A 144179-nucleotide genomic window follows, 5' to 3' on the forward strand; every position below is an offset into this window, starting at 1 on the left:
CATAGAGAACATTATGACAGCATTAGAAAAATCAATGACAATTTGGAAACCCCTGACACTTTGGCATGCAGAGAATTGGGGGACCAGTTAAAACAATGAGGTGTACCCCAAATTCTAGCAGCTTAAATAATTTAACTTTAATAAGCCTTTCCTTCTGCAGGTAAACCACTGAAGCACATGGCCTTCTTTTCTGGCTTACCTCAATCTCACCCACCCCTTTTCCCTCCTCCTACTTAAGCTTTGTTCCTTGAAACTGTCTTTTTTGTTTGTTTGTTTTGCTTTTGAAAGGCATTGAAAAGGCCTGGAATTCATCACATCTTTGAGTTAACTCATGAGCACAAAAGGGTGCTTAGCAAATCTTTACTTTTTGTTTTTAATTTTGTTTTTGTTTTGGGTTTTGCTTTGTTTTTTACTTTTGTTTCTTTTGTTTCCTTTTTAAATCAATTTTGTAAACTAAGTGACTTTTCAAAAATATTTTAAGTATATGCTGCAGGCCATTGGGCCTCAGAAGCTATCACAATTTTTTTTTTAAGAGAACTATGAGTTTAATGAGTTTTGTTTATGGGATTCTGTTTAAAAAAAGATAAAAAGAAAAAGGGTTATTGAAACCTATTGCTTGATCTCTCAATGTAAATATTGAATATTGAATCTTGCTGATTGGAGTCTTATTTATTTTTGATAAATTGATTTGCTTTCCTTTTTTTAACTCAGTTTTTTAAACTAAGTGACTTTTCAAAGACATTTTAAGTGTATGCTGTAGGTGGTGCCCTTGGGCCTCAGAAGCTACCACAATTTTTTTTCATTCTTTTTGAGAGAACCATGAGTTTTAATGAGTTTTTTATGGGATTCTGTTTAAAAAAAAGAGAGGTTTATTGAACCCTATTGCTTGATCTGTCAATGAATATATTGAATATCGAATCTTGCTGATTGAAGCTTTATTTCTTTTTGATAAATTGATCACCACTTTAAGTATCTGTTACTGTTATACTAGATAGAGAATTCATGTATAAGATAATATGTTTACTTGCTCAAAGAAGATTATGTAATAATGTCTAATATTATCAGCTATTTATATTCATTTATCATTTATATGTCATTATACCCTGGGTATGGCTTGGAATTAGTGTATATATTACAAGTATATCCTCAGTTATGCAGCATAGCATGCATTTTTTCCATCATACTATCTTTGGTGAAATTAATATGAGATTTATGAATTATAGAAACTTATCATTTCAGAGACTAACAGCTCTTACTGTGAGTTTTAATGCAGGTCCTGAAGAGAATATATGTGCAACAAGAGGAGAGACGGGTACACGTAAGTCCATGGTTTGCTTATGATGGTGACTATGTAGACCATAATTGCTAGACACAGTCCAGTTTTGTCCTCTCTCCCTCTAAAATCACCTAATCTAACTTAACTTGTTTTCTTTTTCTCTCACTCAGTCTAATGGCATAGTCAGAATTCATCCACCTGTGGCCTAGCACAATTACTGGCTGTCTTGAAACCATGAGACGTAGTATGATAACCTTTCCATAACATTTTCAGGTGTCATGAACACATTACTAAATTTGGCTTTGATCCAGACACATGGTAGTAAGAAGTGTTATAGATTGTATAACTACCTCAACCCTGTAGTATATGAATGAGGGGAATGTAATGGAATGTATTAATTTGATCATTGATAATGCTATGCTAAGGATTAGTAAAAATGTAGCACTTCAGCAGCTAAAGAAGTGAATACAGCTTTCCAGACCAGAGTCCAACTTACCAGACCAGAATCCAGTTTGCTCCTGATGACCACTCCAAGAAGACAACAGCTCAGAGACTTTATATGAACAGTATTGTTTTGTTGTTGTTTTTTTCTCCTTCTGTTATAATATACACCATCTGTAACATGTATTCTCTGCAGGGGCCCTCCCTCTGTAAGACCAATGTCAAAGCGCTGCATTCATGAGGGACCGCCCCTCTGGACAAAACTTTCCTCTCTCTCTTTTCCATATTGTTATTAACATATTGTTTGTTAGCATCGGGTATTATATTCTGTTATTTTTGACTATTTCATCAAGGAAACAGCCCGTGTTTCTTGAAGAAACAAAGGGGGGGACTAATGATTGGAATGATGCCACCTGCTGGAGACTTACTATAGAAAAGCTCCGCTGTGAGGAGAAGGCTTCTGAGGGCAAGCCATGTGGTCAAAGTCCTTGGCGTCAGGAAGTGATGTTTGCTCGTGGGTACTGTCTATCAAGGCTACAAGCCAATCAACTTGAGGAGCCTCCCGTTTCTGAGAGGAGAACATGAAGAAGGAAGGGGAGGCTGGTGGGACTGTGCTTCCTCTTTGGCTACGAGACATTGGCATGGTTGCAGGGAACTTCAGAAGTGGGAGATTAGGAAGGTGAGGATTGCCAGGTTATAAGAAATCTCTTCTCAATCTTTCTCTTTCTTTTACTATCTTTCAATAAACCCTTAAATAAAATTCTAAACTTGTTTATCAGTGATTTTAGTCAGTTTCTACCCAAAACTGGGCGGGGGGGCAGATTAGAACCCACATTTAGAATTACACAGTATCCAGGATTAAGGATATGATAAGCCCATAATACCCAGCCTTAACCATGTTAAGACTGGAGTACCAAGTATATTTCCGGGTGCCATGTTTAGGAAGAGTTTTGAAAGGCTGGAGAATATAACAAGAAGACAAGATATTGAAGTGTCTACTAATCTCAGGAAATTGTGGAATTGGAGTGGCAAGTAATAATGGGATTGAGTGAACCTTACTAACTCCATCTTTTGACTTAATTCTGAAGTTAGTTTAATTCTCTTTCTATTCAGTTATGGGTCTAATACAAATTCTTATGAGAAAAAATATTCAAATGTGAGAATTGAGAAAAAAAATATTTTATTGTTTGAAGCTAGCTCAGTGTGGCTGAGCAACTGGTTCACTTCTACCTGTTATTTAGAGACCATTATCCATGGACCTAGTTTATATTGAGCAAAAACACAGTCAGATCTGAAGATTTCTGCATTGACTTTTCTCACAATCATACTTCCCAAACCACCCATATGTCTTATCAGAAAACTGTCCCCATATGGATGAATTATTTACTCTTGTCATATTTTGTTGACTGAATAAAGACGCTGGAGAAGTGGGACTCCTCTTTTTCTGATTTGAGGAAATGGAACCTACTTGCTCCCCTCTCTTAATTTAGAAAGTCCCTAATCTTTTTTTTTTCAATTAGAAATAAGATTATCTAATGCCATGTCCTTCTTAACTGTTTGTTTTTAATTAATTGGTTGTATTTGATTAATTATTTTTAATGTATACAAATCTGTCTCCCCCTATATTTGGGGTGCAGTGTCAAAACTAAGGAAGGTGATTGGTCCTAATTCGTTAAGCAATTGGCAGTTATTCCTTAATAAATTGATACACTCAGAAGGTTGAACCTTAGTTTCTTTGATCATTTCTCATTTTACCTGCCACAGATCATTTTATATGAGAATAAGTTTCTGGAAATAAGGTGCTAGTATGGAGCAGAGAAGACTCAGGGAAATATAATTAGTATTCTATAAAAAAAAATACTTGTCACATAAAAAGAGGATTTAGTCCCAAAAAACAGAGTTAGAAGCAACAAGTGGAAGTTGCCAGTACGTGCATTTAGTTTTGACATGAGGGAAAAAAAAAATATCATCATGAATAAATATAGAGCTATACAGGAGTAGAATCAGTGGCCTTGAAATATAGTCATACTCTCTTCCCTATTGATTTTCAAGTAAACTAGGTGACCTTTTTTGAATATATTTTTGAGTATGTTCATGCTCAGTTGCAGATTGGTCTAGTATATTACCAAGTTACCTTACAACTTAGAGATATTATGATTCTGTGAATAATGATATTACCTACTTACATCTACATTTTTAAAGTAATTTTACTACTACCATCATCATCAACATGGAAATTCTGCCAAGGATAAGACCAAAATGGTAAGGCATCTGAAATTCAATGCCATACTCAGTTCAGTATGGAAAATATCAAACAAATAAAAGGCTTTTATAAAAATTTATAATTCTTATATAATAAGCATTGTGGTAAAAATGAATATGTATATATATGTATATACATACACATATCTGAAGAAAGGCTATATATCATATATATTGTATTTTATATATGTGTATACATGTATATACGAGTGTGTGTGTGTGTGTGTGTGCGTGTGTGTGTGTGTAAGCAGTCCCTTTCTGCAATATAGTTGTATGTTAATGGGGTCATACAACTCATATTGGGTAGTGGGCAGAGAAAAATATTTTGGTCTGTGGAGTCACAGTAGGAATGATTGGACCTATATACTGTAGGTGGCAAGAGGTAGGGACCTAGTGGAGAGAGGAAAGGAATATATTGTATGTGATCATAATGAAGATGTCAAGGAGATGGTCAGGGTTGCCAGATAGGTGGGACATAAATCATGGTGTATTTTGGAGCTGATTAAATATATATAGGAGCTGTATGTGTTTTGCTTACTAACTCATAGATTCAAAAACATGTAATTATTTTCCCAAATCCAAAAAGAGAAAAGTAAAAAGTATGTACTAGACTGGCAGTAGGCTTAGAGAGACTCGCCTAAACTACTGATGATTCCACCATATGTTTTGGAACAGGGAGAAAGGGCATATAAAAAATTGCATTGAATTTAAATGAGTCAGCTCTCTAGATTAAGAAAGACATAAAATATAGCCATCTTTAGAATCGTGCATAATTGTTTAGAAGGCATTTAAGTGAAGGACTAAACTATATTCTAAGAGAGTTTGCTACTAGCCTCAAAGACATATCCAACGAGCAGTTCCTAATTAATTTCTCAGGAAGAGAAGGAATGTGATAGGATACATAGAAGTAGGAAAAGATGCCCCTGGAGTCAGACCAGTGGAGTGGGACACTTGATTGCTCCTTTTGTGAGGGCCCACAATGGAGCTTAAAGCACAGATTCCTCTATCTGATGTTGGCATGCAATGCAAAGCCCTATTGTCCCACTATAGATACAATTCCATTAATATTTATTATGCCACTTATGGGGTGGTTTGGCATTTAGAAAATGCACAAATTATCTCCTAAGTAGCATGATATCATAAGTGACTACTTGAGAGTCATACTGGAAGCAATGATACCAGAAGAATATTCTTGTCCTTAAAATTTCCAAGAATTATATAGTTGAGTTTGATTTTAGAACCAAACCAGATGATACAGTAGATTAATGAGGAAGGTTTTATTGACTCTTGGGCATGGTGTTAATAATTTTCTTGGTTTGCATTTGCTTTCTAGTCACATAAATTTATTGATTAATGTACATTTTATAGATTAAAACTATTACATGTTGAATTTATCATTATCCTAGGAATGTTTCCTAGTAACTTATTTTTTCAGTGACAAAAAAGGCTATTCTTTTATTTAAAGAACTGTTTGAAAACAATCTGTGGTCTAAATACTGAGAAAAGCTAGACCCAATTTTTCCATAAATTTTACAATAATAAAGTTCTACAGTTAATATCCAAATTCCATCTATTTAGTTTTGTTAACAATATCTAGAGGAACAAAGATACTATAAGATAAAGCTATAAGAACTCTAATAAATAATAAAGGTTTACTAAATAATAATCAACAATAAAGTTTTACTAAAACTTTATAGAATTCCTTATATAAAGGGACATTATTTTATAATTCCTGGTCACTTTAAATTATAGAATGAACAAAGTATTGGTTTTTTGATGTATGATTCATTGAATGTAAAGTTTGAAATATTGAGCTATCTTTCAGGCTTTAATCACTTTTATATTCAGTATGTGCAATTTTCAGAAACACCACAAGATGGAGATGTTGCCTATACAGGCAGCATTGGCAGGCATGAAAACCTATGGAGGTAAACTTTAGAGTTTACTTTAAATATGGAAATATTTAATCAAAATATGTGGCTATGAAAAGTTAAAATGTATGAAAAACAAATAAAGGCCTTTAAAAATGTAAAACAGTCTTTGACACACTTTGATGTTAATCAATTTCCTACAGGTACTAATTACATTTTTTTTTCCTTACTTGACTTCCAGAGTTCATCCAGCGTAAGATATAATACTAAAAACACAGGATGATGGTTTTAAAGCTATAAAATATCTTAAAGATCATTTAATGCAACCTCATTATTTGGAAGTTGAGGAAATTGAGAATTGGTATTAAATGACCTGGCTGAGATTGAAGAATCAGTAAGTAGCATAGGCAGGATTTCCATATAGGCACTCTGGCTAAAAAACTACTCCACTACAATGGAATATTTCATCTCACTCAGAGATCTCAAGAAATTCCCTTACTAAAGCCAGTTTCTGGTTAGATCACAGCTGTAAAACTATCTCAAATAAATGTAACCAATTTCTTTTAAAACAGTTTATATGGGTATAAAGAACTTGCTTCAAGGAACCAAAATGGTAGCGTACAGGCAGCAACCTAGTTGAATTCTCCCAGTATTGCCCTACAAAAAACTTTAAAATAACTCTTCAAATCAAATTTTGTAATGGCATAACTAACAAAAGGAAAGAGTGAAACATTTTTTTCCAGCCCAAGACAACTTGAGAGGTCAGCTGACAAGGTATGTCATAACTAATTGGGGCCCTGCTGGAGTGTGGCAGGAGCACATGTGGAAGTAGCAGTAGCACCAGAAGATTCTGGACTTCTCAGACCAGAGACAGAAAGAAGTAGGAGAACTCAAATGAGATTATCTGTGTTAAGTACTTAACACAGTTCATGATATTTTGAAAGCCACATAGTACATAATTGTTCCCTCCACTCCCCTTCCTTCCTTCCTTCTTTTCTTCCTTCCTCTCTCTCCCTCCCTCTCTTTGCTTCTTTCTTTCTCTCTCTCTCCTTCCTTCCTTCCTTCCTTCCTTCCTTCCTTCCTTCCTTCCTAATTGAATAGGAAACAGGAAAGGTTTTACATAGAGTTAAGTGATCCTTGAAGTAAATTAAATCTTCCAAAGATTGAGGTCAGGAAGAACATTCTAGGCATAGGAATAATCTCTAAAAATAAAAGCAGGAGGAAATGGAATGTTTAAACTAGTAGGTTGAAGTATTTCTGCTTTTCCCAGAGCAGTCATATCCTTCAGATGTTCCTAGGATCTTTCTGCAGTCTTACCAAATTGAAAATATTACTGGAATTATTTTTTTTTTAATTTACAAACATTTATGAAGTACCTAAGATTTGCCAGGCTGAACACTTTACAAAAATTATCCAATTTTTCCCTCACAACAACTTTGAGAGGTAGGTACTATTTTTATCCCAATTTGAAAAATGAGAAAAGTAAGGGAGACAGAGCTTAAATGGCTTGCTTAGGATCATGTAGCTAATAAATGTTTGGAAACAAATTTGAACTCAGGTGTTTCTGACTCCAAGCCCAGGGCTCAATCATTTCTCACACCTACCTGCCAGGATCTTCTTCCTGCTTTCTACCATATTCTGCTATTTAAAAAAAAAAATGATTCTTCAAATTGCTGTATTGGCATCTAGTTCTACAAGTTTGGTTACCAAAAGAAAAAGTGTTTTCCTTTTCAATTGTAATATGTTATTATTATGATCTTAATAAATACAAAAAAGAAAAGTTACACATGAAAAGAATAGAAAAATGGTTGTTTGTTAAACCATAAATCATTACTATGCCCAACTTCCTTCCTTTTATAAACTGTCTGCAATGAGGCTGTGCCCTATTAGTAGTATTGGGGGGGGCTTCTTTTATGGCTTGAAGAAATTCAGGGGAGACATTGCTATCCTCTTCTTTCCCCAAACCATCTTCAAGAGTTTAAACCCTGTCATGAGGGAAAGATTTAAGTGTCAACTTCTCCCTCCCAACTTTCCTTCCTGTTTGTACATATTTCTACTTTTATTCACTCATTATGTGAGAAGAAAAATTTCCCTAACCTTACAATCTCTTCCTCCCAAAAATGCATTTCTCTTCCCTTCTCTTTCAATTTTTCTCTTAAGAAAATCAAGACACATCAAAACCATGCTCAGGCCTTCTGTCTAATTAAACTCTATGAGACCCCAAATTATAATAGAAACAAATTTGCCTTATTTAACCCCTTACTATTGCTTGTTCATTTTTAATACTTTTATGCTTTTCCCCATAAGCAGCCCTATGTTTGAACTTTAGATTATCTTTGGAGCTTTGCTCTTTTTATCAGGAATGCTTGAAAGTGCTCTATTTTATTAAATATCCATTTTCCCTTGGAAGGATTATATTTACTTTTCTGGACAGGCTATTCTTGGATATAATCCTAATTCCTTTGCCTTCCATAATATCATATTTCATGCCCTCTGATCCTTTAATGTGGTAGCTGCTAAATCCTTTGGCTCCACAATATTTAAATGGTTTCTTTCTGGCTGCTTGAAGTATGTTCTTTTTGTCTTGGGAGCTCTTACATTTGAATATAGTATTCCTGTTTTCATTCTGAGATCTCCTTTAGCAAGTGATTGGTGGAATTTTTTAGTTTCTATTTATAGTCTGGGTTTAAAATATTGGGCCTGTATACTCGATAATTTATTGAAATATGATGTCTAGGCTTTTATTTTTTAATCATGGCTTTTAGGTAGTTCAATAGTACTTACATGATCTCTTTTCAATCTTTTTCCAGGTCAGTTGTTTTTCCAATGAAAATGTTTTCACATATTCTCCTTTTTATAATTCCCTTTTCATTATTTTTATTGTTTCTTGGATTCATTAGTTCCCCTTGTCCAATTCTAATTTTAAGGGAATTATTTTCTTCAGGAGGAATCTGTACCTCTTTTTCCATTTGGTCAATTCTAATTTTAAAGATATACATTGTTTTTAGTATTTATTGTCTTGTACCAAGACGATAATTGTCTTTTCATAATTTACTTCCATCTCTCTCATTCCTTTTGCCTATTTTCCTTCTACTAATTTTATTTTATTTTGAAATTCAATTTTTAGCTATTCCAGGAATTCTTGTTAGATCTGCAAGCAGTTCCCTCTCTTTCCTTTGAAGCTTTACTTGTAGCTGTTTTCACATCCTTATCTTCATTTGAGTTTGTGTCATAATCTTCTTTATGAAATAATAGATTATTATGATCAGGTTCTTTTGGTGTTATTTGCTCAATTTCCCAGACTATTTTTTGACTTTTATTTCTATGTTAAAGTTGAATTCTGTTCCTGGATTGGGGTTAGGGGGTACACTATCCCAAGTTTCAGGCTTTTTTTGCAATCTGTTTTTAGAGTTTGTTCCATGGATTTAAAGGTTTTCAATACTTGCATGATGGTATGATTTGTGGAAAAATGTTATAACTGCTCTTCTGTTCTTAGCTCTGATTTTTACCCAGGAAAGGCCCCTGATCCTTTGAAGTTTCAATCAGTACCTTGTCCCAGAGCCCAGGTTCATTGGGACAAGAAAAGATTGTTCTTCAGGATCTCTGCTCTCTTGAAACAGTAAGTACTTTTCTCTGTCCTGGAACTGTGGCACAGAGTTAAATATAGTCAATGAAGTTATCAAATTTTCCTAGCCTAGTGCTAGCACACAAGTCTCTGTCATCTCTTTCTGTCCAGTGACCTGAACTTTTTACTATCTCTGATTTGACAGTTCCCAAAGTGGCTGCTGCTTTTGGAACCACGACCAAGTAGCAACACTATTGTTGTATTCATGTGGGCTTGAAATCAATACTCACCCCAAGTTACAGACCTTTCCTTCAAACCTCCTTGGTTATCTTAGACTGAAAAGATTTCTCACCCTGATTTTTTGTTGACTCTATTACTCCAGAATTCTATTAGAGCTATTATTTTTAAATTGCTTGGGAGGGAACATTAGGAAAGCTCAACCATTGTACTATTTTAACCACTAAATCTTGGCTCATGCGAATTTTATTTTAAGATTATTTTTTAATATGTCTTGCCTTTTTTATTTTTGGTCATTATTTTCAGCTAGATCAGTGGTTCTCATTTTTTCCCCCATGAACTGTTTTCCATATTGGGAGTTTTTGCTATGAAAGACCTTACATGTCCTTTTATTTTTAGAGTATTTTAACTTTCTTTTAATATGTCTTGTTTCATTTAATCATTTCCTTTTATTTGGTGCATTCTAATTTTCAGGGATCTTATTGCATAGGCATTATTTTGTATATATTTGATTAATTGTTAATTCCTTTTCCACATTATCATCCTTCACTCCATTTTTCTCACTTCTTTTTTCCTCTCATGTTCTTGACTCACTTTTTAAAAACCTTTCAAACTCCTTTTAAACTTTTGTTTCTTATCATCTAGTAACTAGTTGAATTTGTGTCCAAGCTGTGTTTTCCATTGAGGTTTTGCTTATAGAAGATGTAGAGTCATTCTCTTCTCATTGATATATTCCTTGAGAGTCTCTATCATTTCAATTTTTTATGGTGGGATTGTTTTTCTACTTTATTTAGTCTGCTTTCTGACTTTGTACTTGACCTTAGGCCCAGGCTCTATATGCTGCCAGAAGAAACTTCTAGGCTAGACCTGCTCTTGCTTTCTTGGAGTATTGTTTATTGTGATATTTTAAGATCTCAGGGACTGCTTAAGCTGGAGACCTACACTTCTGAATTGTTCCCAAAGTGGTCTGATCCAGGCAAAAGTCTGTTTTCTGACCTTTGTGATTTGAACTCTTGAAGTTCATGACATTACTTTAGACTTTAGTAACAGTAAATTAATATAGGCCTCAACCACTTTGTGCAATTTGGGAAGCTCTGCTGGTTCAGAGTCACAGAACTGCAAACTTCACTTTGGTCTGAGATTCCTCAGAACATGGTTATTACTCTAGTCTCCAGACTGGGTTAGAATTTGGAACTAATAACCTACTCTGTTCCTACGGTCTTAGCCACACTACTCAGACACATTTACTCATCTCCTGATACAGTAATGAGTGCCTTTGAAAACTTTTTTTATACTATAAAGACACTCCTAGGCAAAAGTCTGCTGGATCTGTGACCTGGAACTGGGTGGTTAAAAAAACAACAACAATCTATCAGCTAGCATTTTTCCCCACCCTGGGTCTAGCACTATGAGAAAATAATTATTAATAATGAATTTCTGGAGGAGACCCAGGGACCCAGTTTTTTTAGTCTCTATGTCATATTGGGCTTTCTCCCCACCCCCACTCAAAAATGAAGTTCTTAAAAAATTTAGCTAATCCCTTTTGGGACCAACACAGGAGCCCAGGAGCAGATCCTTAGAAACATAGATTGACTTGATGGGATTAAGCCACACCTGGATTTACCTGCCTTGCCCTTCAGAGATGGTCTTTTTGCACACTTCCCCACTAGGTCATCACATTATTAGGTCAAAGGTAAAACTCATTTTAATATGGGCCACCCTCAAGTCACAACAACCAATGGAATTGAATGATGCAAGCCAATTAGCTTTGATCAGTATGTAGGGAGCCACCTCTTTCAAAAGGAGGAAAGGCACTGGACCACAGGGGACTTGCCTTTTTTCTTCCTGAGACTCTCTTGGACTCTCAATGTGCCCTCTCCTCTCCCTCTTGGCTCATTACACTAGGTATGTAATTATTTAGGCCTATAATACTGTGACTAGTGAGGAAGTTAGGGGGATACATGGTCAATACTTTATTAATATGTGATATTAATTAATAATAAATGCTTATTGTCTAAACTAGTGAAATCACCTATAATTTATAGAAACAATATTTTAGAAAAACCTAGTCAAGTTCCCCAATAATTTATATAACACAGGACCTTCTAGTTCTCTGAAGTAAAATGATTACCTGAGCTGAAATGATGTGTGTGAGCAAATTCTTGGATAGGCCTTCTCTCAGTATCTACACACCTTTCTTTCTGTCTCATTTTGCAGAACTGAGCTGGAAAGATGATTACTGTGATTTTTTTCTTGGATTTCTCAATCAGTACTTGATTTGGTGTGTTTTCTAGATTTCTATGGAGTTATTTTAGAAATGGGTACTTGGTGCACTTCCTCTTGCTACCCTACCATCTGGCCTTTGTTTCTATAGTGTCTATCTCTTTCTCAAGAATTGGAAAACAAGGGGAAGCTAGGTGGCACAGTGGATAAAGTGCCAGCCCTGGATTCAGGAGGACCTGAGTTCAAATCCAGTCTCAGACACTTGACATTGACTAGCTGTATGACCCTGGGCAAGTCACATAAGTGTCATTGTCCCACCCACCCCTCCCCCCCCAAAAAAATTGGAAAACATAGTACATCATCAGCTTTCTGAAGTAATTGTTAGTAAGTGCTCACAGGTCTTTCAGTCTTCACTCTACAATATTCTAGTAATTATATAAATTATTTTCCTGGTACTTACTTCACATTTTTTCTCAAATTTCTTTGAACACAGGTCTTTTAGAATGTCTTGTAGTAAAATAATATTCCACTAAATGATTACATTATATTTTTCACCCATTTTATCAATTGATAAGCACTGCCGCAGTTCTTTAATGTCTTCTTTTGGGTTTTTTGGTACAACAAAAAAGTGCTGCTCTGAATATTTTTATACAAATGGGTCCTTTACTCCTGTAGTTGATCACCTTGGGTTATACACCTAGTAGAGGTATTTCTGTTTCAAAGTTGTTTTTCTTTTTTTTTTTTTAATCACAATTACTGATGTTTTAACAATAATTCTGAATTACCCTTCATATAGGATGGGCCTATAAATTAGTGAACAGTACATTATTGCTACTATTCTCCCAAATTTCTTTATCATTTTTCTATACCTTTGTCAATCTAATTGGTGTAAGACAGAAACTCGAAGTTATTCTAAAGTGTATTTTTAAATTAGTAGTGATTTGGAACTTTTTTTCCATATAATTGCTCATAATTTCCTTTTCTTCAATTGACAGTTTTGTTTCTAGCCTTTGATTTTCTAATAAATATTGACTTTGTGTGTGTGTGTGTATGTGTAGAATATTTTTAATATATATTGAAGTCATTAACATACATTTTGAAAATCAGGATTTATCAGATAAGCATAATACAGATATTTTTCCCATACTTAAGTTTCCCTTTGAATTTTAACTTTGTTACTTTTGTGCATAAGCTTTTCAATTTCATGTAAACAAACTTGTATATTTATCTCCTATGATCCCTGCTATTGCTTGTTTGGTTAGAACTCTTCCACTTTCTATAGTTGTGAAACATATTTTCTTCCCTGCTCCTCAAATTTCTTTACAATGAGAAATATACATATATACATATAGATACACATATATATTTTTATATCTGTGTGTGAACATTTAATTTATCCATTTAAATCTTATTGTGGTATATGATGTGACATTTGATATTAGTTTAAATTTAATTACTTTGAGACTGCTTTAATGTTTTCTTAGCAGTTTTTCTTGAATGATGAGCCTTTATGCCAGTTGTATGGTTCTTTGGATTAATAGAACATTATGTTCCTATTCTATAGTTTTTGATTCTTCATCTTGTACACTTACTGTATCCCAGTGCTAAACTTGTTTTCATTTTTAAGTCAGAATGAAATTATTTTGGTGATTAGTGCTTTGTAGTATAGTTTGACAGATAATAACACTAGGTACTTGTTATTGTCATAATTGTTATTTAGATCAATTCTTTTATTTTCTTTGTAGCTGGCCCAAGTAGCAGTGCCAATAGTATCAGAGAGTTGAGAGGTTCCCAGAGTAGGAGGAGTCTAATACTAGAAAAATAAACACTGGAATAGGCACATGCAAAGGGTAGACCCATTGCAGTCTACTGTTTAATGTAATGTAGAACATTGATTGACCCCTCCATATTAGTAACAGTTTAACCCCCAGTGAACTTTGTGTAACTCCTCAACAAGGGGGCTAAGATGACTATGTGATGCTACTATTGCAAGGTGGTTTCTTACTAGTAACAACAGAAAAATAAAAGTTCCTACCTACCCCCATTAAAGGGAGACTTAAGAGACGTCTCACTGGGTAAAGATTTTGTATTATTCCCACAATAAAAAGGAATTCCCAGGGATGGGAATGTCCTAGATGGCTGGCCAGAGAAAAACAAATGCATGGTGGCTCAGGGCAACTCTTCCTGATCAAAGAAGAATTATCATCATCTTCGCCATTATTCTGGTGTTCCTAGACCTGCTCCTTCTTATGATTACCTCTTTATATTTAGAGAACTTCTTGAAACTGGAAAAATTTAGCATCTTCCAGCACATGGATCTGATATTTTGGATCTGTTCATCAATGCTTCCAAAGGTGGCAAGGAAATAAGGTTCAAGAGAATGGTAGAAGGATGAAGAACAGATCAGTGAGCAAATCCACTTATTTAAATTATGATATATCATCTCCCATATTCATTCACTGTTCTGTGGAGTTGTTAACATTTTTTGTTAATATCTACAAGAGTGCTTTAGTGGATGCTGCTTGGTGAGACTGGTAGTTCTAATAATTTTCCATGGGTTAGTGGTATTTGAGCTCAGCTAAACCCATGTTCTACAGAACAAGCAATAACCTTGGTCCATTATGAGCTATCTTCTGAGGAACATTCCAACCCCAGCTGCCAGGCAATTAACTACTCACACTCATTTAACTACTTAATTTTACTACAGAGGTGAACTGTTGCAAATATCTGTTCTGTGACTGCAATATTCCCCCTAAGAAGTAGAAGATAAAAAGTAAAGAGCAAAGTCAACAGTGTCATCCTTCCATCAAATCTGACTGATATAGCGAGAGAGAAACTTTGTAAGGGATGGGGGTAGGGTTAACAGCTATGTGTGTATTTTAGGTTGGCTGTAATGACATAGGCTTGTCTCTGAAAGTTTAGGTTTGATCTTAGAATAAATTAAAATATGCAGAGGTCATTCAAAAAGTAACAATATATTTAACTATCTGCAGAAGGAAAATAAACCAATTTTATTCATCGAAGTGAAAATTTCTTGAGTTGCCAATCATAATCTGGTCACCTGAGTAGAAAAAAGCTACAAGGAGTTTTGGGCTACAAGGGGTTTTGGACCACAAGGTGCAGAAGTAATTAGTTGCACAATCATGCACTTGGACTGCTCTTTCTTGGTTTGTCTGATAAGAAAAAAAATGTATAAATGAAGAGGCTTTGGAGATTCTCCCCTCTGAAGTAAACATATATATATGTGTGTGTGTCTGTGTGTGTGTGTATATGTGCGTGTGTATATATATATATGTATATGTATATGTATATATGTATATATATATATATATATATATATATGTGTGTATGTATGTATGTATACACACACATTTGAAAGGGGAACTTAAATAAGTTTTATTAAAATGTGGTAGCAGAGATAGTATTTTCATCTTGAATAATCACTGAAGACTTCATGGATGAAGTGGTACTTCAGTGGAATCTTAAAAGAAGGAAAATATTTTGAGGATTTAACTACAAGAATAGGAGAGGGAAATAGGACGGAGACTAAGAAAATATATAGCAAAGAGTAAATGCAAGGCAATGATGAGACATTATGAACAATCCAGTTTTGATTAAATAAGGAGGATTGTATGCTAAATAAGTTATAAATGATGATTAGAGCTAGATTGTGAAGGATTTTAAATGCTGAGCCAAGCAATTAGTTGTGTTTTAGGTAAGTGAAGGGGATGCCTATTTAAAATGTCTAAATAGAGAGGGGGAATGACTAGAAATGAAAGCACAGATCATTTGGCGGCCATGTTTGTGAAGGATAAACTGGAGAGGAAAGCTTCTGAACACCAAGAAAACAGATAAGATACTTTTATAAATTTCCCCTCAAAATTATTGGAATTAAAGCTGTTGTTTGTCCCTTATTCTCAAAGTGAACCATGACATTGGGGTGATGTCCTGAGTTACACTAAATTGGAGTTAAGTGAAGGAGAGCTGTGCAAGGTCACCAACATCACTCTCTCCTCCAGAGGCATCTGGAAACATTGGCAAAATATATATCAAGTTAACTGGAGATGGCCCTGGATGTTTAAGGCAATTGGGATTAAGTGACATGCCCAGAGTCACGAGTAAGTACCTGAAACAAGATTTGAACTCAGTTTCTCCCAACTTCAGGGATATTGCTCTATCCACTGTTCCACCTAGCTGCCCCTTGGAACTGGAGTAATTTAAGTGAGAATGAACAGAGAGCAAGTATGTGGTCTATTACAAAGGTACAATTGAAAGGACTTGCTAACTTATATTTGTTTTATTTTTTTAATATGGAGAGATAGAAAAATAAAATAGCTCTAGATGTGGTATTAAGAGATATAGATAAATTAGAGAGAGAGAAAGGTTTTAAAAGAAGGTTAATGAGTTTGTAGATTCTATAAGACATCAATGAAAGGGAAAGATGACATTTACTATAAAGTACCAGACTAAGAATAAAGAAGATTTGAGTAGAAATCTTGCCTTAGAAAGTGTAACCTTAGGAAAATAACTGTAATCTCTTTTAACCCCAATTTGTTTGTTAGAATAATTAAAGTACCTACCTTATTAATTTTTGTGAAAATCAAATAAAATAACATGTGAAATGAATTGGAAATGTTAAGGGACAATATTAGCTACTATCATCATCTTCTTTATCATCATGAAGGTATATCCAACAGACACTTATAGAGACTAGTAATGAACTTTTAGGTTTCTGAGATTGTGAATAGGTTACATAAAACAATATCTGCAGCCAAAGAAGAGGGTAAGATTGTAAATAAAAAAAATATATATATTAAAAAAGAAGACAACATGGCCAAGGATTGAGCTAATTCTTTAAAATTTGGGGATAGGGAAGGAGGGAGGAAGTGAAGAGTATAAGTAATAGAATGCTTCCTATATGCTAAGCAGTGTGCAAAGCACTTTAAAAATATCCCATTTGGGGGGGCAGCTAGGTGGCTCAGTGGATAGAGCACTGTCACTGGAGTCAGGAGGACCCGAGTTAAAATCCGGCCTCAGACATTTGACATTTAATAGCTGTGTGACCTTGGGCAAGTCACTTAACCCCAATTGCCTCACTATAAACAAAAACAAAAACAAACAAATAAAACAAATTTCCTATTTGCTCCTCACAACAATATTGTGAGATAGGTGCTATTGTTACTACCTTTTGTAGCTGAGGAAGCTAAGGAAAACAGAGGTTAAGTGACTTGCCATGGTTTATATATTCAATAGGTGTCTAATGTTGGATTTGAACTCAGATCTTAAGAGACAACAAAAGGGGTGGAGCTAAGAAGACAGAGGAGAGGCTGTGACTCCCATAAACTCCAGATAAACCCGTACATTCACGCCCAAATAATGCAGTAAAAAAACAAAATCCAGAACAGCCTAATGCACATAAGAACAGAGTGAGACTATTTCTCCACAAAAGAGGGCAATTCTGATCACCTACTGAGCAGGCTGAACAGCTCAGCATGCAGTCTGGACCCAGCCAGGGACACTGCTTTCAGTTCATGTCAGAGTCTTCAGCACCAGCAGTTTCTGAGACTCCAATCATGGACTGGTGAGGGGGTTCAGTGGTAGCCTGGGGTGAAGTGGAGGCATTATCTACTGGAGTTGGGGCAAAGCACCCTGGGTCTGAACCAGTGGGCTGAATCGAGTGGTGGTGGCCCAGTGGGGGAGGAGCAAAAGCATACCAAGCTTCTGACCATAGAGAATCAGAGTTCAATCAGACTTCTGTTTCCGGGTCAAAGAGAAAGTGGCTGTGATTACTCACAAGCCAGACAGGCTGAGAAGAAGCCCAATCACCCCCTGGGCCACATTGTAGCATGAACAGTATGTCCTGGAAGCAGCATTACACTTTAAGAAGGAGTAAAAAGCCAAGAAATAGTAAGCCAGGATGAGTAGGCAGAGAAAGCAGAAGACCATAGAAAACTTCTTTGGGAGAAAGGTAGACCACAATACATCCTCAGAAGAAGAAGATAATAACAGGGTCAAAGCTCCAACATCCAAAGCTTCCAAGAAAAATATGAACTGGTCTCAGTCCATGGAAGCTCTCAAAAGGGACTTTGAAGGGAAAGTAGGAGAGATAGAATGAAGATGTAGAGAAAGAGAGGAAGGAATGGGAAAAGAAATGAGAGCAATGCAGGAGAGTCATGAGAAAAAATTAATAGTTTGAAAAGCCAAATGGAAAAGGAGATTAAAAAACTGTCTGCTGAAAATAATTGCCTAAGAATTGGGATTGAACAAATGGAAGCTAGTGAGCTTATGAGAAACCAAGACACAGTAAAGCAAATCCAATTGAATGAAAAAATAGAGGGCAATGTGAAATATCTCCTTGGAAAAACAGCTGACCTGGAAAATAAATCTAAGAGAGATAATTTGAAAATCATTGGACTACCTGAAAACCATGACCAAAACAAGAGCTTAGACACCATCCTCCAAGAGATTGTGAGGGAAAAATTGCCCTGATATTCTAGAAGCAGAAGCTAAAATAGAAATTGAAAGAATCCACCAATCACCTCCCGAAAGAGATTCCAAAAGGAAAACCTCCAGGTTTATTATAGCCAAATTCCAGAACTCCCAGGTCAAGGAAAAAATATTGCAAGCAGCTAGAAAAAAGGAATTTAAATACTGTGGTGCTCCAATAAGGATAAAGCAAGATCTAGCAGCTTCTACATTAAAGGACTGGAGGGCATGGAATATGATATTCCAGAGGGCAAAGGAACTGGGACTACAGTCAAAAATCATATACCCAGCAAAACTAAGTATCATTTTTCAGGGGAAAACATGGAATTTCAATGAGAAAGAAGACTTTCAGGCATTTGTTATGAAAAGACCTGAACTGAATAGAAGATTTGACTTTCAAATACAAGTCCCTGGAGAAGCAAAAAAAGATAAACAGGAAAAAGACTTCATGAGGGATATTAAAAGAGCAAACTGTTTATATTCCTACATGGGAAGATAATACTTTGAAGTCATAAGAACTATCTCAGTAAGGAATTAACAGAGGACACAGGTCTAAACTGAATACGAAGTGATGATATCTGTTAAGCATTTATGTTTTGTTCTTTGTGGGGTGTCTTATGTCTGGGGCCGAATTTGGGCTTGGGACCTCCTGGGTCCAGGGCTGGTGCATTGTCCACTGTGCCACCTAACTAACCCATAATGACATCTTTAAAATAGGGTTGAGGTGTAGGAGAAATAAACTGGGGGAGGGGTAAGGGGAGAGGTGGTCTGGGGAGAGGTTGTTCACATGAAGAAAACAAGAAAAAAGCTTATGGAGTGTGGGGACCAATTTTTAATTGGGCAGTGCTAGCTAAGCGGCTCGCCACAATATTGGGGCAAGGAAGGAGACCAGCAGCCTCCCTCAAAACAGAACAAGATTTATTTTAACAAGAATGAACTAAAAAAAAAAATCCACACACACACACAAACAGGATCAGTAGGATAAAGGGAAAGGAAATAAAATGGGGAAAGGGAAATTATAATACCTGAAAAATACCACCGCCCAGGAATCAGATGAAAATATGCAGCAACATGCCTGTCACTTTCCAGCTTCCACCTAGAACGCCCAGTTCTCCTCTCCCAAACCTAGAAACACCCCACACAGCCCCAGCCAATGGGATGGATGCTCTGACAGTCACATGACTGCCCTTACTAGGCTTCCAATCATTATAATTTTGCCAGGCCATTGTAGGCATAGGAGAGTGAAGTGAGGTGCCAGAGCCCTGGCAATGGCTACAACCAGTGGGTGGAGCACCGTGCAGTTTGCGGAGCCCCAGGCCAGTGCATGGAGGCATAAAAACCTCAAATAACAATTAATTCTTTACAGGAGGGGAGGGGAAGAGGGAGAAGGAATTGGGGAGTGAGTGAACCTTAATATCATCAGAATTGACTCAAAGAAGGACTAACATACATACTCAAGTGGGTATAGTAATATATTTTTGCCCTGAGGGAGGGGAGGGAGATAAGTGGGGGGGGGGGCAGAGGGGAAGGAGGGAAGGGCAGATTGGGGGAGATAGCAGTAAAAAGCAAAACACTTTTGAGGAAGGTAAAAATGTTCTGCCTAACTGCACAAGTATGACATAGTGAATTGCTTGATTTCATAGGGAGGGTTGAGGAGAGAGGGAGGAAGAAAATTTGGAACACAGAATTAGCTCAAAGACCTTAAACTCATCAGAGTTGGCTCATGGAGGAAATAACATTCACACCCAGATGGGAGGAGTAATCTATTTAACCCTACAGGAAAGTATGAGGGGAAGAAGATAAGGAAGGAAGGGTGAAAAAAAAGGGAGTGCAGAGTAGGGGAGGGGACAGTCAGAAATAAAACACTTTTGAGGAGGAATAGTTTAAAAGAAGATAGAAAATTGAGTAAATAACATGGGAAGGGAAAAGGATGGAGAGAAATAGTTATGATGATTGAATATAATGGCAAAACGTATGGTACCTACTTTGCTGGGCTAATATGAAGAAAATTCTTTGTCAAGTTTAAGGTACTTTATTTAGGTTATGATGAACAGGATACTTTCAGAAAAACCTGGAATGGCCTACATGAACTGAAGCAGAGTAAAATGTACTGTATACAAAATAATAGCAATAGTGTAAGATGATCGGCTGGGAAGCATGTGGTTATTTTCAGCAAGGCAATGATCCAATATAACCCTGAAGGACTAATGAAAATGGCAACCCATCTACAGAGAAAGAAGTGATAGTATCTGAAAATAGATGGAAACACATTTTTTAATTTTCTTGCTGTTGTTGTTGAGGCAGTTGGGGTTGAGTGACCTGCCTGGGGTCACTCAGCTAGTGAGTGTTGAGTGTCTGAGGCCCGATTTGAGCTCGGGTGCTCCTGGTTCCAGGGTCGGTGCTCTGTCCACTGTGCCACCTAGCTGCTCCTGGAAACACATTTAAAATAATGTTTTTGTTTTTTCTCTTTGACAGTTCCTCAATATGAAGTTCTGGGTTTTTTTAACTGTTTTCTCTCACAACCTAGCTAATGTGGGAATGTTTTCTGTGACTACTCATGTATAACTTATTTTGAAATGCTTGAGTTCTAGTGGGTGGGGGGTGGGAATGGAGGAGGAAGAGAAGTTGGAACACAAATTTTTAAAAAATTTATGTTAAAATTTGTTTTAACATATTTTTTGGAAAATAAAATTCTATTTAATAAAAAAAGAAAAACAACAACAAAAATAAGATGCTAGCATTATTAATAAAATGAGTAATTACTCAGAAAAAACTGATGTCAAAATTTGTATTTACATGTAATTTGGAAAAAATAAAATTCTAAATTAAAAACAAAACAATTAAAATCTCACCATGGCCTTTCAAAAAAAAAAATCAGAATTTTCAGAATGAATAGTCGTAGGTAAACATAAAAAAATAAATGTTTATTTCTTTTAAAAATAAAAAAGACAACAAAAGAGCAAGTTATTAATTAATCTATTAATCTATATTAATTAATCTATCTATAATTCCTACATGTGTATTAAGAAGCTGTTATGTAGGGGGCAGCTAGGTGGTGCAGTGGATAAAGCACTGGCCCTGGATTCAGGAGTACCTGAGTTCAAATTGGGCCTCAGACACTTGATACTAGCTATGTGACCCTGGGCAAGTCACTTAACCCTCATTGCCCTGCAAAAAAAAAAAAAAAAAAGAAGAAGTTATTATGTTGCAAATATCCCAAAGACAAAAGGTCCTTTCTTCATGGTAAATGCATTCTACCAAGATAGACAGGATATACATATACATGTCTAACCAGTAGCTCAAAGGCCATTTCCGTAAGATTTTTCATTGGTGAAAACTGGTTACTCAATACACTGAGTCTGCCTATATGAAAGGTGGACTTGGTGAGAACTAGAAAGAAAGGAGATCTTGATCTTCTGGCTTCCAGCTTTAAGAGAGAATAACCATGGTTCCTAATTTTCTTTATGTTCATGAAGGGATAGAGAGATTACAGAAGGAAGCCAACATGTAGGGGAGTTGGAACTTTGATCATGTCTCTGTTCCCAGCCAACTATACTACATCCTTCAAGGAATTTTCCCTTAGGTAAGATCTGCAACACTTGTGTTAGAGTCAAGTTGAAAACCTCATTGACTCTCCTAGTTATACTTCCTATGATTTTTCTTTTTTATCTGTTTGGATAAATTGGTATATTTGTTATTTACTGTTTATACTCATTGTGGAACTGGCTTCTAAAGGGAAAGAAGTCAATCCTTGAACATGTAACCTCTGGCACTTTTTCCCATTAAAGAATAGCAAATGAGAACAGTTTGAATTTAAAAATTATTTCCCCTAGAGTAACAAAATTTAAAGGACCAGATAGATATATAGTTCTAGCCTAGTCCCCTCTTGCCCCTGAGGAGAGCACAATGACCAATTTCTGGTCCTAAACTCCTACTTTCCTTTGTGGAAGCAATATGGTACTTTTGGAGAAGAACGGAGTAAGGAGACTCAAGAGATATCTTTTCTTTCCTCCCTGAAAATCACATCTGGACAGATCCATGTAGGCATATGTAACCTACATGGACAAAACAGCACATACCTACACCCCTTACTTAAACACATAGAAAATAAATCAATAAATGAAACTATTCAAGGCAATTTGGAGCAATTGTCACTTACAGTTAGGAAAGATCTCATACAGGAGGTTGTGTTTGAGCTGAAGAAGTTTGAAGTAAATTGGGGATTTCAAGAAGCAGATGCAAGGAAGGAGTAAATCAAGAGCAATGGAAAGGCATGGGTTTAGGAGAAAAGTACGGCATCATATATAAGTATAAGTATGTGTTGTATGTATTCTGTGGAAAAGTAAACTTATCTGTGATTTCAGCAATGTCAATCTACCCTTTAACTAGTCCAGACTATAACCCCTACCACCCTAATAAACTTAGGAGAAAGTCTTCATGAGTTGCTATGAAAAATAAAATATTACTGCTGCAGCTGTTGCTAATAACCTGGTCAAAATCTGGTGATAAGTTATAAATATAGATAAGCATAAATATGATGATGTAAAAACATATAGGGGGTGTAATGATTGGAATGACGCCACCTGCTGGAGACTTACTGTAGAAAAGTTCTGCCATGAAAGGAAGGTCTTTGAGGGCAAGAACATGCGTCTTTTCTTTGGCATCAGGAAGTGACGTTTGCTAGTGGGAGGAAGAAAGAAGAGCCGGGCGCTCTGACTCTCTCTCTTTTTTTTGGACCCTGGTGGAGAGCAGAGCTAGAAATGTGCTCTCCCTTTAATAGATAGATGAATGTAGGCCTTTTTCTTCTCTCTTTACCAAATTCTTATTCTCCTTAATAAATGCTTAAAAGTCTAACTCTTACTAAAGCTTATAATTTATTGGTGACCACTCATTAGATATTTTAGACAGTTTAGCTTAACAGGGGCACCTAGGTGGTGCAGTGGATAAAGCATGGGCCCTAGATTCAGGAGTACCTGAGTTCAAATCCAGCCTCAACCAACTGACACTTGCTAAATGTGTGACCCTGGGGAAGTCACTTCACCCTCATTGCCCCACCAATGAATAAATAAATAAATAAATAAAAAGATAACAGTTCTTTTTGTCAGTTTAATTTGACATTGTACTTTCTATTCAATTAGAATTATAATTTGATGAAAGTATTTATAATTTAATGAAGAATTTGTTATTTCTAAGTTATTATAGTAAATTACCCATGGAGCAATTCCATAGCTGCCTTTGAGTTAGTAGAAAAAACCTTGGGAATAACCCAAGACACAAAGAAATAAATTAACTTGCCTAGGGTGACATATCTAGTAAGTATCAGATGAAGAATACTTGGACCCAAGTTTTCTTGACTATAGTGTCCTTATATGCCACTACACAATACTACTTCTTACTCAGTTTTAGTAGCTTGAAATGACACTAAGACTTTTGAAAACAAGTATAGAAATGTAATTAGATAAGTAGCTGTATAGTTAGCAGATAGATAATAGATAGATGCATAGTTAAATTGATACATAAATATATGGAGGCATAGAAAAGTGTGTATGTGTGTAACAAAATAATATGTGGCTTATGTATAGCAGAAATTGCATCTAATTTTAAAGAATTTTCTGAAATCTGTTGGAAGTTGCATAATGAGTTAAATGCTAAATCAAAAGGATTTAGGGGCATCTAGGTGATGCAGTTGATAAAGCACCAGCCCTGGATTCAGAACTACCTGAGTTCAAATCCGGCCTCAGACTCTTGACACTTACTAGCTGTGTGACCCTGGGCAAGTCACTTAACCCCCAGTGCCCCACAAAAAAAAAAAAAAAAAGAATTTAGGTTAAAATTCTACCTCTGACATTTACTAGCCATCTATGAGACCCTGGGTATGTCATTCTTTAATGTTACTCAATTCAGGACCAACTCAAGCCTAATTGTTAAATTGTCACTGGAAGCATTTATACCTCTAAAACAGGCAAATTCTTCCAAATAGGGTTTGATTTATTATTTTACTGAATTTTTAGACTTAAGAAAATAAAGGAAGAAATGTAAATAATGTAGATTAAACTTAAAAGTTTGTCTTAAACTTTGTTTTCCCACAGAAAGCCAGTTGTTAAACAATTATCAGAATTCCAGTGATTCTATAGCTCAATTCTTGGCCGGCAAAATGAAGGGACTGGACTGCTAACAAAGCCTGTTAAGATCCCTTATAATTATAAATTTCTACCAATGCTTAAGTCTTAAGGAATCTTATAAGAGTCATATAAAGATAAGTTATATTAGTATATGACCATATATAATTTTTGTTCTAAAATGTCATCATACAACCTAATAAATCACTTTAAATCTATGTTCAGAAACTAATAGCATTAAAGACTTTGGTAACTTAAGCCTTAAGTCCTCAGTAAACAGAATGGTGTCAAAGGTTCTGAAATTATTTGTGTAAATGTGTATGTCTCTCTCTATGTATATATGTTTATAAGTGTAAAAATGGCTAAACATTTATTTGTATAAGTACAAGTTAATGGTATGTAAATCACATGTATAATGCATTATGTACTCAAGGTATAAGGAGAGAAAATTAATAATAAATAATCCTTTTTTACATGAAATAGAAAAAATATTCAATTTATTTTGAGTAGTATATTCAGAAAAAGGTTTCCCAAAGTAAGAGGAATTTTTAACTAATGAGTAAAAGCCTTCAATAAATTTTCTAAAAAGTATGTTTGTATACTATCACAAGAAGATGCAGCATATTTTCCTCAAATACCACTAGATGGAGCTATTTATTAAGTATATTAACTTGTGTGTATTTTGCAATAGATGCTTCAACTTTGTAATTTGAAAGACATTTCATTATCACTTTAAATTTAAAATACTTTAGTTTAAAATACTGGGAAAATATTCATCTAGCTTAATTGCTAGAAAATGAATCTTATAGACTATAAAAACAATACAGACACAGTTTTAAATGATATATCCCAGGAATTTCCTGTTATATGAAATAAAATATATCATAATGTCTGAAAATATTGGTCAAATGTAAAACTTCAGAAAATAACAAAACTATTAACACCAATTGCTAAACAGAAACTTCTGGGAATGTGCTTCAGTTTCTGTTTTATTTTCTATTTTTTAATCTATATATCACCTTAAATTAGTAACATTAACTCAAAATTAAAATGCATTTTCAAGTGCAATTAGTAGGCTAATCTTGTATTCAATTGTCAAATATTCATAATCTTGAGATATTGAAGTCATTTACAAAATAAAATAGTGAGTAACGTATTTTGATTTTGGAGAATTGCCTGGATTGTGATCATTTGCATTTAACTTTTTATATGTGAACCTTCATTTCATTTTGAATACTCTAAAGAGGATTCAAAGAGTATTGTTGAATTGTTCTTACCTTGGTAATTATTTCACTTTCTCACATGTGGTTCATTGACAGCCAACAAATATCTCATGGATATTTCATGTTTTATATTTTACAGCTTCTGTGATTTCAGCAAGCTAAATTCTTATCCACCAATGCTGATTCTAACCTGTTCAAACAACACGTCATTCACTCGCTGAACAAACAGCAATTTAACACTTATTATATGATTGACATTTTGGTACACAATAGTGGAGATACAAAGAACTGAATAAACAAAAAAGGACCCTGGAAGAGAAAATATACAAATAATAAAATACATACAAAATATGTACAAAGTAATTCAAAATAACAAGAGAAGGAAGGAGTTTGGAGTAGTGTAGGAAGAGAAGATTGGAAGAGACCTCTAACAAAGGTGGAATTTGTGCTGTATCTTGACAGAAGCCAGGGAAACCAGTAGGGGGAATTGAAAAAGGAGGAGAATTCCAAACATGATCCAGTAAAGGGAAATCATTGAAAAGTCTTTAACTCTGAATTTGGGCAACAGAGAGCTGTATTGAAGGGACAACAAGAGGACAGATATTGCAGGATTTAAAGTAAGTAGAGATTAGTAAAGTGTGAGAAGATTGGAAATTCAGGAAAAGGCTTAGTTGTGAAGAGCTTTCAATGCCAAATAAAACATTCCATTTTTTTTTAAACTGGAGGTCATCAGTAACTACTGGTACTTAAATACGGGAGTGACATAGTAGTCAGACTTGCACTTTAGGAAAATCATTTTGGCAGCTGAATGAGTTTAGATTAGAGTCAGAAGCTACTTGAGGCAGAGGATACAAATTAGAAGACTATTGATGATACTTATGCCAAGGATGAACCAAGATGGTAAAGTAAAGAAGCATTTAGCCGAACTCTCTGAAAATTTCTCCCCAAACAACTCTAAAATAATGCCTAAAACAGAACTGAAGTGTTTGAACCAACAAGAAATTGAAATAATTTCTAGTCCACAACAACTTAGGAGATGGACAGGAAAAGTCTCACTAGGTTGGTTGTAGGTCCCTAGAGCTCAGAGCAAGCAGCACAGGCTGAACCTTGGAGACACCTGAATTGGAGGAAATGGCAGTTCCAGGACTTTTCAGTCAACAGATAGTGTATGTTGGGGGGGTGTTGAATAATTGCTAAAAAGGAGATGGTAGGGGACCTTTTGCTAGAACTAAGTTCAGGACCTATTCTATTGGCCAGATTCACAATTTCAAGCCAAAAGTAGTGCTGGAATGTGCAACTAGAGGGGAGCAAGAGTTCTATTCATGATTTCAAATGGGAGAAAGGAGTTTATGGTCACTCATATGGGAGTAGAGACCCAAGCTTCAATTCCAAGACAGTGTGGAACATAAGAAGGTGCTGCTGAAGGAGAGTGGGGGACCTGATCCCATTCTCAGGGCCAGAAAGAGTACTTGTAGCTATAGAAGATCAAGATCTGTTTCAGAGTAAAGACCAGGGAACAGATTAGGAAAGGAGTAACAACACTTCTCCTTAGATCATAAAACTTTAAAAACACTGAAAGACTACAGACAACCAGAGCTAATTCTGAAAACAGCAGCAAAACAAGCCTGAAAATTGGGCCAATGCCCCCTCCAATGTAGGAGCAGACACCACCAACATTAAAATAGAGGTAAAAATCAAGAAATAGGCTGGGGAAATTAGCAGACAACAACAACAAAAAAGAAACTGACCATGACAGATTACTATGATGACAGGGAATATCAAGGCAGAAACCCAGAAAAGACAATTATATTAAAGCAACTAAAAGAAAAGCTCAAAGGAAAAGGTGAATTAGATAAAAACCCAGCAAGGTTTCTTGGAAGAGTTCAAAAGGAATTTTAAAAATTGAAGGAAAAATAGAAAAAGAAATGAGGATACAAGAAAATTATAAAAGAGAGATTCACCAGTTTGGTACAGGAAACACACACACACACACACACAAAATTGAAGAGAAAAAAAAAAACACTAAAAAACCATTATTGGCCAAAGGAAAAGAAGCAGAAAAAAAAACAGTGAATAAAACAAAACCTCGAGAAAGAGAATTGAACAAATGGAAAAAGGAGAGGTATAAAAATTCACTGAAGAAAATAATTCTTTGTGAAATAGAATTGGATAAATGGTGGAAAAATACCTAAGGTCACTGAAAAAAAATAATAACTTAAAAATTAGAATTTGGAGAATTGAAGCTAATCATTCCATGAGATACCAAGAAACAACAAAATAAAATCAAAAGAATTAAAAGTAAGAGAAACATATAAAATATCTCATTTGAAAAATAACTGACCTGGAAAATAGTAAAAGGAGTGATAATTTAAGAATTATTGGACTTCCTGAAAGCTATAATTTAAAAAAAGAGAGAATCTAGAAATCATGTATCTAGAAATTATCTAGTAAAACTACCCTGATATCCTAGAACCAGAGGGTAAAATAGACATTAAAAGGATGCACAGTTCACCTCCTAAAAGAGATCCCAAAAAGAAAATTCCCAGAAACTGTTTTGCCAAATGCCAGAGCTCCCAGGCCAAAGGAAAAATACTATAAGCATCCAGAAAGAAGTAATTCAAGTATTGAGGAGTCATAGTCAGAATTACACAGGATTTGGTGGCTTCTACATTAAAGGATTGGAGGGCCTGGGATATGGCATTCTGGAAAGAAAGGAACTAGGATTATAACCAAAAATCACCTACCTAGAAAAACTGAGTATAATCTTTAAAGGAGGAGAATGTATATTTAATCAAATATAGAATTTTCAAGCATTCTTGATGAAAAGACCAGAGTTGAATAGAAAACTTGTTTTTCAAATACAAGAGTCAAGAGAAGGAAAAATCCCAAAATTAAACAGGAAAGAGAAATCATAAGGGAATCAATAAGGTTAAAAATTTTTACCTTCCTATATTGGAAAATTATAATTGTAACTCCTAAGAACTTTATCATTATGGGAGCAGTTAGAAAGAGTAAATATAGAGAGAAGGCATGAGTGTGAAGATGACAATGATGGGATAATTTCAAAAAAAATAAGAGGTGAGAAAGAGTAATGAATTGCGAGAAGAAGGGCAGAAATGAAAGAATGGGGAATATTATTTCACTTAAAAGAGTCAAGAAAGAAAGAGCTTTTTATAATGTAGAGGAAGATGGGGGTTGACAATATTTAAACCTTATTCACCAGAAATTTTACAAAAAGGGAATAACGTACACATTTAGTTACATATAGAAATCTATCATATCTTACAGAGATCTAGGATGGGAAAAGGATAAGCAAAGGGGAAGAGAACTAGTAGGAGGCTGAGTAAGAGAAGTAGTGGTCAGAAGCAAAACAGAGTTTTGAGGAAAAACTGAGTTAAAAGTGAGAAAGAAGGATAAACAAAAATAGGATGAAATTATATACACAACTAATAATCATCCATAAAACAGAAGCAGATAGCAGAATGGATTAAAAACAAGGATCTGACATCATGCCATTTACAAGGAACACCTATAAAAAGAGAGATACACACAGAAAATAAAAATAAAGGGCTGGAGCAGGACTTGTCATACTTCAGTTGAGGTATAAAACAAAACAAAACAAAAAAGGTAGAAAAAATGACCTCAGACAAAGCAAAATCAAAAAGTAGACCTAATAAAAAGAAATGAGCAAGAAATCTACACTTTGGTAAAAGGTAGCACAGACTATGAAGTAAAGTCAATACTAAACAAAAATGCCACCACTGATATAGCACCCACATTTTTTAAAGTTATATGAGGAAATGAATAATAAAATAATACTAAAAGGGAATTTCAGGCTTCTCCTTTTAGAACTAAATAAATCTAATCACAAAATAAACATGAAAAAATTAAAGAGCTTGATAGAATTTAGAACATAAATCTCTGAAGAAAATTACATGGGAACAAAAATGTTTAGCTTTTCTCATCTTTACATGGTACATTCACAAAATTGAACATGTATTAGGGAAAAACTTCATAACCAAGTTCAAAAAGCAAAACAATATTAAATGTATCCTTTTCATACCATAATAAAATATATTCAATAAAAAACCATGGCAACAAAGATAAAAATTAATTGGGTAATAAATAATCTAATCCTAAAGAATGTGTGGTTTGGTGGGGCAGCTAGGTGGCCCTGGATTCAGGAAGACCTGAGTTCAAATCCAGCCTTAGACACTTTGACACTTACTTGTTGTATGACCCTGGGCAAGTCACTTAACCCTCATTGCCCCTCAAAAAAAAAAAAAAAAAGAATGCGTGGTTTAAACAACAAACTACAAAAACAATCAATGATATCATTATAGAAAATAACTATGAGACAACATACCAAATTTTACAGAATGCAAATAAAGCAGCACTTAGGAGAAATTTTATATCTCTAAATGCTTAGATCAATAAAACAGAGAAAGAACAGGTTGATAAATTAGACATACAATAAAAAAACTAGCAAAAGGACAAATTAAAAATCCCCAATTAAGCAACAAATTAAATATACAAAATAATAAAAGGAGAGATTAATAAAATTGAAAGTAAGAAAACCATTAAACTAAAAAATAAAATCAGGAGTTGATTTTATGGGGAAAAAACACATAAAAATAAATAAATTGTTATTTATTTATTTTTTTGATGGGCAATGAATTTTAAGTGACTTGCCCATGATCACACAGCTAGTAAGTGTCAAGTGTCTGAGGCTGGATTTGAACTCCCATCCTCCTGAATCCAGGGCCAGTGCTTTAGCCATTGTGCCAAAGAGCAAGAGTACCAAATTACAAGTTTCAAAAATGAAAAGGATGAATTCCCCACCAATGAAAATGAAATTAAAGTAATTATTAAGACACAAATATTTTTGCTGATATGTAAATCAGGATGAGTAATAACAGAGAAAGAAAATAACAGACCAATTTCTCTAGTTAATATTGATTCAAAAATTTTAAATAAAAACTGATTACAAGAACAAATCACAAAGATACAAAGATCATACATTATGATCATATGGGGTTTATAGAAGTAATGCAAAATTGGTTCAATATTAGGAAAACCAGCAGCATAATTGACCATATCAATAACAAAACCAAAAACAATCTTATGATTATCTCAATCGTTGCAGGTAAAACTTTTGAACAAGTACAACAGTCATGCCTATTTAAAAATACCAGAAAACATAAGAATAAATGACATTTATCTTAAAATGATAAGTACTATCTATCTAAAATCATCAGCATCCTTTATCTGTGATAGGGATAAGCTAGAACCCTTCCCACCAAGATTAGTGGTGAAGCAAGGATACCCCATTATCACTCCTATTATTCTACATTGTATAGATCTGCTAGCTCTAGTAAAAAAGAGAAGAAAAAGAAATTAAGCAATTAGAATAGGTAATAAGGAAACAAAATTATCACTATTTGCAGATGATATGATGATGCTTAGAGAATCCTTTAAAATCAATTAAAAAAACTAGAGAAAATAATTAACAATTTAATCAAAGTTCTCTGATATAAAATAAAACCTTACAAATCAATATCAATTTTATATATTACCAAGAAAGTCCCATAGGAAAAAATAAAAAGAGAAATGGCACTTAAAATAATTGTAGACTATATAAAACATTTCAGATTTTACCTGCCAAGAAAAATTCAGGAACTATATGAACACACTTACAAAACACTTTTCACACAAATGAAGTTGAATCTAAACAATTGGAAAAATTATTAATTGTTCATGGATAGTTGAAGCCAATATAATAAAAATGACTATTGTACCTAAATTAATTTACTTATTCCATGCTATACAATCATATTACCCCAAAAATATTTTATGGAGCCAGAAAATATAGAAAAATTAATCTGGAAGAACAACAGGTCAAGAATATCAAAGGAATCAATGGGAAGAAAAGAAAAAACCTTTGAAGGGAGGTCACTTAGCAGCACCAGATCTCATACTATATTCCAAAGTAATAATCATCAAAATAATCTGATACTGGCTAGGACAGAGTGCTGGAGCAGAAGATAGATTAGGCACACATTACACAAAAGTAAATGATCACAGTAATCTAGCATTTGACAAACCCAGAGAGCTAAAATTTTAGGACAAGAAATCACCATTTAAGGAAAAAAAATGCATGGAAAACTGGAAAGAAGTTTGACAGAAACTAGGTATAGACCTACATCTCACAACAAATACTGAGATAAATTCAAAATGGGTACATGGTTTAAATTTGCTTATTATAAACAAATTTAGGGAGCATGGAAAATTTCACCTGTCCAATTTATGGATAAGGGAAGAATTTCAGACCAAACAAAACAGCATTATACAATAGGGGATATAAAATGGAAATTTTAATTACATGGCTGTCTGTATTCATATAGTCATTGGTTGTATGGACAGTTTTTGCCTTTCTTTTTATCTGTGATACATAGCAATATAAGTCAATAAATATTTGTTAAGTGCCTATGTGTTTGGCACTGTGCTGAATGTTAAGGATACAAAGAAAGACAAAAGACAGATCTTGCTTTGAAGGAGCTCACAGTTTAATGGGAAGACAACATGCAAACTACTATGTACATACATACATATTAGAGATAATCAACAGAGAAAAGACACCAGGGGTAGGGGTGGTGGTGGTGGTGGAAAGAGGTGAAGAATTGTGTAAAGACTTCTTTTAAAATGTGAGATTTTAGCTGTTGATTGAAGGAGATAAGGGAATTCAGGAGGCAGAAATGAAGGAGGAAGAATTCTAGGCATGGGGTGAAATGTCCAGAATTAGTATTTAGGATGCCCTGTGTGAGGACCAAAAAGGCCCAAGTTAACTGGAAAGAAGATTATTTGGAGGTGTAATGTATAATTACTGAAAAGGTAGGAGGGGATAGATTATTATGTAAGGCTTTTAAACACAAGACAGATAAATTCATATTTGATGCCAGAGGTGATAGGTAGCCACTAGAGGTTTGGGTTTTGTTTTTTGTTTTGTTTTGTTTTGTTTTGTTTTGTTTTGTTTTGTTTTGTTTTGTTTTGTTTTGTTTTTGTGAGGCAATTGGGGTTAGGTGACTTGCCCAGTGTCACACTGCTAGTAAGTATCAATCATCTGATGCCAGATTTCTCAGGTACTCCTGAATCCAGGGCTGGTGCTCTATCCATTGTGCCACCTAGCTGACCTGCTACTAGAGTTTTTTGAGAGAAAGAATAATATTTTAAGATCTGCCCCTAAGAAAGATCACTTAGGCAACTGAATTTAGGAAGGAATAGAATGGGGAGGGACTTGAATCATTTGCCTGGCACATAATAAGGGCTTAAAATATATGAATATGAATTGCAGATTTGGTATTCCTGTTTTAAAGTGATTTGATTCAAGAGTTTTAAACTTTTTTATGTGATCATCCATTTGATGAAGCATCAAAAATGGACACTATTTTATGTGGTTTAGACTCCTCAAAATAATGTTTTAAATGCAAACCACAAGAAGATAGGATTCCAAAACAAATCATATAATACTGAAAATAAAGATGTATTTTCCCTTCCAAGTTTATGTATGGACCTCATGAAAGCTTTCTATAAATCTCCAGGTTTAATACTTTTGATCCAGTATAACCTCTTCATTTTTAGATGAAAAAAAGTGAGGCCAAGAGAGGTTAAATGGCTATTCCAATATTATACCACTATATTTGGCAACCTTTTCATATTCATTAAAGAAAATACTAATAACATTAGGACTAAGATTATACTCATTTGCTTAGGTAAATCAATGAAAACTCTGACTACATAACTCTAAACACATAATTGAAAAGTTAAAAAATATGAAAAACTTATCTTGCACAATATACATCAAAAAGCTCCTTGTTTGATTTTTCTTATTACCTTCAACTGAGTAATGCGCAATTCAAAAGAAATAGAAGGCTGCTTTGTGTATGTGTATACTGCTGTGGATAAATGGGTTATTTGGTTACTATGTTCTTGATGCATAGAAACAAAATCATATTGATATGGAAAATAACATTCAAATTACAAATTGAACTTAGCAGAGCAACTTCTACTACTCAAATGAAACAGTTAATTCTTCTTCAGTTTTTATACATTTTCTTCCTTGTAACACTTGTTTCATTAAATTCTTAATCCTGAAATCCTTTCTTCTGTATGAAAAGGGTAAAATGATCTAATGTTTATTAATGATTTCATCAATGGGCTTATCTTAAGCCATGGTTCTCCTGATTAAACAAATTTGCATTGGAGAATTATGTTAAAAAAAAAAAAAACAAACAACACCCTTATTTATAGGTTTCTAAATATAAAAAACAAAGCTCAGAATAATATAACTGTTCTAAGAATGATACAAATAAATTCATCCTTCTACAAAAATATCCATTCAAATACAAATCATTTGAGCATTTGAGTTCATATAACATTGAACTTTGCATTTACATAATTTATTTATATCATAAAAACATTTATATAAAAATGTCTCAAAAACACCTTTAAAATAATTTTATAAATTCTGTGATCCAATTTTTTTTTCTGCCTATAATTAGTAAGATAGGGTTATAAATTTTAGGCACTATCTTTATTTCAAAAGAAAAAAATCACGGGAAGCTAGGTGGTACAGTAGATAGAGCACAGGCCCTGAATTCAGGAGGACCTGATTTCAAAGCCAACCTCAGACACTTAACACTTACTAGCTGTGTGACCTTGGGCAAGTCACTTAACCCTCATTGCCCCTCACAAAAAAAAAAAGAAAAAAAAATCTTACATGTCCTGTGTGAGTGAGATTTCCCCCCACCGTTTAGATTTAAATGATTTAGCTATGGTAATAATCAGTATATAGACTAAGAACTGTGATTTAACATGTTTAGGTATTCTTTAGTTGCTTAAGCTAATAATTATGGAGTAAGCTAGACAGAAATTGGTTGAACTAATATACATATTATATGGTAATCTGGTTTTGGATAACTCAGAGTCCATCATCTCAGTCTCAACTCACCATCAACTCAATTCCAATTGTGGTTAGGCATCTACCAATTAGCTTAAAGGTCAAATACCAAAAATAGTAACTCCTGAGCTAAAAAGGACCAATCAAACTTAGAAGAGAAGCCATATAATGATGATGCATCAATTCTGCCAGCTGCCATCAGAGGACAAACTAGTGGTTTTTGGACCCCCAAGGAGGCATTTGGTTAGGTGGAAAAAAGGGAAATCCAAGGGGTTAGCAAATTGGATGATGAAAGATTGATATTTCCATGTTCTCACCTGTAAAATTTATCAACACTTGGTTTGGGTTTAATTGTGGGAAGAGTTGACTGTATAGAAATATTCATGGATCCTGAGGTGTGGGGTCTTTTGGCCTTAGACCTGAGGCTGGCTTTATTATGAATCATGATCCCTCTCTCAATAAACCTATTTTCTTGGTCTTGGAGACTTTGGTTTTTCTTCATCTAACCCTGCAGCTTAGAAATTTTTGTGACACCTGCAATATACTTCCTTGTACCTGAGACAGAAACAAAACAGATATTTAATTCTCCATGAACATTGTTTAGATTTTTTTTTAATGAAACTTTCTGTGCTACCTCAGTGTTACTTTTTTTTTTCAAGTTCAGTGACAATTGCTTTGTCTTTGGTTAACCATGAATAGTAAGTAATACCTTATCCCCATCATGTAAGAGCTGTTATTATTTTTCAAGGAAACAATTGATTTATCCTGCAGGGCCCTGACGCATTAATGTACTGTTGCTGATGATTTGGAAACATGTGTCTTAGTTATTTAGAATTTAAACTACACACTTTCACCTAAAATAGGGATAGTTTTTCAATCCAAGGTAAGTCAATGGAAAACAAAAAAGGTTAGTTGATGGGCAGTAATGGCAGGGTCTAAAAAGGGTAACAAAGCTTTTAAAGATTAACTTGACAAGCTTCTGAGATATTGTATTCTTAAGTACTTATTATGCAGATGACTGTAATTTGCATGGAATGCCGTTTAAAGAAATTTAAATTTACTGACATTCTGCTTATAAAATGTCCAAGTAATTGAAAGTGTTTAAGAATTTACAGATTTCTCCCCACAAAGCAATATATGCCCCTTGTATGAAATATGTAAGTTTTCAGCTCTACATAAAGAAGACCACAAAAAGTCCAAATTAACATTGACATTGTCGTCCACTTTCCATGTGTGTATTCCTCAATTTCTCTCTTCTCCTGCATATCTTTCCATTTCTTAACCTCAACTGAAACTTCCTTTAAAGTGTATCAGATCAATACAATTATTTTCATTCTAAATAAGTAATAGTCTTGTACAGAGGCAGCATAGGGTAGTTGATACATTACCTGAATAGAAGTCAGGAAAATCAGGGATGAAGTTCAAGTCATTGTGTAGGCATGGGCAATTCATTTAATCTGCTCACTGTCTTTGCTATATGACTAGTAGTGGAATTTCAGATCTGTATTACGCTCACTTTGGTGAAATTAATATGAGATTTTGGAAGTATGGAAACTTATCATTTCAGAGACTAACGTGCTGTGAACTCTGATGCAGACCCTGGAGAGAATATATGTGCAACAAAAGGAGAGACAGGTATATGTAAGTCCATGGTTTGCTTATGATGGTGACTATGTAGAGCACAATTACTAGGCACAGTCCAGTATTCATCCTCTCTCCCTCCTAATTTAACCTAATTTAACTGAACTTATTTATCTTTTTATCTCACTCAGTTGAACTCACCTGTGGCCTAGCACAATCACTGGCTGTCTTGGAACCATGAGATATGGTATGATAACCTTTCCATAACATTTTCAGGTGTCATGAACACATACTAAATTTGGCTTTGATCCAGACACATGGTGGTAAAAAGTGTTACAGATTGCATAACTACCTCAACCCTCTATTAGAAGTCTAAGGATATAAAGGAGAGAATGTAATGGAATTTATTAATTTGATCATTGACAATGCTATGCTAAGGTTTAGTAAAAATACAGCAATTCGAACAGTTAAAGAAGAGAATCCAGCTTTCCAGACCAGAGTCCAGAATCCAGTTTTTCCAGACCAGAATCCAGACCAGAGTCCAGAATCCAGTTTCCTCCTGATGACATCTTACCACTTGAAGAAGACAAGAGAACTCAGAGACTTTATATGTTTTGTTAGTTTTTACTATCTCCTTTCTGTTATAATATACACTATCTGTAACATGTGCACGTCAAAGCGTCGGTTCATGAGGACAAAAAAATTGCCCCTCTGGACAAAACTTTCCTCTCTTCCTTTTCTATATTGTTGTTCACATATTATTAGTTAGCAACAGTTATTATATTCTTTTTACTGTTCCATCAAGGAAACATTCCATTTCTTGAGGAAGCAAAGGGGGGAAATGTGGTAAAAAAAATATGAAAGTTTTTTAACAGTCGGTTAGAATACTGAAAGATGCCAGTTTTTTTTTTTTAAGGACCACCCTTTCGGGGAGGAGACCAACGGCATGAGCTATGCACACCAGTCCGCCTGCTGCGCACGTCAGACTGCCTGCTAGCACTCCACTTCCGGGGTGCTAGCTTAAAAGGCAAGGAGAGAACGGAAGTGGGTTTTTTTTTCCTGCTCTGCTGGTCTCCTGACTGTGCTGCACAGACGGTCTCTCTCTCCCCAAAGGTGGCCTTCGGCTTTTTGGTGAGTTTTATATGGAATATAGACTAAGCTTAGACTTAAGACGATTTGTATTGTGTTTCTACTTTCCTATCCTAACCAACATCACCTTGTGACTACCATACAATAAAGGCTCTATCTAGAAAACCAGAAGCTTCTTCCATTTACTAGTCTGGGAGATAAATTAAGGGAAAGGTTAAGTAGGGGAGATTTCTGATCTAATATCCAATTTTAATCTCACATTACACAATGCCAGTTACTGACAGAAATGAAATTAAAAGTCTGAAAAAAACATTCTAAGCAATTTATTTTCTCTATAGACATAGTAGTGCAATAGAAGTTGTCACAGGGGAAATGGTTGATGATGGGGGTCCTTAGGTATCCCTCTTTAAAAAATTAGACCCTCTTACACACAAATTCAATTAGAATAAAATAACCTTTTATTTAGGTCCTAGAGAAAGGAGACCAAGAGAGAAGTCAAGGACTTCTCTCAAGGGGAGATGGTTCAAAGACATTCTCTGAAATACCCATCTCCCCGAACAGGAGAAAGGCAAAAGCTTTTATAGATGGTAAATGAGGCAGACAGATAAGGTGATTGGGGAGGGGGGTGTGACCACCTGACAATGGAAAGTTTCTTTGGGGGGTATGAGAGGTGGTGGTCAGGACTTCTGGAGTTATCTCTGTCCCTTGACATAGATCAGGAAGCAGCTATGCCTAATGGGCTTATCTCGTTTAATTCTCAAGGTTTGTCTTCAGTTTAGCAGGGTGGTTTAAACTTTAATAGTACCAAATTCCTTGATATGTACCAACCCCATAACAGTAACAAAGTAATTTTACATTCTATTGAAAGGAGCATAATGGCAGGAGAAACATATTTCAACACTAGAAAATAAAAATAAAATAGAGAATTAAAAAATGTACAATAATCACAATTTTAAAAGTGACAGAAAGCACATATAAAAAACCTATATCTCAAACCCATAGGTAAAGAAATTATAATAGCATATATGGGAAGTAATTATTCATGGCTCTTTTTCAATTAAAATCTATTTGGAGGAGAGAGAACTGGGGGTTGTTAATTGAGAAAATGTTTTTCTTTAAAGACAGACGATAATTTATCAATAAAAATAGCTTTTAAATCCAGTAAAATGAATACAATATATAAAATAATAAACATTTTTATTTGAAGTTTTGAGTTCTAAATTCTATTATTATTTCCCTCCTTCCATTTCCCCCTCCCTGAGGCAGTAAGCAATCAGATATATGTAATACATGTTCAATTATGAAAAAACAAAACAAAATGAAACATTGCCATAGTATGCCTTTTTTATGAGAAAACTTGAATAAAAGAAAAAAATAAAGAAAAAAAGTGAAAAATAGCATGCTTCAAGGTAGCTAGGTGGTGTAGTAGATACAGTATCCACCCTTAATTCAGGAGGACCTGAGTTCACATCCAGCCTCAGACACTTGACACTTACTAGCTGTGTGACCCTAGGTAAGCCACTTAACCCTCATTTCTCCACAAAAAAGCCAATACGTGTTTCAGTCTATGTTCAATCAATATCAGTTTTTTCTTTGGAGGCAAATAGTATTCTTCATCATTATTCCTTTGGGATTACCTTGGATCATTGTATTGCTTAGAGTAACCAAATTATTCGCATTTCTTCATCCAATAATATTGCTATCACTGTGTACAATGTTCTGGTTCTGCTCACTGCAATGTATATCAGTTTATATAAATCTTTTCAGGCCTTTCCAAAATCATCCTGCTTATCATTTTTATTGCACAATAATATTCCATTACCATCATATACCACAGCTTGTTTAGGCATTTCCTAATTAATGGGTTTTCCCTTGATTTCCAATTTTTAGCCTCCACAAAAAGAGTTACTATAAATGTTGTTGTTGTTTTTTTTTCACAAATAGGTATCTTTTCTATTTTTTGGAATACCTTTGGGATATAAACCTAGCAGTGGTGTTTCTGGATCAAAGGATATGCATTTTTTTAGCCTATTGGACATAGTTCTAAATTGCTCTCCAGAATAGTTAGATCCATTCATAACTCCACTGACAGTGGATTAGCTTCCTAGTATTCCCACATTCCCTCCAACATCCAACATTTTCCTTTTTGGATATATTTCCCACTCTCATAGGTGTGAGGTGATACCTCAGAGTTGTTTTAATTTGCATTTCTCTGATCAATAGTGAATTAGAATTTTTATTTTTTCATACCATTACAGATGATTTTGATTTCTTTTATCTGAAAACTGGCTGTTCATATTGCTTGACCATTTATCATTTGGGGAATGACTTGTATTTTTATAAATTTGAATCAGTTCTCTATATATTTGAGAGAGAGATTCATCAGTGATACTTGTAAAAATTATTTCTGTTTTCTGATTTCTTTATAATTTTGGTTATATTGATTTTATACAAAGGATTTTGTAATTTTATATAATCAAAATTATCTATTTTACATTTTGTAATACTCTTTATATCTTCTGTTGTCCTAAAGTCTTCTGCTATCTATAAATTTGCCAGATAAACTAGTCCATGATCTCTTAATTTGATTTTGGTATCACCATTTATGTGCAAATCATGTATCCATTTTGACCTTATTTTAGTATGAAGTGTGAGATATTGGTCTATACCTACTTTCTGCCATAGTATCTTCCAGTTTTCCCAGCATTATTTTGTGGAATAATGAGTTTTTGTTCCAAAAATTTGGATCTTTGGGTTTATAATATGCTTTACACTAGTCATTTGTAGTGATATAGTACAATTCATGCCTATATTCTTCCACTGACCTACCACTTTGTTTCTTAGCAATTATCAGATTGTTTTAATAATTACTATTTTATAATACAGTTTGAAATCTGTTATAGCTAGACCACATTCTTTCATATTTTTTATTGATTGACTTGATATCCTTGAGCTTTTGTTTTTCTAGATGAAATTTATTATCTTTTCTAGAATTATAAAGTATTTTGATAGTTTGATTGGTATCGTACTAAATAAATAATTTAGGTAAAATTGTCATTTATATCATATTGTCTTCATCTACCAATGAGCAATTAATATTTTTCCAGTTGTTTAGATCTTACTTTATTTGTGGGAAAATTGTTTTACAGTTGTGTTCAGATAGTTCCGGGATTTGTCTTGGCAAATAGACTCCCAAGTATTTTATATTGTCTAAAGTCATTTAAAATGGAATATCTCTTTCTATTTTTTGCTGTTGGGCTTTGTGGCTAATGTACAGAAATGCTGATGATTTGTGTGGATTTATTTTGCATCCAGCAACTTTGCTAAAGTTGTAAATAATTTCATTTTTAAGGTAATAAACATTTTTATTTATAGTTTTAGAATGTTTTAAAAACTATGTTTACTACTCTCCTGGCCTGTGCTCTCCTCTGCAAGCAACTGCAGACATGCTTTTCTGACCTGGAAATATGAACAGAATTCCATTCCACTGTGGCCACAATCTCCAGGATGCTTGTGTTCCTCCCCAGCCTGGGACCACCACCCAAGGCTGTGACTTGGATCCAATTATTAGTAAAATAACAGAGATCACTGTAATTTCCTTCTGGTCAATTGTTCCACCACCTTATCATCTATGGGCTGAGTGCCAGATGAAGTTGCTGCTGCTGTTGATTCAGAGGTTCCTATCACCTGTTCCTGCTTTGCTGGGGCTGGGGCTGGGTGTGCTCTGGCTGGTCTGTGCTGGCAGGGGCTATGCTGGGCTGTGCTTCCAGCTTCTGGCTTATTCTCATTATACATAATTCTCACTGATTGTTTTTGATAAATATTACTTATCATTTTAAGGAAAGATCCATTCATTCTTTTTTTAATAAAAGTATTTTATTATTTCCAGTTACATGTAGAGATACTTTTCAACATTTGTTTTTATAAGATTTCCAATTTCAAATTTTTCTCCCTCCCTCCCCTCCTTCTCCCTTCCCCCAACACAGCAGGTAATCTGATATAGGTTATATATGTACAATAACATGACACATATTTCTGCATTAGTCATGTTATAAGAGAAAAACCAGAGCTGAAAAGGAAAAACCTCAAAAAAGAAAAACAACAGCACCAAAAACAAAAGAAATAGTATTGTTCAATCAGCATCCATATTCCACAGTTTTTTTTTTTCTTCTGGATTTGGAGAACCTTTTCCATTATGAGTCCTTTAGAAGTTTCTTGTACCATTGTATTGGTGAGAAGAATTTAGTCTATCACAGTTGATCAACACATAATGTTGATAATACTGTGTACAGTGTTCTCCTGGTTCTACTCATCTCACTCATCATTAGTTCAAGCAAGACCTTCCAGGTTTCTCTGAACTGCTCCTGCTCATTGTTTCTTACAACACAATAGAATTCCATTACATTATTATAATAAGGGCAGCCCCTCAATTTCCAATTCCTTGCCAACACAAAAAGAGCAACTAGACATATTTGTGTACATGTGGGTTCTTTTCCCTTTTTTATGATCTCCTTGAGAAAAAGACCCAAAAGTGGTATTGCTGGATTAAAGGGTATACACAGCTTATATCCATTCATTTTTACGCTCTCTAGTGTTTTTTAATATAAATGGGTGCTATATTTGTTCAAAGGATATTTCTGCATCTACTGAGGTAATCATATGATATGTATTGGTTTGCTATTAATATGGTTAATTATACTGATTTACTAATATCAAACCATCCCTGCATTCATGGTATAAATCCCCCCTTGTCATAGTGTGAAATCCTTGTAATATATTGCTATAATCTCTTTGCTAGTATTTAATTTTTTGTTTCAATATTCATTAGGAAATTTGGTGGATAATTTTCTTTCTCTGTCTTGGCTTTTCCTGGATTTGATATCAGCACTATATTTGTCTTTAAAAGGAATTTGGTAGGACTCCCTCTTCACCTATTTTTCAAATAGTTTATATAGTGTTGAAATTACTTGTTCTTTAAATGTTTGGTACCATTCAGCTGTGAATACATGTAGTAATAGGGATATTTTCTTAGGAAGTTAATTGATAGCTTATTCAATTTCTTTGTTTCTTTTAATTGGGTTATGCAAGCATTTTATTTCTTCTGTTAATCTGAGTAATTTAAGTTTTTGTACATATTTATCCATTTCATTTCAATTTCCAATTTTATTGGCATATAATTTGACAAAAATGTACTATCAATTATATTAATTTTCTCTTCATTGGTGGTGAGTTCACCCCTTCCATTTTTGATACTAGTAATTTGTTTTTCCCCTTTTTTGATAAAATTAATACTTTATCTGTTTTTCATAAAACCAGCTTCTAGATCATTTATTAGTTCAATGGTTTTCTTACAATTTCAATAATCTCTCCTTTGATTTTCAGGATTTCCAATTGGGAATTTTAAATTTGTTCCTTTTATAATTTTTTTTCTTGCATTCCCAATTCATTAATCTGCATTTTCTCTATTTTATTTAAGTAAATATTTAGAGATATGACATTTCCCCTAAATACCACTTTGTCTTCATCCTCTACATTTTGATATGTTGTCTCATTGCTGTCATTTCCTTTAATGAAATTATCAAGTTTCTGGTATTTGTCCTTTTACCCACTTTTTTAGTATCAGATTATTTAATTTATAATTAATTTTTAATCTGTCTTTTAATTGTCAATTATTGAATGTGATTTTATTTTTCATGATCCGAAAAGCGTGTGCTTATTCTGCATTTGGTTGTGAAGTTTTTATTTCCTAATACATGGTCAATTTTCTCTCAGTATGTACTGCTGAGAGAAAGGTATGTTATTTTCTATTTCCTTTCAGTTTTCTTCAGAGATCTATCATATCTAACTTTTCCAGAACTTTACTTCTTTAACTTCTTTCTTAAAAAAAAAAATTGGTAAGATCTATCCAGTTATGAGTGGAGAAGGCTAAAGTATAGTTTTATTATCTATTTCTTCATGTGACTCATTCAATTTATCCTCTAAATATTTTTGATGCTATCCCATTTGGTGCATACGTGTTAAACATTGACATGACTTCATTATCTATGGTACCTTTCAGCAAGATATAGTTTCCTTATTTATCTCTTAATTAGATCTATTTTTGCTTTGGCTTTGTCTGAAATCATGATTGCTACGTGTTTTTTGGTTTTTTTTTTTGCTGTTATTGGTGAAACCATGTTGTGAGCTGTAAGGAATTATGAAGAATGGGAAAGGCATGACAGGACTCTATGCAAGGAGCTCCAGGTTGTGAGATAGGGGAAGATGATTTGGTCATACCACAGTTTAGTGATTATGCTACAAAGTCCATGTTAAAATGAATCATTCACTGAATAATATGTAAGCAACTGGAAAGAATAACGCTGATCATTGTGTCAGCTGATCATTATTAGAAAGTCATGCCAGATATTTCATTTCCAAGTTATGTAATGTACATTCCCAAAATTATGAAACACAGCACAACTGGATTTCATGAAAAGATTTGGGAAAGTATATCATGATTTGTCATAAAAGAGGTAGTAGATTTGAATGACTTGGCTACCCAAGACAGGAACAGTAAGTGGAAGATTCAAAGCAGCAAACATAGGTTCAATGACAGGGGGAAAAACAAAACAAAACAAAATAATGACCAAAAAAAAAAGCAAAATTTATATGGAAATTATAACTGGCCAAAAGTAGATTGGATGTCCAAAGGAGATGGGGTTTCCCCACTTGGTATTCTTCAAACATCTCCCTCTATCACTGCTTTGTCATGGAGGAGTGGTTTGAATAACTTAATGAAACTATGAGCAATGACAGGCAGGGTTACTCAGGATGGGAAGGTCATATTGGTGAATTCTGACAAAAAGTCATACAATGGAGAAGGAAATGGCAAACCACTCCAGTATCTTTGCTGAGAAAATCCCATGGACCATACACAAATGATAAAAGTGATGACATCAGAAAATGAGCCCCTCAGGTCAGAAGGTGCTTAACAGATTACTGGGGAAGAGCAAAGGCAAGCTACAGGTTGCTCAAGCACAAATGAAGTGGCTGTTTCAAAGCTAAAGGGAAGCTTAGTTATATGTGTATCTTGTGATGAAAGGAAAGGCCAGTGCTATAAAGATAAATGTTGCATGGAAGCCCGGAATTTCAGATATATAAATCAAGGTGAGCTGGATATGATGAAACAAAAGATGGAAAGATTAAACATGGACATCTTGGGTGTTAGTGAACTTAAATGGATGTGAATGATTGATTTTAATTCAGATGATTATTACATATACTACTAAGGCAAGAATCCATTAGAAGAAATGAAGTGGCCCTCATAGTCAATAAAATGGGGGGAAAAGCAGTATAGGGGTTTATTATAAAAATGACTGGGGCAGCTAGGTGGCACAGTGGATAGAGGATGACCTAAATAACATATTTTATGAATATGAAGTGGATGTTATGACTCCATTTAAAGGATACAATCTGGCAGATATAGTGCCTGAAGAATTATGGATAGAGGTTCATAATATTGTATGGGAGACAACAACAATAACAGCCCAGGGGAAAAAATAACACAATGTAAAAGAGCAAGATAGTCAAATTGCTTTCTGATAAGGCTTAACAAATAGCTGAGGAAATTAAAAAAAAAAGTGAAGGGCAAAGGAGACAGGGAAAGCTATACCCAACTGAATGAAAAATTCCAGATAATGGCAAGGAGAGATAAGATTTTTTAAATGAACAAGGAAAAGAAATAGAAAAAAAAACACAATAAAATTGGAAAGACAGGCAATCAGTTCTAAACAATTACAGGATTCAAAGGAAAGTTTTGTGCAAAAATGTCCATGATAAAATAAAAAAGTAGTAGAAGGTTAATAGAAAGAGAAGAGATAAAGAAAGGTGACAACAATACACAAAAGAAGTCAAGTGAGATCTTTATATCATTGACACTCATGCTAGGGTGACTACTGATCCAGAAGCCAAAAACATGGAAAATGAAGTCAAGTGGGCTTTAAGAAGCATTGCTATTAATAAGGCTAATGGAGTTGATAGAATTCCAGCTAAGCTATTTAAAACCCTAAAAGATGATGTTCTTAAAGTGTTGTTTTTAATATGCCAACAAATTTGGAAATCTCAAGTGGCCACTAGATTGGAAAAGATTATGTCCCAGGTCTTTGAAAGAGAAATACCAAAAAAAGTTCAAATAACTGAAAAAATGCATTCATTTACATACAAGCAATATTATTTTTAAGATTCTGCAAGCTATGCTTCAGCAATATATGAACCAATAATTACCAGGAGAACGGTTTTGATAGAGGCAGAAAAATGAGAGACCAAATTGCCACCTATCATTGGTTTATGGAGAAAGCAAAGGAGTTCCAGAAAAACAAAACAAAACAAAGCAAACCCTATATATACACACACATTTCCTTCATTGATTACCCTTGTGTCATTTGAAAATATATGGGGGTGCCTATCTCTGTCATGTTTTAGGTAACTTAGGGGAGAGACCCTCAGAGGGGAAAACTTTCAGGTAGGTGTGGTTTTAATCTCTATTGTCTCTATTCAGAGTCCAAACTCCATCCAACTTTACTGACCATGGGCTGGCTCTAAAAGAGATCATGCAAGGCTCCCTTGAGTGCCCCCCTCCAAATCCATTATTTTCTCACACACTAAAACTTTTACTTGTGTGGATCAGTTGGAAAAAGAAATTAGAGTGGTGCAAGATAAATATAAAAAGAAAATTAGCAGATTGTTTTAAAAAGGGACAAAAGTAGGGGCAAAGCCAAGAGGGCAGAGATGAGGCTGTAACTCCCATAAGCTCCAGATAAACCCATCCACTCATTCCCAAATAGTGCGACAAAAAAACCAAACAAATAAATAAACAAACAATACAGAGCAGCCTAATGCATGTAAGAACAGAGTGAGACTATTTTTCAGCAAAAGTGTGAAATTACAATCAGTGACTGATCAAGCTAAACAGCTCAGCATGCAGTCTGGACCCAACCAGGAACAGACAGTTCTTCCAGAGTGCCTCAGAGTCTTTGGCACCAGCAGCTTATGAGGGTCTGATAACGGACTGGTGAGGGGGTTCAGTGGTAGACAGGGAATGGAGGCAGTCTCTGCTGGAGTTGGGGTGAAGTGTCCTGGTTCTGAACCAGTGGGCTGAATCAAATGGTGGTGGCCCAGTGGGGGAGGGACACAGTCATGCCAAACTTCAGACCATAGAGAATCGGAATTCAATCAGGTTTCTGTTTCTCAGTCAAAGAGAAAGTGGCCATGGTTACTCACAGGCCAAGCAGGCTGAGAAGAAGCCCAATCACCCCCTGGGCCACTCTGTAGCTTGAACAGTGTGTCCTCGAAGCAGTGCTACAGTTTAAGAAGGAGTTAAAAGCCAAGAAATAGACAGCTAAGATGAGTAGGAAGAGAAAGCAGCAGACCATTTAAAACTTCTTTAGGGCTAAGGTGGACCACAATACACCCAGAGAAGAAGGAAATAATAGCAAAAGTCAAAGCTCCAATACTCAAAGCTTCCAATAAAATTATGAATTGGTCTCAGGCCATGGAAACACTCAAAAGGGACTTTGAAGAAAAAGTAGGAGGGATAGAAGGAAGATTTAGAGAGATGGAGGAAAGAATGGAAAGAGAAATGAGAGCAATGCAAGAGAGTCATGAGAAAAAAGTCAACAGCTTAAAAAGCCAAATGGGAAAAGAGATACAAAAGCTCTCTCAAGAAAATAATTGCCTAAGAATTAGGATTGAATGAATGGAAGCTAGTGATTTTATGCAAAACCAAGACACAGTAAAGCAAATCCAACTTAATAAAAAAATGGAGGGTGATATGAAATATCTCCTTGGAAAAAACAGCTGACCTGGAAAACAAATACATGAGAGATCATTTGAAAATCATGGGACTACCTGAAAACCATGACCAAAATAAGAGATTAGAAACCATCCTCCAAGAGATTGTCAGGGAAAATTGCCCTGATATTCTGGAAGCAGAAGGCAAAATAGAAATTGAAAGAATCCACCAATCACCTCCTGTTTCATCAAGGAAACACTCTGTTCCTCACAAGAAGCAAAGGGGAGAATGTGGTAAAATAATTAAACTTGGCAGATGCCCAGCGGTCAGACTTGATTGATTTAGTAGTGTTTGAATTGGGTATGAATGAGAAACTACTAAGTATCCACTTAAGATGATTAACCTAGTTTAATTTGGCCAAGCCTGAGAAGGAGGCCAGTCTGAACCCTAGAGTAGATAGGTTTCTTTCTTAATTTACTGAACTCCACGAGAATACCTGGTATGATTTAATAAATGCTTAATGCCAAAGACTGGTGCTAAAGCTTCTAATTTAAGGTGACCACAAATTAAATTTTAAATGACATATCCTGAAAGAGATACCAAAAGGAAAACCTTCAGGAATATTATAGCCAAATTCCAGAACTCACAGATCAAGGAGAAAATATTGCAAGCAGCTAGAAAAAAGGAATTCAAATACTTTGGAGCTCCACAAAAGCTAAAACAAGATGTAACAGCATCTACATTAAAGGACTGGAGGGCATGGAATATGATTTTCCAGAGGACAAAGGAACTGGGACTATTGCCAAGAATCATGTACCCAGCAAAACTGAGTACAATTTTTAAGAGGAAAAAAATGGAACTTCAATAAAAAAGAGGACTTTCAGGCATTTGTAATGAAAAGACCTGAACTGAATAGAAAATTTGACTTTCAAATACAAGACCCCGGAGAAGCATAAAAAGGTAAACAGGAAAAAGACTTCATGCAGGATATTAAAAGTTCAGAGTGGGGGACAGGACAGTCAGAAGTAAAACATTTTTGAGGAGGAATAGGTTAAAAGAAGATAGAAAACAGAGTAAATATCATGGGAAGGCAATAGGATGGAGGGAAATAGTTATGATTGATTATAATAGCAAAACGTATGGTACCTACTTTGCTGGGCTATTATGAAGAAAATTCTTTGTCAAGTTTAAGGGATTACATACAGGTTATGATGAACAGGAAACTATCAGAAAAACCTGGAAAGAACTACATGAACTGAAGCGGAGTGAAAAGTACTATATACAAAATAGCAGCAATCATGTAAGATGATCTACTGGGAAGCATGTGGCTATTTTCAGCAAGGGAATGATCCAGTTTAACCCTGAAGGACTTATAAAAATTGCAATTCATCTACAGAAAAAGAACTGATGGTATCTGAAAACAGATGGAAACACTTTAAAAAATTTTGACAATTCCTTAATCTGAAGTTTTGTTTTGTTAACTCTTTTCTCTTACAACCTAGCTAATGTGGGAATGTTTTCAATGACTACTCATGTATAACTTATTTTGAATTGCTTTAGTTCTTGTGGGTGGGGTGTGGGAAGGGAAGGAGGAAGAGAAGTTGGAACACAAAGTTTTTTAAAAATTGATGTCAAAATTTGTTGTTTTTACCATATTTTGGAAAAATAAAATTCTATTCAAGAAAAAAAAGGCACAAAAGAACTGAAGAAATTAACCACTTAAAATAGAATGGAAAAGGAGACAAAAATAACAGAAATGGCCTAATTTGAAAAAAAGTACAAAATCTAACTGAAAAATAAATTCCTTGAAAATTAGGATTAGGCAAATTGATGCTGTTGACTCCATGAGGCATCAAGAAAAAAATAAAACAAACCCAAAAAATGAAAAAAAAAAAATGAAATAGCTTACCAGAAAAACAAATGAGGTAGAAAAATAGATAAAGAAGAAATAATTTAAGAATTATTGGGGCAGCTAGGTGGTGCAGTGGATAAAGCATTGGCCCTGGATTCAGGAGGACCTGAGTTCAAATCAAATCGATTTCCCAATTGATAAATGGTTAAAGGAAATAAAAAGGCAAGTGACAGAAGAACTCAACGCTACAATCATATGAAAAACTTCTCTAAATAATTAATTAAAGGAAATTAAAACCACTCTGAGGTACCACCTCACACATATGAGAAATGAAAAATTCTGGAGAGAATGAGTGAAAAATAGGTACACTATTACCAGAGTAGTGAAATGGTCCAACCTTTCTAGATTACATGCCTATTAGTTTAGTATCCCAGAGGTCAAAGAAAAAGGGGAAAAGGACCTATATAAAACAATATATTAATTTATTTATTCATTCACTTATTTATTTATTTGTTTGTTGTTTGTTTATTTTGTGGTGGGAAAGAACTGTAAATTGAGGCAATGCTCATCAATTGCTCGGCAAATTGAACTATATGATTATAGAGCAGCACTATTGTGTATAAGAAATTATATGGGGAATGGTTTCCAGAGCAAAAAATAAAGCAAGACCTATATGACCTGATGCAAAATAAAGTAAAAGAACCAGGAAAACTTTGTATACAGAAATAGAAATGCTGCAATGATGAACCCCCGAAATATTTGGCTATCCTGATTCAAAGTTCCAAAGCAATTCCAATGGACTCATGATGGAAAAAAAAATGCTATCCACCTCCATAGAGAGAACTGATTAACTCTCTGTAAACTGAAGTATAATTTTCTTGCCTTCATTTTTTGGGGGCATTTTTGATATATCTAATGTGGAAATATGCTTTTCATGATTTCACATGTATTAATGATATATTTTGTCTGCTTTCTCAGTGGATGGAGAGAAGGGAGAAAATTTGGAACTCCAATTTTAAAAAAGAAAAGAATGTTCCAAATAAATAAATTAAAAATTGAAAAGCCACAGGTGGCAAAAATTACCAAAATGTGACATTTTGTGTGACATCAAATATCTTACCACTTTTATAGGGTTAGAAAACATAAAGATGAAATAAATTAGTACTTAATATCATTCAAGAGATTTTAAATAAGGAGTTCATTTTTGAGGAAATAAACTACTAGCTAGCAACAACTGCTTTGTTATAAATATAACATAGAACTGATTTCCATATTAATTCCTTTCCCACATAATGCTTTTCTATTATGAAAATGCAACACAGAAGTGCCAAGCACATCTGTCCACAGTATTTTCAGGCTCAGGAAAAAAAAATGTTGGCCCATGAATAATTGTTTGTTTTTTTTTATTTCAGAGAAAATTGAGATTTAAAAAATTTTAAAACTGCATTAACTGTGAATATAAAGATACATACACAAAGATATGTGTGTATTTCCCCTTTGAGTATGTCTCTCTCTCTCTGTCTCTCTTATCTCTCTCTCAATTTCTGTTTCTTTCCATCTATATGCATTTATGTATGTGTATATATATATGTGTGTGTGTGTGTGTGCAAATATATGTATACATATATACTTACATACATATACACATGTGCATATATATTGATTCTCTAAAGGGATTAATTATACCTGCCATTTATGTTATATATTTCTTTGAAGAAACAGAAGACATGAGGAGTTCTGTGGACAGAGCCAAAATGGCAGAGAGAAACTAGGAACTAGCCTGAGCTTTCCCCTATTTCCCAAAGAAACAACATTAAGTCAAGCCTCTAAACAGATTCTGGAACTACAGAACCTACAAAAAGAGAGACACAATTCTGCTACTTGGAATAATTAAGAAGACTTTAGGAAAGGTCTGTCTCACCTGGATGAAAGGGGAGGGTGGCTCAACACTACTCATCTAAGCTGGAAGCTCACCTCAGCAAAGCCCAACTCAGCAGGCAGCTTCACAATGCTGCAACTCAACACAGCTGAGAGTGGTGCAGCTAAGAGCAGTAAGAACGTTGCAACAGTGAACCCTGTACCCAAGGAGCAGACTTGAACTTTATCAGTTTAAAAATAGCCTACAACATGAGCAAGAAACAGAAAAGGATCCTTACCATTGACAACATCTATGGTGAAAGGGAAGACCAAAACTCAAACTCGATGAGTTGGTCAAAACATATACAAGTGAAGACTCAAATAGGAAGATGATCTTGTCTCAAGACGAAAAAGCCTTCTTTGAAGAGCTCAAAAAGCCTTTTAAAAAACAAATGATGGACAGCTAGGTGGTTCAGTGAATAGAGCACAGGCTCTGGAGTCAGGAGGACCTGAGTTCAAATCTGGCCTCAGACACTTGACACTTACTAGCTGTGTCACCTTGGGCAAGTCACTCAACCCCAATTGCCTCACCAAAAAAAAATGAGAGAGGTAGAAGAAAAAATGGAAAAAGAACTTAGAAAAATTAGAGTTACACTGGAAAAAGAAGCACAAAAATTGATTGAGGAAAACAATTCCTTAAAAAATACAAATGAAAAAAGAAGAACAAAAGATTAATGAGGAAAATAAGGAGTTAAAATTAAAATTGAGCAGATGGAAGCTGATAACTCCATGAGACACCAAGGATCTGTCAAGCAGAATCAAAAGACTGAAAAAATAGAAGAAAATGTAGAATACCTCATTGGAAAAACAACTGACCTGGAAAACAGATCCAGGAATGATAATATGAGAATTATTGGACTACCTGAAAGCCAAACTATTTGGAAAAGGAGGTGAAGAAGGAGTTCTACCAAACTCCCTTTATGGCACAAATATGGTGTTGATACCAAAACCAGGCACAGCCAAAAGAGAGAAAGAAAATTACAGACCAATTTCCCTAATTAATATCCATGAAAAAATCTTAAATAAAATATTTACAAGGAGATTGCAGCAACTTATCACTAGGATAATACATTATGACAAGGTGGAATTTATACCAGGAATGGTAGGCTGGTTCAACATTAGAAAAACTATTAATATAATCAACCACACCAATAACAAAACTAACCAAAATTATATGATTATCTCACTAGATACAGAGAAAATATTTGACAAAATACAATACCCATTCCTATTAAAACACTGAAGAGCCTAGGAATATGTGGAGCTTTCCTTAAAATAATAAGCAGTATCTACCTAAAATCATCAGCAAACATTATATGTAATGGGGCTAAGATAGAGGCCTTCCCAATAAGATCAGGGGTGAAACAGGGATGGTCCATTATCACCTCTATTATTTAATATTGTATTAGAAATGTTAGCTATAGCAAAAAGAGAAGAAAAAGAAATTAAAGGAATTAGAATAGACAAAAAGGAATAAAAACTTTCACTCTTTGCAGATGATATGATGGTATACTTAGAGAATCCTAAAGAATCAACTAAAAAACTGCTTGAAACAATTAAAAACTTTAGCAAAGTTGCAGGATATAAAATAAACCCACATATATCATCAGCATTTCTATACATGACCAGCAAAACTCAGGAGCAAGAGACAAAAAGAGAAATTTCATTTGGTAGACAATATAAAATACTTGGTAGTCTACCTGCCAAGACAAACCCAGGAACTCTATGGACACAATTACAAAACACTTTTCACACAAATAAAATCAGATCTAAGTAATTGGAAAAATAAATTGTTCGTGGATAGGCTGAGCTAATACAATAAAAATGACAATTATACCTAAATTAATTTACCTATTCAGTACCATACTAGTCAGACTACCAAAAAATTATTTTTTAGAGCTAGAAAAAGTAATAACAAAATTTATCTGGAAAAACAAAAAGTCAAGAATATCAAGGGAATTAATGAAAAAAATGCACAAGAAGGTGGACTAGCCACCTTCTTGTAAAATTGGTAAATTTTGAAGCTACACTATAAAGTGGCAGTCATCAAAACTATGTGGTACTGGCTATGAAATAGAGTGGTGGATCAATGGAATTTGTTAGGCACAGGAGACACAGCTAAATGACAATAGTAATCTACTGTTTGATAAACCCAAAGACTTCTGCTTCTGGGATAGGAACTCAGTATTTGACAGAACCTGCTGGGAAAACTGGAAGATAGTATGGCAGAAACTAGGAATAGACCAACATCTTACACCTGATACAAAAAATAATGTCAAAATGGGTTCAAGATTTAGACATAAATGTTGATACCATAGATAAATTAGCTTACCTCTCAGATCTATGGAGAGGAAAACAATTTCTTCAAACAAGAGATAGAGAATATTATGAAAAGCAAGATGGAAGAATTTGATTACATTAAATTAAAAAGCTTTTGTACAAATAGAAGCAATGCAGTCTAAATTAGAAGGGAAGCAGAAAACTGGGAAACAATTTTTACAGCCAGTGTTTCTGATAAAGGCCTCATTTCTAAAATATATCAGGAAAAGTCTCTCCAAATCCAGGGAAAAAAAAAGAACTGTGGAATGTGGATGCTGATTGAACCATACTATTTCTTTTGTTTTGGTGCTGTTGTTTTTCTTTTTTGAGTTTTTTCCTTTTTAGCTCTGGTTTTTCTCTTATAACATGACTAATGCAGAAATATGTTTGATGTTATATATATATATATATATATATATATATATATTTTATCCTGATGTTATATATATATATATATATTTTATCCTAGATTACATTACCTGCTGTCTAGGGGATGGAAGGAGGGAGGGAGAAAAAATTTAAATTGGAAATCTTATATAAACAAATTTTGAAAACTATCTCTACATATAACTGGACAATAATAAAATATTTATATCAGGGAATATGATATATCAGGAACTAAATCAAATTTATAAGAATCTAAGTCATTCCCCAATTGAGAAATGGTTACAGGATATGAACAGGCAGTTTTCAGATGAAGTCAAAGCTATCTATTGCCATATGAAAAATGCTCTAAATCTCTATTGATCAGAGAAATGCAAATTAAAACAACTTTGAGGTACTACCTCACATCAATTAGATTGGCTAATATGAGAAAAAAATAATAAATTTTGGAGAAGCTGTAGAAAAGTTGGAAAACTAATGCATTATTGGTGGAGCTGTTAACTGATGCAACCATTCTGGAGAGTAATTTGGAACTATGCCCAAAGGGCTATGGTACTGTTCATACCCTTTGAACCAGGGGTACCACTACTAGGTCTGTATCCCAAAGAGAACATAGGAAAGGGAAAAAGGACTCACATGTACAAAAATACTCATATCAACTCTCTTTGAAGTGGCAAAGAGTTGGAAATTGAGGGAATGCCCATCAATTAGGGAATGGCTAAACAAATTGTGGTATATGAATGTAATGGAATACTATCGTGCTGTAAGAAACAATGAGCATGAGGAGTTCAGAGAAAACTGGAAGGACTTACATGAACTGATGCTTACTGAGAGGAGAAGAACCAGGAGAACATTGTACGCAGTAACAGCAGCATTGTGTGATGAACAATGAGGATATACTTGGCTCTTCTCAGCAGTGCAACAATATAAAAAAGTTTCAAAGAACTAGTGATAGAAAATATTCTCAACATACAGAAAAAAGAACTGTAAATTATGAATGCATTAATGAATGCATTATGAATCATACTGTTTCTACTTTTGTACTGTTTTTTTTTTAATTTTCCTTCTTGTTTGAGGTTTTTCCCTTGTGCTCTGATTGTTCTTTCACAAGATGACTAATGTAGAAATATGTTTGATGTGACTGGACATATACAACCTATATCAGACTGCTTTCTGTCTTGGGGAGCAGGGAGGGAAGTGGGGGCAAGAAAAGGAAAATTTGGAACTAAAAATCCAGTGTAAACAAATGTTGAAAACTATCCTTAAATGTAATATGTAACTGGAAAATAATAAATAATAAGATAAAATTTAAAAAAGAAAAAAAGAAACTAAAGACATTATGTGAACTCATATATACTTTTAAAGAAAAATTTTAAAGTAATTAAAATTTCCTCAGCCTCTTCCCCCCCAAAAAACATTATTTGTTCCCTAGTTTCTCCAGGAAAGTCTGAACTTGAATTCCATCAATACTTTACAAAATTTTTTATTAAAATATTTCAATATAATGTTTTCCTTGTGATCCCATATATTTATTTTGTTTTAAAAAACATCATTCTGAGTAATCTATCAGCTTCATCATACTTCCCAAGATATCCATGACATATAGAAAAAAAAATGTTAAAACTATTGTTCTAGGTTACAATACAGATTAAGATCAAATATAGTCCCTTCATCTCCTCAGACTGATATTTCATGCTTCCCACAATTTGACTCCCACCTGCCTTTCTAGTCATTTCTTCAAATTCCCATTTAATGCATTCTGAGAAAATTAGCTTGCTAGTTACCTGGTATTGCATTTCTGTTCTCTGCACATTTTCTGACTTCATGCATAATATCTGGAATTTATTTCTTCTTATTTGCACTTCATACATATCCTAATCTCCTTAATAAAACAACTTTGGTTCCAATTACTACCCACAGTCTTCATGATCTCCCTTACCCAATTACTAGTAAAACATTCATTTTGAAAAGTTTGTGTTTTTTTATATGTGTGATACTTAATTACATATGTACATGCTATTTTTCTCTCCCCAATAAAGAGAATTTATTGGAGGTAAAGAAAATTAAAGGTTCCTTTCTAGCCATCTGCACCACCTAGTACAGTGGCATGCACATAGTAGGTACTTAGTAAGTATATCTCAAATACAATTTGATTAAATGTTTAAAATATAATGAAAACTAAACTTTTGAAGCAAGCCAAATATATAAAATTAATCTCTAAAAATTAAAATGAAGATATGTCTTACAGTTGCACATGCCAATATAAAATGTGATATGTTGGGACATGGAAAATTTTCAGACTTGTGTAACATAAAAAAAATTATCTTTCTTTTCTTTTGTTTTAGGTATATATGCAACTCTGTGCATTTTAGTTCAATGTTCCCTATGGCTGGAATTCTCACCCTCCTTGTGTCTACGTCCTGACTATACTGGCTTCTTCAAGTACCATCTGAAACCCCAATTTCTGCAAAAAGCTTTCCCTTGCCCTTCTTAATGCTATTGTGTTCTTCTTGTGGTTTATCCAATATGTGTCTTGTCTGTAAATAATTGTTTGCATGTTTTATCTCATGTTCAATTGTGAGTTTCTTAAGTTGACTCAATTTTTGCCTTTCTTTGTATTTTCTTTGACTAGTAAATATTTTAAAAAACATTTTATTTTTTCCATTACATATAAAAATAATTTTTAACATTTTTTAAATCTGAGTTTCCACCTTCCTCCCCTCCAATTCATTGAGAAGGCAAGTAATTTTATAGAAGTTGTACATGTGCAATCATAGAAAACCTATCTCCATATTTTTAATAGTGTATATTAAATAATTAATAAATTATTGTTGACCGGTAAAAGAACAAGTATAGAACCACTGCTCAAATGAATTAGCATCATGCTAGTGGACACTGGTTAGACGACTAAACTAATAACTAAAAATTTATATTTACATAATTCTTTAAGATTTGCAAATTGCTTTTCATGTATTAACTCATAATAATTATTACTGTTCTCATTTTATAGATGAGGGCACTGAGACACAGAGAGAGTAAATTATTTACTCAGGGTCACCAAGATAGTAAGTATCTGCTACAGGATTTGAATTCAGGTTAATAAAGGAAGGAAAATCAATTTTTTTGGGGGGAAAAGAGAATTAGAGTCTTTAATTTATAGACTAATGGGTTTGAATTCTATTTCATGGAAATTTATATAACACAATATAAAGCAGATGGTTAGTGAAAGATAAAAGTCAATGAGACATCTTCGAAAACAGGCCATGCCAGATAAATCATGCTTTATTGTTTTTGTTTTTCTTCCCTTTTTTTGAAGTGGTAGGCATAAAATACAAGATTTTTAATGAAAATCTATAATAAACTCATTTGAAGATATTTTCATATTTTCTGGAAGCATGGATGAGTATTTGTGATTAGATGCTGTCATTTTTGGTGTAAAAACTCACATTGCAAAGCAGACAGAGGAACCTTTTTTTGCTTTCAGATTTCACTTTGGCTGAATTTTATTACATTCAATAATCTAGTCCAGGAGCCAACACTTTTTCATCACTTCCAAAATAAATCTTGCTTACTGCTATTTAAATTTCTTTCTAAAGTTCTGTTCTCATCATGAATGAGAAACAGTTCTTATTATAGACCATTATACTTTCTCAAGTACCTAGCTCAGCACTTGGTACAAGTGACTTTTACATAGTAGGCACTTTACAAAAGGGAGTTCAAATTGAAAAAGTTATTTTTGATGATGATTATGTTAATCATTTGCTTCATTCTTTGGGCTTAATAAAAGACTTCACTGGAAAGATTTATGAAAAAAATGTTAGGAGAGTAGATGAAAAGAATAATGAAGTGTAAAAAATGCTGGTTAGAGGTCAGACCACTTAGGTTTGAATTTCACCCCTGAAAATTCTTCCCTGTGTTATTTTGGCAAATAACTGTGGGCTTTAAGGTGCTCAGCTGTACAGGGTACTAGACAATATAACCCCAAAAGTAATATCTATCTCTAACTTTATGAGTATATAATTTTAATATTCCTTAAAAATCACACTTCTCTAGGCTTTGTTTTTCAAACATCCAAATTTCTTTCATCATTCAATCTAAATTTGATAAACTAATTATATTCCTTAGACTTCTATAGTAGGATGCAGTGTCACAGAATTACCTCAACAAATAGTTACATTCAGTGCTCACCCCCATTAATCTTTGATTGATAGCCCCATTAACAGGGTTGCTCGATAGATTGAGGTTCAGCTTAATACTCATAGAAATATCAAAGGATTTAAAAAAAACCTGTATAGGAGTGATAGATTTTTCTTCCAATAGCATGCTTGCTTTACTGTTTGTTTCTTCCTTTCCTAACTATTCCCTTAGCTTTTTTAGAGATTTTGACTATTACTGTTAGCCTTGAGGGTATTACCCTTTCTTTTTCATCTGTTGTCATCCTAGGATTTAATGAGAATGCTTTTTATGCTATTTTCTCTGTCACTGATATCATTAATAAACAGTAATAGACTTTGGATAATGCCTGTACTATACTATGGAATAGTATAACAGGCTGACTTTGATACTTTGGCAAAATTGAAGCAGCAAAAATCAAACAGGAAATTGTGTTGTTTTGTAAAGACTTGGGGTTAAAGAATGAGCCAAACACAAAAATTCAAGCAAGAGTGAAAGCTTATTTTTTTTTAATTTAGAAAAATATACAACTGCTCCAATTATATGGAACAATGCTGATGTAATTGTAAGGTTAATAATAACAGCAACAATTAGCAATTATATGGTGCTTTAAGGTTTTTGCAAATGTCATATTTTCAGTACATATATATACATATATAAAAATAATTATGTGTATTATATATATATATATACATATATATAACATTTAAGCTGTCTATAATTATTCATTGTAGTTTAAGCTTCCCAACATCCCACATCATTGCCCCTATGGATTTATTGGTAAGAACATATGTAGTTCTGGTATAAAACTTAATGGTTATTGAATACATGCCAAAGTACTCTTTGAGATACATTTTGCCATTTAAAACACTTTATTGTAGTAAAACAGGGAGAAATAAAGCCTAGAGAAAGACAAGGGTAAAATTTAAGGAATTGGAAAATCATATAGTTATGGAGTTACTGCTAGATAAAACCTAGGGAGCTGTATTATCCAGTGCTCTTCATTTTTCAGATGAGGAACTATAAACCTCCCAACTTCTTCCACCATTGTTCCTATGGCTTTATTAATAAGAACATATTCAATTCTGCTATAAAACCTAATGATTATTGACTATGTGGTCCTTTTTTGAGATAAGGAACACAGTAGCTTTAGATATGAAGGAGCCAATTCTCCTGTAACACCAACACCACCTCAATGGCAAAATTATTTTAAAACATTTCTATAGTCTGAATTTCAATTCAACTTTGTAACCATAAAACTGTTTCTGTTCTCCAAAATACCTGCTTTGTAAGTATTGTTAGGGAATTGGAGTTGTGAACCAGTAAAGTACATTTCATTAATTATTTTTACTCATTCATTAATATTCATTCATTCACATTTCCATTCATTCATGATTGAATGAACTACCTATTATAAGTAATGCATTGTGGTACACATGGAAAGAATATTAATGGAAATACAGAATAAAGCCTAACTTCAAACATGCAGTCTCTCTTTGTGTGTCCCTGCAATCACTTTGTCTCTCTGTCTCTGTCTTTGTCTCTTTCTCTCTCTCTGTTTCTCAGTAGTATGCATAGTTTGTACACATATGATATTGTGTTTATGAAATAGTCAATGAAGTACAGATCTTTAGAGTTCACAAAATATGTTCTTCCTTCTGCCACTTTATGGATTGTTTTGTTAAATGTACTTATGGAAATTGATGACAATCTGATCTTCCTTTCCCTTCCTACTCCAGAGCACATTCAGGTATTTGCTAACTAGTTCTTGTAGAATTATTTAGGGATGAAATGTATTTTAATTACTTCCGTACTGGAACTGAATGAACATGTAAAACGTTAGAACAGAAGAACTCTATTTTCTAATTGCAAGCAAGGCTGTTATTTCTGATTGCGTAGGGAGAGGTAGCAGCAGTGTCAGTGTCGGGGACCTGCTACCTGTTGTCAGTCTCCTTACCTCCCTAATTTCCCATCATGTGATGGTGAATGTATAATACCTCTAACTTTTATTTTTGTTGTATTTTTTTCCCCAATCTTAGGTGAATATATGTGAGACACAAAAAGGATAAGATTTCAGCTCTGTGATTTTGTGAAGATTAAAAGAGCCATAAAATATTACCTTCACAACCAGAGCCAGTTGCACCAGGAGTTAAGTACAGGGAAGAGGAAGCCCTGAAGAGAAACACATCTTTACTTGCCCACCAGTGAAACCAGGAAGAGATTTCCCCACTGATTATGTCATACCTAGAAGTAAACTTGATCAGGGAATATTTTGTAGTAACTTACTACTTTATATTAAGACCATTCTCTCCAGAGATCAAGTGGTAACAAATGGAGAGTGTGCTTCCAGCTTGTAAAGTTATTTATTCCTTACTATATATTCTCAGTAAATATCCCTTTGTAAAATCTAAAGGATGTTAATTGATCATAATCTATTTGAGAGATATTAAAAGGCAATCATACCATAATAGTTGTAGAACCTTCCCACAACTAATCAGAGTTACCCATGGGAGAATGAGCCCCAGAAGCTATGATTTGTACTGTTTTCAGTGACATGCAGAAACTATTCTACATTCAATTGCTTCTGGTGTAAAATGACAGGTATTCACAATGTCTGACTTGGTTTTCCTACTGGAGGAAAAAAAGGGGTTGGAGAAATAATTCCTTACTTTTAGGTTATTGGGCAATATGTAGTGGTTGCTGAATGATTCGTAGACATATACAAAAAAAAAAAAAGAATGCAAAAGAAAAACAATTTTAAAAAGCAGAGCATCCTAATATAAAAAAAGGAAAAAGATTAAATGTTGTCTCTGTGCAAGGCAGTATGCTTTGTGCTGGCTAATGAAAACACAATAAAAATGAAAACCCTATAATAAAAGAGTAGAATTTTGATGAGGTGTAGGGAATGGTACTTAGGTAAATGCCAAATAATCTGAGGAGGAAGAGAGACCTTACAGAAATTGGAAATAGGAATACAATTCTAAAGGAAGTATAGGAGTTGATTTTTTGGGGGGGAAAAAGTGAGATGAAATACTATGTCAGTAACAATTTATTTGGGCAATCATATGCAATTATGCTAAAAGTAAAAAAAAAATCATAGACTTGATATACAAGAGAACTTGGAGGTGGTTTACTCCAACTCACTCATTTTATAGATGGATAAGCTGATTCCTAGATTGGTGATGTTACCCTCTCAAATTCTTACATACATAATAAAGAACAGACTCTGGACTTGAATCAATATTCTCACACTAAATACAATTTATGTTCCAAAACCCTTAGGGAGATAATTTAAGGGGTCCTGAAAAGTCCAAACTTCTCTTAAGGGTTTGTTAAGTAAAGAAAGAGAAGAATAAGGGGATTCACTGAATATCTGTAGGTATAGAGATTAGGCATTTTTATCTAGAGAATAAAGCCTATCTCTCTGAAGAGAAAAGAACATCTTGCATTCTAAGGAATGATGATGGCCTATAGTTGTCATTAATAGAGAGAACTTTTGTTTTTGTTGTAGTTTTTATTTAGAATTTTCCCCAAGTTACATGCAAGAAAAGAAAAAAAATTTCACATTAATTTTTTAAAACTTTGTGTTCTAAATTTTCTTCCTCTCCCTTCTCAGGCCTCCCTATGTAAACAAGCAATTCAATATAAGTTACACATGTGCATTTATGCAAAACAACTTTACCTTAGCCAAGTGTGAAAGAAAATAGACAAAATAACTTTAGAAAGAGGAACTAACAAATAAAATTATGCTTCAATCTGTATTCAAATACCATCAGTACTTCCTCTGTTGATGGTTTGCATTTTTCACATGTCCTTCTGATAGTATCCTGGTCATCATTTCTTTCACAGTTACTATTGCTACCTGTATCACCCACTATCCTATTCCCTCCCCCATTGATATTTACTCTATTTTCTATCTTCTTTCACCCTATCCCTCCTAGAAAGTGTTTTACTTTTTACTGCCCCCTCCCCCAATCTGCCCTACATTCCTTCCCTTCTTCTGTCCTTTTCCCCATCCCCTCCCACTTTACTTAAGGGCAAATATATATTACTACACCCACATGAGTGTGTATGTTATTCCCTCTTTGAGCCAATTTTGATGAAAGTAAGGCTCACTCCCTCCCCCATTCCTTCCCCATCTTCCCCTCCACTCCATAAGCTTTTGCTTGTTTCTTTTATGTGAGTTACTTTACCCCCTTACAACTTTCCCTTTACATTCTTCCATTGCATTCCTCTTAGTCCTTACCTTTATTTTAAAGATGTCATGATGGGTCAGCTAGATGACACAGTGAACAAAGAATGAGCCCTGGAACAAGGAGGCCCAGAGGCCAAATTCAGCTCCAGACATAAGCCACTCCTCCCTGACTGCCCCTTCCCCCCACTACATAAACCAAGGATCAACAAAAAATAAATGTGTTACAGATATCATCCCTTCATATTAAAATCACACCTGTGCCCTCTAAGTATATTTCTTTCAGTTGCCCTAACACTGAGAAAGTTCTTATGAGTTAGAAGCATTATCTTCCCAATGTAGGAATGTAAACAATTTAACATTTTAATGACCCTCATGATTTCTTTTTTCTGTTTAGCTTTTTATGGTTCTCTAAGGTTTTGTATTTGAAAGTCAAATTTTCTTTTCAGTTCAGGTTTTTTCATCACAAATGCATGAAAGTCCTCTTTTTCATTAAAGTCCCATTTTCCCCCTAAATTATTATACACAGTATTGTTGGGTGGGTGATTTTGGGTTGTAATCCCAGTTCCTTTTCCCTACAGAATATCATATTCCATGCCCTCTAATCCTTTAATGTAGATGCTGCTAGATCTTGTGTTATCCTTACTGTAGCTCCACAGTATTTGAATTCTTTTTTCCTAACTGCTTGCAATATTTTCTCCTTAACCTGGGATCTCTGGAATTTGGCATTAATATTGCTGGAAGTTTTCCTCTTGGGATCTCTTTCAGGAGGTGATTGGTGGATTCTATCAATTTCTATTTTACCTTCTGCTTCTAGAGCATCAGGGCAATTTTCCCTGACAATTTCTTGGAAGATAATGTCCAAACTCATATTTTGGTCATGGTTTTTAGGTAGTCCAATGATTTTCAAATGATCTCTCCTGGAACTATTTTCCAGGTCAGCTGTTTTTCCAAGGAGATATTTTGTATTGCCCTCTATTTTTTTATTCATTTAGATTTGCTTTATAGTGTCTTGGTTTCCCATAAAGTCACTAGCTTCCATTTGTTCAGTTATAATTCTTAGGCAATTATTTTCTTCAGAATGCTTTTCCCATTTGGCTTTTCAAGCTGTTGAATTTTTTCTCATGACTCTCTTGCATTGCTCTCATTTCTCTTTCCATTCTTTCCTCCACCTCTCTAAATCGTCCTTGTATCTCTTTTACTTTCTCTTCAAAGTCCCTTTTGAGTGCCTCCATGGGCTGAGACCAATTCATATTTTTCTTGGAAGCTTTGGATTTTGGAACTTTGATTTTGTTATTATCTTTTTCTGAGAGTGTATTCTGGTATAGCTTTCCCCCAAAGAAGCTTTCAATGGTCTGCTGTTTTCTCTGTCTTTTCATCTTTACTGTATATTTCTTGGCTTTTAACTCCTTCTTAATATGTAGCACTGCTCCCAGGATGGATTGTTCCAAGCTGCAGCATGGTCCAGGGGTGATTAGAATTGTTCTCAGCCAGCCTGAGAACCACAGCCATTTTCTCTTTGACCTGGAAGAAGATGTCTGATTGAAATCTGATTCTCTATGGTCAGAATATCTGTGCTCTTCCCCCACTGGGTGGCAGCTGCTCAAGTTTGCTTTGCTGGTTTTGAACATGAGCAACCTGCCCCAGTTCCAGCAGAAACCACAACCATGACCCCAACCACTGGAACCCTCACCAGTCCATGAGCTGATCTTCAGAAGAAGCAGTTGAAGATTCTATAGCTCTGGAGGTGTGGCCTGCCCATGGCTGGGCCTGCTCTACGTGTTGCACTCCTCTCTCAGCCTGAACAGGAAGTTATCCCAGTCACCTAATTAAGCCATTTTTGAGCGAAAAATGGTATCACTTTGTTCTTGTATGGGTTATGCTGCTCCAGGAGTTGTCTTATGGCATTATTTTTTAGAGTATGTGGTAAAATAATGGAATTTGGTAGACACCCAGGGATCTAGCTTGATTGACTTAGTAGTGTTTGAATTCGGTGTGGATGAGGAAGTACTAAGTAACCACTTAAAGGTGATTAGATCTTGAATTTAAATTTAACCAACCCTGAGGAGAGTGTGTTCTCAGAGGTTATGGACTGCAACATCAACAGGAGACAGCTCTCAGCCAATCAACTTGAAGAAACTCCCATTTCTGGGAGGAGGAAAGGAAGTAGGAAGCTGAGGCTGGCAGTTGGGATCTTCCTCTTTTGGTTGGAGACATCGGCTTGTTGACATGATTTCACATTGGCTGTTAGGAAGGTTAGGATTTCCATGCTATAAGGAGTCCATTCTCAATCTTTCTCTCTCTTTACTATCTTATATCTTTTAATAAACCTTTACAAGGCTAAAATCTTGGTGAACTTATCAGTGATTTTAGCCAGTTTCCTCAAAAACTGGGGGGAGGAGATTGCAATCCACATTTAAATTTTTATTTGTTTGTTTGTTTTTCGTAAGGCAATTGGGTTTAAGTGACTTGCCCAGGGTCACATAGCTAGTAAGAGTCAAGTGTCTGAGGTCGCATTTGAACTCAGGTCCTCCTGACTCCAGGGTTGGTGCTCTATCTACTGCGCCACCTAGCTGCCCCACACATTTAAATTTTTAAACAACACAATTGCATGGACAGGTCTGTTCGGAGTGGGGAGAGTCACATTCTTTCCTCTGCCATCTTGGCTCTGCCCACACACTCCTCAATAAAGAGAACTTTTAATACTGGTTAGAGGAAGAGTAACATATAGGAGGCAATATTCAAGATGAGAGTTGGAGAAAAAAAAATCCACGTCCTCAGATATTGACACAACTTTTTAAAAAATATGCATATTAAAGTATATAAATAAGATTTAGATGAAAAGAAATAGATGCAACATGATAGGCAATATTTAGACACCATGAAATCACAGTTAGAAGTTATCTCATAGGTCATCTAGTTAAACCAGAACTTTCTAACTATAAATAACCTTTACATCATACCCAATAAATGGCCAACCTTTACTTGAGGTGCATAGCTGAGGGAGAGGGAACCAATTTCTCAATGTTGCTAATTCCATTTTGGAAAACCACTCTGATAAGGTTTGTCTCCACTGCCAAAAATCAAACTTAAATTTTCTTCTGCAATGGCAAAATATTCCTCTTAGTTCTGCCCTCTGGAACCAAGCAGAACAAGTCCAATCTCTTCTTTTTATGATAGCCATCATATTTGGTATTATTTATTCCTAAATTGGGTTATCCATGTACTATCTTAAATATGGGAATATAACTGAACACAATATACCAGATGTGATCTGACATGAGCAGAATATACTAATACTAAGACCTGGTACTCTGCCTTTCTTGTGGCTTAAAATCAAATTGTCTTTTTTTTTTTTTGACCTAAGATAGCATTTCCTTGGATGAGACTTGTTACTGTAATGTATTAATTGAAAAGTAAACCTTAATCAAAAGAAACTAAATATATTTTTAAAGTGATAGATTAACATTATAATTTCTTTATATTAAAACTATTTTATTAATTTTCAGTTAAATGTAAAGATATTTTAACATTTGTTTTGATAAGATTTTCTCCCTCCATCCTTTCCCTGCCCACTCCCCAAGACAAAAAAAACATAATCTGATATGTGTTATATAAGTACAATCACATTGAACATATTTCTACATTAGTCATATTATGAAAGGAGAATGAGAACAAAAGGGAAAAAATCTCAACAAAGAAAAAAAACAGTCAAAAAGTAGAAACAGTATTGTTCAATCTGCATTCAGAATCCACAGTTCTTTTTTTCTGGATGTGGAGAACATTTTCTATCATGAGTTCTTTGGAATTGTCTTGAATTATTGCTCTGCTGAGAAGAGCCAAGTCTACCACAGTCAATGATCACAATGTTGTTGTTACTGTGTACGATGCTCTCCGGGTTCTGCTCACTTCACTCAGCATAAGTCTACTTAAGGCTTTCAAGGTTTCTCTGAACTCCTCCTGTTCATCATTTCTTATAGCACAATAGTATTCCATTACATTCATATACCACAACTTATTCAGCCATTCCCCAATTGATAGATATTCCCTTGATTTCTAATCCTTTGCCACCACAAAGAGAGCTGCTATAGATATTTTTGTACATGTGGGCCCTTTTCCCTTTTCATTAATCTCTTTGTGATACAGACCTAATAGTATTATTACTGAGGCAAAGGGTAAGCACAGTCCCATAGCCCTTTGGGCATAGTTCCAAATTACTCTCCAGAATTGTTGGATCAATTCACAACCACACCAACAATGAATTAGTGTTCCAATTTTTTCACAGCTTCTCAAACATTTATTATTTTCCTTTTTTTTCATCTTAGACAATAAGATGGGTATAAGGTGGTACCTCAGAGTTGTTTTAATTTTCATTTCTCTATTCAATAGTGATTTAGAGCATTTTTTCATATTGCAATAGATAGCTTTGATTTCTTCATCTGAAAACTGCCTGTTCATATCCTTTGACCATTTCTCAATTGGGGGATGACTTACATTCTTTTTTTTTTATATATTTTTTTGTTTTTTTGTTTTCTTTTTGGTGAGGCACTTGGGGTTAAGTGACTTGCCCAGGGTCACACAGCTATTAAGTGTTAAGTGTCTGAGACCGGATTTGAACTCAGGTCCTGACTCCAGGACTGATGCTCTATCCACTGAACCACCTAGCTGCCCTGATGACTTACTTTCTCATAAATTTTATTTAGTTCCCTATATATTTTCGAAATGAGGCCTATATCAGAAACACTGGCTGTAAAATTGTTTCCCAGCTTTCTGCTTTCCTTCTTATTTTGGCTGCATTGCTTCTGTTTGTACAAAACCTTTTAAATTTAATGTAATTAAAATAATCCATTTTGCATTTCATAATATTCCCTATCTCTTGTTTAGTCATAAATTGTTCTCTTGTCCATAGATCTCTATTCCTTCCTCTCCAAATTTACCTATGATATGACCCTTTATGGCTAAATCATGTACCCCTTTTGTCCTTATTTTTGTATATGACATAAAATGTTGTTCTATGCCTAGCTTCTGCCATACTATCTTCCACTTTTTGCAGCAACATTATAATTAACAAAAAAATAATAAAGTGAAATTCAGGATTTTTGAGGATTAATAGCAGGAACTTGAAGCTATATTATTGTGGGGTACAACATAAATTCTGAGATTATTCTTTGGATATATGTACTATCAGAAAGAGTACTGAAAGAATATCTGGCTATTTCTAACATCAGGATTCAGCAATAACTCTAAACAATTTGGGTTTCTAGTACTATTGATTACAAATTTCCACCAATATTATGCATAATATAACATAACTAATTCCACTTTCTCCATATCAATCAACCAATATCTATGAACCAATTGACCTGAATTATCTTTCAAAAAGAAATTTTCACTGAGAAGTTAGTTCAAAGGTCTCAATATATCAACAGCCTCAAGCCACCCAAACTAAAAACAATAATCATATCTTTCTTTAGATGTTCAAAAGAGTAAGGAAGGAAACAAATATTTCAGTCTTATTCTATCCAGTAGTGTGTACCTAATGGATGAAGTAGACAGGATGTTACTTTAGCAGCAAATTACTACTCCAACATTCTCTTCAATTATCCTGATCTTGATAAAACAAGAGGAAAATCAGGCATAATACAAGATGTACCCAATAATTTGAAAAATTCTGTTCTAGAGATTTCAGAGAAAATAATATTAGATCCTATTTCATATTAGGAAAGTCAGTCAAAAGGGGTGAAAAGATGTCAAAGATGAAATTCTGAAGAAACAAAGAAATTCAAATGTGGAAGAAAAGGGGGAACTGTCTAGAGAGATTAATATGCTTCTATAAAAAAATCAGTGATTGGCTGCTTTTCATACTAGATATTTATAGAAAGTAAAAGCAAGGACATGCAACTAAAATATTTGTTTTGTTTTGTTATTTTTAACTCTACCTTCTTGGGGCAGCTAGGTGGCGCAGTGGATAAAGCACCGGCCCTGGATTCAGGATTACCTGCGTTCAAATCCAGCCTCAGACACTTGACACTTACTAGCTGTGTGACCCTGGGCAAGTCACTTAACCCCCTTTGCCCTGCAAAAAAATCCAAAAAACCAAACAAAAACAAAAACAAACAAAAAAGTGTACCTTCTTTAAGAATAATGTCAAGGGCAGCTAGGTGGCTCAGTGGAAAAAACACCAACCCCGGATTAAGGAGGACCTGAGTTCAAATCTGACCTCAGAAACTTGATACTTACTAGCTGTGTGACCCTAGGCACATCACTTAACCCTAATTTTCCCACCAAAAACAAAATATTTCTAGCAATAAAGTACAGCACTAATTGATATGTGTAATGGTTGATAAGAGCAATTTTTAAAAAATAATTTTGTAGATTCAGTATATAATGAGGTTCATCAAAAAGGGATATATATATATACTTTCTGTTTTTTAATGGATAATACCATGATATCAACCAATGAATACAGGACAAAACTGATCAAAACAAATTAGGACTGACATTCTGGTGTAGGTCTTGAACAATCTTATAAGCATGTTAAAGAACAGACTTTGTGAGAATGGCTAGAAAGAAATAAAGGCATTAATTTTGAGAATTAAACTAATGGAATCATGACAGCTAAGTACTTTTAGTATGTCCTATGCTTATGCATTAATGTGTTTTATTTTTTTTCCCCCACTCAATATCTATGGAGATCTTTAGACCCTGAAAATTCTTGCTGAAAGGGAGATAGAGAATAATTTATGATACAAAACCAGAATTACAAGTTTCCCAAAGATCTGGAGGGGCAACTAGACATAATTTAAGAACATTATCAGAGGAAGGTGCCTCCATATATATGTCTATTATGTTATGTACAATAAACTAGAAGATCATAGAATGCTGACTTTGAATCAGTCAATAACATGAGCAATGAAATAAGAGAGAGGAATGTTGATTCTCTTCATGAAATGGACACAGAAAACAGACTCCATAATTTAGTATTGTAAACATTATTCCATTTTATCATCTAGATTTGTTTTGGACCTGACCAGTCACTGAAGCACTGTCCTTGTAACAATAGCATGGGATTGGCAGTAGGGGAGAAGATTAGATATTTTCACAGTTCAACCTCTTCTAACAGGAAATCCCATAGACTTGTACCACTGACAAGTTTGAAATGGTGTATCAGGTTGATCATCACCTTGCTATGAATTAAATTATTTCTAAGGCGTTTAGGAATAGGTAGCATGTTAATAGGAATCATATGTCACATGAAGCATGTTGTGTGAACCAAGGATTTGTTTTGGCCTCAGAGGGCAAAACTGAAAGTCATTGCAGGTTTGGGTTCAAAGAAAAGGTAAAAACAAAGAAAACAGAAATTTTTTTTCTAATAATTTGAGATAACCAAAACTTGAAAGTCTTATATAAGGATTAATGGTTTCCTCATTATAGGACAGAACTAACTGACAATTACAAAGTTCAAAACATATAAATTCTGCATCATTTAATACCAAAGACCCTTAAAGGCAGTGGGGTCACAGATTATATGCACTTTGAAGAGGATGTGTTCCTTAGGAATGCCTAATCACCTCTGATTGATTAATCAAAAGAGAGGGGCTATCCTGGTACAGGGGACTTAGGCTATTTACATCTTGGTAAAAGAGACATTAATTCCCATATCACCTGCATGATGTGTAAAATATAAATGTGTGGTCACCTTAAATTAGAAGCTTTAGCACCAGTCTTTGGGCATTAAGCATTTATTAAAGATACCAGGTATTAGAAAAAAGAGAACAGGTGGAGTACAGAAAGTTAAGAAAAGACCTATTTATCCTAGAGTTCCAGCCTGGTCTAGTTCTTCCTCAAGTCCTCAACCAAAAGCCTGCTTCAACCATGAACTGCTCCAGCAAACTGTATGTGGAAACTTTTTATAGGTCTGGAGCATAGTTAGTCCTTATACACTGCTTCAAGCTGATTGGTTAGTTTCATCCAAAACCATTGGTTCATTGGACTTGAAGGTGGTCTCTTTTTGAGTTCAAAGTCCTTTGCTTCTGAGAACAATACCTTCTTAAGGGCCAGCCAGGTGTGGTTATAATCTAATTAACTTTAAGTATGCTAATCAGCAAAGTCAATCACTCTCACTTAATTCAATCAATTTAAATTAATCTCTAGGTGGGCCTTTGAGTATCTGCCAAATCCTATTATTTTCTCACACTTGTTTTGCTAATAGAGGGAATCAACATTTTTCCAGGATTTTTCTGAGGGTACACAGTGAAAATGAATATACCTATTACTCTAAACTCAGAATTTCTTTTACTATATGATTGATTAGGTCTTGGCCCAAGTAAATCTCTAAATTTCCCACACTAGTTGATTTCTGGATGGGGCAGTAGAAAAGAGAGGAAAAAAAAAAACCAAGTTGGTCTTAATACAATAATTAGTTATTAAATATGAGAGAAAAAATAATTTCTCAAATAAGTGAAGGGTTTATGACTATGTCAGTCATAAGTATGACTATAACAATTTATCACAATTCTATTAGAAGCAACATCACTATTTCTTTATGAGTTGGTCCTGATGACATCTCTGATACTTTCCAACTAAGGGATTATTTCACTTTGAATTAAACACTACTCACTTTTACATACTTCAAATATAGTTCAGTTTTACTGCTTCTCATTCCAGGGACTCATCATAATCTCTATGACCTCTGAGCCTTTTGTTACACCATCCTCAACATCTAGCATCATTTCTCTTCATACCTTAAGTTATTTAAGTTTAGTTTAGATTACAGTTAATCACAACTGATGATGAAGTTTTCTAGCCATATTAGTTTCATCCTCCTTGAAATCTCTCATAGTGATTTGTTGAACCTCTCTTATGTACTTATTTTCTATAACTTCTGTACTTTTCTGATCACTATTACTACTGTATATTGTAAATGTCTTGGGAATAATTTATTCTTTCATGTTTGTATCCCCAGTGCTTAAACAGTGCTTTGCACAAAGTTGGTCTTTATTATTTGTTAGATGTGAACTGAAACTCTTTGCTAGCTCTCTCTCTCTCTCTCTCTCTCTCTCTCTCTCTCTCTCTCTCTCTCTCTCTCCAGCCATCTACAAATGAAAATGTTAAGATGTTTTTTTTCAGAAAAAACTACTAAACTAAAAGGATATTTTTGCTCATTTAAAGGGAGAGTAAAATTATTGACATATAAGTGATATGATATAGAGGAAATAATGCTAGACAAAGGATCAGGAAAAAAATTGAAATCTTACTTGTGATAGTTATTTGTTGAGTATTATGGACATGTAAAACTTTCTCTGAGTTGTTTTTTTTTTACCTCAAAAATAGGCATAATAATACCTGCAATATGATTCTTACCTGGTTGTTACAGAATCAGATGAAATATTGCATCTAAAGCTGTGTAACACTTGATAGTATATATAAATGTCAGCTATCATTATTAAAGTCATTTACACTAAATCTGCTGAATAGAAGATAGGCCCATCTTTGGTTCATCATCTATATTATTCTGCTCCTGATTACACTCATTTTCATAACCACAGAACAAAGTAATATTTGGAACAAAAATATTTTTGTCTACCTCAGTAGCATTTTGTTATTTTGACCATGTGATTTCAGTGATTGTGGATGTCAACTGTGAAGACCTCTTTCATTTTCTTTTCTTTTAACTTTCTCTGGATCTCTTGTGCCATTTACACTAATTAATGTGGGTCCCTACAAGGAGGATTCTGAATACATAGAATCAATATATTTAAATAGTTATTGAAAGGAATATTGATGGAAAAGAAAATGAAATGGATTAAAGATACAGTAGGTCAGAATAATTCTGACAAATCACTTAACCCCAATTCATTTGGCCTTCCTTCTTGTTCTTTTCTTTTCTTTATACCAGGTCTTCATAATTATACTGTCATAATAAAATCTAATGATCCGTGCATGCCTTCCTCAATCCCAGTATAAGATGATTACTTTTTAATAGTAAGTGAAGTCGACTAAAAAAAAAAAAACACAAACACAAAACTTAAGCTTCTGTTAAATTACATAACAGAAGCAAAGTCTAATTACTTTTTAAAGAAAATAATACAAAAGTAATTTCCTTTTATTTTTCTTCCCTGAAGTCATCTATTTGATTTGTGTATACACAATGTTTTATGACAATGCCTATGTAGGGTTCAGTGTATGTAAGTGAAATAGATACAAGTTGCTAGATTGGAAGGGAGAAGGGACTAAAACAGAGTTTGACAAGTTTTGAAAGATTAACAAAAATATAGTTTGAAATTTCAACAGTTATTTGTTACAATTCCATGTTGAACACATATAAGATGGTATATTTTAGATGTAGTTACAAGTGAGTAAATAATACCTGTGATGGCTCTTTTAAAACAACAATTTGATTTCATTTAATCCTTAAAACTGTATTAAAATAAGAAAAGAAAGACCTTTATCCTATTTTAAATAAGGACTAAGGCAGGATCTGTAATCTAATCATTATAGGCATATAGATTATAACATTTCTGCCTCTGACATTTTTCATCTCTCAAGATGTTTTTTACTGAATCATGAGAGACACAAAGGGAGTCTGGATAGTCTAAAACAGTAGGGGAGTGGGGAAAACTTTTCTAATGAAAATAGCTTAAGGGGAAAAAAGTTTGATAGGATCTCAGATTTGGTGGAACAGATCTTATAGTGGGAGTTAGAAAAGAATGATTTAATAGAAGACATTTCAGGAATTTCAGAAGATTGAAACCAGGGAATGAAGAGAGTTAATGAACACCACTGCAAAGGCAAATCCCTCATCACCAGCTCTTCAAGAAGCCCATATGTAGAAAAATAGATCCTAGTACAGTACCAGCAGGAATAGCAACAATTTAAGGTTGTTAATAAGAATCATACTCGTTCCATTTACTTGAATCAGGCATTTTCCACAAGTTTTTCCTAATCTATTTTAGTGAAATAGTGTCTAGAAGATAAAGGTAGAAAATGAGCTAACCAAGGGCAGTGTAGCAGGTGTGAAATATGTGAAGTAGTTCAAAAGAAACATGTGATGTACAAATTTAGAGAACCAATCCCAGATATTCATATGGACTATTTGTGCCTGATCTAGGATATAGATTCCATGTTCATATTGGCCTGATCAGCCACAGTCAGACACAATGAAACTTGATTTGAACATAGTGATATAATTTTGGTGCTCTTTGAGAATGCTGGTTGTATATATATATATATATACACACACACACACATATATATATACACATACATACATACATATATATACATATATATATACATATATATACATATATATATACATATATATGTGTGTGTGTATATATATATACACATAATAACATTAATCCTATTTCTGATAAATATATACACACATAATAACATTAATCCTATTTCTGCATTAGTCATGTTATAAGAGAAGAATCAGAGCAATGATGAAAATCCTCAAAATAGAAAAAACATCAGCACCATAAACAAAAGAAATAGTATGGTTCATTCAGCTTCTATATTCCACAGTTCTTTTTTTTTTCTTGGATTTGGGGATCCTCTTCTATCATGAGTTCCCTGGAACTCTTCTGTACCATTGCATTGGTGAGAAAGATATAGTCCATCACAGTAGATCAGCACTCAATGTTGATGATACTCTGTACAATGTTCTTCTGGTTCTGCTCATCTCACTCATCATCAGTCCCCGCAAGACCCTCTAGGTTTCTCTGAACTCCTCCTGTTCATCGTTTCTTACAGCACAATAGTATTCCATTGTGGGAATAATAGTTTTAATGAAGACAAAGTATTTTTCCAGTGGGAAGAGACAAAAGCTACATGGGAAATTGTTACTGAGAGTGTTGAAAGTCCAAATTTAAAGGGACAGATGTTAGTAAGAGCTATGATATAACTAATCAACTAATCAAAATGAAAATACAGGTTAGTGATTTCAAACTCAAATAAAAACTGGGGCTTCTAATTCATATTTTAGGATCTCTGTAGGGCTCATATTGATTTAGTTTTAAAACCCAGTGTTATCTGTATTTCATCATATTTTATTTAATTTATTTTGGCAATTATTTCCAAATTACACTTCTATCTGGTTCAAGCTACACTCAGGAGTGTTGTTTGCTTCATACAGCCTGTTGATTATGTGTATAACTCCTCTGATGTAGGTTATAGAAATTAAGAAGACTTAATAACTAAGATACCAGTAAGAATGACTATGAGATGAGCATCTTGATCAAGTTCAGCTCACATCCCTTCAACCTTAAAGAGTTTCCAAATATATTATCAATTGCCTTTCCATGTAGGTTTTGTATTTGTCCCTTTCTCTCTAGTCACACTAACATGATCAATACCTTCTGTCAGACATTCTTACCTCTTTTCTAAATACAATATTTTCCTAACTCCAATATATCCTCTACAAAACTGTTAAATAAAATTTCTAGAGCCAAGGTCTGATATTAAGATGTAAAGCAATAAAAACTTGTGCTAGGTCACAGTTGAATTAGGAACAACAGATAAATGTAAATGGTTTCTGCTTCCAGAAAACTCCTTAGCTTTCCTAATGAATTAAGCAGCTAAATTTAGCACTTTAATGCTCACACAAATAAGAGAAAAAGAAAGTATCTATGAATTTTTTCTTCCATGTTTTATTATTTAGTCTTACCTAAATTTATGTTCAGATAAATCTATCTAAGAATGTTTAACAAATCACATACATTGTGGAACAGAAGGAACACAATGAGGGTTTCTACTTCTATCTTTATTTCGTGGGTCTGTTTCTCAGTAGCCCATTACCTTTTCATGCTATGTTATTTGGCTCTTGCAGCCTTTTACAAGGTCAGATTCCCATTACATTTTTGTTCCAAAAAGGAAAAAAAATGTACTTTTAATATAAGTACCAAAGAGTCAAAAGCTGTTCAGACAGAAAGAATTTAAAGACTGAAAGTATATGTCAGTCATTTAGGTTACAAGGAGTACAGAATGTAACTATATGTCTTTTACTTTGATGCCTTCCACTGCTTTCATTGGGGACTCTGAATGTATTTTCAGCTTGATGGATCTCAGCAGGCTGATGAAATTTATTACTGTAGTATGGAACCCAGGGTTAAACAAAAGAAAGAGGGAATTTTTTTTCAGTATTTTAAACTAAAGACTCAAGAATAAACAATTCTTCACAACTTTATCATTCAATGAAATACTGATTTACTGGATGAGTTGAAGAGAAAATATGTCACAATAAAATGGAAAAAAAAAAACATCCAAAACCATTGTTTCCTCAAATATGCTCAATAATCACTTCATTAAATTTACATCAATGAGTAGCTATTTTAAGTATTTAAAACTCTAGTGGAATCAAAGTTTGTTAATATCATACATTGAAAGTCATGAACTGGGGGCAGCTAGGGTGGTGCAGTAGATAAAGCACCAGCCCTGGATTCAGGAGTACCTGAGTTCAAATCTGGCCTCAAAAACTTGACACTTACTGTCTGTGTGACCCTGGGAAAGTCACTTAACCCCCATAGCCCCACAAAAAAAGGGGGCAGCTAGGTGGCACAGTGGATAGAGCACTGGCCCTGGAGTCAGGAGGACCTGAGTTCAAATCCGGCCTCAGACACTTAACACTTATTAGCTGTGTGACGCTGGGCAAGTCACTTAACCCCAATTGCCTCACTTAAAAAAAAAAAAAAGTCATGAACTTTTGCCAAAAATGTCTCACAGACAACTTTCAAAACCAATTTCAATTTTTTATATTTCTTTCTGGGTAAATTAAAATCAATTCTATTGACTATGTCTAGAAAGCAGTCAATAAAATAGGTCCATTGCCCCTCAGTAAGCAGAGACCACCTGACCTCTTGTTTAAGGCATTTTTTTTTCCTTTTGGACAAGAGGTATTTCTTCATACATCGATCAAATCTAATTGGTTAACCCAAAACAATTTTAGAAGCAAAAAATTCTCTCTCTCTCTCTCTCTCTCTCTCTCTCTCTCTTGTCCCTCTCTCTTTCACAACACATTTATTTATTTTGTTTGTTTGAGAAGTATGTTCTGCAATTTTTATCTCTCTTTTCATTCAGATTGAAGCATTACTCATGAAGTGACACTAGAAGTTCAGGTTTCATTTTCTATAATGACAACCCTTTTATAAAAAATTTGGGGTTCACCCAAGAGCATTTGCATATTATTCATTTTTTTAGTGGAATGAATAATGACTTAACCTGTGCCAGTATGAGAGGTAGAGTTGGTAAAAGAGGAGAATCATACTTCTGGATTCTGCTATAAGTGAGAACAGAAGTGGGTCCATATTCTAGAGGAAAATGAAGGAAAAAAGGACAGATTTTGGAAGGCAATCATAAAGGGGAAAGATGGCTCCCCATGTCACTGATATACAGCTTACCTGCTGTTAGACTTAAGGGAAATTTTTCTTGAATAAAATCAAGGGTACTCTCTTGGTTAATCAGAGAGACTTCACTCAGCAAAACAGTTCACTGTGTGCACTGTCAGATATTTAATTTTTATGATATCTCACACTTCTGTTCATTATATTTGGATAAATGAGTTTATTCACTATTCATTTTCTGCTCTAGCCTTTTGGTTAATAAGCTTTTGGTGCAAAAAGAGGTAGTCCTTTATATCTAAGTTTTCAGGACCATTTCATCATATGAATCATAAAAATTACCCAAACCTGAAAAAAAATCTATTTTTCCTAAACGAGGAATAATTACAATAACAGGTCAATATAATTCTACTCCATTGTCTTATTTCTGTGGAAAAATGGAGTGGACATTCCTTATGACCACTGTTTCTTGCTCCCTTGTAGCAAGGTATTATAGTCTCCTTTTAGAAAGAACAGGTAGAATTCCAAGATATGTATTAAAGACTTACTAAATTCTGAAATTAGACAAATGTATGTGGACATACATATAATCCATACGGACAGTGCATATCCTTTAATTGTAGTAGCAGTTTAATTAACAAGATACATTTACTAAGTATTTACTATGTGGGAGTCAGTATGATAATTTCTGTGAATATAGAGAAAAAGGCAAAAACACCTCCTGTCTTCAAAAATCTTGAGTTGAGGGAGAAAACATATATAAATGAGAACATGCAGGATAAATGCAAAATTGATGGAAGGTAAGTTTAATAAATATTTGGTGAATTAAATTGAAAAAATGAGGCCCATAGATCCAATTCGAATTTTCCTCATGATGTTCTTTCCACTGCAGTATTAAAAATAATGAGGTAAAAAAAATCTATGAAATACTATTTTCTCAGAAATTAATAAATAATACATTTTAGTGAATACCAGAATACGTGGAGACTTCTTGTGTCCCAATTAATAGGACATGAAGACAAGGACCAATCTTCTTCTCTCACCACACCTAGTGCCTGAGTTTTATTTATATTAAAGATCTGTCAATAATAGCAGAAATCCCATGTCTGTACTCTGTTCCTCCAGTAAAGAACATTTTTATTCACTATGAGGAAACAAAAGAAGACATGTGAATTGAATAGAAAGGACAAAATAAAGCAATCTTATCAGCCTGTTAAAACAAAAGAAATAAACAATATGCTTGGTCAGTTCTATCTACAGTCTTCCCCTAATTTCTATTTTCCCTTTTAGAATTTATATCTGGAAAGTCAACATTGTAGGTACACTACGATAGAAATCTACACCATAATAAAGTCACCATGTGTTCTCTTTAAGGTTTTTTCTCATTTCCCTGCAATAAATTGTGGCCCAATCAAAAGAAGTGACATCCTTAAATGTCATTCTTCACTCTTTCTTAACCTTAAAGAGATATAAATGTCTTTAAAATAAATAGATAAATCTATCTGGCTTAAATATCTCTTCACTTCCCCCTCCCCTAATATTAGTGGTCTAGGTAAAAATGTCAGAAAATTACAAACAGACAATAAACATAAATGTGCAAACATGGAAATTAATTTTGTATCCATAAAGAATGGAAATTATATATATATATGAATTTTATGTATATATTTTTATACATATATATGAATTCTTAGATTCATTGTCATTAGAAACGCAACTCAAAATTTAGATCTATAATTCATCTGATTAATATTAAATGTATATTGGACTTCTGGGGCAGAGCCAAGATGGTGGAGGAAAGGCAGTGAGCTCTTGAACTCATAACACAATCACTCCAAAAAACATCAAAATAATACCATAGGACAATGCCTGGAGCAGCAAAACCCACAGAAGAATGTGCTAAAATCATCTTCTGACCAAGAACAGCTTAGAAGGTCAGAAAGAGGGAACTGCTGTGCTGTGACAGGAGCAGAGCACAACCCCACAGTCACACTGACACAGATCCAGTCCCAGGAAGGCCTCACCAGAGAGGGAGACCCCCAGAGCCTCTGAATCACCTGAAGCCCCAGTATCATCTGGAACTAAGCTCACAGTTTGGTGAGAGGGCTGAGCCCTTGGCAGGGGGAAGACTAGAGGGGTCTATGCTAGTGCTGAGGCAGAACTTTGGTTTTTCACTCCTGCTGGGAACCAGGAGGTAGGCTTGAGTAGCAGTGTCCTAGGTGGGGTAGGGACACAGGCTCGGGAGCTGACAACCACAACACACAAAGCTGGTTAATTAGAAAGTTAGTCTATGATTATATATGGAGCAGGGAACAGGCCAGGCAAGTGAAGAACCTGATCCTCCTTAAATCATAGCACCTGGGACTTCTGAAGCTTGGGACAGTACAGGCTGGAAACAGTGCCCCACTTTAAGGAGCTAAAAGTCAAGTAAAAAAAAGGAAAGATGAGCAGACAGAGAAAGGTGAGGACCATAGAAAGTTTCTTCAGTGACAAGGAAGATCGAAGTGCACCCTCAGAGGAAGATGTCAGCCACATCTAAAGCTTCCAAGAAAAACATTAATTGGTTTCAGGCCACAGAAGCACTCAAAAAGGACTTTGAAGATAAATCTAGAGAGGTAGAGGAAAAAATGGAAAGAGAAATGAAGGTGATGAAGGAAAGACATGAGAAAAAAGTCAACAGCTTGAAAAGTCAAATAGGCCAAATGGAAAAAGGAGGTACAAAAGCTCTCTGATGAAAATAATTGCCTAAGATTTAGGATTGAACAAATGGAAGGTAGTGACTTTATGAGAAACTAAGACACAATAGGGCAAATCCAAATGATTAAAAAAAAATAGAGGGCAATGTAAAATATCTTCTTGGAAAATATGCTGATGTGGAAAATAGGTCCAGGAGAGATAATTTGAAAATTATTGGTCTACCTGAAAACCATGATCAAGGAAAGAGCTTAGACATCATCTTCCAAGATATTCTTAGGGGAAATTGCCCTGATATTCTAGAGGCAGAAGGTAAAATAGAAACACCTACCCAGCAAAACTGAGCATAATCATTCTGAGTAAAAATGGGAATTTAATGAAAAAGAAGACTGTCAGGTATTTGTGATGAAAATACCTGAACTGAATGGTGAATTTGATTTTCAAATACAAGACTGTAGAGAACCATAAAAAATAGGAGTTGGGGGACATACCTGGGGTTGTGTAGTATGTGACTGTCTTGTGTTTGGGGCTGGGTTTTGGCTGAGATCCCCCTGGGTCCAGGGTGGATGCTTTGTCCACTGTGTCATCTAGCTGCCCCATGATGACATCTTTAGGGTTAAATTGAGGGGTGAGGGGAATGCACTGGGGGATGGGGAAGGGCAGAGTTGAAATCCTACATGAAAGAAACAGGAAAAGGTTATGGAGTGGGGGAGGAAATGGGGGAGGGTCAGAACAGTAAATGAATTTTACCCTTATCAGAAAAGGCTCAAAGGCCTTAAACTCATCAGAGTTGCTTCAATGAGGGATTAACACACACACACACACACACACACACACACACACACTCAACTGGGTGGAGTAATCTATTTAATCTGGACAATATATGAGCCTAACACTCATCAGAATTTTCTCAAAGACCTCAATCTCATTAGAATTGCCTCAGAGGGAATAACATACACAATCAATGGGGTGGAGCAATCTCTTTAACCCAGCAGGAAAATATGAGGGGAAGGGGATAAAGAGAGAGGGGAAAAAGAAGGAAGGGCAAAATGGGAGATGGGAAAGACAGAAGCAAATCCCTTTTGAAGATGATAGGATGAAAGAAGATGGATAATAGAATAAATATCATGGGGAAGGGAATAGGGTGGAAGACAAACAGTTAACAATAGTAATTATGAAAAAGAGAAAAGGGGGGAAAATTGTACAAAAATATTTATAGCAACTCTTTTTGGTGGCTAAGAATTGAGAATCAAGGGAATGTCCATTAATTGAGGAATGACAGAAGAAGCTGTGGTATATGATTGTGGTGGAATGGTCTTGTGTTATAGGAAATGACAAACAGAATGATCCCAGAAAAACCTGGAAAGACTCATGAACTGATGTATAGTGAAGTGAGCAGAGCTGGGAGGATATCTTTCATAGTGACAGCATTATTGTTTAATATGCAATTGTGAATGACTTAACTACTGTCAGCAATGCAATGATCCAAGATAATCCCAAGGGATTAATGACAAAGCTTACTATCCACCCCCATAGAAAGAACTGATAAAAAGAGTACTTGTGGATTGTACATATATAACCTGGTTGCTGTCTTGTGCAGGGGGGAGGAAAGGGAGGGAGGGGAAAAAATTTGGAACTCTAAATCTTATAAAAATGAATGTTGAAAGCTACCCTTACATGTAACTGGAAAAAAATAAAAAAAAAAAAATGTTTGTTGCAAAAACTAGAAAAAAAATTAAATGTATACTGAATTTTCTTCTTGGAAGAAAATTAAACTAAACTAAACTTTAGCATGATAAAACAAACACAAACAAACAAACAAAAAACCTTCTAGATTTGAAGTGAACCTTTGTTTGATTCCCAGTCCTTCTACTTAGAAATGTATAACCTCAGATTGAAATAATTTTCTTTGGTCCTTAGTTCCTCCTATGTGAACTGATCACATCTTGCAGAATTATGTACAGAGTCTATTTATCAGAGTTCCAAGATCCCTTCAATTCTATCCCCATCAAACCTCCTTGGATCAAAAATCCTTAATTGGTGCTTATATTCATTGGCACCACCACAATTTCCCCAATCCTTCATGCCTGAAAATTTATATTTCTCTTCTTTTTATTATTATTACAAATAATTAATCATCACATACTGTTTCTACCTTTAGACTACTTATTTTACCAGTCACATGTTCCCAAATCTATTGTGATCTAGTTCCACTTTCATTACTTAATATCTTAATTACTTCAAATAACCATTGAAAAATTTCCCATTAACCTAGGTTTCCTGACTTGAAAGTATTCTTGATCCTCCATTGAGATACTTCCTACTAAAATATCATTTTCATTATTCAATTCCTTGTTTAAAAAAAAACAAAACAGTGGCTATTCATTCCCCTTAGAACAAACTTGAGGTGCTTTTTCTTCAAAGAAATTTTTTTTTCCTATTTTAGCAGAAACCTCTATGCAAAAAGAGTCATTTCATAACTTTCCTATGAATATATCAATTTACTTCCCAATTCTATTTCTGTGCCTATTTGTAATGTTGATTAATAAGAGACTTCATTGTAATGTGACTCAATCAGCTGCTTAAAAACCAAAGGTTCAAAGAAGAACATTGTACACAGTGTCATCAACATTGAGTGCTGATCTACTGTGATGGACTATATTCTTCTCAACAATGCAATGGTACAGAAGAGTTCCAGGGAACTCATGATAGAAGAGGATTTTCAAATCCAAGAAAAACAAAACAAAACTGTGGAGTATAGATCCTGAATGAACCATACTATTTCTTTTGTTTGTGGTGCTGTTGTTTTTTCTATTTTAAGGTTTTTCATCATTGCTCTGATTTTTCTCTTATAACATGACTAATGCAGAAATAGGATTAATGTTACTATATATATATAAATATAAATATAAAAATATAAAAATATAAATATATATATATATATATATATATATATATATATATATATATATATATATATATATATATATATATATATATATATAAAACCTATATCAGATTACCTGCTGTCTAGGGGCGGGGGGAGGGAGGGGAGGGAGGGAGAAAAATCTGAAATTGGAAAGCCTGTATAAACAAAAGTTGAGAACTATCTTTACATTTAACGGGAAAAAATACTTTATTAATTAAAAAAAAAACAAAGGTTCATTTGGACTATAAATAAGCACTTGTGACAATATTTATCAAATTGCAATTAAAGGAAGAAATACACATGGGAAATTTTGCTTAATGTCAAATTTGTTGGGAAATCCCTAACACTTTAAATAAACATGGAAGTAAATAGCTATCCTATATAACATTCAGACCTGCAAGAAAGCAAATATGCCAAAGCATGATTCTTTGGTCATTAATAAAGGCCAAAATTAAAATCTATATTTCCTTAGAGAATTACATAAGGAACAAAGAAAATTAGCTTCTACTAAATCTAATATGTATGAGGAAAAAAAAATCTTCTCCAATGATATCATTTTACTACAAAATGGGCCATGTGATTATTTTTACAAACACGAACAAAATGAAATTAACTCAAATATATTGTGAATATAAAGATTCTTACAAGGAAGCTTGACATTTAAGGTTCTATATCATATCAAGTCACTAGATAATGGTTTCAGCAATGTATTCTTTTGCCACTGAAATATCTGTTCTCCAGTTCATCACCCTTAACTGCCTTACAATATTTAATTTTAAAAAGTCATATGATAGTGAAAGTAGATATCTACTCCACTAAACTGTCTTAGAATGTCATTAAAAATCTGTTTTTCAACATGATCATTTTTATTCTGTGACATTGGAACATCAAAGATAATAATTCTCTCTGTCACAATACAAATAAGATCCCCCTTTAAATTGGCAATCACAGCAATGAGAATCATTATGGCCTATTATATAGTGTAGCTAATCCTTCATTGTTCACCACTTGATTGGCATTAGGTAAAATAAAGATCTTTTAAAGATTAAAAATAATACCCTGTGTAAGAGATGACTTTATTCTTACAGAGAGTGAGTAGGCAGTGAAGATGGGGTCAACTATCACAGAGTGGAAGTCACCTGTGTCTAAAATATCTCACAGACAGGCATCTCTGTGTGTGCTGCCCTGTTATCCCATAAAGGGGATAACTATACTTTGAAAAATCCACAGCTGGTAAAATAGAATTACATTTTTTTTGGCCATTAATCCGATATTCTTTTCATAGCTACCATTCTCCAACCGTGAAAAATGGTTGAAAAACATCTTTAACAGTCAATGAATATAATGACCCATAAGCATTTTAGTTATATTGGATGCTAGAATTATAAAAATTGTAAAAAGCTTAGAGAAATAGGTACCCTACCAGACCCCTTCATTTTCAAAAGTAAATTAACTGATAAATGCTTGAGACATGGTAAGATAAATTAATGACAGAATACTAGCTAAGAATACTCTAGAATTTAGGCATGGTAAAAAATGAGAAATTATAAAGCTTAGGTTTCTTCTTATGTATGTTGACTTTCACACTGTGTTATCTATGACCAAGAGATATAATAAAAGCAAAATATTTTTTCCAGAGCTTTCCACAAAATGATGGTGTGCCTAGTCACAAAAGTCACATTCTAAAAAAAAAAATACTCTCTTTTGGTGTAATTCCAGTTTACCTTTCTATTTCTCTATGACAGTACTCCTTTTAAACTCAGAGCTAATGATCCTATCATCACTTATATTACTTTCTTAATCATCTTTCACTTTAGGACAACTAAATGGCAAAGTGGATGGAGCACTCAACCTGGAGTGCAGAAGAACTAAATTCAAATGCAGCTTCAGACACTTACTAGTTGTGTGACCCTGAGCAAGTCACTTAACCTCAGTTTCATCAGCTATGAAATGAGAAATTATAGCAATATCTACCTCACAGGATTGTTGTGTAGATAAAATGAGATAATATTTTTAAACTTATTAGCACAGTGTCTGGCACATAGTTGTTGTTCATTCATTTCAGTTGTGTTTGATTCTTCATGACCCCATTTGGGGTTTTCTTAACAAAGATACTGAAGTAATTTGCCATTTGCTTTTCTAATTCATTTTTCAAATAAGGAAATTGAGGCAAGAAAATTTAAGTGACATCCATGGATTCTTAGATAAGGGTCTGAAGACAGATTTAAATTTAGGAATATGAGTCTTCATGAGTCCAGGCCCAACACACTATCTACTGCACCACCTAGCTGCCCCAGTACATAGTATGGCACTATATAAATGCTTATTATCTTTTAAATATTTCCCTTGCCTTCATAACGTTTAAATAATTCAAATTATAATTTATTTTGCTATCAAATTTGAGGGAGTGTAATGATTGGAATGATGCCACCTGCTGGAGAGTTACTGTAGGAAACCTCTGCCATGAGGAGAAGGTGCCTGAGGGCAAGCCGCGTGGTCAGTTCCTTGGGGTCAGGATGTGACGTTTGCTCATGGGTACTGTCGATCAAAGCTACCAGCCAATTAGCTTGGAGCTGTGTGTACCTGTGGATGGCATGTTGCTGGTTCCACAGGAGGTTTGTGGGATGAAGAAGGAAGCATTGGTTCTTTTGGTTCCTGACCTCACCATGGCAGGTTGGATGATGGGGTCTCTTAGAAATAGTTATATTTTTACCTTTCTCTCTGATCATTAGATCCTAATGCTCTTTAACAAATACTTAAATACTTAAACATTCTTGCTGAAGCTTCTAATTTATTGGTGACCACTCATTAAACTTTTAGACAGTATAGCTAGAATTTTAGCCCCTTACAGGAGGATGAATTACTAGCACTGTCATTTGTTTTCAATTCAAAGCAATTCAATAATATTTATTAAGCACCTAAAATATGCTATGTCTAAAATTGATGTATTCTACATTGAAGATCAAGTTCAAATTTGTATAAAATGCAACTGAAGGAAATGTAATGAGCTTCAAGGAGTTAAAGTTTACCCTTTTAAATTCCAAATTGAAAAAGGCCCTATGACATTTGTGTCATAATTTTGACCCTAAGAAATAAGAGCAGTGTGTTGTCTATGCCAGGATGTTGTACACTGAGAGGTACAAGACTGCCTAGCCATCACTTTGCAGACATGGAAGAAATTTTAGTACTTTAGTTAATTTCCTCCCTAAAATTCCACAGCATGCCAACTGTAACACAAATAATGGTATCCATTCTGTTCATTGTCCTACCCAGGAGATCATGCTAGATATCTCTTCAATATTGTACTTTAATGATTGGAATGATGCCATCTGCTAGAGACTTACTATAGAAAAGCTCCGCCATGAGGAGAAGGCCTCTGAGGGCAAGCCATGCAGTCAAGGTCCTTGGCATCAGGAAGTGATGTTTGCTCGTGGGTACTGTCTATCAAGGCTACCAGCCAATCAATTTGAGGAGCCTCCCATTTCTGGGAGGAGGACATGAAGGAGGAAGCAGAAGCTGGTGGGACTGTGCTTTCTCTTTGGCTGTGAGACATCAGCATGGTGGCAGGGAACTTCAGAAGTGGGAGATTAGGAAGGCTAGGATTGGCAGGTTATAAGAAATCTCAATCTTTCTCTTTCTTTTACTATCTTTCAAAAAATCTTAAAAAAAATTCTAAACTCATTTATCCCCCAAAATTGGGGGGACACAGATTAGAACCCACATTTAGAATTTTAAATTACACAGTATATAGGGGCCTGATTCAAATCCTTAATTTCTTTATAAATTACTGAGTAAATGAGGCCATGATGTGAAAGAGTAATTTCATTGTATTTTACTTGTTTGAAATAATGTACATGCTGAGCCTGGCATTATAAAGAATTGACAAATGTGACAGCAATGGCTCTCTTAATCAGAGAATGACATTTTCAATGGTTATGATACTTTGTAATGCTAGTCATCACCAAGTCAAGAGAACAGGTGCAGTGTGACATTTTCAGACAATTTTGCAATTAACCTCTTTGAGAGCTCTAACACTACATAGTTCTTAACCTGAAATGGGAATATAGAAATAGGCTATAGGGCAGAGACAATTTTACATATATATTATGTAAACTCATGATCAATGTAAAAATAAAATAAATACTTATGTTACCCAGATGTATTCTGGAAACCTGATAAATCCATTATGGTATAACAGGCATGCTACTGAGAGCACAATCATACACTTGGATTACATATGGGTATTTAAACAGCATATTACTAAAATACTATATTGAAGCTTCATTGAGACATCGAGTTAAGACTGAGTCCTATATATCTGTGTTAATGGAATACAAGCTTTCTTGGTTTGTTCTGTTCTGGGATAACTTCCTACATGATCTTTTATAGCCTAAGAACCATCCTATGCAAGTTTATAAAGGCTAATCATGAAGTATTGACTTCTATATAATTCTTTTTTTTCAACTAATAATGACTTTCTATGTCGCTACAAAGTAGTTGCAATCTATAAGGAAGAACACACAGAAATGAAATTACAGGTCTGTGAATTATGGAAGTACTTTACAAAGTGTTATGTGAATTAAAATTTCCAAACATCATTTATATATGCCATTCATTGATTTGTAACTACACTCTATGGATAATTCATAGGATTATTTGTAATATGCTTAATTTGAAATATTCCTAGAAAAAACAGTTTAAAAAAACCTGATGTGGCTCAATCATTTTCCAAATTTAAAGTTATCTTTTAGTTTATGGATAAAAGAAGTGATTGAAATTTAGTGTGACAAACCATGTCATTTTAGTTATTTTGTTGGCAATAAACTAAATATTACCTGCAGTACCATGGGGGGTTACTCCTTGATACTGAAACTTTTTTTTTGTTTGTTTCTTTTGTTTGTTTATTCTGGGCTGGAGAAAGAGTGACAGATGTATTCTGAATAGAATGATCCTCTGATCTACTTTATCTACTACAGAGAAATTCCATAGAGAACGGAAAAAATATCATCAAGTTTCTTATTTCTGTATAGAAATCAGTAAAAGGAAAGAAGAGATATAATTTGTGCTTACTTCAACTAAATTCTGTTAAAATCCTTCTGGTACTTATTAGTTTTTTTTTCTTTGTTTTTTCTTTTTTTTTTGTTTTGTTTTGTTTTGGTTTGGTTTGGTTTTTTGGTCACAAAACCCAAGCATTCTACTTTATTTTTTTAATGAAAAAGTAATGAGCTGACTTTATGCAAACCATAATGGAAACAAAAAAAATAATAAAACCTTCCCTGCTTCTAGTTTCTATGTCAAATAGAGAATCAATACTCCCTACTCACAATATGTGAAATAATGCAACCTATTTCTTCAAAAACCTGCTGTAACCTAGGTAAAACTTGTAAAGCTAGTGACAGAGCTTAGAAATTCTCAGCTGCAATATGTCAAAAGCCATCAGGGTGGCTGCAAATATTAATACAGTGAGCTTTGAAAGCACCAGAACCCAGGTTCTTATTGCAGGAAGAACCACTCAGGTCATAAATGGAGCAGATTAAAGCCTCCATGTTGATCATCAGTGATATCATCAATTGTGAGTAACTGCTGCACTCTCAGCCTGGGTGAGATAGTGAGACCCAGTTGAAAAACCAAAACAAAAAACAACTTCAAAGTAAACAAGCCTCAGACATTTTCTCATCCAACAACACAATCAGTGATAGCTACTCCTTTACAACTAATAGACCCTTAAATAGTGAGTGTTGACTGACTGGCACCATTCTGGGTATGTGGTCATTCTAGCTATCGAATGAACTTTCCACTTATGAGAAACTGCTCACATTGTGCTTTCTTAACCCCAGAATAATGTTCCTTCTTTGAGCCCCCTAGAATTTAGTTGGTGTAAAAGTAGGTCTTCAAGCTAAGGTTAGAAATGAAAAAAAAAAGTGCTGGTTTCCATCTCCTTCAAATAATCCAGTTTGCTCTTGGGCTTGCCCTTTGATGTCTGAGTTAGCTCTAGAATTATTCTGAGTTCCATAAGTCAGAGTTCTGGGTTTAACTAAAATTTCAGATTCTATACTGAGGAGATTACCTAGACCAAGATGGAATTGGAAGAGATGAAAAGAGCATTGAAAAGAAGAATAACAATAAAACAGTAAAAGCTGAATCTGAATTTTACTGAATAAATTTCTGTCCCAGAACTCTCTGTGTAGGAAATATCATGCTAAAAGGAGTTATTTAAAATTTTTAGAGACCAGTAACAACATTAAAACAATTACAAGAATAACAACATTATCTATAAAATCTACATATTAAGCTATGACTTTACATCCAAAATTAATGATGTAAATTATTTCCTGATAAGAAAATTCTGGCTATGTGGTGCACTAGATAGTGCATTGGACTTGGAGTCAGTAAGACTTACATTCATGAATTCAAATCTGACCTCAGACACTAGTTGTGACTCAGGGCAAGTCACTTAATCCTATTTTCCTCAGTTCCTCATCTGTGAAATCAGGTGGAGAAAGAAATGATAAACCACTATAGTATCATTGCTAAGAAAACACCACATGGGGTGAGAAAAAATTGTATATGACTGAAAAACAACTGAACAAAATTTCCTGATAAGATCCTTATGTCCATTGATTAATATAGTTTTCTCTTAACATTTTTCTTAATATTTACTGGAATCTAGGAAGTATGCTATCAAAATATCTGATTCTTTTCAGTTATCCTGGCAATCAATATTGATCTTTTTAAAAGCTCAGTTTTATTCCATCTGTGCAGTCTTACAGCCCATTTTATGATGTCCCTTATTTCCCCTTTTTTCTCTTTGCCTTTCACCATTAATTTATGGGATTGGTAGTAACATAAGGTTTCATTGGGTTGGAAAAAGTAATTATTGAGCTATGCTGACTAGGCACTATGCTTGACCTTTGACAATGTGAGTGAGGTGATAAGTCCCTCTCATTTCCAAATTCTGGGCAGCAAGAACAACATTACATTTCCTTCAGTGTGGAAATAAAAGAATACACACTAATGTGTGTATTCATTTGATTGTGAACTCCTTGAGGCTACAAATGGTTTTCGTCTCATTTTCTATCTCCACAACTTAGTGCACCAGTACATAGTAGGTATTTAATATTTATCTATTGAAGTAACTGAGTGATACAATCTACTGTGATAGTTAAAAAAAAAAAAAAAAAACAAGCACTGGCTCTGAAGTCAGCAGATCTGGGATCAAATGCTAACACTGAGTCTTAGCATCTGAGTCACATTTAGTATATCACTTCACCTCTCTAGGACATGGTTCCCTCATCTATCAAATGAGGGGGTGATGCTAAATGGTTTCTAAGGGTTCTTCCAGGTGTAGGTCTTTTAAACTATGATATATGTGAGAGCAGTCTGTCCTTAATCATGCTACAGCCTGACAGATGTCTGCTTATAGATCCTCATTAGGGGGCATGTTTTCTCCAGCAGCATTTGGTATCCCTAGGCAAAATTTATACAAGATTACTTATTATACTTTTTGGCTTTATATTTTGGGGGTTGGAGGATTCTGATTACAAAAGGGCTATCTGTAGTCCAGTTTTCAATCACTGTTTTGGACCTCCCAGTATTTGAATTGGAACAGAAAGCAATGTGCTACCTCTTAGTAGGCAAGTAATAAAGGCTTCTTGATCTGTTGACTGATCACTTGGGTTTTTTTTCTTTAAATCTATGTCTCATTACATTTGGGCATTGCAATTAGTTGAGGAGATTACTAAAGGAGCAATGTGAAAATCATAGTTAGCTTTGTACAACTAGTCTATGGCCTTGCAGATGGCTTATCTTATTCATAAAAAAAAAATTCATTAGGGAGTTCTGGAATTTGAGCCCAAGTCCTATGATTTCAGCCAATGCCTTCTTCAATATTACAGACTACCTTGCTTAATTAAAGTAAATCAAAAGCATATAAGTATGTATTCCCTGATTTTAAGGGAAATAATATCTTTTCACATTCACAGAATTTGGAGGTAGAACTGACATCACACCACTAACATTTGCAAAGAGTGAACATAATACTTCCTGCCTGTTCATTGAAGTGTAATAACTACTGCTGTCATCTCAAAAGAAAACCTTCCCCACCCCCAAAAAAGTGACATGCAAAAGTGTTGCCATACTTATAGTATTGTATATAGGTATATATTTATGTTAATTCTACTTAAACATGTAACCAGCAAGCAAAAATGTCATAATATTTATTTCTCTATATAAGGGTACACATCCTTTCTAACATAAACATTTCTATCTTTACTTGATCACCCTCAAAAATAGTTTGTTCTTTTTAAAATTGATGTTATTGATATCTTTCATCTTTACATCAACTTCAATTCCCCCATGCCTCTCCCTTTCCTTTCCATGGATCCTTACCCTATAATTAAAATTACTTTTTTTTTAAAAGAGGAAGATTAAAAAATCAGCAAAAGAGATCGCTGCTTCAAAAAACGTTATATGTAGTGTTCCATACTCATGATTTTGTCCACCCTCTTTATCTGGGGGAAAAAAAAAAACAGTTCAAGGGGTCTAGTATCTTTTTGCAGACAAGCTACTTCTTCCTGATTTCACAGAAGTCAGTTTATATCATCTAGTGACTATTTTTTCCAATTTCATTATTTAAGTTATCATGTATGTTGTTTTTCTTTGTCCTTCTTATCTTTGTATCTAATCAACCTATACTTGAGAAAGATCCCCCTATAATAAACTAGCTAAATCATCATTTAGCCTATGCTTAAAAAACCTCCACTGAAGGAAAACCCAGTACCTCCAGAAACAATCAATGAATAGATCTCATCATCAGAAAGATTTTCTTTTCATTTGTTTTACAATTCTTTTAAATAATTCTGAAGTTCATTAATTTAAGGACTTTCATAATGCTGGTCACCATTATGTAAAAAGTCAGCAAGATCTGGAACAAATCACATGCCCTCCATGGAAATGGAAGGAAGTTTATAGGCTCAAAAATGTAATGAAAGAGAGATAAATGGGGAGAGAAAGAGGGAGAAAGATAGAGAGCCAGAGAGAAATTTAAAAGGAAAAGGTTTCACTCTATTCTACCTTCTTCTCCCCACCTCTACCCTCTCACTAACAAGAATCCGCCAAAACCCCAAACACAAACACACACACACACACACACACACACACAAATACAGACACACCTGCATTTTATATATATATTAGGACAATTGGGGTTAAGTGACTTGCCCAGGGTCACGGAGCTAGTAAGTGTTAAGTGTCTGAGACCGCATTTGAACTCATGTCTTTCTGAATCCAGGGCCGGTGCTCTATCCACTGCGCCACCTAGCTGCCACACCTGCATTATATTTTCCTCAGTTTAATTAACACTTTATCTTCCTTGAAAAGGACATGACAATTCACTTTCCATTAAGCCTGTCTTTGGAGGGTACATGGTTATTAAGGGTGGGAGTGATTCAAGCTCCATGGGAAATTGTTTTTTCTTCTTGGTTTTCTTCTCACAATGGACTATGGGCAAGAATTCTGTCAAGGCATATGGTATATGTGACCTCAAAAGTTTTGTAGTTTTGTAATTTTATGTAGATAAAATTAAATGTGAAAATAATATTTTAATTAAATTAAAACTATTTTAACATGTTGTTCAGTTATTTTTGTTTTTTTATTCCATTTGTGTCTGACTCTTCAACAGTTTTTTTTTTTTTTGATAGAAATGTTTAAGTGGTTTGCAATTCCCTTCTCCAGCTTATTTTCTAGATGAGCAACCAAAGCAAATAGGGTCAAATGACTTGCCCAGTGTCACACAGCTAGTGAATATCTGAGACTAGACAAACTCATGAACATGAGGCTTCCTGATTCCAAACTCAGTGTTTTATCCAACGTACAACCTTAACAGAGATATATGCAATATATGTTTCAATAAGATAAATTTCATCCTGCCTATAAATAAACACACGTGTATGTATGCATATATATATGTATGTATGTGTATGTGTTCATGCATGTATGTATATCTTCAACCTTCTTAAAATCATACATGACAGTACTATAAAGTTTTGACCATGAACCCATAAGCCATGTATGAAAATTGCTCTCACATTATGAGATGATAATTTACATTTATTTATTGTGTTTTGGTTTTAGCATTTTTCATACCAGTTACTATGTTTTTTGATCCTCATGGTGACCCTTCAATTAGGAATTGCAAGTTGTCATTGTACCAATTTTAAGGACTAGGAATATTAGATAAAATAATAATAATAATAGCTTTGACCAAAGTGAACAAAGTAGAAGAACTCAAACTTAAGCCTATTACAAATTCCTCTACATTGAACCATACTTCCTCTACCAGGTATTTTGTTCTCTTCATTTTCAACCAGTTATCATGCTTAAGAATTAATGTTAAAAAATAATCTATTCAGAAGACTATATGCCATTTGGAAAGGAGAAATATTTCAAATCATAAAATGTTTTATTTCATTCTCTTAAATAGCATGACAGAAGGATACATCAAATTGTTACAACATTGAACATAGAAATGTTTTAGTATAGAATATGCATTAAAAAGGAACAAGACAAGCAACTATTATAACTAAACTAGTTGATATCATTATTTTTAATACATACACAATTTCAGGGCAAAGCTGCTTCCCTATATTCTCTGTCAGATGTTCTACATACTCAAGGGAAACAGATGGATGAAAATAGTCCATCTGCTTCTGAGTCATCAACTCAAAAGTTATTCCAATTTAATGTACTGTCCATGAGATTCTATCAAGAGGTAAATGGGCAGTAGTGAGATAACATGCTGCATTTTTGGTTTGGTTTGGTTTTTAATTTTCAGCTTTTTATAAAAAAACATTTTATTAATCTTTACTAAAATGTTCAAGACACTGTGTTACAGTGGTTAGAGAGCTAGGTCTGGCAGGAATACCAGTGTTCAAGGCCTGTGTCTGAGAAAAACCATGAGTGTTATAATCATTGCCAAGTCATTTAATTTCTCAGGGTCCACAGGCAATTCTCTAAGATCATATATTCCAAATGAGTTATGAATCTGCATCAGAAACACAAGCCAATCACTCTCTACAACAGAATAAAACCACAAGTTTTTGCCCCCATTACAACAACAACACCAAATTATGTAGTACTTACTAAGTCCTAAGTACTGCGATGTATGCTTTCTAAATATCTCATTTCATCTTCACAACCCTATGAAGTAAGTGCTATTATTGTCCTCATTTTACAGATGAGGAAAATAAGGCAAACAGAGGTTAAGTGACTTGCCCAGGGTCACACAGCAAGCATCTAAGGCTGAATTTGAACTCAAGTCTTCCTGACTCCAGGCCTGACATTCTATCTACTACACCACACATTCTTGCACATTGTAGACTTAATAAAATAATTGTTAAATGAATACAAGCATCAAGATGCATGTTCAAGGCACCTGTCTGTGGTCTTGAGGGTCTAATATTCCACTGGGCTATGGGGTTTACAATATAAGTAATATTTTGAAAAATGAACAAAAATGCAGATTATTAACTGAGTTAAAGAAACAATGATAAGTCAGACATATATCTTTTGGAATATTATGGGAGAAATGGAGCACTAACAGATGGTAATCAAGAGAGAGCAGAGCTCTTCAACTCTCATTTTCTTTCTTTTCTTTGACAAGTAAAATGATCTCTATATTGTCAAAATTGAATGAATGTGACTAATAGATATTCAAGAGAAGCAATCATGTAGCAAGACAACATCTAATTGCCCTTGTCACCTAACCTAAATAAACTAAATCTCAGGGTATTGAATGGATTAGCCATTGGAATTTCTGAAAAATTCTCAGTGACTTAAAATGTACGGAAATAGGGAAATGTACCAAAGGATTGGAAAGGCAAAATAGCCTAATTTTCAAAAAAGGAATACAAATGGAGTTTGTAATCTATGGTTCGATAAGCTTAGTAGTGCAGTGCCAAAATGGCTGAGCAAGGAACTCTCTGAAAGTCTCCCAAATTCCCATTCAAAAACAATATAAAACTGCCTCTGAATGGTTCCAGGAGCAGGGAAACAGCCTAACAGACCAGGAGAAAAGGTCTATCTTACTTTGGTGGGAGGGAAGTCAGATCCAAGAGCAGCAGCAGCAGCAGTTTGCTGTTCACACAGCAGGGAGGCTCAAGCAAGACTCTGAGTCTAGGGCCAATCACCAGCAAGGCTCTGCCCACCTGCAAACCAGCAGCTCCCTGGGCAGGTGATCAGTCTGGGCAGCATAGTAAGGAACCTCACCAGGTACCCCATAGCTAGCACAGACCAGCAGGGAAGCCTCGACACCCACTGCTGACCAGCCATGAAGCCCCAGCCAAGACTGGTCAACAGCAAAACTTTGCCCCTAGGACCTACCTGCAGTGAGATACTTTCAAGTGCAAGCAACACCAGGGGGCTATAACCTTCAGCAGATATGCAACAAAATTACCCTTCCAGGGCCAGCTTGCAGCTTGCAGAATGACTCAGTTACCATACTAACACAGCAGCAGGGTACCATCCCTAGGGTAAATCAAAAACAAGATCACTCCTCCAGGGCCAGCCACCATAAAGAATGTGTTAGCTTTTGCTATCTAGCACAAGGACACTACCCTTGGAGATGGCCAAACCACATCCAGAGGAGGCCAAATTGGAGGACTACCCCCTGAATATCAATCAGAGTAGAAGTTTGCTCCACAGAGAAAGCAAGCAGCTAAGCCATAAAGCCCATTGAAAGCCATCAGTAAGACTCAGAATCTCAGCCCTAAAACTGGGAATGGTACAGGAATAGAGCCCAACTCTCTCATAAAAGCATTGAGGTACAAAAAAGGCACAAAATGAGCAAACAAACAAACAAAAAAACTTGACTATTGACAGTTACTACAGTGATAGGGAAAATCAAGGAATAAACATAGAGGAGGACAATAGTAACAAAACACTTACAGGTGAAGCTTCAAAGAAATATGTAAATTGGTCAGAGACCCAAAAAGAATTCTTGGAAGAGCTTAAAAAGGACTTTAAAAACAAATTAGAGAAGTAGAAGAAAAATTGGGAAAAGAAATAAAAGTAATGCAAGAGAACCATGAAAAAGAAATTCGAAAATTTACTGAAGAAAATGACTCCATTAAAAAAAAAGTTTTAGTCAAATAGAAAATAAAATATAAAACATCACTGAAGAAAATAATTCTTTAAAAATTAGAATGGGTGGGGTGTAGCTAGGTGGTGCAGTTGATAAAAAACTGGCCCTGGATTCAGGAGGACCTGAGTTCAAATCCGACCTCAGACACTTGACAATTTACTACCTGTGTGACCCTGGGCAAGTCACTCAACCCTCATTGCCCCAGAAAAAAAAATTGAATTGAACAAATGGAAAGTAATGACTCTATGTGACAGCAAGATACCATCAAACAAAATTTAAAAAAAAAATTTAAAAAAAGAAAAAAAAAAAAGAAAAAAGAAAATGTTAAATTTCTCATTGGAAAAATAACTGACCTAGAAAATAGATCTAGGAGAGATAATCTAAGAATTATTGGACTACCTGAAAGACATGATTTAAAAAAAAAGCCTGCATAATATCTTGCAAGAAATTATCAAAGAAAACTGCCCTGATATATTAGAACCACAAAGGAAAAAAAAAATGGAGAGACTCCACTTATTGCCACCTGAAACACATATCAAAATGAAAATCCCCAGGAACATCATAATTCACAGAAAAAAGAGAAAATATTTCAAGCAGCCAAAAAGAAACAATTCATATATCATGGAGCTACAGTCAGAATTACATAGAATTTGGCAGCTTCCATGATGAAAAAAAAAAAAAAAAGAATCACAGGGCTTGCAATGTAATATACTAAAAAGAAAAGGAGTGTACATTTACAACCAAGAATCACCTACCAGAAAAACTGAATATACTCTTTCAGGGGAAAAAAAAGATATTTAATGGAATAGAGGTCTTTCAAGCATTTATGATTAAAAGGCCAAAGTTGAATAAAAAATTCGACTAACAAATACAAAGCTCAAGAGAAAAATAAAAAGGTAAAAAAAAAAAGAAAGAAAAAAAGAAAAAAATGTAAGAAATTAAACAAGGTTAAACTGTTCATATTTCTATCTGAAAAGATAATATTTATAAGTCTTAATAACTCTATCATAAGAATAATAAGGAGTGTATGTAGACAGATGTTGTGGTTATAAGGTGATATTGATGGGACAACACCCCAAAAAACAAAATAAAGAGTTAAGAAACAATTTGTGGGGCAGCTAGGTGGAGCAGTGGATAAAGCACCAGTGCTGGATTCAGGAGGACCTGAGTTCAAATCTGACCTCAGAAACTTAACACTTACTAGCTGTGTGACCATGAACAAGTCACTTAACCACAGTTGCTTCACCAAAAACAAAAAAAAACAAATGAACAAACAAAAAAAGAAAGAAAGAAAGAAATTGCGTGGAAGAAGGAGGGGAGAAAATGAATGGGGTAAATTATCCGACATACAAAAGAAAGAGGCATGAAAGAATTATCATAATCAAGGGGAAGACAGTGGTAGTGCAGTGGGCAAAGATTAAACCTTACTCTCATCAAAGTTGGCTCAAAAGGGAATAACAAACACAATCAGATGGATATAAAAATCTATCTTACCCTATAAGGAAGTTTAAAAAAGGAAGCAGGTAATAGAAGGGGAAGGGGTAGGGGGACACAATACAAAGGAGGGGATAATGGGGAAGGTGATGATCATAAGTAAAACACTTGTTAGGAGGGAAAGGGTCGGGGCTAAGAGTGGGGGGATAAAGAGGTGAAAAATACCATGGAGGAAAATAAAATTAGCCATCATAACTATAAATGTGAATGGGATGAACTTGCCCATAAAAGGAAGCAGATAGCAAAATGAATTAAAAACCAAAATCCTAGAATATGTTGTTTACAACATATGTTTTTCTATATTTATCTATTCACATATCCATTACAGGCAGTAAAGATGGAAAAATTTGCCCCAGATTCAAGCAGGAAGACATGAGCTGATTAATTTCAGGAAGTGAAAGAAAAATTATTTTAAGGACAGCAAACTTTCCCTATGAAAAAATTCCATCTTTTTTTATACTCATATGAAATATTCTACTAGGTTTTTTTCATAGCTGATTGCTATGGAACACAAGAATTTCTAAAGACCTGAAAATGAAAATCATATGGGGATAATAGCAATGAAAACTGACTGTGTAAAAAAATCTACAAACTACAAGAAAGAATGTTGAAGAACTGAAATCAAAGATGTCACCAAAGAAATATATGATTAAAAAAAGTAAATGGGCTAGTCACATAACCAGAATGAGACATGACAAGTTGACAACTTCAGTTCCCCATTTATATTCTCACAATATCAGGAGAAAATTAAGTTTTCTAAAAACTGCTAATGAATCACTTATGCCAAACTTATAAGGAAATAGTCAAGAATAGAATAGGATACTATCCAAATGGATGTGATCAAAGATCCATTTTAGTAGTTGATAATAACAGTCACCAATATATGGAATAACAGTATCCCTTGCTGGATCATCTTTAAGAGTCATCACATTCTAGAGAAACATAAGAATGGTTTGAAGTTTGATAAGTGAAAGAAAAAGGACTTAGGACACGTCTTTGATTACCCAAATATTCCAAGCATTTAATTAACTGGTGAAAACATAATTTGGATATATTTCCTACTTACAAATTGTCCTTTTCACCACTACCTCTTTTTTTCCCTTTGGTGAGGCAATTGGGGTTAAATGATTTGCTCAGGGTCACACAGCTAGTAAGTGTCAAGTGTCTGTGGCCAAATTTGAACTCAGGTCTTCCTGAATTCAGGGCTGATGCTCTAGCTGCCCCCTCACCACTGCCTCTTAAAAGCCATAGCAACCATTTGGAAGGGCTTGTCTTCATCTACAACTATTTGGCAAAATTTTCCAAGAAAAACTTATTTTCAACTGTTTTTATTCTTTTAAGGCCCCTGTTTAGCAATCTGGTCAATGCTAAGAAGCATCCTCAGACTCTGTGTTTGGTGCTGAAGATATCATAAAAAATGAACAGGGGGCAGAGCCAAGATGGTGGAGAGAAGCTAGGAAATTCCTGAGCTTTCCCGTATTTCCCTCAAAAACATTAAATCAAGCCTCTAAATAGATTCTGGAACTATAGAACCTACAAAAAGAGAGACAAAATCCTGCTACGTGAGATAATTTAGAAGACTTCAGAAAAGGTCTGTCTCACCTGGGGTAAAATGGAAGGGTGGCTCACCTCAGTAAAGCTCGGCTCAGTGTGGCTTAGCACCACTAGTCTCAGCTGGCAGATCACCTTAGCAAAGCTTGCCTCAGTGGTAGCTCAACACTGTTGCAACTCAACACAGCTGAGAGTGGGGCAGGTGAGAGCAATAAGAAGCTTGCCCAGGAGCAGACTTCAACTTGATAAATTTAAAAATAGCCTACTATATGAGCAAGAAACAAAAAAGGACCCTTATCATTGACAACTTCTATGGTGAAAGGGAAGAGCAAAACTCAAATGCAGATGAGTTGTTATTCAAAATGGCCACAAGTGAAGACTCAAGAGGGAAGATGATCTTGTCTCAAGACCAAAAAGCCATATTCAAAGAGCTCAAAAAGGCTTTTAAAAATCAAATAAAAGAGGTAGAAGAAAAAATTGAAAAATAAATGAGAAATGAGAGTTACACTGCAAAAAGGAACACAGAAAATGACTGAGGAAAATTTTCCTTAAAAAAATGCAATTGGCCAAATGTGAGAAAAAAAATTAGCCAAACAGAAAAAGAAGTGCAAAAGCTTACTCTATAAAATAAGGCCTTAAAAATTAAAATTGAGCAGATCGAAGCTGATAACTCTATGAGACACCAAGAATGTGATGAGCAGAATCAAAAGACTGACAAAACAGAAGAAAATGTGGAATACCTCATTGGAAAAACAATTGACCTGGAAAATAGCACCAGGAGAGATAATCTGAGAATTATTGGAGAACCTGAAAGCCATGATCAAGAAAACAGTCTAGACACCATATTCCAGGAAATTATTATGGAGAACTGCCCTGAAATTGTAGAAGCAGAGGATATAATCATCACTGAAGGAATCCACCGAACACCTCCTGAAAGAAACCCGAAAAGGAACACTTCAAGGAATATAGTAGCCAAACTCCAGAATTATCAGGTGAAGGATAAAATACTCCAAGCAGCCAGAAAGAAACCATTTAAATACCATGGAGCCACAGTCAGGATTGCACAGGACCTGGCAGCTTCAACATTAAAGAATCTCAGGGCTTGGAATATGATACACAGGAAGGCAAAGGACCTTGGATTATGCTAAATATTTTAGGAACATTTATTTTAATATGCACAACAATCCTGGGATTTAGGTGCTATTATTATCCCTGTTTTATAATTGATGACACTGAAGCAAACAGATAAAATAACTTGCCCAGGGACACAGAGCTAGTCTTAAAGGTAATATCTGAACTGAGATCTTCCTAACTCGGTCCCTGTACTCTATCCACGATATCACCTAGCTGACTTGAAAGAGGGAGGGATGGGGTAGAGAAGACTGAGTAGGATAGGATACGTTTGAGAAGAGACAGGATAGATATTCCTTACTACTATCATTCTAAAATGTATTTTATTCTGATTTAATGAGCTGGCATTCCATGAAGTAATTAAACCATTAATCGATATGGTGGTGTGGGGAAGAGATAAATAATTTATGTAGGAATCTTAGAGTACCAATAGGTAAGTAAAATGGTATAACTAATTGAAAACCTATGTGATTTTTAGGGACCTTTTTTCAGCCCAAAGTAGAAGGTATCACTGAGGACCAAGAGCAGTTTTGCATTTTATTTCATATGTTACCATGGTAAAATTATTCATCAGAAGGTAAGCAACCTACTAGGACATAGTCCCAATGTCCTTAGCTAGAATGATCTTTAGAAATCAGGCTTTTCTGTTGCTGGGGCCATACTCAAAGTCTTTTCAGCATGGGAGAAGCAGGCAAATCCTTTGAAATTCTTCATCCCACAATTATATATCAGTGATAGTTTTGGAGAAAGTGAATAAGGCCTCCAACTGCAGGGTATAATTTTTGTTAATTTATAGGATTATATGAATAAAATTTCACAAGATTAGCAAGTCTGTATAAGATTTGATCCAAGTCTCTGAAGGGAATATCCAAATAAATGAGAGATCACAGATTCACTTGACTAATGAACATTTACATTATTTTAAATGTAGGACTAGGTATTTTCAATATAAGAGATCTCACACCTATATGGTAAATCAGCAGATGAAAAAAGGAGGTAGAAATTACTCTATTACAGCTCCTTCTTAGGGCAGGTTCTTAAACTTCTCAAATACTCTGAAAATTAGAAAGATCTTTCAATGACAAATAATTCAATTGATCTGTGAAGTCTTTATATATTTTGGTAAAAGAGTGCATTTTATTGTATATTGCTTCTATTTTTTCTTCAGTCTTCATGATATAGCATAGTATATCAGTATATAGATGGGTAAATATATAGATATATAGATCTTACTATAGATCAGTTTGTGTGTGTGTGTGTGTGTATGTGTGTGTGTGTGTGTGTGTGTGTGTGTGTGAGAGAGAGAGAGAGAGAGAGAGAGAGAGAGAGAGAGAGAGAGCTTTACCTACTTCTAAATCTATGATCCTTTCATCCCATGATAACAGATCCCCATATATAAGGCAGATTTCTAGGGATGAATCTCAGCCCTCTAAGAAATACCATTTGCAATCACAATTAAGGAATTATTTGGGATTTTAGAGTGGACTCAAATATTGCAAAGGTATAGATGAGAAGAAGTAAAAGTAGAAGTACTACTATAAGTGGTGGTGGTGGTTCATTGCCATGTTTGTGGTTATGGTTATTGTTATGGTTGTATTTTTTAAGAATAAAGAGGATAAAACAAAGCAGTCGATTTTGTCTTTTTCATGACATCAAACAACCTCTTGAAGGCACCTATATGATTGGTACTCACTGAAAAACTGTCCCTTTTAAACAGATGGGAATGAGAAGCTGGAAAAAAAAAGAGAATATGACCATTAATCCATTCTACAAAAACCTTTTCCTCATTCTCTGATGATTGTTCTTAGAGCCACATCCCCAATAAATAATAAATATGGAGTTGCTGCAGAGTAGTATCATATCTATGCAAATGGATGAAAATTAATCTTTCCTTTCCACCACCCTATAAACATTAGAAGGATTGAAAACATTATGTTGTTTCTGTTCAGAATGAACTGTGATGTGGGAAACTAAGTTTCACTAGAGCATGTTAACTAATGAATAGTTGCTCATCTGTCCTGACAAGATTTTCTTCATTCAATCCATATTACATACTAAATAAAAATCCTATGCATGATACAGAAATAATCTATTTCTGCATTGTATGTTAAAAGAGGAAAGTGATTTTTATAATGTATCATTTTCATGATTCAGTTATTTTGCACTTAGACATTTTTTTGCAAAATTTCATTTCTTCATTTCTTTTTATAATTAAATTCTGCTACTACTTTTAAAATCATACAATGATGATAAACTGAAGCATTTTTAGATTCAAATTCTGTACTGATACTAAAATAAATCAAGTGCTCCAATCGTCCTTGACAAAAATGAATATCTTGCTGACTTCAGCCTGATGGTGAAAATTGTGTTTGGAAAGTGAATAATAGTAAAATAGACTACCCTTATCCCATGGTTGGAATGTTTGATTAATTTCATCATTTTAGATGCCACCTTACTCTAAAAAATTTGCATATTTAGTACTATGTCAATTCCCAAATGTTGAAACAACAACATATCATCAATCAAATGTCTTGCCAAACAAAAAGATAAAATACTTCAAGAGGAAAGGTTTCCTTAAACACATACAGCACTATGAAATTAATATGAACTAAAATGGTGCCCCTCAAATCTTCTTTTCCAAAAGAACCAATATTTTCTAGCTACACTGTATAGCAGTAATGTTTATATACTGAACCATATTCCTTAAGACAATGTCTAAAATTAACTCTTCAAAAAAAACAATTTGATGATATATGGCTAAAGTTAATGTGAATAAATGTCAAGAAAAACCACAGCTGACTCATTTGTCCAACTAGAAATTAACCTCTGTAGTAGTAACAATTATTGCTAAGTTATAAAACTTACTAAATAAAGAAGCAATATGCCTACAGATATCCTAAAAATCTGGACAAGTCTATAGAATATAAACTATAATGGGTTCAAAAACTTAAAAAAAAGTTTTCAAATAAACTTTACTCATAAAAGGAATATATGTGCTTATGCACATTTTGACAAATAGAATAAGGAAAATAATATTCATATCTATATTATAAATAGAATACTAAAATTAAACTGAACACTGGGCAATCATAATCATAATGCAAGTTTGTCCCTGGAGAAGAGTTGTGAAAATCACCTCCCTGCCTTCTTTTCAGAGGTGGAGAACTATGGAGAATGGTATTTAACATTAACTGTCATACATAATTAATTATTATTTCTTTGACTGAAATCCCTTTTCCTTTATCACTTTCATGTCTGTTTCCCTTTGTTATAAGTGACTAAATGAGGATGGGGGTAGTATATAGTCAGATATGAATATGATGTAACAATGATAAGTACCAATAACAATTTTAAAAGTTGACCCATAAATGTCCAATAAAATTTATATTCTCATTATTCTGAATATCTCTTCATGCTTTGGGATATTTTTCTGCAATGAAGCCTAAAATTCAAAATAGTAAATATAAAAGTTCCATTAAGTTAAAAAAAAAGGATGCATTAAAAGACTGCAGTTAAAATAAGGTAACAAAACTCAGAATTTCAAAATTGTATTAATTGGTCAAATAATTATGAATATTTTTGCCATTAAAATTTCCATTTTATTTATAGTATTTTTAAAATATTTTCACAGAAAACCAGAAGTATCCACAGGAAAAATATATCCTTTTTCAAGTTGGACTTGCCAAGAAGAACAGTATAAATTTAAAACAATTCTTTTAATATATTTCCCTGCATCCTTGTTCCTTTTATCCCATGAAAACTCTGGGAAGCTTCAGTAGAAGTTATCTAGCAATAGCTACTTTTCCAGAATATAGATATAGCCAGTTTATGTTCCTTTGTCTTAATTCCTATTATTCTTGGGATTATTTGCTTTTTTTCCCCTACCTCATCAGGTAAAGTAAATTTGGATTTTTCTAAATACAAATAGAAAATATATGGGCCAAACTTGTAAAGTCTCATCTTTAAAAATCCAAATTAACTGCTAAAATCGAGGGCAGGAATTATATTTCAGAGAACAATAATGCAGTCTATAGGATCAAAGAATCATAGCTGTAGAGAAGATCCCAATCCTTTCCTATGATAATATATGGAAGAATCTAATAAAAATTAAATTCCATTTAGATCACTTTAACCTAGAATTCATGAATTTTTCTTTAACATGTGATAAATATATTTTAATATAATTGACTTCCTTTGTAATATACTATATATTTTATATTATGCTTTTTACAAATCATATTATGAGAAAGAATCTATTGGATTTATCATATTGAAAAAGGGATAAATAACACACAAACACAAACACAGACACACACACACAAGGTCAAGAATCCCTGATTTAGATGAAAGATTAAAAATATGACAAAATTATTTGAAGGACAGGCAATAGGACTTCCAGTGCAAAGATGGCTCAGTGAGGAAGAAATCCTGTTGAACTCTCTGAAATTTCTCCTCCAAACCAATATAAAACTGCCTCTGAATGGTTCCAGGAGCAGGTACGCAGCCTACCAGATCAGCAGGAGAGGTCTGTCTTACCCTGGTGGGAGGGAAGTGAGGTCCAGCAGCGGCAGTAGCAGCAGCCACTGCTGCTGCTTCTGGTCTCACAGCAGGGGGCCTGAAGCAGGGCTCTGATCCTGGAGCAAATAACCAGCAAGGCTTTACCCACCTGCAAATCAGCAGCTCCCTGGGCAGGTGAGCAGTCTGGACAGCATAGGAGGGACCCCTGCCAGGCACCCCATAGCTAGCACAGACCAACAGCGAGGCTTTGACCCCACTGCTGTTCGGTAGTCAAGCCCCACCCAAGACTGGTGAATAGCGAGTTCCTGCCCCTGGGACCTACCAGCAGAAAGACTCTTTCCAGGGCAAACCAGCATCAGGGTGCTCCAACCCTCAGCAGATATGCAACAAAATTACCCTTCTAGGGCCTGCTGGCAGAGAGAATTGGTTAACATAGCAATCCAGCAGCAGGACCCCTACATTTAGGAAGATTGGAAGCAAAATTATTCCCCCCAGAGCCTGCTAACAGAGCAACCCAGCAGCAGGGGAGCAACCCAGCAGCAGGGAACCACCCCTGGGGCAGACCAACAATAAGATCACTCCTCCAGGGCCAGCCACCATTAAGACTTCATTAAGTTTTGAAACACAGAACCAGGATACCACTCCTAGAAAAGGCCAACCAACACCCAGGAGAGGATAAAAGAGAAGACTAACCCCCAAATACCATACAAACCTTAAAACCAGATGCAGAAAAGCAAAAATAGTAAACACATCCTTTTCAGATCATAATGCAATAAAAATATATTCAATAATGAACAATGGGAATATTAAAAATCAACTGGAAATTAAATAATCCGATCCAAAAAAGCAAGTGGGTCAAAGAAGAAATCATAGAGACATTCAATGACTTCATTACAGAAAATGACAATGATGAGACATTTAAAAATGTATGGGATACAGTCAAAGAGGTACTACTAGCTGTGTGACCTTGGGCAAGTCACTTGACCCTCATTGCCCCACAAAAAAAAATAAGTACAAAGAGGTACTTTGGGGAAAATTCATATCACAAACTTCTTGCATCAATAAAATAGAGAAACAGCAGATTAATGAATTGGGCATGCAACTAAAAAAACTAGAAAATGAACAAATTAAAAATCTCCACATAAATACCAAATTGGGAATCCTGAAAACCAAATGAGAGATTAATAAAATTGAAAGTAAGAAAACCAATTAATTAATAAACAAAACTAGAAGCTGGTTTTAAGAAAAAAGAGCCACAAACAATAAAATAGGTAAACTATTGGTTAATTTGATCAAAAAAAGGAAAGAAGAAAACCAAATTACTAGCATCAAAAATTAAAGGGGTGAACTCACCACTAATTAAGAGGAAATAAAGACAATTAGGAAATATTTTGCCAAATTAGATGTCAATAAATTTGAGAATCGCAATGAAATGGATTAATATCTACAAAAATATAAATTACACAGATTAGCAGAAAAAAATAAAATACTTAAATAACCTGGTTTTAGAAAAAGAAATTTAAAAAGCCATCCTTCCTAAGAAAAAATCCCTGGGACCAGATGGATTCACAAGTGATTTTTTCCAAAAATTTAATGAACAATGAATCCCAATACTATATAAATTATTAGAAAAAAAAATGGCACGTATGCCCAAACCAGAAGGAGACAAAACGGAGGAAGAAAGTATAGAACAGTCTCACTAATGAATATTGAGGAAAAAATTTAAATCAAATATTAGCAAAAATATTACAGCAATACATCATAAGGATCATACACTATGACCAAGTGGGATTTATACCAGGAATTCAAGATTGGTTCATTATTAGGAAAACTATCAGCATAATTTACCATATCAATAAGAAAAGCAACAGAAATAATATTATTATCTCAATAGATGCAGAAAAGACCTTTGACAAAATACAGCATGCATTCCTATTTAAAAAACAAAAAACAGGGGCAGCTAGGTGGGGCAGTGGATAAAGCACTAGCCCTGGATTCAGGAGTAACTGAGTTCAAATCTGGCCTCAGACACTTGACACTTACTAGCTGTGTGACCCTGGGCAAGTCACTTAACCCCCATTGCCCTACCAAAAAACAAAAACAAAACTATAGAGCATAGGACTAAAAGGAGCTTCCCTTTAAATTATAAGTACTACTTATCTAAAACCATCAGCAAGCATCATGTGTCCTGGGAATAAGCTAGAAGCCTTCCCAATACAATCAGAGGTGAATCAAGGATGCCCATTATAACCTCTATTATTTAATATTGTACTAGAAATATTAGCTATAGAAATAAGAGAAGAAAAATAAATGAAAGGAATTAGAATAGGTAATGAGGAAACAAAACTATCACTCTTTCCAGATGATATGATGTTATATTTAGAAATTCCTAGAGAATTAACTAAAGATACTTGAAATTATTAACCACTTTAGCAAAGTTACACAATATAAAATAAACTCATATAAATCATCATCATCATCATCTATATATATTATCAATAAAGTCCAGCAACAACAAAAAGAGAAATTCCATTTAAAATAACTTTGGCCAATATAAAGCACTTTGAAGTCTACCTACAAAGACAAACCCAGGAACTATATGACTAGAACTACAAAACACTTTTCACACAAAAAAGACAGACTTAAGTAATTGGAAAAATATTAATTGCTCATGGGTACTCCAGGTTAATATAATAAAAATGACAATCCTTCCTAAGTTAATTTATTTATTTAGTTCTATACCAATCAAACTAACAAAAATATTTTATAGATCTAGAAAAATAATAACAAAATTAATCTGGAAAAAACTCAATGATATCATGGCAATCAATAAAAAAAGAAGGGGGTCTAGCAGTATCAGATCTCAAACTGTATTATAAAGTGGTAATTATCCAAATAATCTGGTACTGGCTAAGAAATAGAGAGGTGGGTCAGTGGAATAAAATACATACAAAATATTCTATAGTAAATGACTGTAGTAATCTAATGATAAACCCAAAGAGCCAAGCTTTTAGAACAAAAAGTTATTATTTGACATAAACTGCTTGGAAAGCTGAAAAACAATATGGCAGAAACTAGGTATAGACCAACATCTCACACCACATACTAACATAAGGTCAAAATGGGTACATGGCTTACACATAAAGGATGATAGCATAAGCAAATTAAGAGGATATGGAATCATTTAACTGTCAGGTTTATGAGCAGAGGAAGAATTTTGGACCAAAGAAGATCTAGAAAATAAAACAAAATATAAAATAGATCATTTTGATTATGTAAAATCAGAAAGTTTTTGTACAAACAAAACTAATGTAACCAAAATTACAGGGGATGCAGAAACCTGGGAAAGGATTGTTGAAATAAATATCTCTGATCAAGGCCTCATTTGTCAAATATATAGAGAACTGAGTCAAATTTATAAAAAAAAAAAAGTCATTCTCCAATTGATAAATTGTTAAAGGATATGAACTGGCAGTTTTCAGAAAAAGAAATAAAAGGTATTTATAATCATGAGAAACAATGCTCTAGATCACTATTGATCAGAGAAATGCAAATTAAAACAACTCTGAGGTATTACTTCATACCTATCAGAGTGGCAAATATAACAAAAACAGAAAATATTGGGTGTTGGAAGGGATATGAGAAAACTGGGATGCTAATGCACTGTTGGTGGAGTTCTGAAAAGATCCAATCATGCTGGAGAGCAATTTAGAACTATGCCCTAAGGGCTATAGAACTGTGTATCCACTTTAATGTGGTAATACTACTGCTAGGTTTATATCCCAAAGAAATCCCCAAAAAGAGAAAAAGACTTATTTCTACAAATATACTTATAGTGGTTCTTTTTGTGGAGGCTAAGAATTGCAAATCAAAGGAATGGTCATCAATTGGGGAATGGCTAAACAAGGTGTGGTATAGGTTGGTGATGTAATATTTTTGTGCTATAAGAAATGACAGATAATTTCAGAAAGTCCTGGAAATACTTGTATGAACTGATGAATAGTGTAGAGAGCAGAACCAAGAGCACATTGTGCACAGAGACAAAAATAGTGTTTGATGAAGAATTATGAATTACTTAACTACTCTTAGTAATACAATGATCTAAGACAATCCCAAAGACTAATGATGAAACATACTATCTACCTCCAATAAAAGAACTGATATTAATGGAACACAGAGTGAAACAAATTATATTTCATTTTCTTTTGTTTTTTTTATTCAAGTTTTCTTATACAAAATGACTAATATGTTAATGTTTTACATAATTTTGTATGTATAACCCTTATCTGATTGTTTTCCCCCTCAGGGAGGGGTCAGGGAAGGGAAGGAAGGAGAGATAAAAATTGGAACCCAAATCTATAAATAAAATTGTTTATTACTTAAAAAAAGAAAAAAGAAAGAGATAATATTTTGCCTGTCCTTGGGTAAATTTATTCAAAATTGTGATTTTCCATTCATCTCTATGGTATTTGTTGTCACCCAATGGCATTGTATTTACAAATCAAAGCATGAATGGAATTTTAGTAACAAATGATTATTTTTGTACAATCTTATTGACATTTTGTTTCCCCCATTAGACTGTGGTTTCCTTAAAGAAAAGGACCACTTATGTTGTTCTTTGTATCCTGAGTCTTTAGTACAGTGTCTAGTATATAGCTGCTTTTGTTCAATCATGCCTGATTCCTCATGACTCTGGACCATGTTGTACATGAGGTTTTCTTGGCAAAGAGATTGTAGTGCATTGCCATTTCCTTCTGGAGTATGTTAAGGCAAATAGAGATTAAGTGACTTGCCCAGTGTCACACAGATAACAAGTATCTGAGACTGGATTTGAATTCAGGTATTCTGACTCCAGGTCCAGTATTGTATCCACTGAATCATCTAGCTGCCAGACTTCCCTTGCCTTGCCTTGAAATTATACATTCTTTAAAGTGACACTATTGGGCAGCAATATTTAATTCTATATTTAAAAATCACATTACCTGTCCTTTACAATTGAACTGAAGCTGTCTACTTTAACACATTCCAGCACTACTCTTGTTTGGAATACGTTCAGTTCACACAATAAAATTTTATTTAATGACCTTCTTCTACTACATTACTTAATAAAAAATATATTATGTTGAGGAAAAAGGATGCTTTAGCATAGATGTAATAGGAAAAATATTCAAGGTATAATTCTTTAACTTTCTCACTACTGGTTAGCAGTTTTTCAATCATGGTATTATTGATTTAGAATATAGTTTTATACATAGATACTTGTGAAAATAATGTTTTTATAACTGTATTTCTTTAGCCTAAATTTGTCTTAAATCACATACTTTCCTTCATTGTTTTTTTTCTTAAACATTGAAATTATATGGTAATCTTAATATAGATTGTATTATAATGAATTTTGCAAAATTATTAATACTAAATGTTAAGATTACAATGTGATCATTTCAGCTTTTAAAGTAGGTTAATAAATGAAAATTCACATCTATGTATCTATTTTTCTGTCTCTTGGTGCATACAAGTGCATACACAAATACACACACACACATGCTGTACAGATATATATATATGCTTATATATATATATATATATATATATATATATATATATATATATATATATATATATGCTTAACTCTTGCCTGACTCTCTCAGGACCAAGACTATTACATTTCCCCCTTGTCAGAATTCTTAGATATTGATGAGCTAATATTTAATCTCTTTTCTGTGTCAATCATCTGAGACACCAATGACTATACTTGGGAGCCCTGAATATCACCCCAGTTTTATTTAAGCACTCATAATAAGGTTACCTTTTATAAAGAGATATTTACTTCAAATATGTGGAAAGAATAAATGTAAAAAAAAAAAATTCCAGAATCTTGGGTTCATAAGTTTCCCTATGTCATCTTAACCTGAGTTTAGGGGTAAAACAATCTTTGAGGCCAAGAAACTTGGAAAATGAGCAAGAAAGGTCTATCTCATTTGTGTAAAAGGGGAGCACATCCAGGACAGGAAGTACCTCAGCAGGCTTTCAGGAAGCCCCAATATAGCAAACCAGTGGCAGACTCTGAGACTCAGTGTGGTGCAACAGGCAGACACCAACACCAGGTCCCCTATGTGCCTTAAGATAACCAGAGGAATATAAAGACACCAGTTCTGAGAATTGTCATGATGTAGTTCCATCTGTACACAGGCAAACAGGTATACACCAGCTACCAGACCATCACCTGCTTCACTGCAGATCATGGGGAATGGAAAAATATACCATGGGTCTCAGCACATTCCAGATACCAGCACTAGGACCCCACCTCAGCACCATATAAGCTGCCAGACTCCTATAGCCTCCAGAAACACCATCAACCTCCTACCCCACACCTCTGCAAAGCACCAGACACAAGGGACCCCCATAAGCCTCAGCGCAACATTAAGGTAGCACCATATAAACAGTCAGGGTCTGAAGGAGTGTTCCATCCAACCCAGGAGCAGAGATCAAATTTAAACAAAAAGAAAAAGGACAAAAAAGATAAGCAACCCCCCCCCAAAAAAAAAAATCACAGCAACAGCAACAACAAAGGGATCTTACCATGGAAAATTACTATGTAACAGGGAAGATCAAGACACAAACTCAGAAGAGGACAAAAATGTCAAAACACCTATGGGCAAAACCCCAAGAAAAACTGGGAAAAGGTCTCATGCTCAAAAAGAACCAATGGAAGAGATCAAAAAGGGGCTTACAATTCATATAAGAGAGGCAGAAGAAAATGTGGGGAAAGAAATGAGAGTGGCACAAAAGAATTATGAAAAAAGTCAATAGATTGGAAAAGAAAATGATTGTTCAAAAAATAGAATCGGAAAAATGGAAAGGAGATAGAACAAGCCATTGAAGAAAACAACTATTTAAAATGTACAATTGACCAAATAGGAAAAAAAAAAGTACAAAAGCTAATTGAGGGAAACAAGTGCTCTAAAGTTGGAATTGGGTAAATAGAAGATAATGACACTATGAGACAATTTAAATCAATCAAATTCAAAAGAATGAAAAAAATAGAAGAAAATATAACATATATCAAAGGAAGAACAACTAACATGGAAAATATGTTCAGGAGACACTATTTCAGAATCATTGGACTACCTGAAAGCTATAATCAAAGCTAGGATCTGGACAGCATCTTTCAAGAAATTTTCAAGGAAAACTTTCCTAATACCCTGGAAACAAAGGGAAACAAGGCATTTAAAGAATCTACTCATCACCTGAAGAAAGTGATCACAAAATAGAAACTTCAAGGATCATCATACCCAAGTTAACTATCAGGTCAAGGGAAAAAACTGCAAGTGGCTAAAAAGAAACAATTTATATATTGGGGACCACAATTAGGATTATACAGAGTAGCAGCTGCAACACTAAAAGACTGAAGATCTGGGGCAGAGCCAAGATGGCAAAGAGAATTCAGGAAGTTGCCTGAGTTCTCCCAAATTTCCCTCAGGGACAATGTTAAATTTAGCCTCTAAACACATTCTGGAGCTCCAGAGGACTGGACTTCCAGTGGACTACAAAAAAGATGAAGTGGAACAGTATTACAACTTAAGATAATCTAGAATGACTTCAGGAAAGATCTTTCTCAGTTGACTAAAAGGTGAGAACAGTGCAGTGCAGAGAGTATCTGGGTTACCCAGAAAAAGGGTATTAGTCACAGCACAGATCAGTATTTAAGGACCCTTGGTCCTGATTCAGAAACCTAGTGGTATAGAAGGACAGTTGTGAGGCTCCAAAACCCACAACAGAAGGCAATCTGCTAACTGGTGATCTGCTTCACAACAGACACAGCTAGGCCAGGACGCCCCTGCTCAGTGAACAAGCCTCAAGCTGCTGAGGCCTTGGAATAGAAAGCCAGCGATCAGGCCCCTGGCCCTAGCAAAAGCAGCTCAGGACAGTGTTCCCTGTACCTCAGGAGCATATATCAACTTTAAAAGTCAAAAAATAGGCTAAAATGTGAGTAAGAAACAGAACAGAACCTTCACCTAGAAAACTACTGTCATGATAGGGAAGGCCATAACTCAAACTCAGAAGAGAACAACAATATCAAAATGCATAAATGCAAAGCCACAAAGGGAAAGATGAATTAGTCACAGGACCAAAAAGCCTTCTTGGAAAAGCTCGGAAAGAATTTTTTAATCAAATAAGAGAGAAATAAGAAGAAAAATAAGGAAAAGAAAAGAGTTATGCAAGAGAAAGTCAATAGCTTTGAAAAATAAAACAACACCTTAAAAAATACAATTGGTCAAATAGAAAAGGAGGAGCAAAAGCTGACTGGGGAAAGTAATTACTTAAGGATCAGAATTGGGTACATGGAAGCTAATGACTCAATGGGACATCAAGGCAGTAAAGCAGAATCAAAAGAATATAAATGCAGAAGAAAACATAAAATACCTCATTGAAAAAACAACAGACCTGTAAAAGAGATCCTGTAGAGACAATTTAAGAATTATTGGACAACCCCCCCTCCCAAAAAAAAAAAAAGAAAAAGAGCCTAGAAAGGATATTTTATGATATTATCAAGGATAACTGCCCCAATGTCTTAGAACCGCAGGAATAGCTAGCCATTGAAAGAATTCATGAAATACCTACCGAAAGAGACCCTAAAAGGAAAATTCTAAGGAATATTGTAGTCAAATTCCAAATAATCAGGAGAAAATACTGCAAGCAGCCAGAAAGAAACAATTTAGATATCAAGGACTCACAATGAGGATTACACAGGACCTGGAAGCTTCAAAATTAAAGGATTTGAAGATTTAGAATATGATATTCCAGTGAACAAAGGAACTTAGACTGCCAATGAGAATCTACTACCCAGAAATATTGAGCACAATATTTAGGCAAAAAGATGGATTTTCAGTTAACCAGTGGACTTTTAAAACTTCCTAATGAAATATGCAGAAACAGAAAATTCAGTCTTCAAATATGTATTCAAAGAAGCACAAACAGGTAAAATTGGGGGGAGGGTATTATTAAATAAGATTAAAATGTTTACATACTTTCAGAGGAAGAAGACATTATTTTTGAGAAATGTATCTCTGTCAGGGCAGATAGAAGCAATATACATAGAGGGTGTGGGTATAAGTTGATTTTGATGTAATGATATAAAAAGGAATTTAAAGGATGAAAAAAAGGATTGTACTTGGAGAAGAGGAAAGGGGAGGCAGAATGGGGTAAATCATGTCACATGAAAAGACATAAAACCTTTTATATTAGAGAGGGAAAAGGTAGGTGTGAGAATTGTTTCAAACTTTCATCAAATTTGGCTCAAAGAGGGGAAAACATACCCAATAAGTTGGGTATGTAAATTTATCTTACCCTATACAAAAGTAAGAAGGGAAAGGGGAATGAAAAGGGAGGTAGAGCTGATAGAAGGAGGGCAGATTGAGAGAGGTTGTGGCCAGAAGCAAAACACTGATAAAAAGGTAAAGAGAGAAAAGAGAAAAAAAAAGTATAAACAAAGAAAAATAGAATAGAGGGAAATACACAGATAGTAATCATAACTGTGAATGGGATGAACTCTCCCATAAAACAGAAGCAGATAGCAGAGTGGATTAAAAAAAAGATAATCCTATAATATATTGTTTACAAGAAACACATTTAAATCAGAGAGAAAAACACAGTAAAGGTAAAAGTTTGTAGCAGAATATATTACACTACAGCAGAACTTAAAAAAAAAAAGCAGAGGTAGCAATTCTTATCTCATACAAAGCAAAAGAAAAAATAGATCTGATTTTTTGTTGTTTGTCCTTCATTCTACAAGAGGATCATGACATCACAGTAATGCCAAGTCTTGCACTGAAGTGGATTTAAAAGAGAAAGGACTAAGAAATGTCACCAACCTCACTCTCTCCTCCAGAGATATCTTGATCTAGTGCCAATATTAGATTGGTTGGAGATAGCCCTGAATGTTTTAAGGCAATTGGGGTTAAGTGACTTGCCCAGGGTCACATATCTAGTAAGTGTCTGAGGTCAGATTTGAATTCAGGTCCTCTTGACAACAGGGCCTGCACTCTATCTAGTGTGCCACCTAGATCTAATTAATGGATATAAGGAAGAAAACCCCATCTTGCTAAACAGAACCATAGAAAATGAAGTAAAGATATATATGTACCAAGTGATATAGCATCCAAATTCTTAGAGTATTTAAGTGAGATACAAAAATAAATAGACAGCAATAGTAAAGTGAACAGAAACAGATCATTGTACACAGTAACAGCAACATTATGTGAGGATCACCTATGATAGACTTAACTATTAACAATGTAATGATCCAAGACAGTTCCAAAGGACTCATGAAGGAAAATGCTCTCCACATCCAGAAAAAAAGAGAACTGTGAAATCTGAATGCAATTGGAACCATAGTATTTCTACTTTTTTTTTTCTTTTTTGAGGTTTTTCCTTTTTGTTCTGATTCTTCTTTCACAACATGGGCAATGTGGAAATATGTTTAATGTGATTGGACATATATAACATATACCAGATTTCTTTCTATCTACAGTAAGGGAAGGGAGAGAGGGAGAAAAATTTGGAACTCAAAATGTTATAAAAACAAATGTTAAAAACTATATTTACATATAACTGGAAAAAAATAAAATACTATTAAGATTGAAAAAAGAAAAGAAATAGCAAAACTATACTAGTGGAGGATCTCAACCTTGCCGTCTCAGAACTAGATTAATCTAACCATAATGTAGATAAGAAAGAAGTGAAGGAGTTTAATAGAATTTTAGAAAATTAAATATAATAGACATCTGCAGAAAATTGAATGGGTAAAAAGGAATATATCTTTCTCTCAGCAGTACATGGCACTTGTACAAAAACTGACCATGTATTGGGGCATAAAAGCCTCACAATCAAATGCAGAAAAGCAGATAAAGTTAATGCAGACTTTTCAATTCATGATGAAATAAAAAGCATATGTAATAAAAGGCCATGGAAACATAGAACAAATTAATTTGCACCAAAATAATCTCTTCCTAATAAATGATTGAGTCATACAACAAATCATAGAAACAATCAATAATTTCATCAAAGAGAATGATAATAAGAAGATGGTTTTTTTTAATTCTTATTGCTAAGCTGTTTTTTAAGTATTGCTGCTTATATATTCATGGCTATTGTACCCATTTTGGCAGTAATCATATATTATTAATTAATATTAAATATTATTAAAGTATTAACTGCATGGCAGTTCAGAAAAAGTAGAAGAAAGGCCCCAAAGGACTAATGCTGTCTCTCAAATAGCCAGTATGTCTCAAGCACTGTTTAGAAGCCCTACATTATCTACACTTTCCTAGTAGGAGAGTGAGCATCAAGAGATAGCATCCTGAGCCAAGAGAGCTAGCCAAGATGTCACCCAACTTATGTGGTTAAGGCTTTTATCCTCTTTGATACAGGTGGGTCACTATACACTAATCAAACTAATTGGTTAGCAGCATTCAATTCCATTGCTTGATGTGAATTGAGGGTGGTTCAAATTAATATGAGCTGTAATATGACATCATAGTATAATTATTCAGCCAAAGGGTGAACTCCAGTATTCAGGTGGGGTTTAATACCATCAGTCCTCTTAGCTAAACAAAAAAAATTAATCTCCATCTCTATTGTACCCTTGGGCTGGTCCCAAAGAAGTGAGATAAAATTCCTCAAGAACTGAACTTTCTGAAGTGCAGGGAGAAAGGGACTAAAACTGGGTTTCTGGGTCCCCAAGAAATTCATTATTCATTATTTTCTCATAGAGAAAACATACCAAAATTTATGGGATGCAGCCAAAGCAAATCTTAGGCAAAATTTTATGTCTATAAATGCCTAAATGAATAAAATAGAGAAAGAGGTAATCAATGAATTGGACATGAAACTAAAAACTCTAGAAAAACAACAACTTAAAAATCATCAATTAAATACCCAATTAGAAATTCTGAAAATCAAAGGAAAGATTACTAAAATTGATGGTAAGAAAACTATAGAATCAATAAATAAAACTAAGAGCTGGTTTTAAGAAAAAACAATAAAATAAACATTTAGTTAATTTGATTAAAAAGAAAGAAGAAAACCAAATTACCAGTACGAAAATGAAAAGGGTGAATGCACTACCAATGAATAGGAAATTAAAGCAATAATTAGGAGCAACTCTGTCCAACTGTATGCCAATAAGTTTAACAATCTAAATGAAATGGATGAATATTTACAAAAATATAAATAGGTCAGATTAAGAGAAGAAGAAATAAAATACTTAAATAAGCCCATTTTGTAAGAAAAGAAAGAAAGATGTTGAAGAAACCGTCAATGAACACCCAAAAGAAAAAACAAAACAAACAAACAACAATGACAAAAAAACATTTCCAGAGCCTGTGGGATTTATAAGTGAATTCTACCAAGCATTTAAAGAACAATTAATCCCAATAATACATAAACTATTTGGGAAAAATAGGTGAAAAGTGAGTCCTACCAAATTACTTTCATGAGACTGATACCTAAACCAGGAGGAGCCAAAACAGAGAAAGAAAATTATAGACCAGTATCCGTGATGAGTATTGACACAAAAATTCTAAATACAATACTAGCAAAGATATTAGAAAAAAATTATCACAAGAATAGTACACTATGACCAGGTGGGATTTATACCAGCAGTACGGTGGTGGTACAATATTAGGAAAACTATCAACATAATCAACCACATTAAGAAGAAAGCTAACTGAAATAGATGCAGAGAAAGCTTTTTTTTTTTTTGTAAGGCAATTGGGGTTAAGACACTTGCCCAGGGTCACACAGATAGTAAGTGTTAATTTTCTGAGGCCAGATTTGAATTCAGGTCCTCCTGAATCCAGGGTAAGTGCTTTATCCACTGAGCCACCTAGCTGTCCCCTAGAGAAAACTTTTGACAAAATATAGTACCCATTTCTATTAAAAACACTATAGAACTAGGAATAAATTGAACTTTCTTTAAAATGATCAGCAGTATAAATTTAAAACCATCAGTAAGCAATATACACACACACACATATACATATATATGTATATGTATATGGGTATGTATATATGTGTATGTGTATGTGTATTGTGTATATATATATATATATACATATGTGTGTGTGTGTGTGTGTGTGTGTATTAGGGATAAGTTAGGAGCATTCCCAAAAAGATCAAGGGTGAAATAGAGATATCTATTGTCACTACTATTATTCAATATTCTACTAGACATGTTAGCTTTAGCAATAAGAGAAGAAAAATAAATTGAGAGAATGAGAATAGGTAAGGATGAAACAAAACTATTAGTCTTTGGAGATTCTATGATGATATACTTGGAAAATCTTAGAGAATTAACTAAAAAAATCATGAAACAATTAACAACTTTAGCAAAATTGCATGATATAAAATAAACCCTCATAAATCATCAGTATTTCTACATATGGCCAACAAAGCCCAGTAATAAGAGATAGAAAGAGAAACTCCATTAAAAATAACTGTAGATAATATGAAATATTTGTGGGTCTACTTACTAAGGCAAACTCAGTGTAAAAAATACTTTTCACACAAATAAATTCAGATCTAAACAAATGGAAAAATATCAATTGCTCATGGGTATGCAGAACCAACACATTAAGATGGCAATTCTGCCTAAACTAGTTTACTTATTCAGTGCCATACCCTTCAAATTACCAAAAAACAAATAAGAGAGCTGGCAAAAATGCCAACAAAATTCATCTGGAAGAAAAAAAAAGATCAAGAATATCAAAGGAATTCATGGAAAAAAAAACATAGGAAGGTGACCTAGCAATACCAGATCTCAAGCTATATTATAAAGCAGTGATCATCAAACTATGTCAAACTGGCTAAGAAATAGAAGGATTGGACAAGTGGAATAGAGTAGGTACACAAGATACAGTGGTCAATGTCCATAGTAACATAGTGTTTAATAAACCCAAAAATGCATGGTTGGTGGAGTTATAAACATATCCAACTATTATGGAGAGCAATCTGGAACTATGCCACAAAAGCAACCAAGCTCTGCAAACTTTTTGACCCAGCAATATTATTACTAGGTTTGTATCCCAAAGAGATCATAAAAAAGGAAAAAGGACCTACATGTGCAAAACTATTTATGGCAGCTCTTTTCCTACTGGCAAAATATCAGAAATTGTGAGGAAGCCCATCAATTGGGGAATTACTATATGGCCAATTGGAGGTAAAAGGTTCTTTTGAAGGACACAGTGGGCCAATGCAGAATGTCTAAACATGTTCCAATCATCATGATTCTATAAGAAAGAAGCCACTAGTTTCTTCCATGTGGAGGACACTATTTTAGCATACTAATGTGTCAGAACACATACCTGACCCCCATTATATTTGCAATATTTTATCATTATAAACAAATATTTTCTATTGAAAAACAACCTGAAGTTTACAAAAGTACCTTCCTCAGTTCTCATGAAGTAGGTGGGTCAGGTAATCTCCATGTCTGACAGATGAGGAACCTGAGTTCATAAAAGAATAAGAGATTTGCAAAATCATCACATAGCTCATAGAAAGTTTGCCATTCTTCCCATTATATTTTGTTATAATGAAACAACCATAGATTCCCTATATGTGATTTATCTTTTTGAAATGCCTTGTCAGTGTAAAAAAGACAAAGGAATTTGTCATCAGCTGACTGTAAAAAGAAAGGGTACTTTCTAAGTAAAGTTTGCACCTACCCTATCTATTCTCACCCTCTCCCTCCTATAATATTTAATTATAGTACAGCCTTACCAGCAATGCTATAATGTAATAGTAAATATATTCATGATATAACACCACATTAGGTTGTCAACTCTTTGAAAGAGAGAATTGTTTCATTTCTTTTTTGTATCTTCAGGAGTAGTAAAGTTCCTTATACAAAGTAGATATTTAATGGAAAAAATAATTTGATGCAACTGTTGCCATTGATTTCCAAAATGAAAACATTTTAGATCAGATGTGTACTGTGAGGAATGTTTTCATGTCCTTTTTAATCTTTTCTGTCCGGCAAGAAAACCATCTTGCTCAAGTTATATTTACATTCTCATTCTTATAAATGTAACTTGACTCATACTTAGGGACCAAATCAAATTGAAATTTCTGATCTCAAGCTCTAAAATCCTAGAATCAACTATTCCATTATTTTTTATTATATCATCATTTACAATTTGTGAATCATTCTAAGTAACATATGGTTATTTTGGTCAACGAGTACTTGAGGTAAAATAAACAGATATCAGAAAAAATCAAAATAATGTTCCATGTTCCAAAATTATCCTAAAAACGTTTAAAAAAACTAATATCACCTCATATGAACATCATATTAACCATTTGAGCTAGGCTCTATAATTATGCCCATTTTAAAATTTAGAAAACTGATGTAAGCATAAGTTAATTGACTTGTCCAGGGGAAAAACCTTTAGTTGGTTTGTGAGATCTGATTTGAATTCAGTTCTTGAACAGACACAGAGCTCTATATACTGTACCATTAACTTCCTTTAAATAAGGTGTAAGGATAAAATGTATGTCATCCCCATCATTCTTTCTCCTCCTAGAAATAGATTGAGGATACATTCAGTTAGCCTGTGGTATTTAAGCTAAAATCCCATTGCTTTTATTCAGTCTCAAAAAGTAGTAATTTTCTCCACCTGTACAATCTCATGGAAAAGATGAAACATAAAATATACCAAAATAGCTACTTGTCACAGAACAGTTTCTATTTTAATTTCATTGAACAAAATGACAAGAATTATCAACAATAATAACTATGATAACAATGATGATGATTTTACTGATTTATTTGAAAAGCAGCATCATGCTTCTCTAGACAGGAAACTTAGTGGTTTTAGGGAGATACAGGATTGAACTTAAATCAGGAAGGACATAGGTTAAATTTCACATCTTATTACCTATGTGATCCTATGAAAATCATGTAGTGTCTGTTTCTCAGTTTCATGTCAGTAAAACGAGGGGATTGGACTTAATACAACTCATGTCCCTTGTAGCTCAAAATCAATAAGCCTTTGGTTCTAATTTCAACTTTGCCAATAAACTGGTAAATAAATTAGCATATTGGTTGCATAGAGTTGAGTTATATGCTTTGATCCTTATAACTAAGTGAGAGGTAATGAAATTATCACTACTCACAATGTGAAATTATTTCCTCAAACCTGAACAGGCATAGATTTTGTACTTCAAATCCAGTGTTCTTCTCATTGCTTTACATGGACTTTGTGAAATCATCTTTGAAGTGAGAATAATACTGCTTATAATAACTAATTTATTAATCTGTAGTAAAGATTAAAAGAGAGAATGAATGTGAGACCCTTAAAATACTGTCTCTCCCCCTGGTCCCCAATACAGGTCAGATCTCAGCAATGTTCCCTCATGAATTGATGAGGCAGAGTTCTGTTACCCTTTAATTTTTGTTTTAATTTTCCTTTGTGGTTTTCTGACAATCTGATATTTGAGCCAAACAGACTGAGGTTTGGACTGAATAATAATGATAGCAGTAAATATAAAGGATTTAATCAGGAGATACACAGGGAATATAACAAAATCAATATGGTTAATTTAAATGCTGTCATAAGCTTAAAAAATTAGAGAGAACCAAGTAACAACCCCAAAGCCAAGATAATTTTATATATCTATTCCTATCAGTAACAGAAATATTTTTAAAGCAATGTGAACTTCTAAACCAAATGGTATTTGATCATCCTGGGATAGATGTACCATCATCCTCATATAGAAAATAAGTAGTATTCATCACTATGTCAAGTCTTTGCTGACTCAAAAGTAACAAGGTCTGTCAAGTCAATTTTATTAAGGATTTTTCCCCCATGCCTTTTACACTTACCTGTCATCAGAAGCAACAGATTTGAGTATTCATACTAGTGTGCATTAGGTGTCATTTGTCTCAGTGGAAATTAAAAAATAAAGAGGGGTTTGTGTTCTATGGGGATGAAGGTGGAGGGAACAACATGAATAGAAACAAATACATATGAGCTAAGAAAATAAGAAACAAAAAAAGTATTTTGTTGTGGCAATTGAGTTCATTAATTCGGAAATTAGAAAAAACTGCTTTTAAGTACTTGAATTAATCTTGGAGACAACTAACAAAGAGAGGCAGGGAAGAAAAGGAAGAACAGGACTGGCAGGAAAGCAAAGGACACATCCTGGGCAAAGGCACAGAGAAAGCAGGTGAAATAATGTATAACAACAAGAAGGCTAACTTTTCAGCAAAGCATATGTGATATACAAATACATACATACACACATACAAACATACATACAATGTGTGCATACATATGCATACACACAAGCACATGCATATACATATAGACATGCATTACAGATATACATATACATAATTCTAGAAGTTCTGTGTAGTTTGAGGTGGAGACAGAGGATGTTATAATTATAATAGTCCATATGAGAGGCTATATGTATATGTGTGTGTATATATATATAATTGCATGCAAACATAGACATTAATACACACCACAGGTATGTAAATGTATGTTGTATTCCCAGTGTGTGAATGCATGTGTGTTTGCATATATGCACATGTGTGTACATATGTACACAAATACAACATGTATATACATACACATGCATATATTATGTATGTATGTGCATATGTATATGAATGATACAAACAGAGACCAAGTAGATTAGGAAAGGGGAGAAGAGGGGGAGGAAAATGGAGGAGAGGGGAGAAGAAGAAAGAAGACGAAAGTTAGCTTTTTTACAGGCCTTTTAACTTATCAGGGAAGACAAGCACTGAGGAAACATCCAATATGAATTTTATAAAAAATCTGAATTCTGAAAACATAGATGAAAACAAAAAGAGATTTAGTTTCATTGATAGATTTCATTTACCTGTATTTCAACCACACTGATATTAGATGTAATAAGGGTCTTAACTTTTTTTTTTCAAAATCTAAATCCTTTTTTTATTTTACATTTTCCCGAGAGAATTTTAAATATATGATTATCATTTCTAATTTTTGCCAGAATTTACAGAATTAGAATACATTTCATATATTGGCATATTAGATTAAAGTTAACTTAATGAGCATTTACTAATGGAAACTAGGAGGCATAACAGAATTTTGAACTTGTAGTCAGGTCATCCTTTCTTGGAATAATGCCTAAAATTATTACTTTTTTTGGTATTCTAGGAAAGCCAATCAACTTCTTGTAGCCCTGGTCTCTTCATCCATAAAATGAGTATATAAATAGCACAGTATATAGATAAGTAGATACATACATACAAAAATATAAACATATATACAATAAGACACAGTACAACATAGATGCAAATATGTATTATACTATATTATAATGCATATGCATGTACATTTATATAGATATGTATATACACAAATATTTAAGCTAGCCATGAGGAATAGCACATATTTGAATATTCAATACATTTATGTGCATTGTTTATATATCTGTATCTATATACATAGCTAAATATACATATATGTAGATGTAAAATCCACTATGTCTTAGCTTTTATTAATATTTTATGCTAAATTTAATCTAATTAATGTATGTGATTTTTTCACCCAATAAATACATTTATACATATAAGTATATATACATACACTTTTATGTGGAAAACATTATATTAAGTACTATTAAAATTATGAAGGAAAACACAGTCTAGTTTCCTTAAGAAACATATAGCTTAGTATGAAAGGAAAGCCATTTAAATAGAGAAATATGTTCTAATTCTTGTAAAACAATACGGAGGATAATGAACTGCAAATTTCAGGGATTAGAGAAGGCATTTGAATAAGTACCTTTTGCAGAAGTTAGGTGAAGTCTAGAAACTGGTTTTCCATCAATAGTGTGTGATCTGAGTAAAAGCAAAGAGAATCACATGAGGTGAATTCAGGAAATGGAAATGTAGTCCAGTATGTATCATCTTATCTCTTCTACTAGGGAATCACATGAGATACATTTGGAAAAGTAAATTACCAGCAGATTGCAGGGTACTTTAAATGTAAAATAAAACACTAAGTGTTTTATTCAGCTGACAATATGGAAAGAATGAGTCCTAGTAAGATTCAAGTTGTGTATTAGAAATATGATTCTAGCAGTTCTATGTAGGATAGCTTGGATAAGTTGAGACACAATATTATAATAGTCCACACGTGGGGCAATTAGGGCATTGGCAGGGGTATGAATGTCAGTTAGGCAACAGATGAGAGAAATATTACCTGGGTAGAGTAGGAAAGAATGGTACCAAATTGAATATGAGGAGCCAGAAATAAAGGGGTGTCAGGGGTGACTCTGAGGTATAGAGTTTATATAGCTTTGAGAACAGATATGCCAATAACTGATAGAAAAATAACAATTTTGGAGGAAAACTATTGAGTTCTATTTGAAAAAAAAGAATTTTAGTTGCTGGTTGAATACCCAGAGATTCATTTTCTCTAGGTTAATTGTTCCCTTCAGCATTTGAAACCCTTCTCAACATTTCTAGGCTAATGAAAAATTATTTCCCTTCATAAACACTGTGAGTCAGCCATGTTGATTTTCTAGCTGTTCCTCATACATGACACTATTTTCCTACGCTATGTTTTTTTTTTCCCCCTTTGTCTCATGCCTGGAATTTAGATTTCTATTCCTTTTAACTTAGCTCAATGTCTCAGAATTTAGCTTAATCTCTCTGAACTTTTTCTCAAGGATCAGAGCAAGTTTTATCTTCCAACTTTTGTGATCTCTCTAAAACTACCTTCATGTATTATTATTATTATCATTATCATTATTATTATTAATTAATTAATTAAATTTTTGGTGAGGCTGTTGGGGTTAATTGACTTGCCCAGGATCACAAAGCTAGTTGTGTCAAGTGTCTGAGGCTGGATTTGAATTCAGGTCCTCTTGATTCCAGGGCCGGTGCTCTATCCACTGCACCACCTAGCTACCCCTCATGTATTATTTTTTATTCCTGTATATAATGAATAGCATATTCCAGTTTTTATGTATCTTCCCAGACTACACTCTCTTAAAAGGAAATGTTTTTTTTTTCCTATTTCTTTATATCACAAATACTTAGCCCAGTCACTGTGGAGGAAGCTAAATAAATGCTTCTTGATTTATTTGTTGAGTACTTAATACATGGTTATTAGGCACATAGAAATAAACTATGCCTCCTTCCCTTAAATTTGTGGATATATCCTTGATAGTTTTTTTTCAAAGATATGCCCTGTACTCATCAACTTTATGTAATGGTGTTGATAAGCATAAATAAGCTCCTACAATCTCCTGCTCCTCCAACTCTCTACCAATTTTCTTGCCTGATTTTTTTTTCACTCTTAGAATAGAATTTTATTTTCCAAAATATATGTAAAAACAAATTTTAACATCAATTTTTAAAAAAAAATTGTTCCAATTTCTCTTCCTCCTCTATTCCCACCCCCACCCACTAGAACTCAAGCATTTCAAAATAAATTATACATGAATAGTCATGGAAAACATTCCCACATTAGCTAGGTTGTGAGAAATAAACAGTCAAAAAACTCCCAAAACTTCAGACTGAGGAATTGTCAAAGAGAAAAAACATTTTTTTTTTATAAATGTGTTTCCAGGGGCAGCTAGGTGGTGCAGCGGACAGAGCACCGGCCCTGGAACCAGGAGCACCAGAGCCCAAATCCGGCCCCACACACCCAATACCCACCAGCCACATGACCCCGGGCAAGCCACCCAACCCCAATTGCCTCACCAAAAAAAGAAAAAAAAGAAAAGAAAAGAAAAAAATGTGTTTCCATCTATTTCAGATACTATCACTTCTTTCTCTGTAGATGGGTTGCCATTTATATTGGACCATTGCCTTGCTGAAAATAACCACATGCTTCCCAGCAGATCATTTTACACTATTGCTGTTATTTTGTATACAGTGCATTTCACTCTGCTTCAGTTCATGTAGGTCTTTCCAGGTTTTTCTAATAGTATCCTGTTCATCATACCCTAAATAATGTACCTTAAACTTGACAAAGAATTTTCTTCGTATTAGCCCAGCAAAGTCATCATAACTATTTCCCTCCATCCTATTCCCTTCCTATGATATTTACTCTATTTTCCATCTTCTTTTAAACTATTCCTCCTCAAAAGTATTTTACTTCTGACTGTCCCCTCCCCTACTCTGCACTCCCTTTTTTTTCACCCTTCCTTCCTTATCCTCTTCCCCTCATACTTTCCTGTAAGGCTAAATAGATTACTCCTCCCAACTGGGTGTGAATGTTATGCCCTCCATGAGCCAACTCTGATGAGTTTAAGGTCTTTGAGCCAATTCTATGTTCCAAATTTTCTTCCTCCCTCTCTCCTCAACCCTCCCTATGAAATCAAGCAATTCAATATTTCATACTTGTGCTGTTATGCAGAACGTCTTCACCTTCCTTGAAAGTATTTTGCTTTTTACTACTCTCTCCCAGAATCTGCCCTTCCCTCCTTCCCCTCCCCCCCCTTAACTCCCTCCCCTCCCTCAGGGCAAAATATATTACTATACCCACTTGAGTATGTATGTTAGTCCTTCTTTGAGTCAATTCTTTTTTTTTTTTTTTTTTAGTGAGGCAATTGGGGTTAAGTGACTTGCCCAGGGTCACACAACTAGTAAGTGTTAAGTGTCTGAGGCCAGATTTGAACTCAGGTACTCCTGACTCCAGGGCCGGTGCTCTATCCACTGCGCCATCTAGCTGCCCCTCTTTGAGTCAATTCTGATGATATTAAGGTTCAATCACTCCCCAATTCCTTTCCCCTCTTCCCCTTCCCTCCATAAGCTTTTTTCTTGTTTCCTTCATATGAACAACCTCTCCCCAGACCATCTCTCCCCTTCCCCCTCCCCCAGTCTCTTTCTCCTACACCTCAACCCTATTTTAAGGATGACATTATGGGTTAGTTAGGTGGCACAGTGGACAATGCACCAGCCCTGGACCCAGGAGGCCCCAAGCCCAAATCCAGCCCCATACATAAGACACCCCATAAAGAACAAAACATAACTTCCCTTCATATTCAGTTCAGACCTATGTCCTCTATATTATCTTCCCATATAGGAATGTAAACAGTTTGATCTTTTAATATTCCTCATGAAGTCTTTTTCCTGTTTATCTTTTTATGCTTCTCCAGGGTGTTGTATTTGAAAGTCAAATTTTCTATTCAGTTCAGGTCTTTTCATAACAAATGCCTGAAGGTCTTCTTTCTCCTTGAAGTTCCATGTTTGCCTCTGAAAGATGATGCTGAGTTTTGCTGGGTACGTGATTTTTGGCTGTAGTCCCAGTTCCTTTGCCCTCTGGAATATCATATTCCATGCCCTCCGGTCCTTTAATGTAGAAGCTGCTAGATCTTGCTTTATCCTTATTGGAACTCCACAGTATTTAAATTCTTTTTTTCTAGCTGCTTGCAATATTTTCTCCTTGACCTGGGAGTTCTGGAATTTGGCTATAATATTCCTGGAGGTTTTCCTTTTGGGATCTCTTTCAGGAGGTGATCAGTGGATTCTTTCAATTTCTATTTTAGCTTCTGCTTCTAGAATATCAGGGCAATTTTCCCTCACAATCTCTTGGAGGATGGTGTCTAAACTCTTGTTTTGGTCATGGTTTTCAGGTAGTCCAATGATTTTCAAATTATCTCTCCTAGATTTATTTTCTAGGTCAGCTGTTTTTCCAAGGAGATATTTCACATTGCCTTCTATTTTTTCATTCAATTGGATTTGCTTTACTGTGTCTTGGTTTCTCATAAGCTCACTAGCTTCCATTTGTTCAATCCTAATTCTTAGGCAGTTATTTTCAGCAGACAGTTTTTTAATCTCCTTTTCCATTTGGCTTTTCAAACTGTTGACTTTTTTCTCATGACTCTCCTGCATTGCTCTCATTTCTCTTTCCATTCCTTCCTCTCTTTCTCTACATCTTCGTTCTATTTCTCCTACTTTCTCTTCAAAGTCTCTTTTGAGAGCTTCCATGGCCTGAGACCAGTTCATATTTTTCTTGGAAGCTTTGGATGTTGGAGCTTTGACCCTATTATTATCTTCTTCTTCTGAGGATGCATTGTGGTCTACCTTTACTGTGTCTTGGTTTCTCATAAGCTCACTAGCTTCCATTTGTTCAATCCTAATTCTTAGGCAGTTATTTTCAGCAGTCAGTTTTTTAATCTCCTTTTCCATTTGGCTTTTCAAACTGTTGACTTTTTTCTCATGACTCTCCTGCATTGCTCTCATTTCTCTTTCCATTCCTTCCTCTCTTTCTCTACATCTTCGTTCTATCTCTCCTACTTTCTCTTCAAAGTCCCTTTTGAGAGCTTCCATGGCCTGAGACCAGTTCATATTTTTCTTGGAAGCTTTGGATGTTGGAGCTTTGACCCTATTATTATCTTCTTCTTCTGAGGATGCATTGTGGTCTACCTTTCCCCCAAAGAAGTTTTCGATGGTCTTCTGCTTTCTCTGCCTACTCATCCTGGCTTACTGTTTCTTGGCTTTTTACTCCTTAAAGTGTAGCGCTACTTCCTGGACACACAGTTCGTGCTACAGCGTGACCCAGGGGGTGATTGGGCTTCTTCTCAGCCTGCCTGGCTTGTGAGTAATCACAACCGCTTTCTCTTTGACCCGGAAACAGAAGTCTGATTGAACTCTGATTCTCTATGGTCGGAAGCTTGGCGTGCTTTTAGCCCTTCCCCACTGAGCCACCACCACTCGATTCAGCCCACTGGTTCAGACCCAGGGCACTTTGCCCCAACTCCAGCAGGTACTGCCTCCACTTCACCCGGGCCTACCTCTGAACCCCCTCACCAGTCGGTGATCGGAGACTCAGAAGCTGCTGGTGCTGAAGACTCTGACGTGTTGGAGGCACTGTCCCTGGCTGGGTCCGGACCGGACGCTGAGCTGTTCAGCCTGATCAGTAGGTGATCAGAATTGCCCTCTTTTGCGGAGAAACAGTCTCACTCTGTTCTTATGTGCATTAGGCTGTTCTGGGTTTTGATTTTTACCGCATTATTTGGGCGTGAATGGACGGGTTTATCTGGAGCTTGTGGGAGTCACAGCCTCTCTTCCGCCATCTTCTTCTTGCCTGATTAAGCATCAACATTTGTAGTGTCCAACATCATGTAATTGGGATGGGAAAGTGACCAAGTAAAGTAAAGTGGCTTGGGTTCTAGTCTACATTCTTACACTAATTGGTTAAATTAGTTTCCATAAACTTAAAACAGACCTGATTTCTGTTAAGGGCTAAAATTCTAGCTAAACTGTCTAAAATATCTAATGAGTGGTCGCCAATAAATTATAAGCTTTAACAAGAGTTAGAATTTTAAGCATTTATTAAGGAGAATAAGAATTTGATAAAGAGAGAGAGAAAGGCCTAGATTTCTATCTATTAAAGGGAGAGCATATTTCTAGCTCCGCTCTCCGCCAGAGTCCAGAGGAAAGAGTGAGCCCGAGTGCCAGTCTCTTCCTTCCTCCTCCCACTAGCCCGCGTCACTTCCTGACGCCAAAGAAAAGACTCCTGGTCTTGCCCTCAAAGACCTTCGCTTCATGGGCGGAACTCTTCTACAGTAAGTCTCCAGCAGGTGGTGTCATTCCAATCGTTACATTTCCCTCAACTTAGGTCTAAATGATCAAAGATAAAGTTCATCATCAACTAAAGGGGAAGCCAGCTACAATATTTTATTACTCATTTTCCTCAACAGGAAAATGAGGAGGTTGCCGTTTATGATCTCTAAGGTTTCTTCCAGTGCTAAATCTTTGTCCTAAATACTGCCATTTATTAACTCTGTGATTCTGAGAAAGTCAATTAACTTCTTTGATCCTATTTCTTCATATGTAAAAGGAGACGTTTGAATTTAATGACTTTTGAAGTACCCTCAGGTACTGAACCTATGATTCTGTACTCTGGTCACATAGTAAAAGGAAATGCTCTACAGAGTAGCCTGTTTTCCATCTTAAGTTGGCAGAGATGAAACATGCTTTAAATTAAAATTGGAAAAAAATAATATTTTCAAATACAGTTATAAAATAATTTGGTTCTTGAAATCCTTTATCCTTCATTGAAGTTTTTTTCTTTTTTTCTTCATTATATTCTTTTTTTCCCTTTTTTTTTTTTTTGCTTAAAAGTCTTAAAGGTCTATTACTAGTGATGTTTATTTAGCTTAGAAAGAACCCCCATAAGGGTGGAGCCAAGATGGCAGAGAGGAAGCAGCAAGCTGCCTGAGCTCTCCTTCTGTTCCCTCAAAAAGAACATTAAATCAAGCCTCTGGATGGATTCTGAAACTACAGCACCTGCAAAAAGACAGAGAGACACAGTCTTCCAACCAGAGATAATTTAGAAGACTTCAGGAAAAGGTCTGTCTGACTCGGGCAAAAGGGAGGCCCAGCGCAGGGCAGCAGCCCAGCGCCGAGGGGTCGGGGCAAGTCAGCAGGAGCTGTGGGCCACAGCAGAACAACTGAGGCCCCTGGAACTGGGCTCAAAAATCTGGTGGCCAATAAGAACAGTGGACAAACCTACCTGCACCAGCTGGGAGGGCAGGTTACCAGCGGTAGGGCCACGAACGGGACAGGTGGGATCTAGCACCTGGCCGAGTACACTCCAGAGGGCGAACTGCACACACTATAAAGGCCTCAGAGTAAAAAGCCTGTCACACAGCACCTATACCCCTGCACAAAAAGGGCAAAATAGGGACCCTGATGCCCCCAGAGCAGACCTCGACTTAAAAAATAAATAAATAAGCTGCAATAATGAGTAAGAAGCAAAAAAAAAAGCCCTCTCCATTGAGAGCTCCTATATCAATAGGGAAGAAGCCAAATTCAGCATGAGGAAAGTACCCTCAAATTGCCTACATGTGAAGCCTCACGAGGGAAGGTGGAATTGGTCTCAAGAACAAAAAGCCTTCCTGGAAGAGCTCAAAATGGTTTTTAAAAATCAGTTGAGAAAGGTAGAAGAAAAAATGGGGAGAGAAATGAAAGCAAAACAAGAAAACTATGAAAAAAGGATCAGCAGCTTGGAAAAGGAAGCACAAAGATTGACTGGCCAAATGGGGGGAAAAGTGCATAATTTCACTGAAGAAAACAATGCCTTAAAAAATTCATTTAGGCAAATGGAAAAAAAAAGTTGCATAATCTCATTGAAGAAAACAACACCTTAAAAATTAAAATTGGACAGTTGGAAGATAAGGAATCCATGAGACACCAGGAATCAGTCAAACAGAATCAAAAGAATGAAAAAATAGAAGAAAATGTGAAATACCTCATTGGAAAAACAACTGATCTGGAAAACAGATCCAGGAGAGACAATTTGAGAATCATAGGACAGACTGAAAGCCATAACCAGAAAAAGAATCTAGACAACATATTCCAGGAAATTATTAAGAAGAACTGCCATAATATCATAGAATCAGAGAATAAAATCATCATTTAAAGAATCCACCGATCACCTCCTGAAAGAGACCCCAAAAGAAAAACTCCAAGGAATATTGTAGCCAAATTCCAGAATTATCAGGTGAAGGAGAAAATACTCCAAGAAGCTAGCAAGAAGCAATTTAAATATCATGGAGCCACAGTCAGGATTGCTCAGGACCTGGAAGCATCAACATGAAAGGACCGCAAGATTTGGAGTATGATATTCCAGAAGGCAAAGGAGCTTGGATTGCAGCCAAGAATCTATTACCCAGCAAAACTGTGCATTCACTTTCAGGAGAAAAGATGGACATTTAATGACATTGGGGACTTTCAATCTTTCCTGATGAAAAGACCAGAACTGAATAGAAAATTCGATCTTAACATATAAGACTCAAGAGAAGTTTAAAAAGGTAAACAGGGAAAAAAAAAAAAAAAGGTTACTCAATTAGGGTAAACTGTTTATATCACTACATGGGAAGATAATACTCATAAATCTTAAGAATTGTAAATGTATTTGGGCAGAGAGAAGGACTTTACACAGAGGGTATAAATGTAAATTGTCTTTGATGTAATCATACAAAAAAAATTAAAGGATTAAAAAAGGAGTCTATGGGGAGGAGAGGAAAGGCGAGGTAGAATGGAGTGAACTATATCATATGAAGAGGTGAAAAAAAAACTATTAGAATAGAGGGAAAGAAAGGAGGGGTGAACATTGTTTCAACCCTACTCTCATTAGATTTGATTCAAAGAGGGAATAACATATACATTCATTGGGATAAAGAAACTTATATTATTCTTTAGGGAAGCAAAAGGGGAAGGGAAAGGGGGGACTGGTAGAAGGGAGGACAAAAAAAGGAGAAAAGGGTAAAGAAAAGAGAGGGGGATAATAAAAACGGAGGGCATTTTGGGGGAGGCAGGGGTAAGAAGTAAAACATCGGTAAGGATGAATAGGGTGAAAGAAGGGGGGAAAAGTACAAAGGGGGTAAATAGAATGGAGGGGAATAGACACTCAGTAATAATAACTGGAAATGTGAATGGGATGAACTCTGCTATAAAACAGAAGCGAATTGAAGAATCAATTAAAAATGAGAATCCTACAATATGCTTTTTACAAGAAACACATTTGAAGCAGAGAGATACACACAGAGTAAAGGAAAACGGCAGGAGCAGAATATATTATGCTTCAGCTAAATTAAAAAAAGCAGGGGTAGTAATCCTTATCTCAGACAAAGCACAGGCAAAAATAGATCTCATTAAAAGAGATAAGGAAAGAAATTACATCTTGCTAAAAGGTACTATAGATAATGAAGTAATATGAATATTAAATATGTATGTGCCAAGTGGTATAGTATCCAAGTTCTTAGAGGAGAAGTTAAATGAGTTACAAGAGGAATTAGACAGTAATACTATACTAGTGGGGGATCTGAATCTCCCCCTCTCAGAATTACATAAATCTAGCCAAAAAATAAATAAGAAAAAAGTGAAAGAGGTGAATAGATTACTAGAAAAGTTAGACATGATAGATGTCTGGAGAAAATTGAATGGGGATAGAAAGGAATATACTTTTTTCTCAGCAGTACATGGCACATTTTCGAAAACTGACCATGTATTAGGGCACAAAAGCATCATAGTCAAATGTAGAAAGGCATAAATAGTAAATGCATCCTTCTCAGATCATGATGCAATAAAAATTACATGTAAGAAAGAGCCAGGGAAAAGTAGAATGAAAATCCATTGGAAACTCAATAATTTCATTCTAAAGAATGAATGGGCCAAACAACAAATCATAGAAACAATCAATAACTATACCCAAGAGAATGACAATAATGAGACAACATACCAAAATCTATGGGATGCAGCCAAAGCAGTGCTTAGGGGAAAATGTATAGCTCTAAATGCTTACATGAATAAAAAAGAGAAAGAGGAGATTAATGAATTGGACATGCAACTTAAAAAGCTAGTAAAAGAACCAACTTAAAAGGCTAGGAAAAGAACAAATTAAAAATCCCCAATTAGATACTAAACTAGAGATCCTGAAAATTAAAGGAGAAATTCATAAGATTGAAAGCAAAACAAAACAAAACAAAACAAAAAAAACCCTATAGAATTAATCAATAAAACTAAGAGCTGGTTTTACGAAAAAACCAATAAAATAGATAAAATATTGGTTAATTTGATTAAAAAACAAAAGAAGAAAACCAAATTACCAGTATCAAAAATGAAAAGGGTGATGTTACCACCAATGAAGTGGAAATTAAATCAATAATTAGGAATAATTTTGCCCAACTGTATGCCAATAAATTTGACAACCTAAGTGAAATGGATGAATATTTACAAAAATACAAACTGTCCAGATTAACTGAAGAGGAAATAAAATCCTTAAATAAACCCATATCAGAAAAAGAAATTGAACAAGCCATTAATGAACTCCCTAAGAAAAAATCCCCAGGGTCAGATTGGTTTACAGGTGAATTTTACCAAACATTTAAAGAACAATTAATTCCAATATTATACAAATTATTTGGAAAAATAGTTGAAGTAGTTGTACCAAATTCGTTTTATGACACAAATATGGCAGTGATACCAAAACCAGGCAAAGCAAAAACAGAGAAATAAAATTATAGACCAATTTTCCTAATGAATATTGATGCTAAAATCTTAAATAAGATATTAGCAAGGAGATTACAGCAAGTGATCACCAGGATAATACACTATGACCAGGTGGGATTTAGACCAGGAATGCAGGGATGGTTCAACATTAGGAAAACTATTAACATAATCAATCACATCAATAAGAAAACCAACCAAAATCATATCATTATCTCAATAGATGCAGAGAAAGCTTTTGACAAAATACAGCACCCATTCCGAATAAAAACACTAGAGAGTTTAGGAATAGGTGGAGCTTTCCTTAAAATAATAAACAGTATCTACCTAAAGCCATCAGCAAGTATTATATGCAATGGAGATAAATTAGAGGCCTTCCCAATAAGATCAGGGGTGAAGCAGGGATGTCCATTATCACCCCTATTATTTAATATTGTCCTAGAAATGTTAGCTTTAGCAATCAGAGAAGAGAAAGGAATTAAAGGAATTAGAATAGGCAAGGAGGAAACAAAACTATCACACTTTGCAGATGATATGATGGTATACTTAAAGAATCCTACAGAATCAACTCAAAAATTACTTGAAACAATTAACAACTTTAGCAAAGTAGCAGGATATAAAATAAATCCACATAAATCATCAGCATTTGTATATATGACCAACAAAGTCCAGCAGCAAGAGATAGGAAGACAAATCCCATTTAAAGTAATGGTAGATAATATAAAATACTTGGGAGTCTACTGGTCAAGACAAACCCAGGAACTCTATGAACACAACTACCAAACACTCTTCACACAAATCAAAACAGATCTAAATAATTGGAAAGATAACAATTGCTCCTGGATAGGCAGAGCTAATATAGTAAAAATGGCAATACTGCCCAAATTAATTTACTTATTCAGTGCCATACCAATCAGACTACCTAAAAATTATTTTATAGAGCTAGAAAAAAATAATAAAAAAATTCAACTGGAAAAACAAAAAATCAAGAATATCCAGGGAAATAATGAAAAAAATTCACAGGAATTTGGGTTAGCGGTACCAAACCTGGAGCTTTACTATAAAGTGGTAGTCATCAAAACTATCTGGTACTGGCTAAGAAATAGAGTGGAGGATCAATGGAATAGGCTAGGCACAGGAAATGCAGTAGTGAATGACAGTAGTAATGTAGTGTTTGATAAACCCAAAGACTCTAACTTCTGAGATAGGAACTCAGTATTTGACATGTGAGATTTATAATTGGATATAAGAACACTAACTCCCCTTTATCCTTTCCCTTATATATCTCTCCCAAACCAGTAAGAGAAAGAAACCTCTGAGCTTTAATTAGAGATGGATTACTTAGCTTTTATTGTTTGGGAATTAATTAGCCAACAAACAGGTGATACTGATTAGGGAAATAGGAAAATAGAAATACAAATGAATAGTCTTAGATCTAAGCTTAGTCTATATTCTTTTATAAAACTCACGGAATCCCAAAGCTACCTCTCAGGCTGAGAACCAGCGTCAAGCATGTGCTGCCACCGAGGACCAGAGCCGATCACCGGAACACGCCGTCAAACCTGAGTCAGCATGTGTGTCGAGCGAGAGCCCACTTCCATTCTCTCCTCATTTTTAAGCTCGAGTCCTGGAAGTCTCGCATGCTTGGCCACACTCTCCCGGGCAGCAGTAGGCACACGACTGTTCATCATGGTCTCTTCCTCGAAAGGGCGGTCCTTCAAAAACTGGTGGTCCTTCAGTAGTATGTTAGCCAACTCTTAAATTTTAGTTCAAAACTTTCATTTTTTTTACCACAGACAAAAACTGCTGGGAAAACTGGAAGATAGAATGGCAGAAATTAGGCATAGACCAACATCTTGCACCTTATACTAAAATAAGGTCAAAATGGATACATGATTTAGACATAAGAGGTGATACCATAGGTAAATTAGGAGAGAAAGGAATGGTATAACTATCAGATCTTTGGAAAGGAAAATAGTTTATGACCAAACAAGAGATAGAGTATATTATAAAATGTAAAATGGATGATTTTGATTACATTAAATTAAAAAATGTTTGTACAAACAATAACAATGCATCCAAAATTAGAGGGGAGGCAGAAAGCTGGGAAACAATTTTTATGGCCAGTACTTCTTATAAAAGCCTAATTTCTAAAATATATAGGGAACTAAATCAAATTTATAAGAATCCAAGTCATTCCCCAATTGAGAAATGGTCAAAGGATATGAACAGGCAGTTTTCTGATGAAGAAACCAAAACTTTCTATTCCCATATGAAAAAATGCTCTAAATCTCTAATAATTAGAGAGATGCAAATTAAAACAATTCTGAGGTACCACCTGACACCTATCGGATTGGCTAAAATGACAAAAAAAGGAAAATAATAAATGTTGGAGAAGCTGTGGAAAAATTGGAACACTAATGCATTGTTGGTGGAGCTGTGAACTCATCAAGCCATTCTGGAGAGCAATTTGGAATTATTCCCAAAGGGCGATAAAGCTGTGCATACCCTTTGACCCAGCAATACCACTTTTGGGTCTTTTGCCCAAAGAAATAATGGAAGGGGAAAGGGACCCACATGTACAAAAATATTTATAGGTGCTCTTTATGTGGTGGAAAGGAATTGGAAGTTATGGGGATGCCCATCAATTGGGAAATGGCTGGACAAGTTGTGGTATATGAATACAATGGAATACTATTGTGCTGTAAGAAATGATGAGCAGGAGGAGTTCAGAGAAACCTGGAGGGGCTTGCGTGGGCTGATGATGAGTGAGATGAGCAGAACCAGAAGAACACTGTACACAGTATCATCAATACTGAGTATTGATCTACTGTGATGTACTATATTTTTCTCACCAATGCAATGGTACAGAAGAGTTCCAGGGAACTCATGATAGAAGAAGATCTCCAAATCCAGGAAAAAAAAAAAAAAGAACTGTTGAGTAGATGCTGAATGAACCATACTATTTCTTTTGGTTTTGGTGTTAATATTTTTCCATTTTGAGGTTTTTTGTCATTGCTCTGATTTTTCTCTTATAACATGACTAATGCAGAAATTTGTTTAATGTTATTATGTGTGTATATATATATATATATATATATATATATATATATATATATATATATATATATATATCAGATTTATCAGATTACCTGCTGTCTAGGGGAGGGGGAGGGAGAAAAATCTGAAATTGGAAAGCTTGTATAAACAAAAGTTGAGAACTATCTTTACATGTAACGGGAAAGAAAATAAAATACTTTATTAATTAAAAATAAAAAAGAAAGAACTCCCATTTAACACAAAGAATTTAATACCACAAACCAGAGCCAGTTTACATTTCATTTACATATTACTATCCAATAGATTATTCAGTTGATTTCTTCCTAATAGTACTAAGGAAATATGGACCTTTATATAAGGTTCAAGACCAAGCTAATGAAGTATCAATAACCATTGAGAGAACAAAAAGCATAGTATAGTCATGTGTGTGTGTGTGTTTAATGGCCTGGAAGTCAAAGGATAGTGAAAGAAAAACAACACAAACATTTGTACGAAGTGACAGAAAGGGGATGTGGGGGGAGAGTCAAAGATAAATTTTTCAGGCTTTACAATTTTGTCTATACCATAATCTGATATAGATTTAAGAAAAATGTGTCTTAAAAGAGCTATTCAATTCAGTTAATTATACTTCTCAAGTGAACTTAATTACCATGAGTAATCCTAGGTTTTTCTTTTTAATTTATTTTTTTTTTGCAAGGCAATGAGGGATAAGTGACTTGCCCAGGGTCACACAGCTAGTAAGTGTCAAGTGTCTGAGGCTGAATTCCAACTCAGGTCCTCATGAATCTAGGGATGGTGCTTTATCCATCCCCCTAGGTTTTTACATAACCACTACTCTCACTTACATACTTGATTGACAACTACCACCTAATATCCTATAAAGATAAATGAGACTTTTTCTTTTTATTGCCCAAAAAGGGAGAACCAGGAACAATGGGTAGAAGTTACAAAGAGACAAATCAAAGCTGGGTGTCATGACAAACTCCCTAATAATTAAATCTTTATAGAAGTAGAATGGTTTTCACAAAAAGAGACTGGATGATCACTTACAATGAATAATAGGGACTACTTTGGTCTATTGTTGGACTAGATGGACACTGAGGTCCCTTTAAAGCTCAAATTATGGTATTTTTGATTAAGTAATCAGGTTTAATTATCAGCCTGTAAGGAAGTCTCCAGTGCAGGGCCCTAAGAAAGTATAATCAGTTCTGGACTTTTTAATATTTTTGCCATAATTTTGATAAAGAGAAAGATAGAATGTTAAATTCACAGATGACATAAAGTTGAACAGGAGGATCTGGATTCATGAAGACCTTGACAGATTAGAAAACTGAGCTATATCTAATAAGGTGACATTTATTAGGTGCTAATATAAAGCCTTAAACTTCAGTTAAAGAAATGAATTTCCTAAGCACAATGTGAGGGAGTTGTAGTTATACAGTAGTTCCTTTAAAAAATAAATGGGATAATAATGACAAATGGAATATTAATAAATATTGAGTACGTAAAGAATATGTTAATATGTGAATACATAAATGATTATTGATAAAATATTAAATAATAAATTTAAATGTTCATTTGAATTACCAGTGCAATGTCAAATAGGAAAGGTAAATCTGATCTTAAGCTGTATTAGGAGAAAGATATCTACCAGTAGTAATGAAGCACTTTGTCTTGTTAAAGATACATATGGAGTATTATGTTGAGATGATGTTCTCATTTGTATTTATAAGAGAGCAAAGCAAAATTTAAATTCAATTTGAGAAACAGTTTTACATTTTTTAATGTTCTAGGCACTAGATACAATGGAAAAAATCACAATTAAAATATTTTAAGAGCTATTGCTAGCAAGATGCTTAGGTTCTATAGTAGATTACAAATGAACTCAGATAAGACTATTCAAGGATGAAGAGAGGATAAAAGATTATCAGAAACAGGGAAGTTTTCAATAAAAAATGATATCTGATCTTGTAGGAAGTCACCTGAAGGGAGGTAAAGAATCTGAGAGAACATAGTTTATTCTGAGCATGAAGAGGAGCCTATACAAAGACAGAAGGGCAGGATATTATTTAAATTATGTAAAACTGTGTAGTAGGTTAATTTGACTGAAATATAGCCTTTGTTCATGGGAGAAATGTGAAAATATCTACAAGGGTAGTTAGAATCAGACTTTCAATCATTTTAAATGCCACATGGAGGAGTTAAATATTTATCCTAGAGACAATAGGGAGTGATTAGAGATTTTTGAGCAGGACATTATTTTGAGAATATCACTTTGGCAATGATGTGGAAGATGGATTTGAGGAGGGGAGATGCTAGGGAAAAGGAAACTGATTAGGAGGCATTGCAGTAATTTGAGTGAGAATTGATGAGGGCCTAGTAGAGTGGTTGTTTTATGAGTTGAAAGAAATTTTCAGATTTCCTGCTGAGGAGATAAAATCAACCCTACATCATTATGGCAATCAACAAGCATTTATTAATGACCAATTATGTACCAACACAGTTCTATGTTCTGGGGATAAGACAAAATGAAAAGAGTTCCTGAGCTCAAGAAGTTTATTTTCATATCACAGCTATCTTTTATCAATTCCATTTGGATATGATGAATAAAGCAAGAGTGGAAAAAAGATTCCTAGAATATGAAAAAGTAGTGTGGTGGTAGGGGGACTTGTGACCTGGTTCAGGGGGCTAGTTCACCCAAAGAATTGGAGGCCCATCACAAACCTTGTAAAATAAAAAGAGATTTATTAGGAGAGAGGAATATATAGCTATGGAACAGATCACCATGGTGACTGTCCCTCTGGAGTAAGAGAAGACCTGGTCTTTTGTATCTTTACAAAACAAAGGGGAGGGAAGGGCAAGATAATGGTGAGAGGATCTTTGAATAATGGGACATTATTAGGATATGCATCATCCATCCATATTCTGCATATTATCTTACAGACCTGGATACTGCTTATCAGTATACCTGGATACTGCTTCTCAGGGTTCTGCCACACCTCATACCTGAGGTAAAAAACAGAGCTGTTTTTCTCTTGGTCTAAGGGGTTGGAATATTTTGGATTTCTTGGAGTACCACTACAGAAAAGATTTAGAAAAATGGTATTATCCTCAAACTAAATAAAATTAGGAGGATGTATGGGTTTCACAGGGAGAACAATGTGGGGGGGGGTAGATAATATATACAGGAGATACCATATACATTTAATTTTCTTAGGGCAGCTACCTAGATATCATTTGATTGAGGCATTGTAATATCTATATTCACTCTGATTGATTAAAGGCAAGGTAGGCTGTACGAAAAGATTATGGTTTTGGTACTTTATTAATTTACCTGTTCAATGTCCTTTTTCCTTTACCAATCTAAACTACATATTCCTTCATCTCTACCAGTTGTCAACCTGAAAATTAATGAGACAATATGACATAATTAAGGTCTTTAATCAAAGTAGAGAAGTTATAAATTGGAGTATCCCTAAGCAGATTGCTAGGAATCCCCAAAGAAGGGGATTGGGGAATAGGGTTTATATAGGGTAACAGAGCAGAGAGAACTATGAGACTACCCTTGGGAAGAATAAATTCCTCACAATTTCATAAGGTAAGGTGTTTTACATAACAAGCAAAAGTACAAAAAGAAAACTTAGAAATTTCTGGAGGGATGAGTTTGTAAGATCTACGAACAATCAGAAGCTAGAATTGACAGTCTCGTCAGCTCCAGGCAATTCATTGACCTGGGAATGAGGAATACATTAGGATCAGTCAGTTATTAGCAAATTGTGTTTGTCACAGGTTCAGAAGACCTTATACTCCCTCTGCAATTCCTTAATATATTTTAATTTACACATAGGTGTATATAAGTAATAGTATGTTATGCATGAGTATCACCATTTCAACAAGGGTATAATTTATATTTGGGTAAGGCAAAGGAATAAAACTGATGGATCTAAACAAAAAACAAAAACTGGATGTAACTGCAAGCCTGTTCCATTAAGAATCCCCCCCACCCCCAAGTCTACATTCATTTCAAGACCCCTGATGTATTATAAGACTGATAGGAAAATATTTTTCAAAGTCTATTGATAAATCTCATTGCACATACCAATTTGGCTCATGGTTTGATTTCATGCATGTAGGGGGTACTTTACTGATTATGGTCTGCTTTTTCAAAATGTTTGCTCACTGAGGTTGTCCCCAGATACAACTATGAAGCAGAGAGATTTATTTTTGCAATTCCTTCTTTTTGTTCTTTCTCCTTCCTCCCTTTCTTCCTTCCTAATTCCTCAGAATACTCAGGCTGCTCCCATACCACCTAGATTTTCTCATTACAATATATCATTAAGAGCTGGCATTCCAGGCAAAAACCTGTGCCCTGGAGTTTTCCCAATATTCTCTTATCATCAAAATAAGTTTGGTCTATTCCCCACTCTATCGATACTATATTATATAAGCAATTAGCTAATAAAATCAGAACTGGATTTGTGATTTTATTGCTATATAAGATTGCCGCATGAAGTTATTCCTTCTACCATAGCAAGTTTGCACTTTTTCTACTACTTTTTATCTTAGAGATATAAGTAGAGTTCTGAAGAAGTTTTCCATGGTCATACAGTCAGTAAGTTGAAGAATTCTTAAACCTCACTCTTCCTGGTTCTGACAACAAGTCTCTATCTGCAACTTGAGGCTTGCAATAATTTGATAACATAATTTATATTGGAATTCAGGTCTTTACCTGTTTTGTCATAAATAGAAGACATCTGGGAACTTTATCAGCTTTGCTTTTCACTATGTTATTATGTTATGGGGAAATAGGTAGGGATTTGGGATAAGGGATCTTAGGCATTCCTCTTTTTTTTTTTGTTTGCAGGGCTATGGGGGTTAAGTGACTTGCTCAGGGTCACACAGCTAGTAAGTGTCAAGTGTCTGAGGCCGGATTTGAACTCAGGTACTCCTGTATCCAGGGCCGGTGCTTTATCCACTGCACCACCTAGCTGCCCCCAGGAATTCCTCTTTAAAGAATTACACCCTCTTGCACACAAATCCAATTAGAATAAAATAACAGTTTATTTAGGGAGGGTTGTAGGGAAAGGTAACCAAGAGAGAGATCCTTGGACTTCTCATGGGGAGTAGACATGGCACAGAGTGTGGCTCTGAGATACCTATCTCCTCAAGTAGGAGACAGGCAGATACTTTTATAGAGGTCTGGTGGTGGTCCGATGAGGTGATCTTCTGACTGCAAAAAGTTCCCCTATTGGGGGAGGACTATCCCTCACTTGTGGTGGCTGGGGGAAGTTGGATGAGGGGCAGCTCTGGATCTCTCAAGCCATCTCTCTGCTCCTCACTTCACAAAGGCAGCAGCCACACCCAATCCCATCTCCCCAAGGGGTGGGGGAGACTGGTTAGGTGTGTCTGTCCTTTGGTTTAGTTTCTCAAGGGGAAGGTTCTTTTGATTTTCCCCAGAAAACAGGGTATGCTAGGCCCATAACAATTATAAGTATGGTTTCTCTAAAACAAGGGAGGAAGCATTTCAAAACCAAAGCAGTTTTGATTCAAAAGAGATAATTGGAGATGGAACCCATGTTATTATGGTTTAGGCAGAGAGATTTAATAAAGGACTTCTGTACTTTTGCAGATACTTGGGTCAATATAGGTTGTCACCTGAATGTATCCTGGAGGAATAGGTTATTTGAAGTTCTCGGTTGAATTTTGAAGAGAGTAATAGGATTGTCAGGGTCTACTAATTCTGCTTCCATGACTAATGTTATGGGGTTTGGACATATCAGGACCTATTAAAGTTTAAACTGGCCAACTAGCTAAAGACAAAAATACCTTGAGAAGTAAGAGAGATAAGTCCATTAGGCATGGTTGCTGCCTGATCTGTGCCAGGGGACAAAGAGATGACTCCAGAAATCAGGACCACCAATTCACTAAGGCTTTCCCTCACCCCTAAAGAGAACTTTCCATTGTGAGGTGGTGATCATCCAATCTGCAATATATAAAACCTTTTGCCTTTCTTCTATTGGAGAAGAAATGCATTTCAGAGAATAATGTCTCTCAACTATTTTCTCCCCTCCAGAATCTCTCTCTCTCATGGTTCTTTTATCTGGTACCTAAATAAAAGATTATTTTATTCCAACTGGATTTAAGTGTAAGAGGGTATAATTCTTTAAAGAGCAATACCTAAGTTCTCCCCACACAACCAAATTCCCCTGAGACAACTAAGATAGGGCATATTGGGAAGAAAAAAAAAAACTTTTATATAAAGTCAGATTGGATCACAAAGTGTTTAGATTATATTTTCCATGTTGAATTTATTAAATTTCTTGTAATCTTTGTGAATGCTTAATGGAGAGTTAAAAGAAAGTTTATAATGGGCTTAGCCTTGCCAAACATTTCAAAAGAATATTTACAGAAGAATATCATGGTCTCACAAAGAAACCAAACTTTCAGCTCTAAATGTGATATCTAACAATGTACACAAGGTCTCAGGTACGGACAAGGGAAGAGGACATTTCGATGGATGAAATGTGTGCATGTCAGAGAACTTTGTGTGATTGGGGCAGAAAAGAGATGGGTAATGCATAATATGCACAATTTTAAAGGTAATATAATTGAATTCAGGCTTTGAATGTGCAATAAACTAATTCTGTATGGCTTTTAGAAGGATCTCTCTAGGTACAACAAAGTATTTTGATAAATCCAGGAATAGTTTACATTCTTCAAAGGTCATTTCTTTAACAAATGAGAGAGGAAGATATGGTAAAGTGACAAGAGTAATGGACCAGAAGAAAGAAGAAATTGTGTTGGAAGAAGCTTTTTTACTTATTACCAATGTGACCTTGGGAAAGCCACAACTCTTTATCTCAGGTTACTCATCTTCAGAATGAGACAGTCAGACTACATGACCATTGTTGGGGTTCACTTATAAGACTGAAAGGGGAAGCACAAAAGAATTAAACGAAACAAGTAATCCTAAAATCAATAGGATTTAAAGTGTTTTACAAAGAAAGATTAGATTAGAAAAAAATATGATTCTCCCCTCCCCATACTTCTCCATCTTGTAAAATCTATTTTAGCACTAAATCAGTCATTTGAAGACCTTGATACTACTGATACTAAATTTTCCAGCTGTCATAACTACTGTGTAGCCACCTTTCAGCCCATTACTATGTTAATTTAGATAAACTATCGTCTCCCTTTTATTTCTTTATATTTATTCATTTTCCTGACATCAACAAATGTTTTTAGAGATTATTTGCATACAGGTATAGTTCTTTCCTCATTTTTCAACAGATTTTTGAAAATTATTTTTGTCATACAGTTTCTGTTAATATTATACCTAGTTAACATGATTGTCTCTGTACTTATGATTAAATCTTTATATTAAAACTGTAAATTTGGACATTTAAAAAAATACTTGTAGATGAGATAGAAAAAGTAAATTAAGGCAGAGCCAGCTTTCCACATATACTGAGTATGCATATGATATAATGTCAGGGACATGACCAAAATTCTCTAAAGACAAGTCTAGAATTTTATGTTAGACTCCTCATTGTTTAGAAGGCCTATCTTTATTAAAATGAAAATTTCTGTGTTGAATCACATGAAACTTATAATGGAGCTCAGAGGACATCTAATCTAACTCAGAACTAAAACTCAGAACTAAAAAAGAATTTCCTCACCAATAACATCACTAAATGGTAATTCAGTCTGTTTGAAAACCCTTTGTGAGGGAAGAATGCAATACTATTTGAGGTGGCCCATTTCCACTTCCAGTTTGTTCTAACTATAAGACTATTTTTTTTCACTTTAAGTCAAAATGTAGCTTCAGGCAACTTCTACCCTTTGCTCCTAGTTTCTTTTTACTGGTGCTAAGATCACACCTATTGTTCTGCTGCTGATGTGATCATAAGTAAACTCTGCTATGTAACATATTGGTATTTTGAAAGGACCTTCAATTCATCTGCCCAGTGGTAAATATATACTAAAAATTTCAGGCTCATGACAATTTAAAAAGAAAATTTTAGAGCAGAAGGTGGTATTTCAATATCTTTTAAAGAGGAGGATATTAGGAGGCTATTATTTTCATCTACACTGAGGGCTAGTGCTGTTACTCAAAATTCTGCAATTCAATTCCTGATTGATAGACATTGAAATTATATATTGAGAACTACAAAATTTATTGAGAACTGATTACCCAACTAGTCCCCCTTTTCCCAGACAAATCAATTGCCTTGGGCTGACCAGTCTTTGCCATTTCCAGACTCTTGATGCTTATGGATCTCCCCCAAACAAACAATCTCCTCCCAAAGATTCCCAAGCTTACTCCCTGGACTTTAGGTTATTATGTAAAACTTACCT

Source organism: Dromiciops gliroides, chromosome 3 (genome assembly GCF_019393635.1).
Source record: "Dromiciops gliroides isolate mDroGli1 chromosome 3, mDroGli1.pri, whole genome shotgun sequence".
Classification (NCBI taxonomy): domain Eukaryota; kingdom Metazoa; phylum Chordata; class Mammalia; order Microbiotheria; family Microbiotheriidae; genus Dromiciops; species Dromiciops gliroides.